The sequence below is a fragment of the Oculina patagonica genome, chromosome 1, assembly GCF_052425735.1.
Source record: "Oculina patagonica isolate OP01 chromosome 1, crgOcupat, whole genome shotgun sequence".
NCBI lineage: Eukaryota > Metazoa > Cnidaria > Anthozoa > Scleractinia > Oculinidae > Oculina > Oculina patagonica.
In genome coordinates this window covers 19,910,581-20,024,595 of record NC_135758.1, presented here as the reverse complement: position 1 = coordinate 20,024,595, position 114,015 = coordinate 19,910,581, and the positions used below count along the sequence as shown (strand labels likewise).

The 114,015-nt window shown below is 38.5% G+C and overlaps 2 protein-coding genes across 2 annotated transcripts; both read right to left on the bottom strand.

The window, feature by feature from the left end:
• Positions 1–3,710: 3,710 nt before the first annotated feature.
• On the bottom strand, positions 3,711–91,123 carry LOC144661141 (adhesion G-protein coupled receptor V1-like). Its single transcript, XM_078521850.1, has 86 exons — positions 91,015–91,123; positions 86,594–86,763; positions 85,460–85,699; positions 84,714–84,818; positions 83,013–83,126; positions 82,015–82,887; positions 80,916–81,180; positions 79,673–79,966; positions 77,604–77,722; positions 77,142–77,225; positions 76,411–76,495; positions 75,803–75,903; positions 75,139–75,295; positions 74,122–74,324; positions 73,067–73,590; positions 72,743–72,975; positions 71,853–72,055; positions 71,161–71,323; positions 70,733–70,787; positions 70,337–70,472; positions 69,749–69,876; positions 68,457–68,582; positions 67,330–67,544; positions 66,554–66,780; positions 65,601–65,907; positions 64,769–64,960; positions 63,478–63,767; positions 62,165–62,582; positions 61,302–61,471; positions 60,220–60,472; positions 58,917–59,164; positions 57,296–57,516; positions 56,216–56,595; positions 55,126–55,571; positions 54,299–54,575; positions 53,254–53,590; positions 52,027–52,643; positions 51,122–51,555; positions 50,170–50,442; positions 48,215–48,611; positions 47,374–47,453; positions 46,900–47,057; positions 44,996–45,448; positions 44,117–44,483; positions 43,326–43,864; positions 42,684–42,870; positions 41,812–42,056; positions 40,908–41,067; positions 39,371–39,674; positions 38,233–38,549; positions 37,449–37,823; positions 36,460–36,610; positions 35,539–35,771; positions 34,416–34,642; positions 33,151–33,358; positions 32,700–32,790; positions 32,362–32,499; positions 31,876–32,054; positions 31,247–31,438; positions 29,777–29,972; positions 28,916–29,244; positions 27,103–27,258; positions 26,494–26,599; positions 25,971–26,017; positions 24,201–24,320; positions 23,075–23,226; positions 21,242–21,449; positions 20,844–20,947; positions 20,200–20,319; positions 19,555–19,680; positions 18,959–19,033; positions 18,408–18,572; positions 18,175–18,235; positions 17,955–18,035; positions 17,320–17,426; positions 17,112–17,169; positions 16,522–16,644; positions 15,951–16,055; positions 15,453–15,575; positions 14,947–15,028; positions 13,983–14,085; positions 12,836–12,993; positions 11,735–11,856; positions 10,793–10,987; positions 6,408–6,473; positions 3,711–5,336 (listed from the first exon to the last, which is right to left on the bottom strand). The coding sequence occupies exons 2-86, from the start codon at positions 86,759–86,761 to the stop codon at positions 5,085–5,087; spliced, it is 18,222 nt and encodes a 6,073-aa protein (XP_078377976.1). The 5' UTR covers positions 86,762–86,763; positions 91,015–91,123; the 3' UTR covers positions 3,711–5,084.
• Positions 91,124–102,543: 11,420 nt separating this feature from the next.
• On the bottom strand, positions 102,544–108,495 carry LOC144645427 (adhesion G-protein coupled receptor V1-like). Its single transcript, XM_078505009.1, has 6 exons — positions 108,328–108,495; positions 107,151–107,390; positions 105,354–105,458; positions 104,700–104,813; positions 103,261–104,136; positions 102,544–102,819 (listed from the first exon to the last, which is right to left on the bottom strand). Exons 1-6 carry the CDS (start codon positions 108,493–108,495, stop codon positions 102,544–102,546), a joined length of 1,779 nt encoding a protein of 592 aa, XP_078361135.1.
• Between the last annotated feature and the right edge of the window lie 5,520 nt (positions 108,496–114,015).

Sequence of the window (114,015 nt, the reverse complement as noted above, 5' to 3'; positions counted from 1 at the left end):
GTCAAAATCATAAATACTCAAGAATAAAAGTGCAGAATGCTGGGCGTGTCTTGAACAAGACTATTACCTCCGTTTCTTCACGGCCTGTTTGTTTTAATTTTATGCATAAAGTAAAACCCAATTACTCCGGCCGATCCAACATGGCGGCTTACTGGGGCTCCCCTGTAACAAGAGGAAAAACTCTTGAAATTCCATTCAGGGGGAGTAAAAATATTCCCAGTCGCTTAATGCTACAGAAAACGGGATAAGCTCTGGCAGTATGGGCCACATTGCTCGAGGCTACCTTATAACAAGTGAGTCACAAGCCGCGTACACGTACAAACTTTTCACATCCGGCGATATACAAACATAAATCGTCCGTGAATAATCTTGAGCTAATTTTTTCACATACTAACTGTTGATGCTATAAGGCCTAAGAAACTTGTCAACGATGTATATGCATATGTTTCTGTACATTATCAACCCTAAGAAACACTGTACATTTCAACTACGTGCCCTCTGTGTTAGAGCTGGAACTATGCAGTCTGCATGGGTTGGAAATGCACTTGATGTTTTGATACAATGAATTTTGGATTTATCTTCATATATGCTATATTTTTAAAAGCATTTTGCTCTATATAGTGAATAAAATCATGTTTACTGCCATTCATATCCAATATATATTGTACCTCTATCCATCGGATAGTGTTATTTATTTTAATGCCGATAGTGATCTATGCAATGGATTAAGTTATCCACTTTTTGAACAACTTGGCCCAGATTTAAAGTGACCAAATGTGAATTTTAAGGAAACTTAAAAATTGTGTACAGCCATAAGAAAGGTTTTTTCATATGAAGATCGAATAATTTAAATTGAAGGAGTGGGGCATCACGAGCATCCATGTCAAATTTTATGCCACTATTTTTTGTACAGATTGGCCAGAAGGAGTTTCTTTTACAAAAAAAAGCATGAGTAAAGCATGAGTAAGTTTGTTTCACTTCAAAACATAAGAGCAATGATTATATCATAATTAATTGAGGGAATGGTCATGAAGCCTGCCAAACTTCAAAGGGGCAAACAAAGACACAAATATTTATGTTGGAAGGTTGCACAACCGTGCACAATCTTTTACATTAATGAATTTTTCATATAAAATTATTGAGTTTCTGACAACTTCCTGCGCAGGGAACTGGGGCGAGTTTCAAATTTAAGTAATTGATAATCTGACACACCACATGAAAGTTCACGGTGAGATTGGTCATTTGACCAAGTCTGATACTATCGTTAATTAAACAGAAACGAAGTAATGGACCTTAAAACATGGTTCAAAATCCGAACAAACGTCTCTAATTGTGAGCCAGCGTCCTCAAGTCACCAGGCATGACTTTTGCTTCTTCGTTTGAACATAACAAAAGTCTCTCTCAACATCCACGCGAGATAAGTCGTCTCTTGCATCGTGAAGGATAAAAAATTACTAGCAACTGAAACTTTTGTCTGTTCAAGCTAAAATATCTAATTAGTGAACTTATCTTAACTAATTTTGAAGTTGATTCCTACAAGCTAAAAGGGCTTGTGATGGCCGCCATCTTCGACTTCTTCCGCCATCTTCGATTTTCAAAATGGACGCCAAAATTAAAGCTTTTGTGGGGGAAACCGCTGGTTACACGCGACGACTACTCACGTTGGCTCACGAAAAATGGAAATTGACTAAGAGACATGACAAAGTGTCCGTATTATCGGGGTGTCCGTATTAAGCGGGCTCTCAGACAAAAAGTCATGGACACATGTTTTATCGACACAAAGACGTGCGAAGGCAGTCACCTTCACGGCAACAAAACCTTAATTAATTGTACAGTAAAAAGTAGGAAACCTTTATTTGGTCATTTATCATACTCTCTGACTAAAACTCAAACACCGCAAGAAAGAACTTATCAAATATCCGGCTATCTCGATACTCTTTTGTAATAAATTTGATTCAACCCGCCGAAATCTGTCATTATTTGACAATGGTACATATTTTACAATGGTAATTAGCAAATAATTATGACAATAAAAATTGACTGTGCACAGCTAAACAGTGTCCGTAAAGCGGGGTTTGATGATGTATAAGAATTTGTCACTCGGGGAACAGAAAAGTGTCTGGGCTTCCGTAATAAGCGGGTTAATTTTAGAGAAAATGTCAAGTCTTCCACGCTTTGTTAATAGCAAACTGGTTAGCCTCCTGCCAGTTGGGGTTTTTAACAAGTTTATGTTCGATTTGCAGTATTTGTTTATTTATTTACACGTGTCCACAATTAGCACAGCAGTGCTAAATACATTGACACTTGATAAAGTTATTCATTTTTAATTATCTATTTTATTTGACTTTTTCGTCGGGACAAACTTGAAACTGTCTGTCCGTACAATGGGGTTCCACTCTACTTTATTTCACAAATTTTTCAATGCGAAATGTTGCATTCCATTTATTTACAAGACCGTCAGTTACAGACGGTTACTGTATGACGGTTACTGTAGCTCCGCGAGCTAGCAAGTAGCCTGGCTGCGTGGCCTTCCTCCCCCACTCCTTCTTCGGATCTTTACATTGATTGTCTATGCCCGGGTGTCTATGGTTCTCTTCGTGATTTGAACTGCACGTGCTAGCAAATTTTTTCCACTTCATCTTCGCACGCAGAGAGAGAGGATGATAATGCTGCGGAGCTCATGCTGTTGCATTCACACCAGGGAGAAACAAAGAGTGGGGAAAAGCAACTTCCCATACATTCTCTTAAATGAAAACTAAACGATGTTCTTACAACTTGCAAGGCAATCATCGAGACAATAGTCGGCGGATACCTCTTACGTACATGTGCAGATCCTCTCATTCTGAAGCGGCTACATTCTCGACCACAGCGCTCTTGACTTTTTCACGCAAAAGAGAAGTGGTCTGGGGTCGAGAATGAAGCGGCTTGTAGGAGAATTTTCTCAGTTGTGTCTTTTATTAAGGCGGGGAAAGTGTCTGCGGAAGGGTTCTTGTTGTCAACATGTGGTGTTTGCTGTGAAATCAAACCACAAAGAAAATGGTATATTGTTTCGGAGCTTTTTTTGTTGACTTGGTCGTTCTTTGTTTTACGTCATTCGTGAGCCCCGCGGGCGTTTAAAATCGTGCGTACATTCATTTGCATAATAGCGCTAAAAAGTAACGCGCAATCACAAAATTCTGTGCTTTTATAACTACGCGACGACGGAATTTTTGAGTTAAAACAATGCGTTTACATTTTTAGCAAAGATAGTCGTGACCCCTTTACAATCACTGAATTCACGTCATCGTTAGCGTAGTTGATAGTGTTATAGTTTGCATTTCGCGGGAAGAGATGGCCTGCTGCCAGACCGCGGAATAACCGCTGACTAGAACGTGAATAGGCCATTTTTTTGTATTCTCGGCATTGCACTAGAACTACCTTGCAATGGAGTCTTATGCGGGTAATCTTTTCAAATGCAAATGACACGACGCTCTTTTTATATATTCCCCCGCATTAACCTCCATTGCTAGCTAGTTCCAGTCCAATGCTGGAAAAACGAAAATGGTCTATTGGTCATTGCAAGTTGCGAGATCAACGTTATTCGGTCTCAGACCTCCTTTCTATCTCCTCCCCCCCCCCCCCCCCCCATTTCCCCAAGCTGGAAACAAAACTTGACAAATCAGGTTGATAATTACTGTACTTGACTTTTCGTTACACAACACGTCTTGAACTAAGACAACAAAAATATGTTTTTATTTATTATTTCAGCTCTTGCTCATATTCACACCGATTAAAATTAGTCTACAAATTATCCTAAGCAGGTAGCTATTATTCCATGTCATTCTCCTAGCTAAATTTTTATTTGAAATTGCATTGATTCTTAGGAGTTAAAAAACACATTAAATAACAGGCCTTCCGAAATATCTTGTATATTACAAATCCGTTCCTGCGGTATGGGAATTCAAATACAAAATTCGAGGATTAATTATTTATTCACACGCGATTTACGATGCCATAAATTTGCATCAATACTGTTTCTTACAAAATCAAAACAAAATTAAAAAATATATTTTTACTCCAATAGTAAACGCCATCTTGGGTCACATTTTTTGGGACAACATCCTTTCAAATAAAAAAAATACAAAAAGAAAAAATATATGACAACGAAATGCTAAAATAATTCCAAGGGAATTAATTTCAACAAAATAAATGGCATTCCTAAGTAATGGCAATAGTTTTTTAGCACTCTTAAGGGTGCCAAAAGATTCGTTTAAGTTTTTATCATATTAAACCTAATAAATTCTACTAAATAAGCTTGTGGCGTATTGAGTGCATGTTTTTTACAGCTTCTGACGCGTCCTAAATGCAGGATAAAAAGAATGTAACAGTTTTTAAACACTTTGTAAATAAAGATCTGTTAAATTATGAGGTAAGCTTAATACAGAATTCACCGAGTAGCTGTGTCATTCAGCTTCTTATATTATCTTTACAAACTGTAAGAATAGACCATTTCAAGGTTACCGACGCCATTTTGCAGGAGGTGCAAAACTACTGGGGCGAGCGCAAAGTTTACAGTAAATGTATGGAAAAAGTCGGGAGTTTGATGCTCAATAATTTGACTAAATGTCGACATTCTGCAATTTCTATTGATTACAAACTTAAGATACCAGTTGAGAGAGTTTACCGATCAAATTTGAGAAATTAAGTCTCACGAAGAAAGCCGCAAATTAAGATTTTGATTTTCCATACATTTGGCTGTAAAATCGAGCCGCCATTTGCGGGAAAATTTAGAAGCGTTTCTATGAAAAACTAAAAATACGATTCCTCGCTTCCCAGTGATCCTGAACCCTTGAAATTTAATTGTCAAAATCTTTTGCTAGGTATCCTTACTTTGTAATTCATAGAAATTGCAGAATGTCAATCTTTTCTCAAATTATTGAGCATCAAACTCCCGATTTTTTTCCCATACATCTACTGTAACTTTTGCGCTCGCCCCAGTAGTTTTGCACCCCCGGCAAAATGGCGTCGGTAACCTTGAAATGGTCTATTTAAGATTATACACTTATAGTAACAATTACAATAAAAAAATCACAGCACAGCGTCTGTTATAGATGCGTATCGGCGATTGATATTCTTCTCATGTCAATGTCCATTTCCGGTTCCTTTTCGTCGTCACGTGTTGGCTCAAACTGGCCTCCAGTCTTCAGCGCAAATATCAGATCGTCAAAGTCCTGGTTCTCATCGTCATCTTCGTACATCTCATTTACTCGTCCCAGGCTTTCTGTGTCGTCCATGTTCACGAGCATTTTACGGCTGCCTTTTGGCGTGGCGCCATAGTCTAAGTCGTCCCAGTCGCCCTGTGAGAGAGAACAAGAGTTCAAATGAGATAAGGTCCACAAGGAAAATAACAAAAGAGAAATGCCTTGTTAAGGCAACGGCAATCACGGAAGCAAAACCAAAAATTCTATTAATTAAGATTGAATAGATTAAGTGTCTTGTGGCAAAAGTCGAGCGGGATGGATTATTAGCACGCTCTGTGTTGCGCAATAACAAAATTCGCGTGCCATGCATTTGATTGGCTTCCTTCTTCAGCCTGAAACCACACTTATCTTATCTTATCTTATCTTACATTGGTGGTCCAATATCTCTAATCACAAGTACAAATTTGTTACAGACCGCCTTGAACTCGTTTTATTACTTTTATCAAGAATAACCATGAGAAAAAAAAATATGTGGTAGAAATATTTATGGAAGGGCTAGACATCAGTGGACAGCCGACAGCCAAAGAAAGAAAGATTGGGAGGTGCATGAGTTATTTAACAACAAAAAGCACTATGTTATGGTCTAACACAACAAATTACCATAGAATAAACATATCAAAAATAGCGACAGAAATTAAAATGAAAGTAATGAGTACTGGAGTGATTTTACTAAACCCAAACAACAATGTCTGTTATAAACAAGCGTAACGTTTAGGAAACAATTAAGTATTCAAATTCAGAATCATTTTTGAAGAGTTTAAGATAACCATGCTCGTACATGGTAGGGGGCAGTTTAAAGTTGTATAATTTAATCGTTAGTACTTAGACATTTAAACGGAGTTATTGAAAAATCTTTATACAAATTATATCTTAATTTTCTTGTTTAATTATGGTTTACAAAGACCCTATTCATAAATGAGAGCCTTTTCATTATACTATAGGGAAGAATTAGTTTTAAAATGAATGAAAATTTATCTCTGCCTTCAAAAACATCTTAAACTTGAGGGCATTTAGGTGACTTTTTTTGCAAAGCACATTAACTACTTTTTAATGTTATTTTACAGATACAAATTCCCGAGGAAGAAGTAGCGAAATTGTATACTTTGAAAAATGCCTTTATGAATAGGGCCTCAACAAACAAACAAAAATACTGAATGTTAAACTAACAACAACTCTTGCAATCGGATATCCAACAAGGGATCCTTCGCGTCTTTCGATTCTCGTCAGATAAACCTGACTCGGTTAAAAGAGAAAAACAAATAAAGGTTATATTTACTCTTCACATGCAAATTTAAATAATATTTAAACACCATTATACCTTAATTTAACACTATTTCAAATCTGACGGATACAGATTATGAATCTCGATTGATGCGCAGTGTTTTAATTTAGCGCCTCACTTCCTTCACTTTTAATAGAGACGACTGCCATTTGAGCGAGGAAATTCAGTCCATACTAATGACGTAGCACTACAAAGGTCCGTGCGGTGTCTCTGATTGGTCCTTATTATAAGTCTGGCTACGTCATCACTTCGGTATGTTTTGTCTCGAATCTCAGACGTGTCTATCTCATTGGTGAATAAGGTGGGGCGATTACAACGGGATGTGTGTTTACTAAAGCTAGTAAAACTTTGGGGTATGCTGATATGGAAAGTTCACTTTTAGGAATACTTAAAGTTCAAAGACTTTTTAACTGGACATTTATTTGTAGTTAAAGGTTCAAGTTCTGTTTAATACTTGACACTGTATGTTAAAATTCACAAGATTTAGGGTTTTATTTCATGCGTTCCAATACTTGATGGTTTATGTTTCTTTAATGTATCTTACAGTTTAATAACTGTATACGCATCTTGCACTGACAAAATTTAGAAACTCGTTTTTAACTCGGAAAATTCCGAGTTTTGGTGAGTGGGCCCGATTTCACTCCTTCCCTCCTTCACTCCTTCCCTCCTTCACTCGATTCCTGTAAACATTTTAATTGAATTAATTAATTAATATCAAATTGAATTAATCAATTAATCTTGTGAAGCGGGTAGGGGGTTGGCTAAAATGCGAACTTTATCCGTGTTACTTTATATGAAGTACACAAAGGCTTTATATTTGTTTCTGAAAACCAAATGTTCTCCTTGTGGTATGCATTCTTCCAGGCGTAGACACAAGCACACAGAATTTTGTGCTGAACGCATGCGCATATATGAAGTACACAAAGACGATATATTTTCACCAAATCTTACTGAGAACTGGTTAAAATTCAACAAAATTTGGGGTTCGATTTATCGCCGGGTATTTCCGAAAAAAATTAGATGGTACTAGAAAAGAGTTCAATTTGAATGAAATATTCATCTATAAGCCGAGCGGTCATCAACAAACGAAAATTAACAAGCGTTTGTATCTATTCTTGGTCATTACCTTTTATTTTAGTGGCGGCTCCTTAAAAGCCATTTGGTTTAATGAAGCAACGTTAGGAATGAAGTTTTTATTCGTCTTTTCTTCGCTATTTAGGCTGGAACTCGTCCTCCATCAGCTCGCACTGGAATATTATTTGTTTTCAGTTTGCGTATGAGATCGTCTTTTGAACTGACGAGGGAATTCGAAATCCCGCATGTCGTAAACAATGTCCTCGCAATCTCTTCTACAATAATTATTTCTGCCTGAGACTGTTTCTGTTCCTTTCCTTCTGTTCCTTTCTTTAAGTTTAGTTAATTTGCAGAGTCACTGCTAACGTGACTTTTCAAGAGAAGAAGGGTCAAGAAGGAATCGATCTATTTGACTAGTTGTCGCGACACCAGAAACTGGCCAATCAGAAGCGGTCGTTCTCACGCGCTTGGTAAACATTGTAACACGATCTGACAGAAATCGGCTGCATGTAATATTTTTGTTCAAAAGCGAAAACTTAAAAATACCACGACTTCTCTGCTAAAAGAAACCACTTCAGAAGAGTTTGATTGAATTGAGGATACTCGACAAATACTGGTAACAACACATGTTTCGTTTTGGTGACATTTAAAGTTCACCCGCTTGACCTGCTTGATCTTTTCGCTGGCGAATTGCGACGAACTGAAGATTCACTGAATCATCAGGAATCATCCCGTATTCTCTGGCAATTTTGCAGTTGTTCTGAACTGTTTCTACCTCGGCAACAACTTTCAACTTGAACGTTTCGTTGTTATAAAACCAGTAGCTTTTCGCATGATGATCGATAACTGCTTAATTCTTCTGAAGAATGCGTGATTGTTAAGTTTGAGAAGGGATTCTGAACTCAAGTGAATGTTTTGTCACGCTTGTGTACGGTTCTATTCAGTAAATTCATTCTTTGTCAGTGATTTGTTGTTTTTCAATTACATAGTTGTAATTTAACGATATGTTGATTCGCTGCATGTGGACTGTTTTATAGCTTAAAGGAAAAATTGGGTCTAGCTTATAGCTGAGTGATTTGGGTTTATTTTTTGTCAGTTTAACTGGTTCCAAAAACTAAAAGTCTAGGGTTTCGGCTTATAGCCGAACAAGAACTGCAAGCAGTTTATAATCGTGCGGGTAATGTTTGACCACCTGACCTCTTTCAGTGCTTTGGCTTAAAGGCACGGCGCCGCACAGTAAAATCTTTAGAAAAGCCGGTCACTTGAGAAACACACAAGTCGTGTTTGCGTTAGTCACGGAGTGAACGTGACATGAATTTCCTTTACCACGTCATCTTTTGCTTTTTAAAACCACATGCCTAGCCGGAAAAATGCCTGCTTACGCATGCAAATATTTATTTTGTTCCGAATGTTCAATAAAATAAACCCAAACCAGTTCATTTAAAAGAAAGCCAAATCACGCCAAAATAAAAAGTAGACTAAGGCCATCCCATTGTGTTTCTCCGTTCACAGGCGGCCCAATTCCCAAGCGCACTATGTGAATTATTCATAAAGTTTTAGCGAACGTGACCCTTGCCTTTGAGCGGTGTTGTGTTACAAAGATGCGATTTATAAGGGTTTGTATGGGAACTCAACGATTTTCTTTCAAAAAGAATAATATGTAATGTTTCGCTAATAAAATCGACTAACCTTATTGCCTTGTTGTATTCTTTGTTATTTGTCCGCTTCTCAGGCCATTTTGAAGCGTTTTCGGTGAGTTAGCGCTGGCTGGTGGTTTATAGTGGAACACCACCAGCCAGCGCTATCTCACCGAAAACGCTTCAAAATGGCCTGAGAAGCGGACAAACAACAAAGAATACAACAAGGCAATAAGGTTAGTCGATTTTATTAGCGAAACATTACATATTATTCTTTTTGAAAGAAAATCGTTGAGTTCCCATACAAACCCTTATAAATCGCATCTTTGTAACACAACACCGCTCAAAGGCAAGGGTCACATACGCTAAAACTTTATGAATAATTCACATAGTGCGCTTGGGCCGCCTGTGCTCCGTTTAGCGTCTTCCGACAAGCTTTTGGTAATTCCCCTGGCGCGATGACGTGTATCCCGTGCTTTGACACATTCTTGCTGAGCTTGCAACTTACGTTTCGATAACGTTTCGATTCTCAAAATACCGTAAACTCAAAACAAAAATTGGGATATCCAGAAAATAAGTCGTCGTTTTGCAATATTTAACACGTTCCGGGTAAATTGTTAGACTTGTACTCGCTCCGAGCCAAACGCTTGAGTAACACAACAATAAATATTTCACACAAACAGAGCGCAGAGTATTCAAACTGAAAATAGGTGAATGATTATTTATAGCTACAAGCGAGAGATCGCGTGACATGAGTCTGATGCATGATGTAGTGGTAGTTTTAAATAGCTTGGACATGTCCAAGCGGTCTTTGTTTTCGCTATGTGATATATTCAGCCCTCTCTTCTTGTAAAATATGGAATGAAACGAAATTATACATTTCAGAGAGCAGAGTGTTCATGTTAAACGCGAGTGATCGGCTGATCGCTATTAAATATTAAATCTTGCGTGACCGTGACAGAAGAGCCGGCTGGGCCGCGTGGGTCTGGATCGATTTACCGACAAAAAAAAAAAAAAATTCCGTGCAGATTATGAATCGGGCCCAGGCCCCGCCCGATTAATAAATACGGTACATGCATGCTTAACTACCAGCCGAAATATTGTATTAATGTCAGTTTTCTTGAAATAGACCAAAACTTATTTTTTCTAATGATATTATTATTTTGCCTAACCTTCAAAAACAAAAAGGAAAAGTAAAAAGGAAAAAAACAATTTGCAACCGATGGGAACTCTATCACTTGCCCTTTCGGCCTGCTCTCGATGAGCAGCTAGATGACAATGAAACTAAGTGAAGTGAACTGAATTGTGGAAAGTTAAACATCATTTGTTTTAGCAAATCTCTATTTGTCAGTTTGTTGTTTTCGATTCTTGTTTCATAATAAATTTTCCGAGTTTAGTGGCTCGTAGCCACTTTGAATAGTTATTTTATTTTGGTTTTGGTTTTACGACACTCAATTGAAAACTGCTCTATTGCCAAAATAACTTATAGAACTATGAGGCGTTTGAAGACGTCTTGGATAAAATGCTAAAACACAACACAAAACCTTGCATAGCCTTACCGGGTCATCCGGGGAATGCCTCATCCCAGATCTTTTGAGACTTGATATGGAGTGCCCAGGACTCCCCGGGCTGTCTCTGAACAAGTCGTCTCGTAGCTCTATGGGCGGTGATACAGATGGAATAGCGAACGACTGCTTGAACACGCCGCGTAACTGGTTCCGTAATAAGCAGTACCAGATTATCACGTACAGTGCCTAATGACGACAAAGGAAAATAGTAGAGTTAATATTCTTTGTTATAGCATGAACAGCAGTGGTATTTGAGAAGTATACCACAAGTCACTAGTTCACATAAGAATCTTATATGGGAAAACTCCACAAGCTCTACTGAAGTCAAATACGGAAAAAGCTCTTTTAAGCCGCCCCCCCCCCCCCTCCCCGAGGGGTATTTTTTTTTAGACCTTTTGAAGGAGGCTTAACAGAAATGGGGAAGCGGGTATTTCAAACCATCAATCATTTAGGGTACATAAAAAAGAAATGTGCTCTAAAGTGCTAGTGCTGTTAAGTAACACGTTTTTGCACAAAACTAACAATAAAAATTAAATGTGGTGCATGAATAAGTACGAAAGCCTAAAATTACCTCGTTTTCTTGTTCAAATGATTGTCATGATCTACCATCTAGGGAGTGGGGGACTAATTAAAAAAATGGAACTTCCAGAGGGGGGTGAGAGAGGGGAGCTTAAAAGAGGGGGAGGGGGGGGGGGCGTTATAAACCTTTAACGGTAATTGGAGGAAATTGTTTTGTCATTTAGTGTTAGACCCTAAGTATAATCGTTGGGCCTATATACCATGGTTGGGTGCGTTTGAGATTTAACAGCCTAAGGTGTTGGAGCCCGATCGCGTTTTGGGAGGCCAATTGAGAATTGTTTTCAACTTGACTGTAAACGATACCTTTACAGCAACTGTGCATATTTATAAATACTTTCAGGTACAGCTTCTCACCAGTATTCCGTCAAAGACCATAAATAAAATGAGTATCCACTCGTTCCCGTAAGCCAGATGAAACCCAGCACATGACCACACCAATGTAATCAGAACAAACAGTATTATGACATAGCGGATTTCTAAAAACAGAAAAAGAAAGAAAAATTAATCAACGTCAAGTTTGGTGAGTGATGTGCTGAAGCTTGTACCCTACACAAAGACGACCGTCCTATTCTTGGAAAGAAATTTATGTATTAAGCTTTGTATATAAGAGAGATATTGATTACTTAGCGGCATAAATACTCGAAATGTTTTTTTTTTTTTTTTTTCGTGTTTTCCGATCAGGAGTCGACCGTTGAACAAAAGGTGGTAAATTCCTAACGATATTCTTTCTTTATCAACTTCTTTACATCATGAAGTCTTTGGTCTTAAAATGTTTTTTCTTTCACGACAGTCTTGTCCTGAGAATTAGTTCACGTGTTGAGTTCAAGGAAAATCACAAATTTCAACACAACTACAAAAACTTTACCATGGTAAACAAGAAGAGAAACAAAGAGTAGATCAAAAAAAAGCCAAAACGAAACCAACAAGACATGGTCTCTAGGAGTGAAAATAGCCAGTTTGTACTATGTACCAGCATAAAATAAGTTTTGTTCATTTGAGTTACAGGTCATTATCTCCTGGCATTCTGCTGGGTTCCTTAACTCGAACTAAATTTCGTTTCCCTTGATCGAAATTTGGGTCAAATTTACCCCGATAACTCGAATTCCGGTTTTTGCAACCTGCCACCGTTGCTCATTGATAAGAGCAGCGAACAGATCATGTATTTGACAGTCATTTTCCACTCTTATCATAAGAATGTATGGCCGTGTTAGAGTTTCTGACGAGTTCAATTTGCCCTGTATTGATACTGAAGTGTTGAAAAAATTAGTTAAATATCAATTGTTAACTTGGCAAATTAAATATTCAATCGATCCCGATAACTCGAAACCCCGCTTACTCGAACTGTTTTTCGTTTCTCTTCAGAGTTCGAGTTACCGGAGTTCTACTGTACAACGGTACAACTGGTCCTTCAATGTCGACCAATGCACACTTTAGGTAGAAGAAACTGAAAAATACCTCGAATATTGTAATGTCCACGGAATATATCATCATAGTGCTTCCACTGTGGAGTGACCAGGTACGCCTGCGTAAACACCAAGCCCACGGCCATCAGGAAGAGAAGGACTGGGCCGACCACGCTGGAAAGAGCAGCGACTGTGTCTGGTATGAAGCACCTGGTGGAACGTAATGTAAAAAGGTTAGAAGATCACTCTGTGATAAGGAACCCTTCAAATCTTTGTATCCTGGAGGGTCTTTTTAAATAGCTACGTTTACCTGTTTCTCTTAGCAGGGTTCTTACCCTTTTTCACAAACAATTTTCCAGGACTTATCAAGGACTCAGATTGAGTTTTCCGGGACTCCAAAATTCACATTACCCCTTTCACTCTCAAGATCTCAATATTATTTCTCCTTACCGTCTGTACATTTCTTGTAATGTTAGTTCTGAGAATTCAGTTGTTACTTGAGTTTAACAGACTTCCAGAACTTTCCAGGACAGGTAGTCTTTTTCCAGGACTTTCCAGTCCTGAAAAGTGCCACAATAAAATTCCAGGACTTTCCAGGTTTTCCAGGACACGTACGAACTCTGTCTTACCCCTACACATGACATGGGGCAGGTCAGAACCCTAGTTATTCCCGGCCCCGACATGTTTTCAAATCTCCGTTTTCGTTCGAGACGAAACGTAATAAAATATTTTTGCTCACACTAATCGAACGGGGTCTAATGTACAGTTGAATCTCGATAACTCGAACCTTCAAGGGAAATCGAAAAAGTTCGAGATATCGGAAGTTCGAGTTATCGAGGGTAAAATTAGTAAGAAAACGACCTGATGGGGAATCGGAAAAGGTTCGAGTTTGCAGGAAGTTCGATTTATTGAGGATTCGAATTATCGAGATTCAACTGTATGTGTCTAAAAGTACAGCGAATCAGGATTTAGGTTATTCCTGACACGAGTTACAATTGGAATATGCGTCATCGTTTTCATAAGGCTCCACTCTCCCTCGTTATGAGCCAAAACCACAGAGCTCCATTTTCAAATCTTCGGTTTTGATTTAAAAGATTGTCGTTTTCACCGCTTTAGTTTGGACGATGGGCTTGCAACCTATATAAACATGTGCGTTCTCAAATTAAAACCCTATAAATGTTGGCAGGGTCCATACTTACATGTCTCCATTGCTGTGTACGTCGGCGTAAGCCTCAGTAAACTCCCACCCGATGGCCAGGTGAGTAATGAGAATATATAGCACAATGATCAGAACAGGTAGCCCTGTGGTAAAAAAACACATCGAACGTTATGATCCCGATAGCTTCTCAAAATTCGCAATGACGACATTTTCACCAATGTAATGTACTGGCAACCCTATTTAGTTATGTAATGTAGAGTACTTTGACTACACAACCTTTTCTCCCTTGGTGTCGACCTGCGTTTTCTCCTCACTAGTTTCTATGCAATGCTTATGCTTTAATTTGAGAGAATTTAGATTTGGTTACGTCCCTGTCAATGGAATAAGTGGCGAGGAATCGCTGAAGTCCTGTGTGTCATTAAGGCACTATTGGGGCTGATGATGCATATGAAGGACATCTAATCGTCTTGTTTCTTCTCTTGACCTGAATGTTTGTCTACGTTTTCACATCTTTGGGAGAGGTTCGAGCGGTTTTCAATTAAGCAAATGCGAATTCTTTGGTTGCCACAGACATGAATTTCCAAATTTCTTTGACTTTTCCCTGATAAAAATAAAATTTCCCTGACCAAATAAATTCAAAATGTCAGATCAGTATAAAAGCAGCCTCCAGCCCCCACTTCCAAGAAAAAAAAACGTATCGCTGAGATCACATTGACCTGAAATGTTTCTTCCAGGAATCAATTGTATTAAATCAGCGGTGTTATATTTCAATTTTCCCTGACTATTCTTCAAAATGTCAATTTTCCCTGACTCAAAATAAAATTCCCTGCCCTTGAGGAATTTTTATTTTTTCCTGACCATTTCCTGACCTGTGGCAACCCTGGATTTATTTTCTTGCTCGAGTGAGAATCGATCCATGACTTGATGGTTGTTAAGACTTTAAATTTGAGAAACGGTGATAGGCCTAAAAATATTTTCTTGCTTTTCTAAGATTTCACACTCACCCCATCCCAGGCCGAAGAACATAACAAGTTTCCTGTCCGTGTGCTCGTCATTAAGAACGAAAACACGCCAAAGATTCCATGCCTGAAAATAGAGCAAGCGAGAAAGACGTTTGAGCGTTAAAATAAATATTAAGCAAAATAAGTCAAAGCTTTTAATTATACATTTATAAAACAAAACGGGAATTTAAAAACATGTAAATGATGAAGTATCGAAGTAAGCACAAGCTGTAAGCGAGTGTTTTTTTACATTTCTCAAGTGTTTACTTATGAGCAGAGTTTTTTTTATGAAAGTATGAAACATCACTTTGGCTTCTCTGTAGTTTGATAAGTGACCGAAACAACAAACAATGCTTAATGTATTTTTTAATTTGAATGAAAAAGATTTTTTAAACCAATCCGCCCTTATGTAAAATCCAATAAAATGACAATAAAATTTAAAATGGTGTGTAAGTGAACGGTAACCCCATCCCACATGCGTTACAACATCACCCAAAGAGAGCCCTTACCTCAATAAACATCCAAGAAAACTGACAAAGAAAGAAGTAATGAATAAACATGCCAAGCACGGAACAACGGGTTTGTTCTTCAACCAGTGTGGGACTCAGGTAAGCACCCAGCACAAACATCAACTGAAAATTAACAAGGCAAAGAAAATTAAAACTTCAAATATTACTTCATCAAACTCATTAATGTGTCATCAAGTGAAAACAAAGGAAATCAAAGCCGTGACGTTGGTTTGGATATGTGATTTCAAATGACATAGATTTTTACGATTTTATTTCTCCATTTATTCCTTAGTTTTAGTTTCGATTGAGAAGATGTATCAAACACTCGAGGGAGTGTTTCATCACATTTTTAAACACGTCAAAGTTCGTCAAAAATACTCCGCTGCGTGTCGTATTTTAACTCTCTTCTCGGTGTTTAGAAATGTGATGAAACGACCTCTCTCGTGTTTGTTTCCTAAATCATCAATAGCAAGTATAAACAATCTTGAGGACATGCACCTGAGCCATCATGCAGGCGAAGAACAAATGCATCAGCAGCTTGGCAGCAAACATGTTCTCAACAGAACACAGATGATGAATAAATATGGCTACGAAGAATACCCCCTGATAAGAGAAAAGAAAGAACTCAATTAGATTTTGCCGTTAGGAAAACGAAAATTCGCGCACAAAAATGAGCCAACCCAATTGCCGCGTAAATTTCCTTACTTATATCCACAAATTTCTTTTTTAATGAAAATGACATGTTCAACATGACACGGGTGTGGGACAAAGAACAGTCCCAGACGAAAATCGAACCAATGGACTCCTAGATACTGGTTGGGCTGAACTACGAAACTCGTGGTGAGCTGGGCTATTTGAGTTAGTTCCGCGGATATCTTGGTACATGTAGAGTGTATCTATTAGTTAACAACTTTCTTGTTTTCGTCTTCAAAATTCCTGGTCACATGAAAATCTCATAGGATCGACGATTATAGAGAGGCTCGTCGTGAGGGAAAGACTTTTCCAAGGTTGTATCTGAAGGAAAGAACTACGGTCAAACGCGAAGAACAAGTAAGAACATGTTACTTACCATACAGACGAAGCAGACAATGAAGAAAGCAATGCTATAACCAGCTCTGTCATCACTCTCTCCTTGAGCTGCAAAGTTCGACAGATGGTCGCACTGACACTCCACGTAGTCGCCTTCATCGCTCTGTTAAACAAGAAAACACAAGTCAACCTTCCTTACTTCCTCCAACCACCCATCAGACACAAACACTAAGTTGTGTCACCCCCAAAAAAGTGATATATCAAAACAACTATTCAACATAGTTTAGCGGTGAAGAAAAGCGGTAGTCAATAGATCATTTCCTAATTACCCTTTTAAAACGAGTTTACGTGCGAGACCATCGATATGAAAATTAGTTCCACCTACAGTTCCATCTTCATGCAAATCAAACTTATTTTCATTTGAATGGTTTCGCACGTAGACTCTTTAAACAGAGGCAAAAGGTAACTCGGGAAAAGAGAACGCGTTGCTCAAGCCAGCAGACAGTCCATTACAATAGTAGAAAAAGGATCATCGTCGCACAGTGAGGAGACAGAAAGCAGTGTTCAGTGAAGATTAAAGTACAAGCAATTAAAGCAAAATTAATATTGATATACAGCCGAGCTACTGACCTTTTTGGTGCAGCCTTCTTTGGACCAAGCTGACTTGGAATAATCCCAGTAGACACAGCTTAACAAACAAAATAACAAGGAGATTAAAAATAAGAAGACATTACTGAAGGACAACATAACATTGAAAAAAAAAAATCCCTGACTTTTCTTAAACTGTGGCAGCCATGTGATAATAATGACTGGAAAGTACATAATGCATGTTACTTACTCAGCTCCCTTGGGGGTCACTCGCTTTTGGTTACTATAGATACGGTACGTAACAGGGTTGTCACTGCTGATACGCGACGAGGAGTCATTTGACGATGTGGAGAGCACCTGGAAAAGAAACGTACTACCTTGATCAATATGGCTGCCAATATAGGCAGGATTGTAGGAGAGGGAAAAGGGGGGACCCTTGCCCCTATATATTTTGTGCTGTATGTTTCTATACAATAAGACGGCGTCAAAAAACGGCTCACAAGATTGCTAGAAACTGGCATCAGATTCTGAATACAACATTTTTGCGTGCATGCGTGGGGAAAAGTTTCAACACTTATGGAAAGAGAAGGTTCAGGATCCGAAAGAGATCAGAAAACTACCTTAGAAAGCTATCTAGAAAGCTACATTTAGGGGAGTAAGACAAATGGAGTATAGTTTGGGCGCCATTAACTATACTGGAAGAGGACCTCGGAAGGTGTAGCTTTGTGACAAGCCCACGCCACAGAAAAAAAAAACATTGACAAGACCAGAGAAAAGCCAAGGCAAAAGGAAAGACAAAAGCAAACGGAGGACATGATGCATCTACATATGAAGCAAGTGGTTTTCTAATAAAACATTTGAACAAAAAAAATATAAGATTCAAACCTTGTCATTGATAACAGGGGGCTGACCAGATTTGTTGAACCAGTGAGCAGTCTGATAATCAATAAAATGTACATCGCGACACTAGAAAAGATATCAAACAAATCCAAAATAAATACAATACCAATAAAATCTAGAGCCTATTTATGCGGTCAAACATTAGTAACAGCAACAACCATTTGGAGGACATAAAGACAACTTCTACACAAACATTGATACAAACCTCCTGGTTTGATGAAGTTGAATACAGATTTGATGGATACTGGAAATAGTCCTTCCCATTCCTGTAAGAGATTAAATTACCACGTTAAGTCTCATCAAGCTTTTCGAAAGATTGACTTGCCTTCTGATGGAATAAAGCGCATTGAAGGCCATGCCTTCATACAAATTGTGTTGGTAATCTTTTTATGTCGATTCCTTAAAAAGACTACATTGAGCGGAGCGTTTGTGACTTACCCAGTTTTGATTTGCAATCCGTTTAGGTCAGCAGGCGTTCGTCTAAATCCTTCCACTGTTGCACGTTTTCCCTTAAGTGACGAGCCCTGTTGACCTGAACACGGCAGGCCATACACCAGAGAAAATGCAAATGTCTCGAAAACCTTGGAGAGTTTGTCTTGACCCCTAAGAGGAAAAGAAGTAGAAAATGCGATTAATACAATAGCTATAAAGCCAGTGTCCATGTTTTCACTAGAGTGCCGAAAGTTTAACGCATTTGCTTTGGTTTTGCATTACTTCGATTAGTGATTAGTTTAAAATAACTTCGCCACTTTCTCATTTGATCAGAAGTAACAACCAAAACCAATCATGACTCGCTCGCGCACGATTTCCCGCGCTTCGTGTCGGCTACATGTATTTGCTTTGAGGATTGTTTACGTCCTTCGTCACTGGCCAAAGTGATTACTCTGGTTTTGGTTCTACGGCATCCAGTTGAAACCGCCCTATGTAATGCTATTAAAAAATGAACCAAGCAAGAAACTGTCAATGTATATATTTTCAACAGCACATACCTGGTGTCATCTCTGCTGGGATTCAACAACTCGTCAAAGATGTCCATTAGTGTTTGTTTGGCCGTATCTTGCAATCTAGAAGATTAACATTTAAAACTTCTCATTTCTGTTTCAGCGAATCTGTTTGATACTACTTTTGGAGAATTTAAAGTTTCGTCAAGGCATTTTTCTAAGAGAACGCATAAGGGCCTTTACTCCCGCTACTTGTCTTTGTTTTTAAGACGGTTACAATAAATAATTAGTGGTAGGATTTAACTGAAGCAATGTCCAGAAGTAAGCTCTCCTTGGCAAAAGAGCTTCAAACGTCAAACCATGATGCTTCACTATAGCCAGCCTCGGTGGAACAAAAGTTTAATGTTACATCTCCTACGTGACTGTTACTTGAGTTGCCAAAGGAGCGTTGCGTGACGTGACGTGACGTGACGTTTCAAATTAAGACTATTAATTTTATGTTACGGATTTTAAAAAGCATTTAGTGGTGGCTTACAGAGGCTCGTGGTCAGGCTCAGTTCAACCATGAACCTACCTCTTTCTAAAGACAGCACAATAGGTTGCTTAAAAAATAAACTACCCTCTACTCCATTTGCTACACTTACATTCTGTCCTGTAAAGTTGGACGGCTTTTCTTGTCATTTAAGATGATATCAATTGTGTCCATTGTTAACTTCAATCGATCTTCATCCAGCGGATTCTTGATGTTAGATAGTAGATCGGTGAGAATACTGCAAAAACAAAATAATCCATTTCATTTACAATTGGATAATCAAGTGGTAACAGTGAACAGACCACTACAAGACGGACACCTCTAATATAGACACCTCTGTAGGACAGACACCCCTCTAAAGCACGCACATCTCTTTGATAGGGACCTTTCCACATACGATACCGATCACTATGTGCAGAAAAAGTTTTGCTCGAGATTCGCTCCCGTAAAACCGTTTGCCTCTTGGACCAAATCATACCCACGTGCAGACATCCATGTACATTACTGCGCTAAATGACAGTTAGCCAGTCGGAAGCCCAGTTAGCCACAACATCTCTAGAACCTCTTCCTTTTTTTTTACATTCGCCCATTGTAAACACTACGTCTATTGTTTTCTGGGGTTAGGGGCATTGTTATGGCCTGTTATCTATTGTTTTAAGAACCAATGATATGTCTTGTTCCGAGAGGTAGTGGGCGAGCCCTAATGGAGGATTTTGTTTATGTAACAGCACCAAACGCACGTCAATAAGCGCCTTACGTGTTGATCTGGTCATCAGAAAGCGGAGTTTGGAAAGCCAACGCAATCAATTTGAGGAAAGTTGTTGTTTCTTTGTCGTCTGATATAGTAACCAAGGAGGTGTTGTATTTCTCAATGATCCTGCAATCGATCAATCAAACAATCAATCAATTAATTTAATCAATCAATCGATCAATCAATCAACAAATAACAGAGAACATGAAGATTTGAAAATATAAAAGTCTGACAAATGTAACTTTTTAATAAGTATTTCATTTTAGCTGGTTCTTTCCAAAAACTCAAAATTGTCTTCTAAAGATGAAAAAAGCTTCGTTTAAAGACTAAATACGTTGAGTAGTTTTAAAATTAGGGCAAAAACTAACGTAAATTAACAGCATAACACATTTCTCCTTTCCTACTGCCGGCGATTTGAATTAAAGCAGTGACACATGGTGAATTCACAGCCAGCCGGCCATTTTGCCCATGCCATAGGGCACAAAATGTCAGGTTTAGAGAAATATAACTTTACGCTTTTGTTAATTAACAGCAATATCATTACTCATTAGGTTATGGAATCTGTACGGCCTACTTCATGAGCTTCATGTTAAAGTAAAGATAAATAGCACAAGCCAAAAAAATTAAAATAACAGGAAAAAGATGCTTACTTTGCCCCTCCAGTAGCGTTGAGCAAAACAACCTCAAACGCTTTTGGGTATGCCGTAACGGACGCCTTTCTGGGAGTTAAAGTGATGGTGATAAACTGCGAAGTCTAAAAGACAAAATACAGTTGGAACACTCAATAAAACAATTTATATTGTCTCCCTAATGTATACTTCAAAGATACAGTCCCTTCATCCAAAAATATTATTGTACTATTATTTTCGTTATACCGTTAGAAACAACAATCATATTAGAGAATGTGATATTTGCAGTAAAAATTCCAGCTCCAGTGAGATTCAAAATCCTTATTATCGCACCAGAGTTTCACTAACCTTGGGGTTCAAAGAACCTTCGTTTGAACTATGTTTTAAAATAAACAAAAACATCTAAACAAAAAACTTACTTCTCCTTTAGCAAATCTAATAGAAACGGTATTTGGCTTTTCGTAGTCTTCTCCAGCAAGTGCCTGAGAGGTCTCCAGGCCTGGTTTTGAGGTGAACCTTTCAGTTAGATCACGTGTCTCAAAGTAAACTGTGACGTCCGTGTCCTTCCCATGATCCCGAGAGACCTTAAGTTGGACTTCGGTAGCCGTCTTGTCGACGGTTGTGTAACTAAAGAATAAACACAGGCGATTAGTATGGCTATTTCAAAAGTTAAAGATTTAAGTCTTTTTTGTTTTAATTCTTTCACGCACGCCCTCGTGACTTTACTTCTGAATGTGACTTGACATTCCGCTATGGCGCATAGTCGTTATGCTTTCTAATAAGAGTTGCCATATACTACAATTCAAAAAGGCTTCGTGACGGAAGAAGTCACTCTTGAAAAATTAAGATTAAAATTTTTTGACCGTATCGTTCATAATTTTCCAATCTTAGCCACGCTCTTTCCTTTCTAGTTTGTTGTAACCCTTTTGGTGCATTGTTGCCCTAATAAATTATTATTTTGAGGTTTTCTTCTATTTTAAAGTAATTTGGTACCTGATAGTTATTTATATCGTGGCATGCCACTATTATATGAGCAAAAGCTTTGAACTTCAGCGAAAATGCGAAAGATTCCATCGTTTTCGATCACATTTTTATAGTTACTATGGATATATGACGACAAGACGTCACAAACCCCAACCAACGCCAATTGCCTAAGACAAGTTAGCAAGTAAATGAGTGTAAGGGAACGAGGACTTGGCTTGCTTTACGCTTATTTCCATTACCGTACCCAAGTTCGCAAGTAGCCAATCAGAAGCGCGATCTACTGTCCTGATATCCTACGATATCAAGTCACTGACCTGATATGCCACCATATCACGGTCACTTTGAAGTAAAGTAGTGCTACTGTACGATGAATTGAAAAGAGGTTTTACCAATAAAACAGAACTTCGTAATTTAAATTTAGCGGTGTTTAGCGGTCGTAAAAAGAGAAAAACTTTCCCGTCAAAACTAAACTTGAGCGCGCTCGCCAATTGCGCGATGTTTGCCGACGAGTACTGAGACATTCGGACTGAAAAAATGGAGTCGGAATTTCCAAATTTTTCGCTTTATTTTGATTTTGAAAATTTAGAGAATGAAACTCTAAACAAACAAATTAAAAAAGAGGCAGAAGAGAAACTTGGTAAAAGTGTTAAAGACCAAGTCAACACAATTTGCAGTACGTATCTTGCAAGCATGGCTTCAACAAAGCGATCAATATAACCGGATTTTTGGCTGAATTTGGGTACGGTAAATACCCAATCGTACCTTTTTGGTACGCTTCGGCTGTATATCAGGCTCGTTTGGTCTCGCCATGGGTATTTTGGGTCGACTGCGTCTCGCCAAAATACGAACCATGGCTCGACCAAACTCGCCTGATATGCCGCCGAAGCGTACCAAAAAGGTACGATTAGGTAAAAGTATTCAACTATTCTCGTCCAAAGAGCCGCTTGTGCCTCTTTACCGGTGAAGCCTTTCAACGAGAAACAAGGGGCTCTGGGGACACAAGATTTGATTAGCTAGTTTTTAACAAAAGGAGTTTCAAATCTAGCCAATCAAATTTACCGTTTTAAACTCTCGTATAACAAAGGAATTTTAGAACTGTTTATTTGATTGGCTGTTTCTTTTGTTAAAATCCAGCCAATCAAATCATGTGTCCCCAGAGTCACTTGTTTCTCGTGCACAGGCTCCGCCAGCTAAGAGGGACAAGCGGCTCTGGAGACAAGAATGAGCGTACAACCAAAAAAACGATGAGGGCATGGACATCAACTTACATGGCATCTTTGGAGAAGGAGATGGTTCCATTTGGAAAATCGCTTTCCACAACATTGATCAGCGCCACACGGTACTTTGGATTGATAAGTGCTTGGTTACCACTGACAATGCCGGTTAATTCCACATGAAACTGGGCGGCTCGTTCGGGTTTCTAGAAAGCAAAAGAGAATAGTGAGGAATACCGTAAAATTCCGGTTATAAGCCCCCCCCCCCCCCCGCGTATAAGCCCCCCCCGGTTATAGGCCCATCAACCTGGAAACAAAAAAATACATCCAGTTATAAGCCCCCCTCCCCCCCCCCCGATATAAGCCCCCCTCTACCGGATGACAGTACTAAACAGGGCTAAATGTTGCTTTTTTGTGCGTTTTTAACTTAAAAACGTATTTCGATCAACACTCCCGAGGCTCGTTTCGAAACGTTTTTTTTCTTCCGCTTATAAGCCCTATCGAATATAAGCCCCTCCGCTTATAAGCCCACCCAAAAACCCTTACGAAGTTGTATAAGCCCAGGGCTTATAACCGGAATTCTACGGTATATTACGAAGTGAAATCTATCGTAGTTCATTGACGGTAAACAAGGGAAGGGATCTTTCGATTTAATTTCACAAGGATCAATTCCTGTCATTTTTATTGAAGTACAGATCACATCTGACAACCATTTTGGTAACTAAGATTTTTGTGCGTTTTCAATGTCCAAAAATCAATATTTTACAGTGAATGTATATAGCTGATAATAGAACCCTCCTTGTATGGGCATTACCTACAGGGTCACTCGTCTACTACATAAGCTTTTAGTTTTTCCATATCTGTAAACTATCTGCAATTTTTTCCCACGAACTTTCAATTGATATAGATTTGCAGACAAATGTAATAAATGCTTGTGCTTATCCTTGCAACGCTTTTCCAGTCCTCAGATTTGATTTCAGAGATCTCTTGAACGATACGTTAATGTGACAAGGGTGTATTTAGTATTTCACAAATGAAATTGTAGGGTAAAATCGGATTCGTGATTTTTTCCCGGCCAGTACGAATTCTGTACTTTCCCCTTGTTGACCTCATTTTTATTTTCCCGAAAATGTCTACTAATGGATGTAATAAACGTTATAGAACAGTTCCTTGAACTTACAGCATCGTCTTTCAAACGAATGATAAGATCTTGTTCCCGTACGCCACTGGCAAATGTGATTCTTCCTTCAGATTGTTCCACTTCACCACGGAACGCGTTTTCACGAACACTCCATGACACCTGTATGTGAAATCACAATATGTGTTAATGTGGCCAAAGGTTATAATCCGCTAAGTCTTTACAGTCTTAACCCTCTATGACTTAAATTTGGCATCTTTTTTTAAGGCGTTGTTTTCTTCAGTGTGAAGATAATATTGTACACGTGAAATAAAGTAATACAGCTCTTTTAAACGGCTAAACTATGTGCAGAAACTTGTAATGATCTATTGCAAATCTGTGAATTTGATTAGCTATGCTTATCTGCTATTTTCAAACAGTTAGTTTGCGAGCTTGTGGTTTATCGCAGCCAAAGTCTTATTTTTAACTATAAACGCAAGAAGGCACAAATACACAAGACATTCGAAGACCAATAACTCGAAGAGCTCTAAAGTACGCCTGTTTGTGAACCATGTGTGCATGACTGGTCTGGCGAGAATTAAGCCTCTTTCACAGACGTTACTTTCTTTCGTCACGCAATCTTTCATCCATCAGGCAAGAAAGATTGTGTCACAAAGGAAACGAATGCCGCGCTGCAGACTAGTGAAGTCGTACTATAGGATCTTCTTGTGAAGCAGCAAAAGGAAAGGTTGCTTTGCTTAAGTGTAACCAACGAAGTTGCGAGACGTCCAAGAAGTTTTGATCAGCCACTTGTTTCACAACGGGCTAAACAACATCAAAAACAACAAAAATGTTATAACCGTTATTTAATCAAGAGAAACGAAACATGCTCCGAGCCAAGTAGTGTCATGAACAAGGGACAAAAAGAAAACAAAAGAACCAGTGAAGTTAAAAGACATGAAATGAAGACACGACCTACCGCCACACTATTTGGTAGACAGCCAGGAGGGCAGTCGTCCTAAACGTGAAGAGAAGCCTTAGCGTCAAGGAGCGAAAAAGAGAAAAAGAAAGAAAGAGAATGTTCCCTATATAGTTAATTAGCGCGAAGAAATTGTTAAAGATTAGCTAGAGGGGTGATGGTTGCTAAAAGACCAGCAAGGCAAGCTATCTAATAGATAGCTTGCTTAATATTAAATTCAAAGAATCAAAGAGAATGTTCCCTCAATGGTTAATCAGGGCAAGTATAGAGAATAACTAGAGATAATCTGAAATCAAAGGGATGATTAGCTAGAGGGGTGATGGTTCCTACAGAAGTTATTAGGCAAGCAATATGTTAGATAAAGGTGAGATTATAGGTTGCGTGCAACATCACTGTAATAAGGACAAAAGCTTGAAGGTGCATTTTTCAAGAAAAGAAAAGAAAAGAAAACCAAACAAAATCATCGAGAAAAGTAAACAAAGAAATTGGTTTACAAATGAAATGAAAATAATAAAGAAATTGGCAACAAAAAGGGACCGCAGTTGATAAGATGTGAAAAATAAGACAACACGCGACAAATGATAACAAAACTTTAAAAGAAAAGGAAAAGCGAGAAACACACAAATGAAGAAATTTAAATTAGAAAAAGCGAGAAACACACAAATGAAGAAATTTAAATTAGATATACTTTAACTAAACCATCTAACTTCTTTTCCCACAGCGAGTGCTTCAGTAAGAGATCGATAAGCAAGTCACCAAATAAAGTAACATGGAGCTTTGGAATATTGCATTAACCAACTTTTCTAAAACAAACTGATAAGAACTAACAAAACATATACCAAAGAAAAAAATACCTGAAGTTCACCAAAAGTAGCTTTCGTTCTTTGAACTTTGAGTACAGCTGTAAGCAACAATACATATCATTAATTCAACAGCAACAAACGCATTTCCCTCTGAAATAACAGGGCAAATGGAAGACATTCCCAGTTCTTAATTCCCAAAGCTGTAGATTTAATTTCGAGTCAGGGTGGACATCTTTGCCTTTAAGTCTTTAAAGAAGCAATTTGTTTGCTTAGTTAGTAAGTAAAAATTTATTTAAGCAGGGTAGCTCACTCAGCTCGTAGGCTGTATACAGAGGGGCCTTCCTCTAAAAACTTTACATAAAAATTTAAAAAGATAAAAACACTCAGGTAGTAAATTACAATGATATTTACAAAGAAGGCTAAAAGAAACATTACTAGTGATTACTTAACCTTCTTGCGCGAGAAATCTGCGAATCTGAAATGAAATTCTTATTTCTTTTGGATTCAGTTGACCTAATAGTTTGAAGTAATTATTAAAACAAGAGCAGTGAAATGTTAAACGATCTTTGCATACCCTCCCTGGCATTATCTTCATCAATTGTTGTAGTCTCTGATCCTGGCACAAAACCGATCTCTCCGTTCATTAAATCATTGCCTTGAATGATGATGGTGGCCCAAGACTAAAATACAGATCAATGTTGTTAGAATACCCATAGTCAGTCACATAGAAAAAATTGCACGAGGTTGTAGCAATACAGATTGTTGATTAGATAGGCGGCTGTATTGAACCAACCTTAGGAAAAACAAGGGAATGGCGGCGAGGGAATGGGTAGGAAACGAGAGCGAACTCCACTTCCTCTTCCTCTTTCCAAACGTTCGTTTTACCTTGGACAATCAACTGATCTTAATTTTCGCAGTGGCGCTGCAGTAAACTCAGTTTAGAAACCGTCGTAATAAAAAAGTTGCGTCACAGTTGGTGCACAATAAATAGTTCGCCGAAAATGTTTGTTAATAGTGCACCTTAGTCTTTGCCAATCTTTGCCGTCTTTGTTAATTCGGTTTACAATAACTTCTACTGTGCTACCTTACTTTAGTAGAGGTTTATTTTGACATTTATTCGAATCGGACGCAATAATTTATATCGCAAAAAAATTCAAACTCTGAAAAAGTGTGTAAGGCTTACCTGGATTCCGCTATCGGCATCAGTGGCAACTCTGGCACCACCCGTGGCGTCTGTCAAGTAGACTAAAACCTGTTCATCAGGTTCGGGCAGATCATCGTCCTTGATCTCAAGCTGAACCTTTTTCACTTGTCCATCGGCTGGTATAGGGTCTTGAGCCTAATCACATAATCACATAAAACAGATTAAACGAGGAAAAGAAAGAATACTTAAAGGACAAATATATTGTTCATCGCATATGAAAGAAATCAAAGTCTCTTCGAGATATCGACGTTTTTGCATGAAGTATGAGTCGAAGGTTTATCCTGTGCATTGTTCTTCGAACTTATCATTACAGTTTCTTTGTAGTTTAGTTTAACAATTTCCTATCTTCGCGGAGGAAATGCAGCCATATAATTTTGTCAAAAATGGCTCGTCCGCGCCGGGTATTTAGGCACATATTCCTTAACATTACACAAATAAACAGTGCAAATTTCAGCGAGATCTGACAATTCTATACTTTAAAATTGCAAGGACCTTTCGAGGCAGTCGATTACGGCAGCGAAATTAGCAAATGAAACAGCAAAATATGCGTTCGACGCTTTGTTTTTGCGACGCCATATTTGAATTGTTATAGGTAGACCGCTGTTCAATGTGTTCAAGGCCGTATCGTTACGATTGCTCCACGAAAAAGCACGAAAAAAAAATACGGATATTTCCGACTACTGTCGGAGAAAACATTGCGCATATAATTGCGGCGTAAACAAATCGTTACACTCAAGCTGCGTTTTGTCTAGGCTCTGCGAGGTCGGATATCAAGACCCAGGATTAAACAAAAGCCATATATACAGTGAATGCTTTCGAATTATATTTGAAGATGAAATACGAAAGAATTTTGCTGTCTTTGACTGAAATTCCACTCGAACTGCGTAGATACGATCGCATGTTGTAAAGCCGATTCATGCAACATTGCTGTCAACGCTAGGTCTCGTCCCTAACGACCTAGGCTGATGACGAAATAGAATGACGCTTGCATGTAGCGACCAAATTTGGCCTAATTTTTAACCGCTCCTAAGCTAAAAGAAGCCCCCATCTCTTGCATTTGTATTAACTTCAATAATATCTTTGAAAAGAGCGAGTTTTTTGGTATGGTTTATTTTTGACGTTTGTAATTTTTAAACGATGTAAGTGCTAGTGATTATTTATTCGTGTTTTAGTTACGCAATCCATTGTTTGTGCGACGCTTTTTATAGATAGCCTTTCAGACACATGTGCGTTGAGATAAGAAAGCTGACATGTCACTTTTAAAATTGTTATATAACGTTTGTAAATGTGACAAGTCACGTTTTTTCCACGAGATCGCAAATGATCACCCACAGCGGAAAGTAATCCCTTGAGAAATTAAAAAAGTCCCTTGAGAGTTTACAAATATGTGGTTCCAAATTTTGTCCACATAACCCCTATTCTACCATTTTAGCTTGTAAACAAGCAAAAACGTCAAAAAAATGAGTCAGAAAAAATACACAGTAGCACAATCGCAACTGCACTATAAGCCTCTTAGACACCAGAGAACGAAATATATTAGAAGCTATCTAGTTGTAGGAGGGGTCCACTGCTTAAAGTTGCTTTATAGCTAATTTGTGCAGCTTTTGAACAAGAATCCCAGAGGTCATGGGTTGGTATTCTGTATTTCAAGTCGCTTTTATAACTGCAAAGAACATTTCCATTTTTCAATGACCGTGACACAATCCTTTTGAGTCGTGGTATTTCGTTAATTGAATGTTTCTGGCCTTCCACAACACACCTTTGAGAAACCAAGAAGAAAACACAGTCTTACCGAGAAAGTCACTCTTGTTGACAGCTCAACGTAATCAGTACCAGCAGTCGCGTTCTTATCTCCTTTCTTCCCTGCAATGGCGTTTTTCAATGACTGTAGGGTGGGACTCCAACGCTCCCCTCCCCCCACAGTCCGCACAAGGACGGACACATCGCCAAGGGTGCCCCTGGTACGTTGAACTTCAAGCTCCACTTTACGAGTTTTTCCACTTGTCGCGTTCTCTGGCACTGTTATACGAGTTGTGCGGAAACTAAACACTCCTTGGGGATCATCGTTATCTTTGATTGTTATACGCACAGTTCTGTTCAATCCCAGTCGTGGAGAACCACCTGAAAAAGTTGCGAAGTTAAAACACCTTTCATTTGCAACAAATCCCTTCAAAAAGTGTATAGTGTAGCTGTTACTAAAATACCTCAGAGCCGCGCAAACTGGCAAAATCCGGCAAAACGGTTCACCTGATATTCTGATGAGCTCTCTTCAAATTTCAACCTGATCAAATTCTCCTAAAGAGAAGTCGCTAAGCCGAAGGCGAGGTCCATAAACTGACAAATATTCCCTAAAATAACCGACCATTCTACCTCAACATAATTTCCATTACCAAGGCTCTTTTACAACCTTGACAACAAATACAGACATAGAAATCTGTTCTCCGCAAACATGCACGAAAGAGTGAATTAACCTCATACAAACACTTCTCGAGCCACTTTAGCGGAAGTCGGCTAACCAAAATAAATATTCTGGTTAAAGACGTTTCTTGTAATGTTTCTACTAACAGAACACAGCGTGGTTTACCGTTAGCTTCTCTTTGCGTTTCAAAGCAAAGCGAGTAAGTTATAAATATAGCTAACAAAGGATTCTTACTTCCAGTGACGGAGGTTAAGTTCAAGTAGACCACACGATCTTTTTCCGGATCAGAGTTGCTGTTGCGCACACTAACTTCAAATTCTTTACTGAACTCTCCTTCTGCCATGTTAACAGTACCCGGTGAGCCATTGTAGGTATACTGCACTGTAACAGAGCCTAACACGCTGAACTGACGAAGAACCTTGCATTTAACCTGGAGAAAATGTAAAAAGGCCGCGATTAGCAGTGATAGTTATGGCCAAGTTGACCATAAATTCCCAGTTATAAGTTCCCTCGTTTTCTCACAAATAGACGACAACTGTTCATGACATGAATACATGAAGGATCATGTAGTGTTCTTCACGCCAACAGATGAAGTAACAGCATGCAAAACAAAGTTAATCTTATCTTATAGCTTTGACTTTTGCAGCGTCTGCTGCGCAAACACTAGCTACTAAAACAGGGGAATTTATGCCAATAGATCCTGCAACTACTAAAGCGTCAAAATGTTGAATACACGAGTATATAACACGTGACTGACTGGGGACTATAGCAACCCTCGGTTTCTCGAAACTTCCGACTTCTCAAACCAATTTTCGTTTCTCTTCAATAGCACTTCTCTGTAATTTTATCTCCGATTTTTCCAACCTTTCGATTTCTCGAGGCAATTTTCGTTTCTCTTCAATAGCACTTCTCTGTAATTTTATCTCCGATTTTTCCAACCTTTCGATTTCTCGAGGCAATTTTCGTTTCTCTTCAATAGCACTTCTCTGTAATTTTATCTCCGATTTTTCCAACCTTTCGATTTCTCGAGGCAATTTTCGTTTCTCTTCAATAGCACTTCTCTGTAATTTTATCTCCGATTTTTCCAACCTTTCGATTTCTCGAGGCAATTTTCGTTTCTCTTCAATAGCACTTCTCTGTAATTTTATCTCCGATTTTTCCAACCTTTCGATTTCTCGAGGCAATTTTCGTTTCTTTTCAATAGCACTTCTCTGTAATTTTATCCCCGATTTTTCCAACCTTTCGATTTCTCGAGGCAATTTTCGTTTCCGCTGGAGGTTCGAGAAATCGGGATGTTGCTGTATTATTATCTGTTAGCATACAACAAGAAAAGGTCACTTCTATTAAAACGACATACGTTTCAAAAGAACTGAGCTTGCCGAACATGGAATTGCACATCGCCACTTACGATAAGATTCTTCGACTGATATATAAGACAACCTTTCAAATTGCTGTGAACTTTTCGCTCCAAAAGCGTAACATTTAACGAATAATTTTGGTGCTCGAGTAACGCGATCTACTTTATCTAGTATTTCCGATTTCGCTCCGTCTTCACGCAATCTTTCCTCCACAAAAAAATTGAGCAAGAAAGTGTACGTGACAACGCATATTGCAAATGTACCAATTCAGCTAACTGCAACTTGAACTTCAATTCTAACGTGAAGCACACAAGGGAATAGTACATGTATTCCACAAAACCCCTACCTTTCCATCTTCGACAGCTACAAGCTGTTGTGTGTCTGGAGCAACCACGACAACACCGCTGTACTCAATAATCGCTGTTCGACTGGCTCCGGTCGTGACGTTCGCGCCACCAGGCAGATTACCTGGAGTGTGCGCAGACGCCAAGTACAGAGAGTACACCAACTTTTTGTCAGGAACAAGCACTGGGTTCACCTGAAAAAGCAAGAGGTTAATATTCAACACAAAATGATTGGTCGCGAGAGAAACAGTTACTTTTGTTCCCCGAGAATTTCTATATCAAGATCAGTCGAGCGAAACAAAATTAAAAGGCGGTCGTCGGACAAAATCTGTCATCAACCAAGTCTATTCAGGAGTCTTACACGACATTTCAATGATATTCAGAAGGCTTCACAGAAAATCAATTTGCCCTGACAAAGGGCCAACTTTCCCAATCACACTCAGCTTATGTTTTCACTTATTGCAGCGCAACAATTTCCGTGATCCTAATTGTCCACGTGTTACCCAGCATTTTATTTTACCTTTGGTTGTCAAATTCCTACTCTCCCATCTACCCCCCAGGCCCTCTTTTCTTCAGATTTCAAAGACAACGTAAATTCATCACCAACCCACCTCCCTTCATGGCAACTCACCTGAATGGAGAATGACTCGTTTGTTTTCGACCCAGTAAATGACAGTAACTTAGTATCCGGCAGTATTTTCCCCGCGGTAAAGCCAACAAAGCTTCCCGATAGAAAACCAGACTTAATGTCCACTGTGGCGCTGCCAAATAAACCTTCACGAACCACGATGATGGACGAAACAGTGTTGTCTACGAAAAAAGGAAATTCAAATACCATCGTAAGCGTAATAGGTCATTTTTTAACAATTCATTTCATCAGGATAACTTCCACAGAAAACTAAACCGTTGTTAAGAAAACCACAACGCGTATTCTGTAAACAAGCCTTTAACAACTAATAAATACAAACAGCGTTAGGTAGACCCACACTTGATTATTCCTTCATTCCTTGGAATTTTTTGTTGGCCTTAAGCTTTAATAGCTAAGAAAAAAGAGAGGCCCCCTTGCCTAACTGACACTGAGTGGTGAAGAAAAACATGGCTATTGTTGTTTACATACCAGCCTCTGCTGTGAGTCTCAGAGAGTTGTCAGCAAACTTGAACACAGCATTCGCTGCATCCTCTTGTACGAGAACAGTCTGAGCAATGTCACTTGGAGAGCTACTAGATAGCTTTGGAGCAATAGTGGTAGCTGGAACTAAACAGACACGTTATATTGTTAAATAATTGAACTGAAAAGAGTACCTTCCTCTAAAAACCAGTCACGATACAACTCATGGAGCCCAATAAGGGAAAAAGTGAAATTTGAAAGAAAGACTACCGTGTGCGCACATTTAAGTTGAAAAGAACCAGCTGTATTTCATTGCAGTCTATCGCTTGTAAAAGATGAAAACTCACCTTGACTGTCGCTGTAACGAACTCCCGTCAATGTAATAGTAAATGTGGAACCCAGTCGCAGGAAAGCTGTCAAAGCGATACCCTCAGAAGCCTAACGGTAGAAAAGGAAATTTAAGTCCATTAAAGAATTTCATTCGCCTTTTATTTCTACTTATACTTTTATTTTTCAGCCTTTTTTATTCACAAACTGGTTACTAAGCAGCTTTCACCATATAAAGCATAACAAACATGAAATTCCTGCTCAACGGCTTTAAAACGAGTGACCACACGTTAATTTTCCTCGTGTCTTCAAAGCTAGAAACTGAACGGGGGGAAGTGGGGAGAAGTAATTTGCCGCAAAAACGTTTTAAATGTGTTTTCTGAATCAAAGTTTGAACCCCCCTCCCCCCTCCCCCATCACAAATCTGTGGATCCGCCCTTGTCAAGTTACGTGAAACAAGTGTTTCTTTACCTGGCTCTGTTTATCAGGCACCGTAACACTTCCTTTCAGTTCTGTGGGGTACCATTCCGAGTGGCGCACCTCATACTGTACATCAACTGCACCAAACGTTCCTTTCTCACGCAGCACTGTAAACTGCAACTGACGGCTGTTTCCGGAGACCTGTAGTTTTTGTGCACCTTGTTGAAGCTTAAAAACGCCATGAGGATCATCATTTGCCCTAATATTGAACAAAACAAAACAAGAAATTGCGGCAACTGCGGGAAAATGTACTAGACAAAATAAGCCTCATTACATTGCCGCACTGCTGAGGTGCGCAAAAAGCAAAATAAACAAAAAAGGCGACAATAACGCCACCCGGACGATCGCATTCTCTGAGCTTCCGAGAAGAAGCAAGTTGATTCAACGGCAAAACATTAATGCTAATTCTGAGTTACAAAATAAAAAAGGTGGAGTAACGCCATTTAAACATTAAAGATGATTTCCAGTCCGTACTGCGCAATCTCCGCCTGCAATGTTTGTGAGTCTCACAAACAGAAGAATGTTTACTAGCAAAAATAAAAATTCCGCGACAAAACTTACCTTTTTCTTCATTATTAACGCCAGATATCCTTGCAAAACAATAATAACGAGTAAAAGAAGCTCGACGGTATTTCAAACGGACGTTTTAGCTCATCGTGAATTCTTGAACGAAACGATCCGTAATGGCGAACTAAAAAACTTCATGTACGCTATCACCGAAGTGTAACGTTTCAACGAATTCAAAACAAAAATGAAAACAAATCCTGAGTCTGCGCAGTACGGACTGGAAATCATCTTTAAGTAGCTCTTCATTGGTGTGACTGGAGTGAGTAGCTCCTTGCTCCCCGCAGATACCTGTATGTCAACTCAAGATCTTAAAATGTACTGTCACTAAAGACTTTCATGCTGTTTTGATGAAGTTATCGATGGACCCATATAATTTTGAGAGGGGAGAAGAGGGGAACGAGGGTCTGTGCCACACCCTTTTCCAGATTCAAGGTTGAGCAAAATTTTTGTTACTTTGTTCTACATATTTCATTTTGTTGTTTCGTTTTTCACTTTTTCCCCGTTTCTGCTGTGCAGTCTTTTTTGGTAAATGCCAAACCACATCCCCCTCTTAACGATATAATAGTGGATCCCCAGCGGCGGTCAGCAGTATTGAACTCAAGCCAAACTCAGATATAAAGCCTTTAACACGTTCTCCGCGTAGAAGTATGAGGTTTCCGTCATATTAGCAAGGAGACTCGACCACTTACTTTATTTTGAACGTGACATTTGTGGCAGAAAGATCCAAATCCGCTCCTCCATCCACGGACACTATTCTCAGCATGTAGACAGCTTCCAGTTCGGGAACATCATCTGCTTTGATTTCCACCAAAATGTTCTTCAGAAATTCACCAGGATCAAACGTCACCGTACCGGACGTGCTCTGCAGCCCACGTGACCCAGATGAACCTGTTATACTGGTTATTTCCCAGTTAACCTGCGTAAAGAAGCAGTTTAGTTTAAGATCTCAGGGAAATTCCATTAACACTGTATCAAAAACGATGGAACATGACAACATGCATATGAAGCGGCCTTCTCGCCAAGATGGAAAGAATAGAGTAGGTGCTTTCACAGTTAGGTTCAAGGTACAGTTTCGATCCCTACTCATTAAGTTTACATAAATGCAAGTCAGTAAAGAGTGTAAAATGTTTCTGGAAAAGACAGCAGTCCGTCACAAGTATCAGTTATTTTTCCCGCCACAATTTGCTGCGTCCGTCACGCGCACAGTTTTAAGCTGTTTTCCTGCCACGTGCTGCGTACGTCGCCGTTTTCAGTAGTTTCCCGTTCCTGTGTTGTATTCGTCACCATTTTCAATAGTTTACCGCCATAATGTGCAGCTTCCGTTATTTGCACAGCTTATAGTTCAGTTGCATTCTTGTCCCCAGAGCCGCTTGTCCCTCTTAGCCTGCTCAGCGTGAGGCAAGAGGAACTAGAGTCTCTGGGGACACATGATTTGATTGGCTCGATATTTAACAAAGAAAATTTACATCTAGCCAATCAAATTAACCGTAGTAAAATCTCGTACAACAAAGGGATTTTGAAATGGTTGATTTGATTTGCCAAATTTAAATTTCCTTTGTAAAGTTCTAGCCCATCAAATCATGTGTCCAAGAGCCAATTGTTCCTCGTGACCCAGGTTCTGTCGGCTAAAAGGGACAAGCGGCTCTGGGGACGAGAATGGTTCAGTAATTTCCCGCCATAAACATCGCCATCCACTGCAACTTCAAGTGTTGACCAACACTGTGTACCAGACACAGAATAAACCAGCCACCAAACAGGTTTTGCAAGCAGCTGGTTTTACAAAGATTGTAAACGTTTATGTGTAACACTTACATTGACTGTTCCCTGAGTACCATTCTTTCTCTCCACTGTAAAAGACTGCTGTTCCACTCCACTTGCTGGCTCGTCAAACGTTCTGGTAGCTGTACTCTGAAATCTGAACACTCCATTAGGATGGCCGTGTTTGGCAATAATGATGGTGATGTTGGATCGAAGACCATCGATTGACCCATTACCAGAAGCTTTGTAGATTGTTAAAACGAATCGCTCCTCAGGTTCGTCAAAACCTTTCAAATTGCAGAAACAAAGAACGTTAGTTAAAATAAATCAAATTGATAGCGTCAATGAGCGCCAAAAGTGTTGAGACAGTCGGCACATTATGAGTACCTTGGACAAATTTTACCCCTCACCCCTTCAATATAACCCCCTCCTCCCGAAACAATGTTGTATTTGTTATCTGCAAGACTTGCCTCGTTTGAGAACAACATTGAAAAGGGGGGAGGGGGAGTGGTTAAGAAGCGGCAGCAGATTAAAGTTTAAAAAACGGGAATTTTAAATTAGTATCAATTTCATCCAACTGTCTCAAGGACTTTTGACGCCCATTGGTGTCTTTACAACAGCAAAAATATCCACTATAAAGTTTGTCTTGATACAAAAACGTGACACCAAAAAAAATCTAACACAGATGGATCTTCTTCCGCCTTTTTTGTCCCAGCAAAACTGTCAACAATTGGCGCTTAAATTACAGCTAAAAAGGCTAACAGGACTAAGCGTAGGATTTATGGACAGTTTCACACCAGTCCCGCACAGATAGTCTTGTATTCAGCAACAGGTAAGAAAAAGGGCGCTGAAAAGGTAAATGGAGTCGCATTTATACTTGATGTCACACTCGTACTCCTATCCAATGGTCTCTGATTTTTAACGTAATTATAATTAGCGACTAAGCAAAGGAACGTTTTATTGCAGTATGCTCACCCAAGAAAGGTCTGACACGAAGTCTTACAGTCTTTGTTGCTCCTACGTCTCCGTTTGGAAATACACTTGATCCATCAGTGGGCCCTTCAAAGTCATCAGGTAACGTACAAGAATCACATGGAGGGTGGATTCGAATTAACTTCCAACTCACCTAAAGAGCGATACAGTCATAAGAATCAATCACTTCACAAATGCTTCATTGATCTTTTGGTGATTACTTTGAAAGCTCTATCATTCGTCCCTCCCCCCACCCCGTTTCCCGTGATTGAGCATCCGATATCCCCCCAGATGGCATTCGAGCATGACTTCCGACATCGAATACTATCGTATAGAAGCAAAGCATACTGTTGACAAGTTAACATCTCCTACACCTAACTTCGTGAGCATCTTAAAATTCAACGCGACTCATAAATTTTAACAAAATGAATTATGCCGTGCTATAAGGGAAGTGGTCATAACAAGTGCACTCAGCGAGGACCCACCACCAGGGGTAGGGGGGTTATGCAAGATACCACCTGCCTGATTAGCCACATGGTCAAAATTTATTGGCTTCAAAAATTGAGTTAAGACTTTTATATTAATTCTAATCTGCATGAAGATTGTATTGCTGGAGAAATGGCACAAGGAGGTTTGAATCTTTTTCTTAATCTCTACTCCTGACAAAGTGAGAGCTACATAAACAAGAAACCATATTTTTAGGTGGGGGAGGGGGGTACATGAAGAGACCATCGGTCTTTTTGCAGAGTGGTGGGTCCTGTCTGAGTACAAAAATTTTGACCATTGCCCTAAGTGCTGTATCTAAGCCCATGGGTTTACATTCGGGGTGGGTAGGAGCTGACTCGTCCCCAGTCGTCTCTTATGCGAAAATTGCAAGACGCGAAGGATGAGATTTGGAAGCTATTTTCTTCCTTTTTTTTTGGGGGGGGGGGGGGCGAGGCGGGGCTGACCTTATTTTGGAAGGAAGGGGGATTTTCAAAAAGAGGGCTTACCTCCACTTCCCCTTCAGCTCCTCCTTCTCGTTGAATAATAAAGGTTAGATCTGTAGACAAGCTAGGATTAACAAGTGACAGCTGAGAACCGTTTACAAATCCAAACAATCCGCCGGGATCGTCACTTGTTTCTATGGTAACAGTCACGGTGGTTGGTGACGCTAACTTGGCACCTCCTGTCACGGAATCTAGCGTGACTGTAAAGTAGTCACGCTGTTCTGGAACATCGTCGTCGATGATTGTTATGTTTATGAATGCAGACGTTTGACCACTGGCAAACTGAACGGTGCCTCTGGACTCACTGAAATCTTCACCGAGAATGGCGGTTCCATTCTTGACAGAAAATGCGACATCAACAGCTCCAAGGCTACCCCCCTTTTGAATGGAAAAAGAAAACAAATAATTATAAATGAACACTAAACCTTTTCTGGCGGCCTGGCTTTTACACTAACTCACTCACTCACACAGTTAATGAAATCTTTTAACTTAAATCGTGACTAACATCTTTTAAAGATCAGGTGTTGACTTGTGTTTAATGCATTTAATTCCTCTGTTTACTGTTCAGAGTTTAACTTCAATGCTATATTGTCGTTACTACTGCCCGTAGTAACGAGAATTAATTTATACTGCCCAAAAGGTTTACCTGTCTTTTAATTAATATATTTTCCATAAAAAATTGAAGGTTTTCGTAGTTAGTATAAGCTAACGTTCGATAAAACGTTCAACAAAGTAAGTATTTACTTGGTGTTGTTGCCTAAGCAAGGATGATTAATAAAAAGCAAACCCCACCTTCTCTAACGAGTTGCAAAGCAGCAACCCCAGTCTCCTCTCGTACCAGTTTAGCGCTCTGTGTAAAGCGTATAATCCCACGAGCGTCGTCATTTTCCTCAATCACAATCATAACCTTGTTCTTATCTGAACTGATCCTGGGTGGAGTGTTCAGTGGCAAGTCATCTACCACGCTGTAGTTCTTGGGCGAACCAGAAACGAGTTGAACATCAAGCAGTTGAACTGCGATGGTCTCGGAGAGTTCGGGTATGTTGTCTTTCTTTATGAGAACGTGAATTGTTTTCTGATCTTCTCTTTCGGCGAAATTAAGAACTGAGAAAAAAAGAAAGGTTTAAGGGGCAAACAAAGTTACTCTTCATGAAATTTTGTACACACAACACGCACGCTGGAATTGACCATACAGTCTGAGTGGTTTTGTATACAGTTCAATATGTACACGCGTTTATGACATGACATTGCAATTTGTTGTCTTTATTTGATACAAAACATTGTAAATGTGAGCTTTCTGGCAACATAATCTTATGCTACCAAACCAGAAAGTTGGGAGAATTTGAAAATTTATGCAAGCTTTCAAATTGTTCCAAACTTCCTCTTCTGTTTGCATTAGGCTACGCTATTTGCGTGCCACTTTCTATTTCTGAGTGTTGTAATTTGTACCTAAATGAATTGCTGAGCTGAACAAAAGTGAACAAGACAACAGATTGTGTGGTTTTTCACAATCATCTTGTGAAAACCCTTCATATAGCAGCACTCGAGGAGTACCAGATGATTATATCAAAATATAACGAGAGCACTCTAGCATTATGAAAGACGTCACCAGTCGGGTAATAAGTGCCAGTTTTGACAATTCTTTCGTTAAAGCACTCGAAGAGTTTCCGAATTATTTCATCCAATCAAAAACTAACGCAAGCGCTCATGAGTACTCCGAAAGCAATCGCGCAAGCAAATACGTCATGTTGCTTAGCAACTTCTGGGACGAAAACCGCGGACTCAGTCACTTCTCGGAGAAGTGACGTCGCCATCAACTGGCACTTGTTGCCCCGACTGTCATACACCATACGGTCCCCTTGACTCCTCCCAATCCCACCCATTCTGGTACATGCACAAAGAAGAAACACTGAATAGAGCCATACCAGTTCCAAACGACTCGTAGTCAGTTCCCTCTGTTGCAGTGGTGGACGAGACGCTATAGTTGACCGACAGATCACCAATGCTTCCACCATTTCTTACGACCGTGAGATTCACAAACCCAACATCTTCGCTGACATTTCGGGTTGACGCCGACTGGAACTCGATAATACCATATGGATCGTCACTAGCCACGACAGTGATTTGTGCTGTTTTTGCATTCTGGGAAGGATCAAGAACTGCCGGGTTGGCATTAAGCAGAGAGAAAGAATACACAGCCAACTCTTCTGCCGTTGAATCGTCTTTCACCTAACAATTAAGAGCAATAAAGTTAAGATTCTAGAACACAACTTGGCTTCACACTAGAAGCTAAGTTAGTTCCAGCACTTGACTCGAGTGCACTTGGAAATCTCAAGTCGCATTTTACAAAATCTGGCTTCACATTTGATGACAAAATATATTACTTGAGGTACACGCTGTCAATCATCTTTAGAATCGTGACAACGCTGCACGCCGCTTTCATTTGGCTTTCATTTTCCTATTGGTCAAGTGCGTTCTCAAGTGTGGTGTTGACCATACTTGGCGGCGTACTTCGGCTTCATTGAACTACGAAAGTTTCCATGGTCACCAAGTAAAGTTCAAGTAAGTACGTTTACCCCTCCACACTCAAAGTAGGTTCCAAGTCAACTTAGATTATACTTACGAGCTCTAGTGTAAAGCCAAGTACAATCATCTTGTAAGAATGTACTTTCACTTAAAGGGACTGTGTCATGGCTGAGTTAAGTTTATTTTAATAAAGGGACTGTGTCACGACTGAGTTAAGTTTATTTTATTAAGTTTTGCAAAATATGTGCTATGAAAATTAATGATTGCGAAGAAATTACTTCTATGAATCTAAATGACAAAAGCATAGCTTTATTACAGCCAACTATGTCTCCCGGGCGTTTTAATTTAAAGTTACAAGCAAACGTGATTACCTTTTTATATTTCACCAAATTTGGTGGCCATTTTCATATGCCTAGATTTGGCTAAAATGCGTGACACAGCTCCTTTAAGATAATGTCGTTGATATTTTAAACTTCTAACAAATTCAATTGGCTGGTTAGCAGTTCCGCTGTTTTTTTTTGCGTTTTTCTGTTTCTTGACGTCTTGACGGTCATTGTTCACGACGCCATTTTAACTGAGGTCTTTGAGACCAGTTTTGTAATGTTACATATGAAATGACAAGCTAACAATAAAACTCACTCACTTACTCAATCATATTTGTGCCGTTTGGCATGAACTAACCATGAAGTTTCGCACCAGAGTCCAGAGTCCAGTTTTTCCGTGTTCGTATGCGTTAACTTAAGGCGGGCATGCAGCCTGTTTGTCACTGTATTTCAGTAAAAATGTCTATACACTACCTAGAGGCACATGTTCTACGTCAAGTTCCTCTTGAGTGAACGTTTCTGTAAACCAGTTGCCCTGGTGTTTAGTAATATTCCTCAAAAGTGACCTATGAAGCTATGACAATAACTTAATTGCGTTTCTCGTTTGGCTTACCATTATAGGAAGCATCACCATCTCAGCGCCATCTGGCATTGTAACTAAACCGGAAGAGACATTGAAGGTGCTCGCAGGACTTGGCGCATCACCAGGTGACTTAACAGTGATCGACCACGTGACCTGGACGTCACCCGACTGACCTATGCGGCGGAGTAACCTGAAGAAAAGAAATATCACAAATATAGGTTACAACTGTGCATGCCACAGGGCGATATTTGATTATGGTACATTTAACGATAATACAGAGAACGATATAAAAAGGCACACAAGGAAAGGAGAATGATGGCTCCACTTTCAAGATCTTACAATATTTTTCTTTTTTATGAACTGATGAGTAGTAAAAGAGGAACAATCTGGAAAAGAACATTTAACATTTGTAGGCAGAAGCGTTATGAAAAATCTACAAAAATCAAACAGTACTCATCTTTTTGGAGAATACTGAACTTACCATTTCTCCTTACCACATAAATACCGTGTCAGCTGAGACAGATAATGAGAATTTGAAACTTATCAAACATAGGGTACCATCAAAAAACCCGAACAAAACACAACGCCAACGGACACTTTACGATGTACAGTAATGTCACCTAAAGCTCTCGGACTTCCCCGAACATGAACGTAAAATAAAACGTACAGCCAAAATTTATTCGGATTTCAATCGGTTTCATTTTTGTGGTACCGTAAAAAGGCTGTAAAACAAGAGCATAGCCAAATATGTGGCTTGGAAAGCCGTCTTTGTCCTCTCCACCAATACTTCCACAGGCAGTCCAACTAAAGCTCGCATTTTGAGAGTGTTGCAAGAGTCGAGAGCAGGAAAAAGGCAAAATATAAAACGATTGTTATCCTCCTTCTACGAAATCAAGTTCTATACAGGTCACACAAATTTCTTTGGCATACTTACCTTATAACAAACACTCCATCATGGCTCTGAATTGGTTCCCCTGCTATTATATGTCTTGTGGACGGGTCAATTGACACAACTCCTTCCACGTTGTCATTGGGTGGGATGTACACTCTGGCCTCATCAAGTGCTGGGTCGAGTATCCCTCCATTGTCCACGCTGAAAAGTTCACAGGTAAACGTCTGACCCTCTTCTGCCACCGAGTCGTCAAGTGCGTTAAGCGTGATAAACTGAGAGGTGACTCCCTAAGAAAATGCACAGATATTTATAGTTATATATAGTTAAGAAATTCACTGAAGGTAACAATCTCAGAAGAAAATAACTGCTTTCGGCAAATACTCGTTCAGGCTCCCGAAGGGTCTCCGCTTCTTTTGACCAATCATAAAACAGAACGAGAGCTCAGAAGATACTCCGTCGGCTTGTCGTCGCCACATGTCACACCACTAAAGATACCGTTAATTTTTTAACAAAAAGTGCACGTTCGTTAGATTTTCAGAGATGAAGTTTTGAACAAATGTCCCTGAGAAACTTTATAAAAGTGGACGGAGAAATTTTCCGGTGATTGAAAGTAGTAGTTTTTCCGTAAACCTCCCTTCCACCCACCAAATAATGCTAACATTTTACACAGTTCTGATTACGTTGGATAACAAAAGGCTACATTGTGTTTCGGCATCTTTTCGTAAAAAGATACATTCAGAATCTTTAGTTTATGATCATGACTGGGAATTCCAACCGAATCAGGTTTGTTAGCCTTCGTTGCAGCCGGACATGTCACAAAATCCTCGGCGGTTTGAACTTTCTGCGACGCAGGCTAGTCCTTGTTTCATAACTGAAACATCTCAAAATTCTAACAAGCTTCCACCTCCATATACCTGTTTAAAAGTGAGTGAACCATTCATTGGCGAGATCTGAGAGCTAGCATTGACAATGCCAGCAGTCGGTGTCAGCCTCCAGCTAACATGCACGTCTCCAAAGGTGCCACGTTCCCTCTTCACTTCTAGCCGCAGAATCGCTCCTTCTTGCACAACTGTGCCGTCTGCAGATGTTGCCTTTGTAAAGCTGTCGAAGGACAACAATTTGTTTAAAAAAATATTGCTTACACAGTGCAGCCTAAGTAATTTTTTTAAATAACCCTTACTAGGGTTAATAAGGGAGAAAAGTTTTGACGATGGTGGGATTTAGTCTAACGACTGAGCTATAAAGTAAAATGAAAGGTTACAACTCCTTTTTTTTTTTTATTTTAAGCATCTTTTACAAGTCTTCTTGTAGTTTGAAATCGAATAGCATTTTCTTTCAGGATGTATGATTTGCTACAGAATCAGACCTCGAATGACTTGGATTTATCTTGTTCCCTTTTAGTAACTATCCCTTGCAAGCAATCTGAAACTTTGATACGACATAGTGAGTATTAGTGTTTTAGGAAAGGTTCGACTTCCCAAAACAGATCAAGGTATTTATTGCTCGAGCTTATGATCTAATTGTTAAATATAATCCATTAGTTATATATTGCATACCCAAACCGTCCGTAAGGTTCATCGTTAGGCTTGATAACCACATCAACTCTGCTCTCTGGACCGATCCTGACACCTCCCAGGGGACGACTCATCTGAACATAGAAACCTTCTTCAATTTCAGGTACATCATCATCGATGATGCTGATGTTAAAGACAGCACTGGTCTCTCCTGAGGAAAACATGACGGTTCCTTCACGTGGAGAAAAATCTGCATTGTCAGCAGCAGAATAAATGATTGAACTTAGAGGTCGGATAATGTACCGGAAGCCTACAGCTCCTGACGAGCCACCAGTTCGCTGCACTGTAATGTTCAGCATCCCCACGTCCTCGTCTAACAGGATGGTTTGAGTTGCAGGGTCCAGCAAAGCACTGACATCGAAGTTTACCTCGCCGGCAGTTTGGTTTGGTTGTGCGATCACGACTTCTAGTAAACGGGAGTTTGGATCGATGCGAGGAGAGTCCATGGCATTGACACCTTGTTTAAGTGTTACATCTGTGAGATTCACTTGAAAGATTTTCTTTATCATTGTGCTGTCGTACTGAAAAATAAAATAAAACACAAAATTATGAAAATAAACTTAAATGGGTAAACACAGTCACTGGTACACACTATTTTTCACATTTTCACTATTTTTGCATAGCTTAAACGAGATGAATGACTTGTGTTTTACAGAAAAAGTCATCTGCTCATTGTTTACCCTAAGCAAAAGAAACATTGTTTTAGTCACCACTCACAAAAAAAAAGCAACAAAAAATAAATTTTCACAAAACCTATAGTAAAGTAAACTCACATGTGCTACATCCAAGGTTATCTGCGTCGAGTTGTGCCCGGCTGGAATTTCAACCGTGCCTCTCACAGCTTTGTAATCAACTCCAGGCATAGCCACTCGCTCATCAGCGTGAGGTACACTCGACAGTTGAACTGTTTCATAAGACACCACAATGTCTCCTATAAGACCAAACTGCCGCATGATGTACACAGATAAAGTGGTGTTCTTGGGGCCGTCTTCTTGAGATAGGACGAGTGTGTTCTTCCAGTTGACCATTCCATGTGGGTCATCGTTTGCTGGGATTATCAACATGGCTGTGACACGTGCAGTGTTCAGAACTGCTCCACGGTTCGCAACTGATGATCCAGTTTCTGTCAGGCGTAGAAGTCTATACATACGCACAGTAAAATGAAAAATATATATCAACAAGGACAAAATCAGTATTTTATACCCTGACGATTTTTTGACGTTGGGATTACCGTAAATTTGGCAATTTCTTCCTCGAGGATGGTGTCAAAAAATCAAGAAAGGGTCTGTTCATAAAAATTTTACTGTAGATTGTCATTTTAACGTAAAACTGAAGTGAAAACGTGAAAGGATGGGTTAGTCATAATGACAGTACTATGATTATGAAACCGAGTACTACTCAGTAGCTTCCACTTGAATGGTCACACACAAAAGTTAGAAGAGGTAGAACCGCCTTGTACAGTATTATAAACAATACCACAAGAAAGTACAACTCAACAACTTTCAGTTGAATGGTCTCACAGTGGAGTTTCATCCACAGACTTGAAAATTATTGTAGAACCACATTACTTGATTTATGATAATAATAATTTTTTTATTGATCACTTTCAGCGTAAGAAACCAAAAACATTTAGTGCTTCTTAGCCACCTTACCTGACATATGCAACTTCACGAAGCTCGGGGATCATATCCCTGTAAACAGTTATTGATATATTTTGACTGGTCTGCCCATCTTCAAACACAAGCTCTCCAGACAAAGGGCTCAGATCTCCGTCACTGAAATTCCCTGAGACATTCCACTGGGCCACAACACGACCAAGACTTCCATACTCTCTTATAACCTCAAACGTCACCATTGAATCGTCTGCTTCTTCTGAGTGTACTTTCTTTAGGGAGCTCGCTGCAAAGCCTATTCTGCCGTGTGCATCGTCATTGGACAGAATATTGACTGTAAGGTCTTGCTTCTGACTGTTAACGACGGCTTTTCCCGAGGCGTTGAAAATGCGTACGGTAAAGGCTTCATCCCTCTCAGGGGTGGTGTCAGGTAGAATTGTAAAATCAAGTTCGAGTTCCTTTTGTCCGTTTTCAAAGATGAGTTGTCCTTGCCTGGCAATAGAAAGCAAGATTTGGAGTCAGAGGTAAATAGAAAACTAAAACCACGGCGTCTACCGGTTACGCTGTCAACATAAACAATGCGGCTGTTCTTAAAGTAACTGTCACGGATTTTAGCTAGATTTAGACATGCGAAAATGGCTACCAAATTGAGTGAAGTATAAAAATAACGTCCCAAAACATTGAAGGAACATTTTAATAACACCTGCAACAAATACAAAAGAAAGTACGGATGGAACAAAGATTAAGAAGATTAAAACGGATTGCGATACGGGGTTTCCGAAAGAACTGTTAGGCCGAAGAGTTTTCAAATTTGATAGAGTTTGTTTGTAATTTTGAATTATAACGTCAGGGAGACACATTTGTTTGTAATGAGAGCTAAAGTTTTGTCGTTAAGATTCACTGAAGTACTTTTTTGCCAGCATTCAATCTCATAGTGAGTATTTGGCAAAACTTAATAAGATACATGAAAAAGACAAATCTTAGCCGTGACACAGTCCCTTAAGCGGACTTAAAGCGAAATGTGAAAATCGTAAGGAAGTTCATGGTTCGTACAACTTCAGACAAACAAAATTCAAGGACTTTTCAAGGACTTTTCAAGGACAAAAAAATTGTTTTCAAGGACTCAGTTTTATTCACAAAATCAAAAGTCTCCCGTTCTCCGTCCTATTTTTCATTTTTTTAAACACTCAACTAAGTCATCCACAACTTTTAAATAGTTCAGGCTTGACGAGATCATCGTGATGGCATTTAACATTTTTAAAACGACAACAGTGTTCCTTTTATGTTTTCTCGCCTTTCATGTGAGAAGCGCTTTCTCCCATGCGTTCGATGTCGATCACTTTGTTGCAAACACAACACAAAGCCTTGTGCTTGTCGCCTTTAAATTCTTTAACCCAGCTGAACTTTTCATCACTTAACCATTTACTAATGAATAGACATCTGCCCGTAGATAATTTGAATTGCAAACAACGGGAATTCAAAACAACGCTACATGTTTACTCACTATCGGCCATGTTGCCCCTTCCAACAAAACCGCATGGTGGACAACCCCACATCAGAGGCCTGGTGCATGAAATTGAGGCAAAGATCTAAATCATGCTTCATGGAGGGGTTCGCGTTTTTACACCGACATTTTCGCAAGTTATTTCGCATATTGTAAGTCGTTCGTGAACAAATTTTTCTTATCAAAATCATTTAATTTATCAGAAAAGTAATAGGGCGTGCAAGAAGTCCTAAATTTCAAGGACTTTTCAAGACCTAATGAAGAAATCAAGTACTTTTCAAGGACTCAACCAAATTCAAGGACTTTTCAAGACGACTGCTAAAATTCAAGACCTTTTCAAGATTGTACGAACCATGGAAGTTTCTGGTGTTAATTCAGGTAACGTCAAGCACTAAAGAACTGACAGTTTGGACTAATACAAAATACAAAAGAATCACACCTGGGGATGAAGTCAGCTTGTGGCGACAAGTTGACCGGGTGGAGAATGGGTGAGAGTCCATTGCCGGACACTGCCACAGCAAACACAGCCACTTCACCAGACACTGTATTGTTTATAACAACGGGGGTGGCACTCTGGGCGTTATCAAGGGTTGTATTCTAAAAGAAAGGAAAGAACAATAAAGTTCGAATTTGTTTTCACAACTTCTCATGTACAACATAGATGCGAAAGAGAAGTTTAAAATTAACAAAAGATGCTCTTGATAACTCTTAAATGACTTGTCATCTCTACCACAACTTCTTAGTAGTAATACATGTGTTGTCCCTTCATGATGGCGAAGTCGGCGTTACATTGAATGTACATTCAATGAATTCAGGTCACTTACACGCATAACGAAAAGCAGTGAACAAGTAACTCCAAACAGTAAAGCTGTACTTGTTTGGGAGAACAAGAGTTTTTTTTATAAATATTTACCATTTGAAGTGTGAACTTTGTTGCATCATCCCACATGAAGATGTTCAAACGTCCACCCATCTCCACAGTAACAAGATAAGCTGAAATGGAAAAGGAAAAACAACAATGCAAATAGGTTTTTGACTTTCCAAGTGTATAATGAAAATCCCAAAGGAAGAAAAACATAATGAATTGTTGTAAAACAGTTTCAACTTTCTTTCATGAGCTTTAAGCCTAGCATCGACATCGATTGCACAAAGCGGCCTCTAAGGACTCGCAAAGATACGAGCTTATAAAGAAACTGTTGTGCTACGTCGGAAGGCATGTGGAACAATAAGTTGATGTCAACTGGAAGTTAAAAGGGTAAATAAACCGTTAAGGTTAATAAACCGCCGAAGTGAATTTTGAAAATCTGACGTTTTGAGCGTTAGCCCTTCGTCGGAGCAAAATAAAAAGTCATTTTGCTCCGAAGAAAGGCTAACGGTCGAAACGTCAGATTTTCAAACTTCGCTACGGCGATTTGCTTTTATAAACTTCCAGGTGATAATTAGCTAAGTTTCTAAAGATTAATTCTTATATGCCATTTTCTTTGTTGACGTAATGTATTACTGCATCAGACGCTTAGGCTACTAGCAGGTCCAGTTTTGGATCCGTTCCGGACCGGTTCCAGAACGGTCCCGTGTAAACAGAAGCCGATCCGGTCCGGTCCGGTTCAGAACGGTTCCGGACCGGTCCCGTGTAAACGTAGCCTTAAGCATAGCCACTTATTAGGGAACTGGTATTTAGTACAAGTGCATAAGACCTTTTATAATCTGACGCAAGATTCACCGCATATGGCAATACCATCTAAAATGAATCTTACCATTGCCATTCACAGCATATGGTTTAGCTGTCTGAACATCTGAGGTAGGAAGGGTCTGAACGCTGCTGAACCTGAGTCCATTCCACTGGAAGATCTCCACTGACGACTTGGAATTAGCAAACACCAAATACTGCTGTCCTTTGTGTTCAAAATACTCCACTCCCAATGGACCGTGTGTGTCAATTTCTTGCAGTAAGACGAATGCGTTTGAGCTGGTTCTCCACTCATAAATTGGCGATTTCGTTTGGAAACTTTGGGAGCTTGCAGTATCATTGAAGAATGCTATGGCGACTTTAAGAGTTCCGGCGTTTTCAAAGACAGCCAGGCTAGAGGCACTGCGGGTGTTGTCGAGGTTAACATTTTGGGGAACAAATTTTCCACCTTGCCATTTGTAAACCTGCATATGGGAAACAGGACGGTACAGCTTAGTAACAAAACAAGGGGTTAGTTGCGATCGATTAACAAGAACATCAAGAGCTCAACAGCATTCAAGGTTCAAACAACTCTTACTACTTGCAATCCTAAATTCTATAGATGTTAATTCCCCATAATAATTTCCTTACACTTTCATTTTAAGTTGGCTCTAAGAAATTGGTGGACCGTCAACACAACATTCCTTGGATAGAATTCATTCTTGTCAGGCGTCTTTTTTGATAATTTACATTTTGTTTTCGCGGCATGAAGCAGCTAGGAGTATTACTGCTCTTTCATGATAGGTAGTTAGTTTATTGCAGGTTACCCACGGCCACCTCCACTATTTCTAAGGTTGCCCTAACCAATTGTTGAATCCATTTATACTCCTGCTGGGCTAGGTTGTTGGAAAGCCGATTAAATATAAAAAGTGTTTTTATTGCTTATGTTTTGTGAAGTTTGAGATGGCCAACATCACCAACTGGAGGGCATAAGTAATAAGTGAGAAAACCTCACTAAAAAGTTAAAAACTAAAATTGAAATTCGGGCTTATCCTGAATTAACTTACCGTAATGATTCGATTTAGCGCCCTCCTTCAAATAAGTGCCCCCTTCCGAATAAGCGCCCCCCCTTCGAATGTGTTTTTGTCAATAAGCGCCCCCATTCTGATTAGCGGTCCCATTCTTATAAGCGCCCCCTATTCTAACAAGCGCCCCAATTGTGGATAACTGCCCCAACTGAAGTCATCGACGTCGAATAGTTAACTCATGAACATTCACCGTACCGTACATGTATTTATACCATGCCATAGAAAATACAGCCAATCAGAGTACAGAAAAGCCGTTGTATATTCGACGGTATTCAACTCAACCTTCCCATCGTGCACTGCGATCTTTTGTCCCGGCGAAATTTAGTCAGCTTATTTTCTATGGCATGGTATAAAATAGTTACACAACACTTTCTCGTGGTATACCATGGAATATCCCACTTGTCACTTGTATTTTCTTCGTATACACACTCGCCTAAAGGCTCGTGTGTATACCGCGAAAATACAAGTGACTCGTGGGATATTCCACGGTATACCACTCGAAAGCGTTGCATGACTAGTATATATTTACTGCTAAAATGAACACTGCTTTAAAAAGTAACTGAACGTTCCACAATTTTGTTACTGTTACAGTTTCTGTTATTGTTAATTTTTTTAATATTTATTTAAGTTTTGTATTGAACATTTGGTTGTTTCTACAAAAAATTAAATAAGCGCCCTGTCTCGAATAAGCGCCCTCCCTTGAGGTGCCAAAAGTAAATAAGCGCCCCGGGCGCTAAATCGAATCATTACGGTAATCATTCTTTGAACAACCCGGTTCTGGGTAGAATGAGGCGGGATTCTCAGTGAAAGGCAACAGTTTGATTTCTATCTTGGTGTTCCTACATGTAGAATGGAGGTGTTCCACAAATCTCTGCATCCACCTATTTAAATTTACAGCAGATCACTAATAAATAACAAAATTGCCCAATAAACTCAAACGACCTAGTCACATTACCTTAGAGCTGATATGCGTCTGCCCAGCATTATTCATCTGGTTTGCAACAATGAGATAATGATCACTTTGCCCAGGAGGACTGAAGAACTTAACATCAGATGCTCCTTGAGTAGAAATATTCTGGATAACAGTCAGCTTGGCAGTGCTGTCCATGGTGTAGATCCTGGAGTGTGTCTCATACTGTCCTTTGCTTCCACGGTTGGCAACCACCATGTAAACCTTATTTCCGACAACCACAGAATCCCAGGCCACCCCTCCATCAGTAGCAATTGTCTACAATAGAACACAGATCATAATCATCAGATCATGTTAAGTAAAGAATTTCTTCTAATTAAAATTACTTAAAAGGAAAAGAAAATCCAGGGAAGCAAACAGTACTTGGAAGTTACACGTACTACGTCTTCTAATTTAACCATTTGCAAAATAGAAACCGTTTAAAAGATGTACAGGTATCTGCGGGCGCTTTCCATTTGTCAGAACTGGCCGGCCAGACCGATATATTCGAGAACAGAATTCCGTTGTTACTCAGATTTGTCCTGCTAAACAGTCAATACATAAATATTATACACTGTTCAGTTGTGGTAGATTTGTGGGAAAATCTCGTGGAAAAGGCCCATTTTACATTCAAAACCACCGTAACGGCCGGTCAGTTCTGACTGATGGAAAGCACCCTAAGATACCCTTAACGCTAATGTGTAAAAGAATGGATCTTAAGAACTCTTTCTTTAGTTAGAAACCAAATCAATAAAACAGAGTGCTGTTAACATCATCTCATTGACTTACCAAAGCTAGAAAATGGGAAAGATGCCAAGTTTAATAAAGAGAAACAAAAAACGTGCACTCCATAAAAGTACTCCTTGACAATACTGGCAATTAATCAGTAAAACCCATTTTGAAGGAAGCATGTTTCAATCATCACATCTTCCCTTAACAAGCAGTAAACTAGTCTTACCTGCAAAAGTACAAGTACTCCTTGCCAACGGTACAAAGCAGAACCAAAATAGTCACCCATACCAACATCATCAACTTCAGATGGCAAAGGTCCAGTTCTGTTAGTACTAGCAAGTAGAACATATTCATCGCCAAAAGCAGAGAAAGCATGCCAACTGTATGCGTCCATTGTCTTTAGCTGCTGCATCTTTTCAAAGTGAACAACATTCCCAGATGTCGAACTGGCCGTTTGTGGTATTGTCTTGTAATCTAGAGTTATTCTTCCAAAGTCTCCCTTGGTGCGAATTACTTTGGCCTTGACTACGCCTTGGTCTTCTTCAACATCGACAGAGCTGATCATTGAGGAGCTGGACACTATTTCCAGTTGTCCATATGGTGAGTCATTCTCAGTTATAGTCAGTAATGCTTCTTCTGGCTGTGTTAGCCGTCCATTTCCTTTTTTGAAATAAAACATACAAGTCTTAGCAGAGACCCAGTTTAGCTACCATGCTGGCTTTAAGTCTTCAAGACATCGCATACATTATACCCTACGTTATGACTTAGTCTATATGACAGAATATGTTTTTGCATAAGTATTGATGGCCTCAATTCCCTCTTGTTCACAAAGTGTATATAACAATGAACGTATCTGAAAATATTTTGTTTTCCATCATTCGAAATGCTCAACATTCGCAATTGCATCATTTCTCAGAATCGCAGAAAGGTCAGGCAACCTTTTTCTGCGCTCTTTTCCTAACATATGACTACACGATCAGACCAGATCAAAACAGATTTGACCAGATGTTCTCTGCCAACGAAAGAGAAAACTGAGTGATCACATATTTATGTTCAGATGTTTCTTTCTGAAATTTGAATGTCCAAATATTTTTTTTTTTGGTTTAAACATAGATATATTTCTCAACTCACCAGAGATATTCAGCTTTATGACAAAAATTTCTGCCTTTTCTGGTGTAGAATCAAGCAGAGCTTTCACTTTAAACGTCTTCTGTGTGTCGCCATCCTTAAAAGTCACATTTCCACTCACTGGAGACAAATCCGCTGAAGCAGACGAATTGAGCACTTCCCAGTACACAACTACAGTTCCATACGTGTCCACGCTTCTAACAACCTGAAACTCAGCCTCGGTGACAGGTCCTGTACCAGGCTCTGAGATAGTTTTACTTAACGATGATGAGGCAAGATTAAACACCCCATATGCATCGTCATTAGCACGGATGACCACATCAAGAGTCGAAGGACTTCCAATAGCTGCACCTCCAGCGTTGTTGGCTAAGCCAATTTGAAGAGTTTCATCACCTTCAGATTCGTTGTCATCAGTGATGTATATTGTTATGTTTTGTTCACGTACTCCATCTGGGAATACTAGGGTTACCTCAGGTCCAAACCAACCTGTTATGTTGAAGTCAACATCCTTAGTAGCAGTGCCTGGTATCACATAATAGTTGACTTGTACTTCACCAAATGTTCCTTTGTCACGCAACACAGTAAGGCTGTAGGGGTTTGGTGACTCTGTGAGGTACACCCTGAGATACGAAAATAAGGTAACATGTTCGAGTTAACATTAACTTCAACATTACAGTTAACATGAGGTAAATGTAAGTAAATAACACACGAAATCAAGCCTGGGTTCCCTGCATTGTTCTTTGGGTTTGCAAACACGAAGCACCACAAGATGGCTCAAATAAGCATAATTTGGCAAAATAGCCATTGTGCCCTACATTGGTTTACAGCAAACAGAGGATTATGGTTATGACGCCTGAAGACTCCGTAATACTATTTTTGTTGTGTTTTTGTCTTTTTTAATCTCCAAAGGGATATTTGATTGGACTTTGGACTTTTGATTATCTATCTTAAGTAAACTGCCTGACTAATATAGCGCAAAATAGCAGCTGTAGCTCTTTGAAGAGTTAAAAATAAAAGCAAGGTCATCGTTTAATTTGTACTCGTGTTCTAAGTCAAGAAATAAGTTAAAAATATTTAATCTATAATTGATTTCTAAAAATTTCCTTTTTAATTCATTTTTTGAAATTTGGTGGCACATCAAGAAAAGTTTTGTTCGTTGACAGTTCTCTTTATCACTACAATGTATTGCTATTGTCAGGGTTTCAAAAAACCGTGACCCTTTTGCATTACCTTTCCTGTCGAAATTTGAACACACCATGTGGATCATCATTAGGTTCCAGTGTGATTTGGGACACACGATTTGACCCCACACTGGGTGGTATGGTGTTACCCAGCTGTGACGAGTTCACCAATTCCACTCCTGTTATGTTCACTAAAAACACTTCAGCAAGCTCTGGAGTGTCATCGTCTATGACCCACACAGGAATAGAGCCAACATCTTCATTGTCGCCTATCTCAATGCTTCTTCTTCCAGCAACAAAGTCTTCTCCGGGTGAAGCCAGCCCCTGGTCGGATTGCAGCACTGTAATGTTGCCACGAACTGCTTCATAATAAACTCTAATGGCACCTGAAGAGTAAAAGGGGAAAATCATATTAATATTTGTTCTTTTCGCTATAAATTAGATATTGGTGCCAACAACAAAACGCAGTCAAGAGGAATGGCATGCAGTGTTGGACAGTTGGGACTGTTCCAGTTGACAGCTCAGCGTATTCAAATGAAACTAAATCTGAATCAACTTAGTTTGTGTTGGCAGTTTACACTGACATATCTGTGCCCCCTGATGCAAAAATTAACATTAATTATTACGTTATATCTAACGTCCGGTCTTATCGTTGGAGTGTTGGGCTCTTGGTTGAGATGTCTGGGCTCGAGCCTGTCCAGTGTCCTTGTGTTGTACTGTTCTTGGGCAAAACACTTTTCCTTCACAGTGCCTCTATTTTATAAGTTTTACCAATGGCTACCAACAATACGTTGGCACATTTCCTGATAAAATTCTGGGGAGGATGAGTAACTTGCATTGGACTAGCATCCAGGAAGAACAGCAATACTCCAAGTTACTTACTGCTACAGAAGCCAGTGCTTAGCTTTTGCACTGATTAAGCCCACTAAAATGGTATTGTCAAGGCCATCCGTTGCCATTAGGAGAAATCGCATCACTTAACAACCTCTTCCAAAATAACCATGTGTTAAGTCAATTTTCAGAGACATAGATCTGACTGAAAAGGGTGCTTGTTCCTCTAAATGTAAAATCTGCAGTTCACAGTTATAACTTACCAATGTTTCCAAACAGCCTGGACACAGTCAAAGTAAAGTTCTTCTCGTCTGAACGGGACACCAAACGTGAACCAGCTTCAAGGTCTATGACACCATGAGGTGTGTCGCTAGCACTGATGCTGATTGTAGCCGTTGTTTTTCCTGGAATGAAACTGGCTTCCCCAGTTGATGCAATGTCAAATGTCTGAATGTTACTCAGCTGAACCACAAAAACTTCGTGTGTTTCTGGTGTGGAGTCATTGAGGACTGTAAGGTCAATGGTTTTATATGCTTCACCCTGCAAAAGATGTAGTTAAGAATTACTTCACTGACTTGTTATGAAGAATAACATCACCATACACATCTCACAAGTCTACAGCTGCAAACAAATAACTTCGATCTTTTCCAGTGAAGCCAAAAAGAGACGTTTGATTTACTGAAGATGAGCCTCGACATTCAAAGAAACAGCACACGACTCTATTCTTGAATGTGAGTAAAAGGGACACATAATGGGTTTGCTGCTCCCGTCAATTGTTCTAGAGTGTTTCCATAAGAATGTCCAAAAAGGTGTCACCATGACATGTCTTGCGATTTTATTCAGAGCTTTCATTGACAAAACTTAAATACAGTGAAATCTCGATTTTTCGAAGCTCCCAATAACTCGAAACAAAAGAGGTTTCCCTTCCTTCAGTGAAATAATGCAATTATATCCAGATTTCAAAACCAATTTTCATTTCCCCTTGAAGTTCGAGAGATCGGGATTCTACTGTAGATTAATCTTTATTTAAAACAAAAGCGTTTTTAAAAACGTAATACAACAACACAAAAACATGTCAACATGTGCCTACCTCATTAAACGTGACAGTGCCATTAACAACATCAAAATCTGATAAAGCGTTTGCCCCAGTCACATGCCAATCAACCGAGACGCGTCCAACAGACTGGGTTCTATTAACTACCAACGAAACATGACTTCCTTCCTTGACAACAAGAGACCTGGACTGATCATCAAATCCCACTTGTCCAGCAACACCGTCGTTAGCTTGGATGATGACGGTTACATTGTTGCCCAGACCTGGTGCAACCCTTGCACCACCGGTGGGATTAACAAGCTTGATGATAATCTCCTCGTCACCCTCTGGGATGTCATCATTTTTTATGTTGATGAAATAGTCCTGGCTGCTATTGTCTCCGTTGCTAAATGGAAATGTCGGCGAACCTGCTATGAAGTCCTGGCCCTTAGTGGCTCCATTTTGTCCTATTTCTACACTAACTGTCACAGCGCCCATTGTGCCTAGGTATCAAGAAAATACAAGACAGTGTGTTTAAACTACAATTAGATTGAAAAGGTTTAGACTGTAACTTCATATTATCGACAGGTTTTAACTAATAGTAGACATCTCGCAGAAACACATAGCACGTCTGTTGTGTCTAACTAGTTTAATTTGACACCACAATTGGAAACACAATTGTTATCAATATACTAAAATGGAAATAACCTGAACATAAAAGAAATGACAAACAATGTTCGATGGATTCTTGGATTATTCTGACGTTTACATGGTGTAATGGTAAATGAATCACACCAAGACAAACCTCGGTATCAAGTAAAAAAAACTTCAATAATGAAAATGCCTAATTCCCCAAACATGCAAAGCAAAGACAACTGAAAAAATCAGCACTTATCATGTCTTCAAAGAGCAGAACCTTGAGTCGACGAAGATAGTTCTATTGTTAAGTCAGTTATAGTCAGTGAAGTCCTCATGTATGACAACTTGAATTGCAGCTTTTGAGCAACTTCGAAAGAGCAGTTTGTCTGCCAATATCTTTCAGAAGGACATTATTTTTTTGTTTAAGTTTGAACTTGACTGTTTCGACATTAAAGCTTTAAAGATACGTTAAAGGTTGAGCATTGTTTAAGCCGTACTAAACAATTACCTTTGAGCCTTTCAATGACGAAGTGAACCGACAACCCTTCAGTTTCATTGACTGTTTTACGACTGCCATAACTCCCAGCATCTGCATCAACAGCTTTGATGACCATCAAACCATGAGCATCATCACTGGTTACTATGGTTACTGCAGCCCTCTGGTTGTCACCCAGCTGAGGTGGAAACGTCGGAGATGGTTGGCCGACAAGTTCTACATGCTCAAGGATCACATCAAATACTTCTCCCAGTTCAGGATCGAGATCATCAGGAATTAAAATAGTGATGTTTGCAGAATCGTGCCCACTGGGGATCACAATAGAGCTGTTTGTTGTTGCATTGTAGTCTACGTTTGGAAGAGCTTGATTCCCTCCAACATGTTCCACAGTGCTAAAGACAATGATAATAAATCACCATTTTATAAATGCTCCATCCAAAACAAAACAGACGTGTTTTTCACGAATGGACAATAAAATGGCTTGACGCGTACCTTATTGTTATTTATTTCCACTGGAACCTAATTTCGCGAAAATGCAAGGCATATTTCGCGGGACTTAATTTTCGCGATTTGGCAAAAAAAAATACGTCCAGAAACGTTAGGAACGAGGGTAAAAATGAGCAGATCGTAGAACCCACAGTACATTTCTAACTAAATTTTTCAGTATTGTAAGTATTGCATGTAACGTATTGTAAGTATTGCAAGTAACGTATTGTAAACAGTGTTAGTCATGTTTTTTAGGTCATGCAAGTTATTGTAACGTAAGTAATGTAAGTAATTATACTGTAAGTAATTAATGCAAGTAACTGTATCGCTGCATCGAAAGTAAATACATTGTAAGTAGTGCTCTTTTGTGTGTGTGCTGCAATAAAAGAAAAAAAAAACAATAAACAAACTAATTGAGAAATGATGGGCCAAATCTTGACTACAAAACAATTTTCATTATTTATTGATCATATATCACAACTGGTATTTTTGGCTATTACGTTTAACAATCAAGGAAAATATTTTTGGGCTTCTAACAACCATTCCAAAGCTAAATGAGTGTTTATTTCCTGGCGCAAAAATTAAAGTATTACGTAAAACACAAACCTGTAGAAGACTTTGATATCGCCTGATGTCCCAAACTGTCTTAAGACCGACAGGTATGCTGTGCTACCTTCAGAGGCATTGTAACTGGATTGAGCAAATTCTACCACACCATGAGGAGCATCATTGGCCTCTATTCGTACTTTGGCCACTCGAGTAGCCTGGTCTAGTGAGGGGGTCCCCTCTGACAAAAATGTCACGGATGTCAGGTTGAAGTTGATTATCTAAAATAAGAAAGAAAAGCTATAAATGTAAGTTGTGTACCGAAGTTATAGCTTTATGTAACGTAAGTGAGATTCCTGTAGTACTGTCTATTTGTCAATTATTCAAAGTGAACATTTACTTTAACATTGCTTGAAGATTAAGGGTAATAGATGCCGTGACATTTTGAGCTCAACAGCACTTAAACGTTTACTGAGAACCCTACATATGGAAAGTAGGTCTCTTTTAAACTTATTCACGATAACACACGTTAAATTAAATTAATGAGATTATATTTATTTAATCAAAGTTGGCACTATTTAAAACTAGCAGTCAATGCTACGAACTCGATTTGTGTTGACCAGAATTGTACCTGTGGACACATTTATAAAATGTAAGTTCACAAAATGTGAAAATGTTTATTATACATGCATTTTCTCAAGGCAGTCCAAAAACAGACAACAAGACTTGAAAATCGGACTTTGGTAGCGCACAAATATTTCAAATTATTTATTTTGTTATTTCTTAAATACATGTATTCGTTTTGGGCTACATCTAGTTTATAATGTGCAATTTTAGCATTGCCTCTAATGTGGGTAGCACCATTTTGCTTTCATTTAATTATATGTTTAAAACTCGTGTTTATATAAAAATTTTAAATTTTGGGGGATATTTTTCAAGTAGTATAATATTTTACTACGTTTATATTTGTTAAAAGTTAATTTTATTTAATTTATGTTTATCTCAACATGCTTACGGTTACAGAACTGTTGTCCAAGGGCTGTTGAAGGTGAACAAAACAACAGAAAACAAAAGGAAAAAACAAATATCAAAATAAAAGAAAACAAAATAAAATAAACAAAACAAAACAAGTGCAAAAAACAAACGCTGGAAGCACTACTGAATTCTTAAATAATTAAGAAGAGGTGTATGTCAATTATGACAAACTTTAAAGGCAGCGCCAAACTAGGATGAAAGTTGGAAAGAGTATTATTTGATCCTAAACGAAGGAACAACGTCATGAGGGCATATTATAAGAGTCAGTAAAAATGTTGGAGCCATTTGACCACTGGTTGAAACAATTAAAACAATTAAAAGTTTACTTTAGGTCAAACTTTTGTCCAACATTTTCACACATCGGACAAACCATGTGGAAAAGTCCAATATCCTTTAACATGATGTGTTCATTTAGCTTCAAAATGTAGCAACAAGAATTAAAAATGTTGGAAGATATTGGATCAAAAAGCTGGTACCATTTGACTAGGGTTGAATGTCAGTGAGACCATATGATTAAACATACTCATCTGCAAGCCAAATAACTAAATTTGTTGTCACTCAAGTCCTATGCTTTTCTGTTTTCTTACCACGTTCGAAATCAACAGAGTAAAGCAATAAGGCATTAAATTTTCAAATAATCGCTTACCTCTAGAGTCTCAGGTGTGGCATCTGGTTCAACATTAAAATTGATACTCTTTGAAGTCTCGCCCTGAGCAAATACAAGGTCACCCTCGACTGGTTCAACATCATCATTTGCCAGTACCCCGTCCAATCGTGCCTCCCAGTGAATCCGAGATCCACCTCGGACACCAAACCGCCGTGTCACGTTCAGCGTCACTGGGTTGAGGGTGCTTCTCTCGTGGACTGATACTGACAATGAAGCATTATCAAAACCTAAAGAAAGAAAGAACATGAGCGTTCGTGTCTTTGGTACCACTGGGCAAGGACACAACAGTGCCATATAGAAGAAGCGTTAGTAGTGTTTCCATGAATTGAAGGGACTTTAAAAAACCTACAAAAACCCAGCAATAGAAGTTTGGTTATTAGAAAAGTGCTTGGTAAATGCCAGAAGCCATCAGGAAGCAATTATGAATTACAGTAGCAAGCATGGAAATGGATTACCACAAGGAATTATGGACACAACTAATAAATCAAAGCTTACAAGTAAGTGCCTGTACGTTTCACTTAAGGCCCTCTATATAAGGTTTAAAAAAATCTTGATGCAGCTGTATTGAGCGTCTAGATCATTGATTTATATTCTTGGGTAAGAAAGCTCACAGCACATCTCTCCACCCAGCAATGATGAATTAAAAAAAAAAAAAAAAAAAAAAGAAAAAAAAAAAAAAAAAAAAAAAAAAAAAAAAAAAAAAAAGAGGGAAGGGGGGAAACCGCGAAATACAACGGTCCTATCTGAGGCTGTATTTTCTATGGATGGTATAAATACAGTATAATGAGGCACTGGCATCATTTTTAGGGCAACCGGACACAAATCGTGGGGAGTAACCTGCAGTGGACTGGCATCCCAAAAAGAGAAGGTAGCAATACTCCAAGTCACACCCAACCTTATACCCAGAGTCTTCGATCCCCTTGACCAGTGGTTGGGAAACGAGTGACCCTGGAAAGTTCTGGTTGGAAATCGGAAAATATCGGACTTCTGATTAAATTGCGCATGCCTAGCTTTCAAAAGCATGGCTCAACAAACTTTTTGGGGTTTTATTTCCGGCCATTTTTATTGTTCCCAAAACTAATCAAAATCGATCCTGCAACGGAACTTTTGAATCGCTCCTCGTTTAGTTAAGCTTGTTCGGTAAGCAACAAACACTCAAGGTACGAGATTGAGTCACATCATGTAATTGAAGCCAAGCCACCTAGGCCTTACGTGCGACTTAATAGCACAAAGACGAAAGGTAAAAATGAAACAAAACTCCCAACTGTACGCTAACACTTACCTATCAAGCCATATGGATAGTCATTTTCCAGTATAGTAACTGTACACTCCAGTGGAGAGCCAAGCTTAGCACCACCAGCCACACCAATTAATTTAATTTGGAAGCTCTCATCAAATTCTGGTGTCATGTCATGAATTATGTCTACTGGCACTACAGCAACTCGCTGTTTTTCTACTAAGGTGATGCTTCTTGACTGGATTCTGTAATCTGAGCCATCGGCAGATAAGGCAACAACATCAAATGATACAGAAATCTGAAAATAATAAGACAATGTATGGTTTAGATAGATAGCAGTTTATTGATATTTTTACATACAGTCTAAAACTAAAAAAAACAAAAAAAAAAAAAAAAAAAAAGGGAAAAAATCATGGGTGGCACCTTAAGTACACAAGACTACAACGACAATATGAAAATTGAATATGAAGATAGTATTAATAAAACTTAACATTGGCTGTGTTAAGCCCAACAAGAAAGAAATCCTTTTTGGAATTAGTTTTATAGACGCTTTTAGTGCTATGTGCGTAGCAGCTATCTTTCGACATTATCGTTCAACATGTCCGAAATGAGCCAATCAAATTCAATGCATACCGTTGTTTGTTTCATGCAAATGAGCCCAAAATTTCAGAAGGTCATACAAGTGGGCTGTGATTGGTGGATTTCTATCCGTCTTGTTTGTTTAGCGGGCGTAAAATAATAAGGAAAAGTTACAACAGAAAGTTACCAAAATTTGTCTAACTTGACGCAGTGCTGGTCAAACGTCTTTTTATGCAGTTTCCAAGTATTTTTTTTTTTCATTGTTACTCATTATTAGCCTAAAGGAGCATGAATAAGCCCTTATAAAACTCAAAAATCTTGATGTAAAATCAATGTGCGAGGAAACCATGTCCCACCCAATTGATGTGACAAAACAAAGGTTGCATAATTCCAGGATTGGAGACATCATTTGTGAACTAAAGGGTCGTTTAAGCTATTAATAAGTTAAAAGGCAACAAACAGTTGAGTTGAACCGAAAATTCCTCAAACGCCACAAAATTTGGCATGCACCACTGAGCTGCAAATTGTCCCAAATCATGCTAACTTACAGTGCCAAAATCCCCAGCAGTTCTTGTGACATTCACAACTGATCCAGTGTGTGGTTCATGGACACTGACTGTGCTTGCTGACAGCTGTACAATCCCATTGGCATTGTCGTTCTTTTCTATCTCAACCTGTGCCACACGTGACGCACCTATTCGAGGGGAATTGTCTGGTGCTGGGTGGTATGAGAAAAAAAATAAAGCAATGAAGAACAATGTAAGAAAACAAACCTGCATAGTAAATGTTGCCTGTTTCTAACAATAAGTCATCAGATGAAGGGGGAAAAAGTGAACTTGAAAGGAAAGGGGAAAAGGTGCAAACATTATTTCTCACAATGTCTCATGTGCATGGCAATATTCCTAGAATTTCCACTCAGATCATTTTTTCCCATTTTGCTACATCTTCACTACAAGGCTAGAATATACTTAGTCCACTACCAAATATTAAATTTGCTTAGTAAGATTTCTTTCAACTGGCAATTTTTTTTTTTACAGCAATTACTTTCTTTTGTTATTTGGACCAGCAAAATCACATAGCTGTAGGTTCGTTCATACAACCCATTCCTCTATTAAGAAAAACCTCAGATTCATGCACAGCGCAAGAAATCCATGTTGAGTTCACACCCCGTCACTAGCACAGTAGCACAAGCCTAGCAGTTAATTGAAAATTTGGGTTTACCAGGTGACTAGTACAAAACATTCATTCAATCATCTACGCATCTCTTCCTTTGATTAGTATATTAGTGTAGTAACTGTTGGTTACTGGAGCAACAGAGTTACAAGAGCAACAGAGCAACAGAGTTACTCGTATTAGCCCAATGATCAGGTTATTTGGCAATGTCTAGAAACAGTCAATGTAAAAGACCTACCAGGAAACACTGGATGCCCGCCGACCAGCTGCACATCAGTTAAATTCACCATGATTGTCTCTGCAGCTTCAGGAATAACATCATCCAGCACCATTAAACTAACAGTGGCATTCTTCTGTCCCTCGTTAAACACAACAGCTCCCATGAGGGGCACATAGTCCTGATTTGGTGAAGCACTTCCACTTGTGGTCCTGTAGTTCACTCTAACAACACCTTGTGTTCCTGACATGCGTTTTATTGTTAAGTTTACAGTCACGTTGTTTTCACTGACATTGAATTGAGAAGGAGAGAATATAAATACGCCATACGGATCATCACTGGCCAAAATTGTGATATTGGACTGTGTTCCTTGATCTGCTAGGCGGCCTGCAGACACATTCCGTAGGTGAACCAGGAAGCTTTCTGCAAGCTCAGGATCCTGGTAAACGATAAAATAAGAATAAATAATCTACACAGTGTTATGATTACTTTGCTATTATAGACAACGGAAGCCTTGATTTTCAAGTTATCAACAGTGTTTTTAAAATAACTGTCAGAAAACTAGACTCTTTCTTGTACGCCTAATTGCAATTAAGTTGTCATAGAAAAAAAGGAAAAGGAAAAAGACAAATAGGAATTAAGCGCATGCATGAAATTTATTCGTACAAACGGCCTGAAAATGCCTCAAAATACGAATAAATCAATTTGACTTGTTACATCATAAAAAGTGGACTCGAAGTTTGCAGATAAAAACTCGTGAGTTTTCTGTAAATGCTACCAGTTATGAAACTACGCTAATTAATTCCTATTTACCTTTTTTCTTTTTTTTCTTTTTTCTATGACGTTATTGCAACTAGGTGTATATTCCGTCTAAATCGCAGCTGGAAAAAGCCTTCCAGATAGTGATTAACCCCCCTCCCCCTCCCAACCGGCTTGTAATTACATGTAGATTCATCACTAGTTGACAATAAATTTCTTCTGACTTCGTGCCTCTACTGTAGACCTTAGTCTGCATTTATTAATTGTTACGGTATGATTAGGTACTTTTGTAGATCTTCACTTCACAACTGCATCTGGGGCTTGCTTAGGGTTTCGTATTGCCTGCTACTGAAAGTTTTACCATCCACACATTTTTTGTGAATCTCTAATTTCTCAGGCACAAAAAACCTTCCAAGAAGTATAAGCCCAACCATGTTTAAACGTCTGTCATGATGATCAGCCCTTCCATAATTAACCCACCAAAAAGTATTTTGAACAAAAACAAGCCAGGGCGTATTACTTTTTACCAGAAGTTTTAGGACAAGACACTGAAGGAATATAAAAACAAAACATACAGCATCTTGTTTGATCCTGATAACAATTTGTGTGGTATTACTGAATTCACTCAGCAAAACAAAGCCATCTGTGTTCTCCACATCATGGGCACCTGGTCCTGACACTTGCCAGTAGACACTTGAGGGACCCAATACACCACGTGTTCTTTGGACTGTCAAGGTTACAGTACTGCCGCTGCCTTCACTGACAACGCGGCTGAGAGAGTCTGGAGCGAAGCTGATGATACCAAAGGCATCATCACTTGGAAGAATTGTCACGTATGCGAACTTTGCAACAGGATTTAGTTCAGCTATAAAAAAAATGTGAATGTAAATAATGTGTAGAAAGAACTGACGGTAAATAAGAAGCTTGCTTTAGAACCATTTACCAGTTAGTGACAGAAGCTCCTCGATGAAAACAAAGCGAGTTCTCCCAGCAAAAGTCAAACCTATGACCTTCCACACGAAGATTGGTTTCTCTAACACTGAGCTACAGGAGACTTGTTTAAACTAGTTAGGAGAACTCAGAAATAGTTTCCAGTAGCTTGTGTAACTACTGTAATAGATATTGACAAATATCTTTCTTATATTAAATAAGCACAAGACTTGCTATATCTACTGAATTTAATTGCTACATCATTTGAAATCTACAGACTGAACTTTAAGTTAATACCAAGAAAAATAATAAAGAAACTGTTTATAAATAAGCTATGTTTTTCGACAAAAGTAAGTAATTATTTAGAATGTGTCTTGTTGTATTAATGTAATTAGCATAATTCAGTGTTGTAGTGTGAGTAAAAATTGTATTTTAGAAGTAGTCATAACAATTTTTTTTCCTTTTGAAAGTGCTGTTTGAAAAGTATGTCCCTGGTAAATAGCCCGTTGTAAATATGTATTTTTGTAATTATCTGTAGTACCTATGTAATTAGCATTGTGTGTAATAATAAAGTTGCATTAAATAAATAAAAAAAATAAAAACAAATACCAAGAAAAATGCTTCTTAATGACATGAGCTTGCTAATGCCAGAGTATGGGGCGTGATCATTCTAATGCTATTGAGCTCTTGTAAGATGCATGCAGTCACTCTATATTGGAGCAGATCACACAGCTTTGCTGGGTTTTCCTTCTTAAAAGCCTAATGTTCGCCACCATTCTTCCATATTTGTATCTAACGTTTTACAAGTTTAAAGACTAACATTCTTTTTGGACCCCGCTTTCCATCTTCTGACAAAAACACAGCTGGTGTTTAATAATTTACATGTATCTGACAGCTAACAACCAAAGCAAAATGCTGTTCTTTTAGAAAACCTACCTCCTCCCTCAGCATTGAAAAGTTCCACCTTAAATTTCTTTTCAAGTTCTGAGATGTTGTCATCAACAATTGCGATGTTAATTGTGCTATTGCGAGAACCAGCAGCAAACTCCACAGCGCCTGTGGTGTCAATGTAATCGTCTGGAGACTTGGCCGTGTCTGCAACAGTCTTCCACTGGCACTTTACATTCCCTGGAGATTAAAAATAACACACTTTAAATAAACAATTTCAGATCTACCAGTACCGTATTATAGGAAATAAACGCCCCATGAAATTAACGCGAATTCGTAATATTCACGTTAATTCACGTCAATTTAAGTTGCGTTAATTATTGTCAACGTTAATGCCACAACACTATTTATTAATAAGTGGTGCGTTGATCCCCCAGACCTTAATTTCACCCCAAATTCTGGATACTGTCCGAACACACATACAACAACTCGGAAATAATAACCTCTTTTCTGCACACTTCTGTTCAATCTTTTCTTTAAAAGATTGAAAGATATGTCATCTGCAATACTTCTAGTTCATTCTTGCTTTCAGAAAACCGGTTCTCGACATCCGTTTTTTTTTTGTACTACAGCCAAAATATATCTTTAGAGACAGAAAACATTTTCTTCATTTCGAAAATTTGCCCCCTTTCTCGAGTTAATTTTATTCATTCAAAATCAATCTTCCCTCCAATTTGGGTTAATTTCAAAGACCTTAATTTCTGAAAATTACTTGTTACCACTCAGCTTATTGAAAATGGCAGTCATCAATCTAGGGAACTACATTACGAGATACTCCTGAATTCAAGTTACTCTGTTAGTATATATGCTGCTGCCTTACCTAGTGTTCCTTGTGCTCGTATCACATAGAGTGTAAGTGTCCCTGCACTCTCCCTGGTGTCAATTTTAAACTGGGCCGATGATGGAAAGATTGTTTCATTTGCAGCTGGAACATGTGACATGAACTGAAGTAATCCATTGGGATTGTCACTTGCTTCTATAGTGATGTTCACTTCTGTAAAGCCGGGCTTCAAGCTTGCAGCACTAGTGGGAGTGCTTCCGTCCATAGGTGAAACTGATGTCAAATTTAGAGTAAAGTACTCATCTACTTCAGGTATTGAGTCGTCATTCACAGGAATTATCAGATCCTAGTGGGCAAAAGACATCAACAATTGAAAACAAGTTCCCACATAAATTTTTACTTTTCTAAGCCATTCCTTCTCTCAACACACAAAGTGACTCGATTTTCGCCAATTTTTGAACTGATTACCCACTATTAATAAGATAATTTTTTTTTTACTTTTTCTATGGTTTTACTTTGGGTATTATACCCATAGGACACTCAAACATTTTTTTGTTTCACGCTTTATTTATTCTTGCCTAAAGTTTACCTTTTTGACTTGATAATGGCATAGTGTAGCTCCCAAACGTCGTCTGCTTTTAAGAGTTTACAGACACCCGCAAAAGGCTGACCTTTCCATAACTTCTCACTCAAACGTTAGATATTATCTATTAATTTAGCAGGTCACGTAGTGGAGTGGACCTAGCCGGATTTTTGATTTGAGCCCCTTTTCTTATCTGGAATTCTGCAATGTAAAAATCCTTTCTCTACTGTATAAATGTACACTTAACCAAAAATTTTCTAATTTGCTGTAACAGTGTAAACATGTGAACCAATAACTCTTTACTTATGGGTCTCTGTTTGCATGTACATCTAGTTGCACTTTGTCACCCGGGGTAGCTACTTGATTATGTATTTTTATAAGTCCCTTTAATTTTTCCCTCTTTACATACCTTCTCATTGTCATTTTCTGCAAAAACCACGCTACCACTGGCCTTTATAAAATCATCTGAGGCTAGCTGTGAGGTTGAAAGCCTAACCACACTCCAGAAGACAGTGGCTGTACCAAACAGACCCTCTTTCCGCTCAATAGTCACAGTAACATTAGTGGACTCGTTAATTGGTATTGGACTTATGGACTTCAAGGCAAACAGCCCATTAGCATTGTCACTTTTCAGGACTAAAAGATAACAAAGAACAAAAATTAACATGTTTCGTTACAAGTTGTCATTGTTGTTGCTCTTCTAATCCAGAAAGAACTGCTGGTTGTTTACCCTAACAACAAGGGCACTCGAACCATGGATGGTGAGACCTTTAAAAGTTTTTTCCCTTTTTGGTGGTTACGTCGGTAAGCACTTATGCCATCGGGTCTGTAAGGCCGTCAGTTTTTTCATGGGAATAACTGCTGACCGCTACGTTGTCAGAACTCTTCTTTAGTGGAAAAAAAGAAGGGCTAAGCCCGAAACATGTGGAACATTGAATTTTTTTCCTTTTTCAGTAGTTAACATGTTGCATTTGCAGCCACAACTGGAAGTAACAGTAACATTTTTCCACATTTTTTTAATGTGCATTTACTGCTGCTTTTCTCAGAAGTAACCAATCACCAACATGATTCCAAGATCCACAACAACTTCTATTTAAAGCATTTTGAGTCCATCAACCAATAGTCTATCCAGTCATCCACATTGTCTAAGTATTGTATACACATTTTCAACAATCATAAGATTACCTGTAAGCCTCATTTTAAACTCAGCAGATGCCGTGTCCAATCTTGCACCACCCAAAGGACTGTACAGCACTACAGTGTATGGTGTGTCATCCTCTGGTGTATTATCATCAACAGTGCTTATTGCTACCTTCCTTTGTGTAACCCCAGGTTCAAAGGTTAAATAGCCATTGACTGGTGTAAGTTCATTGTTATCTTCGGCCATTTCTTTAACCGAGCTGACAAGAAGAAACAAATAGATATGTACAGTTGATGCATCATGAGGTTTACATGTATTATTGTGTATTACCAAAATTAATATTATAAGTAGTAAATAATAGAGATGGTAAATTTTAAGCTTAGTGATGAATAATGAAGATGAATTGTTCAACAATGACAGGAGCATGGGACAAAGAAAAAATCTGAGTCCCCGACGTAAATAATAAAGATGGTAAATTTTAAGCTCGGAGATGAAAAATGAAGATGAATTGTTCAACAATGACACAAGCATGGGACAAAAAAAAAATCTGAGTCCCAGACGGGAATCAAACCCATGGTCTCCCAGATACTATAGTACTCAGTGGCCCAGCTCACCACAAGTCTCTCATAGTTCAGTTGGTTAGGGCGCCCAACCAGTATCTGGGAGGCCATGGGTTCAATTCCCATCGGGGACTCAGATTTTTTCTTTGTCCCATGCTCGTGTCGTTGTTGAACAATTCATCTACAATAATATTATAACTAAGCCAAAACAATTTAGACCGTCATGTTTAGAGCAAATATGAAATTTCCACATTCGAGAGATTCCTGCCTTGGACACAAAATGTGGACACATTGCTCAAGAATTTAATTTAGAAATTAATTCCAGCTCGCCCTTTGGGCAAGCAGCCCTCAAATTTTGCTTGCCTGGGACATTTGAGTGCTTCTCTAACTTCCTTTTTTTGTTAAAAATCATAATTTAGTCGGCAGATGGCTTGGCTGGGCCCTTGCCAATTGGGCAAGTAAGAATAACAAGTTATTTGCCCAGTTTGAAAATCTACTTGCCCCAGACAACCCAAACTTGACTTTTTTAGCCTTGTCTCTTGAGCAGACAGATGTTCAGAGTGTTGACTGTTCAGAGTGTTGACTGTCGTTACAAGAAAAAGAAAACTTACTCTGCAACCAGTACTTCAGGGTATTCTGTAATGTCCTGAATGCATCCTGTAAACTGTGCTTCCGATGTTTGTCCTTTTCCTACTCGGTAGACAGCACCCAAGCTGAATGATCCTGAGGGGATGGGCCTAAAAAAAAGTGGCTTTTAGTATAGAAATACTGCCATAGGTTTAACACCTACAAATCTGAACTTGCACCACAGAAAAATTTAAAATTAATGATAATTCATAATTAATAAAACAATTAATATCAACAAATTTCAACACATGCCCAGTGTGCAAAGAGAGTCCATCCCAAAACAATGGGGCTAGGGACTTTATTACTAATACATGTAATAACTTTGAGTTTAAAAAAAGTATTAGTAAAACTATTGGCTGAGTAGCTACCTGGGATAATTTGCAGTCTCTTATCCTTGATTTCAAAACATTCAAGGCTCATATTACCCTGCTCTTCCTTTGCTAATTTTGAAATCAGATATAGTGTAATCCCGATTTCTCGAATGTCCAAGGGAAACTAAGACTGGATCAAGTAATTGGAGAGTTCAAGAAACTGGGGATAAAACTCATGCAGTGTTGGACTGAGGGAAGACAAACAACTATTAGCACATGCCCAGTGTGCAAGGAGAGTCCTTCCCAAAATAATGAGGCTAGTGGACTTTTCTACTAACTTAGACTTTAGTGAGTAGCTTAAACTTTACATTGCTTGCAGTAACGTTTACTGTTCAAGAAATCGCGGTAAAACTCATGCAGTGTTGGACTGAGGGAAGAGAAACGACTTTTGGTTCGAGTTTTCGTATTTATTCGATTAACCGCCCAACTTCGAATAAGTGCCCACCTCAAAAACGCCCGTGGACCCCCACCCCCTTACAAAAAATACTGAAGTGCACAAGAGGAGTACTTGATTATTATTGACATTGAGGTTGAAATTGACTAAGTACTACCAGAAACGTCCCCGAAGACAAGTTTTCTCGTATTTTACAGAAACTTTCAATGAACAATTAAAATCCTGCTTTGGTGCATTTTCGCGTTTTAATATTATTCATTGTTTTGTTCTAAAATAAACTTACCACTTGCGAGAAATGGTGAAAATTTAATAGCGCCCAGCCTCGAAGCGCCCAGCCTCGAATAAGCGCCCAGCCTTGAATAAGCGCCCACTCTCACGGTCCAAAAATTTAATAGCGCCCAGGGCGCTTAATCGAAAAATACGGTATTTGGAGGTTCAAGAAATCAAGGGTTTGAGAAATCAGGATCCCATTGCACTAATTAAACAAAATAATTTAGTTTTAAGCCCTTACCATGGATTGCCGTTAACTGCATCTCCATCCAAGTAAAACTTGACTTCATTTTTATCCACAGCATCCACAGTAAAAACCACAAAATGCCAGCTATTGTCAGCTATGTTCTTGCCAAAATTCACCTCGGTCTGAAAAAAAAAAAGGATTGATGTCAAAATGTGTTCATTTGAAAAATAAAAAATCCACATGGTGATCATTTTTGATGTTAAACAAAACACTCAACATAGCAGTAAAAAAAGCTGTGTCAATAGGTAATAGCAAAGAAAATGTGCTGTCAATAAGTCTTTTAAATCGTAGCAAAACATTATTTTAGTTATTTACTTTAAAAAAAACTGAATTTTCTAAACTTATAGTCTACCTTAATCTGAATTCCTACTTAAAACCACTATTATACTAAAATGGTATTATTAATCTCAGCTCTTCCTTTAGCAATTAAGTGAGATTAATCAAGAGCCTTCTTCGATAAGTAAACATGGCATCTCTACCCCCTCAGTAAGTACATGTAATCTGTAATGTATATGTGTGGTGTGTGTATAGTAATGGCTTGATTATTCATTTAAAGCCATAATTATAATTTATAGTAATTACCTTGTTTGATAAGTAAAAGAAGTCTGCTGTGGTTGTGGACCCAGTTGTGTTTAGTGCCAAAGCAAAGTTTACCACATTTCCAGCCACATTGGACAACACATATCCATACAGCTCCTTGGTAGCATTCACCCATAGCCTGAAAAGTGTGGGTTATAAAACAGCCAGTTAACAACTGTACATAAAACATCTGCTTGGGAACATTTCTGAAAATCATATTATGAAAGTGCACCAGATTTCCTTACAAATATTGCCCCTGTATCTTTTATGAGCGTTTTACAACTAAAAAAATGTTTCAGGGAAACACATTTTCTTACGAATAACTTACGGACATTTCCTTATGAGTAACTTAAAGTCCCTTTCATAACATCAGAATTTCCAATCCACTGCACTACTCACCTCACACTAAATTTTGATTCTAGGCCAGTTAAACCAGCAACCTCAACAAATGATTCTGTAAAAGAAAAACAATTATACAAATTAAAATGAAAAGGGAAATAACTATATTAAAGACAATGATTTAGCACTTCTACACAAGGGCTGAACAACCATCTTACTTGTACTTGTAAGTTGTCATTAACTTAATTTTCAAGACCTTAACTTTCATAATGTTGATAAACTGCTATGGATGCATTTTTATATAATACACTTTAATACTAACAATGCATTTTCACACAGACCAATTTTCCTGCAATGAAATTTTTAGGACTTGAAATTTCCTTGCAATGAATTTTCTTAAGATGACAAACACAGATTTTTCTTGAGAAAAGTGGGCCGCCGTAGTCAGGCTATGATTTTTAACCAGGTAGGAAACCAGATCACCTTACCATTGTTAGCTCCATCAAAGCAAAACACATAGGTCCCTGTGTTTGGTCTCCGCTGTGAAGGCACACTCTTAACGCCTGACATGACTGACCCAAGAAGAAATAAATCATACGCATTATCTGATCTGGCTAATGATGCAGGAGCAGTCTGAACTTCCCAAGCAACCTGCAACACAACAGCGCAGCACATGTTTAGAACACAATGGTATCCTTTAATCAGTTATCACTTTAGGGTTTTAGCCAGGACTTGAAAAGTGCATTTCCAAAATTTTGAAACCCCAAAATTTGGAATTTTTTGTGCACATGTACCAATTGTTTTCTTGCTGCTTTTCTTCCCATTTTTCTCTGCCTTCTGATTCTCCCTACCTTCTACTCAGTACATCCTTTCTACTGGATGGAAAGGTATTGGTCATAATCAATTGCAGACCCTGGGGAGGAGACCTTGATCATGTACAGGTGTATTGTCCTGTTTCACCACCAATTTTGCACCAAAAAGTGATCATGTAACTTTGTTTGATTAGCTCTCAATATTCAAAATGGACAATCTTGTGGAAAGATCTATCCAAACTGTATTAAGAAGAAATATTGTTTATTATTAAAAAACTTTTACACTTGGCAGTATGAGAGCCTGCTGACTTGCAAAGTGATGATGTCAATTTGGTGGTATATCTGATACCTTTATGTGTTTGTCTTACCCTGACTGTTCCCCAGGAGCCTTGATTCCTTAAAACCGTCACATTTTTGGTGGCAGTAGATTCCATTCCAGGTTCAAAGTCTTCTGGAATGTCCACAGACCTTTCAGCAAACTTAAACAATCCATTTGGATCATCATTGGCAGTGATTGTCAGAAAAGCTTTTGATGGACTGCTGATCCTGCCATCCTCACCAGTTTGAATTCCTAGAAATGATGAAGTTAGCAATGTAAAATGACTACATAGACTGTTCAAGTTTACATAGTTTTTACATTATTGCAGTACCACATCAGAATTCATGAACAACTTTTAAAATGTAGCATGCAAATTTGGTGGAGTCCCAATTAAACTTTTGCCTTCAGGATGGTTTGACAACAAATCTGCTTTTAAAAGAGAACTTCACAAAGAAAAAAAATTTCCTCTGGCACAAAAAGGCCCTGTTTTACACAAGGGTTAGGACAAAGATGATGATGATGATGATGACGACGACGACAACAACGATGATGATGATGATGATGATGATATCATTGACAACGACAATGATGACCATGACAATGGTCTTGACAATGATGATGATGTCTATGAAAGTAATTTGCGTTTGCTTTGGTTTTGCATTACTGCGCTTAGTGATTGGTTCATTAATCTTGCGCCACTTTCTCAGCCAATCAGAACTAAAACCAAAACCAATTGTGTCTCGCTTGCGCACGTTTTCCCACGCTTCATGCCGACTACGTGTATTTGCTTCCAGTTTTGATTGGTTTGGATTGTCTGTGTCCTTTGTTATTGGTCAGAGTGATTACAGCTAATTACTTTGCTTTTTGGTTTTATGACACTCAATTGAAAACTGCTCTAAGAAATATCTAACTAAAACCTATGAAATATATTTAATTTACCTGTTGCATTTATGAGACGAAGTTCAAATGATTCATCTAGCTCAGCAATACCATCTTGAACTGGTGTCAATGTTATAGTTTGGGATGACACACCATTGGCGAATGTAACAAAGCCCACAACATTTGTAAACTCTTGGCCTGGTGACAGTTCTGAGACACCTCCACCGGGCAACAAGCGCACAACCTGCCAGTACACCCTGACCTCACCAAACTGGAAAGGCTTTCTTTCAACACTAGAGGAAAATATTGCAGAAAATTAATACATAAAGAAAACTGTGCCCTACTAGCCACTAATGACAGTAACCCATAAAGTCTGTATCTTACGTAAATTCTGCAGCGGCATTCTCTTCCGTTGTTTCATTTACTGAACTGGAAGCAAACTGGAAAACTCCTGTTCCTCCATCATTGGCCAAAATAGACACAGTTGCAGTAGTTTCATTATAAAGAACTGTGTCTCCTGATGAATTTGTAAGAACGACTTGAAACGTTTCCACTCCCTCTGGGGTACTATCATTGTGCACCCAAATGGACACTCTCTTCTGGAACTCTCCAACATTAAACGTCACATGTCCTGTCTCAGCCTGGTAGTCACCAGATGAAGATGTCGCAGTGCCATCCACTGTTTGATAGAAAACATCCACAATGTTGCTACCATCGCCTCCACGATGAATGGTCAGATTGGCATAGTGACCCTCTCTCACCTGAATTGACACAGGTGAAGCAAAATAGACTGGGTCATCATTCTTGGTGATAATAAGGGTAGCTTCACGCAGTTGCTGACTACCTAACTTTGCAATGCTTGATATGTTGTTCAAGTGGATTGTGAATGATTTGTTTTCTTCAGGAATCTGTGGAAGTAAAACGATCACATGATTTAATGCATGGCTAACTATTAAACTAACTGAAATAATTATTTCATGTATCTTTATTTTAAACATGACAGAAACAAATTAATTTTATGTTACATTTAACAGAAGATTATGAGAATGCTATGATTGGCTAATAGCTAATAACTAATACTGGTAAACCACATGTAAATTACATTAAATAAAACTGACATACCAAAATGTTTTTGCTTTACAATTACATGTATCAGTTATAGGGTTCCAGGAAAGAATAAATACCCACCCCAAGGAACTTTATGACCATCAAAATCATTTTCTTTTGCTAACTTTACAACACTTGAACCTGTGTTATTTAACTTAAAAATGACACAAGTCAATGAAGATTTATCTTGTTTTCTTGATGGATAAAGGTGTGCAAATATTAAAATTCTAATCCTGACAAAAGCAAGACCAATTAATGCTTGCATACTAATTTTTTGTTCAAACAAAAACTCATTTAGCCGTTACATTGTAAAGACGTTATGTAACACTCACACTGTCTGGCAGAGACTGAATGGTTATAAACTTGGAGCTATCTCCAGCCGAGAAGGTGACCTTGCCAGACACTGGAGAGACATCTAGAGATGGATCAGCACCATTATCAGCAGTGATATTCCAGAAAACAGTAACAACACCAAATGTTCCTCTGTCACGGAAAACCTCAAAGCTGGCACTCTCTGTGTTTTCCTTGGATTCATCTGGATTGGCAAAGACAGACACAGGTGTTAACATTACGGTAATTAATAAGAAGCTTAAATTTACCAAATAAAAATAAATTAATATGTCGACTAGCAATTTTTTCCTTGCACCTTTCATTTCCAAACATGATAGATTAATTTCAATTACTGGTAGGTAGGTAGGTAGGTAGGTAGGTAGGTAGGTAGGTAGGTAGGTAGGTAGGTAGGTAGGTAGGTGGGGGGGGGAGGGAGGAGGGAGGGAGGGAGGGAGGGAGGGAGGGAGGGAGGGAGGGAGGGAGGGAGGGAGGTAGGTAGGTAAGGAGGTAGGTAGGTAGGTACATGTAGGGGGTTGAATGGAGGGAGGGAGGGAAGGGGAAACGAAAGGAGGGAGGAAATAGGTAGGTGGGCGGTGGGTGGGTGGGTAGTAAAAGATAGGTAGGTTGTAAGAAGGTAGGTAGGTACAGATGTAGGTAGGTAGGTAGGTAGGTCAGATATGTCCAGGATTGAACGCTAATGAGATGCATGTTCCTCATAACAGGCATCACAAAGTGTTCTCATTAATAAAAGTTCACCAAAACACACCAAAATCTGTCAAATATGAAGTAATATGGAAATGTCAAATATCACAGTCAAACATGAAGTATTTAAACAATACTTGCGTTCAATCCTGGACATAAGTGATGTAGGTAGGCAGGAAGGTAGATAGGTAGCTAGCTACACTGTAGGTGGGTAGGCAGGTAGGTTGATACAAGGGGGTGAGGTAGGTTAAGGTAGGTGGTTGTGTAGGAGAGTCAGAAGATAGATACGCTCATGGCACTCAAGTTTATAAACTTACTGATAGTTTTGACAAGATTTGGAGCCTTAAATCCAACCACTCCATACGGATCATCATTCTCACTAACAGTGACACTGATTGTAATCTGGTTTCCAAGAACCCCTTTCTTTCCAGCAGGTCCTTCACTGTAAAGCTTCAGCATAAATGTCTCATCAATCTGTAAAGACATGACACATGGGTGCCCAAAAATTAATGATGATGTTAACTGTTGTTAAAATATCACCATAAATACACAGGAAGATAAAGATAACATAAACTTGTTTATTAAAAATGGAGCCACAGCTTTCCAAACGAATTCTGCCAATTGCTGCAATTGGCATACTAACCCACTGTAGCAAACAATTGGTTGTGACTAATTAGTCAAAAATGACCAGACGTTTCCAAAGACGAAAGAAAAAAAAAAAAAAATTGTAATATACCCACATGGTAAACAAATCAAAAATAAACTTTTCTTTAGGGACAGATACACTTTATCATTTCTTAAGGTATACATGTTATGGGACACTAATTTTGTGCTACTGCCCTTTGGACAATCTTGCTTTCCACAGAAAGCAAACATGAGCTTTGAACTGTTGTTTCAAGAGCAGTTTTATAATAAATTAAATCACATCTCTATTCAAAACAAACAAACTACCATCAGTTCAATTTTAGTAACAATACCTACCTCAGGAACATTATCATCAATTACAACCACTGGAAAAGACTTTTCTCGTTCACCAGGAGAGAATTCAACAGATGCCTCACTTCCAAAAAAGTCATTGACTCCTGCGATTCAGAAGGTTAAATAATGAAAAGTGATTCACAACAAATTGCTTATAATACAGATTGATTATAATTATACAGTGTGAGACTGAGCTGGAACATCATTATGTACATGTATACTGTGTAGCAAATGCAGTGTCTGACCTTAAATAAATCAGTGCTATGACAAACAATCTTAGACAATAACTGTTGAGTTCCTCTTACAAGTGAAATCGGATGTAAACATTTTATATAAGTCCTGCACACCCTTTCCCTTAACATGCCATCCCACACAATGTAGCTATACAAAATTATCAAACAATTACAATTTTCTCAAAGTTACAATGTAACTTTTGCCAAGACCACACAAAGAGACAGATCTAGCAGAAAATTACAGAACTATGATAACTGTCACATTCATCATTTCTGATACAGTGAATACCAACAGTGCAAAATGACATAAATCAGTGTTGTTGGTGTTGTGGCATCATGTAATGAGTAAAGAAGACAAGGGCAAAGAATAATCGTTACCAGATGGGACCATTCTGAAAACCACAAAACGGGTATCCAATGCAGCACCATGTCTCTCAACGACAACACTGAAGGAACTGCCCTCCTAATAAAAGAAAAGACAAACCTGTTCATTGATCTCTTTTACTAGGTTTGACCTCCTTCTTCTCTAGACACAAACCTTAAGTCCATTACCTAAAAGCTTTTGAGGAGCACTGGTGCTGTTTGCTATACTGTACAAGGTGGTTCTTACTTCTCAGTCTGTGATTCTACATTTCATTCACATGAAAATTATTCAGTAGTACTCTTGCTTGATGCTGGTTACTTCAAAGATATAATTTTTTTGTTTTGTAACAGTAAATAAGGCCATCAGGAACTCTAGGTCTCAACTTAAAAAAGTCAGGTTGATTTTCTCAAGTTTTGTCCTTCTGGACTCATAAAACACCTAAAAATTACATGTATTATGGCTCCCTTCTTCCCAACAACAACAATTTGCTTTATAGCTCCATCTTAATGTTCTAGGTGCATTTCATGTACAAGAAAACCTATTTGCCAATTTTATTACATTTTACCAAAAAGCATTAAAATCCCCATGACAGTGTCCCTTTAAATTCCTACTTGGCCTTCAAGAAAATAAAATCTTGCAAATCAATGAGCAAAATTATGTCAGTATTTTTTTTTTTCGTACAACTTAACCTACTGGCATATAAATTAATTTTTTACACCAATGAAGTTCAAAGTTTAAAACTCACCTGTGTATAAATTGCAGTGTCATTCTTAAACTGAAATGTTCCTCCAGGATTATCGCTCTCCTCAATGGTCACTTGTGCACTGCTCTGTTAACAAAATTAAACAGATAATTGCATGAATTGGATATACATTGTAATTTATCAGTGAGACTAGTTTCTAGAAGTGAATGGTCTTTAGAGAACCGAAAGTCACAGGAAGAACCAGGAAGGCTCTCGAGGGGGGGGGAAGTACTTACAGATAAGTTAGTACTGGTGTGTAGCCACTTTAAAATAGGTACAGCGTGTTTCTCCAGACCTAGTGGACTAAAGTGTTAGCTACTGCAAGGTGAAGTACAACCTTAAGGGAGGTTATGTCATTCCTGCCATGTAATATTCCATGTGTGTAGAACACAGATGTCTAGTGGGAGATGGATTCTTGGTACAATTTTCTTTGTAACAGAAAATGCACAAGCCAGGTATACTTACAGCTCCTGTTTGAAGTCTGTCCAGATCTGACACATTGACAAGGTTAACTGTAAAGATTTCAGCTACTTCGGGCGTATCATCTGGTTTTATTTCAATAGTTATGTTTACCTCATCATGACCTTCAAGAACAAACAATAATTACAATACAATAATTACATTAATTAACATGTCTAAAGAATCAATTGGCATGGCATTTTCATTGCAGGTGGACTTTAATTGATTTACAAGCAGCCAAAATTAATCACGTGTCAGTAAACCTTAGCCTTACTACCTGGCAGTAGAATTAATTTTGAGGAGTAAGAAGACTACAGTATTCAGGACAGGAGAGGTTAGGAAAGTAATTAACAGATGTGGTGGAGAAAACAGTAAGAAGTGGAGTCTTTGAAAGATGGAAAGCAAGAGGTGTATGTAGCGTAATAATTGTTTCAATAATAGTGTCCATAGATAGTGCCAGGGAAGTGCAAATTATAGCCTTTGCTGGCAGCAATAGCCAGTCCTGTTAAGGACAGTATCCCATCTAGCAGTGGACGAGGGGGAGCAATTATTAAGTGGCAGTTTCTCTTAAAGCGGTCCATCGCATTTCGGGTTCGAAAAAAAGTTTTCCCTCAAACTTTGCCCAGTGAACTATCTTAGGTTGTAAGTAAATGCAACGACTTTAGTTTTTAGAAATACGTTAAAATATATTTTTTAGAGCTCTCAACAGTGAAGGCTGCAAAAGGCCTAATTTTGAGCTTGGCCAGAACGAGAAATTTCATAAGTTGACGAGCTCGCCGCTCAAAAACAACCAAACGCACCAAATTATTATTATTATTCCTAAGTTAAGTGGTCCTTCAAAGGTTGGAAACGCATGTTAATTTTGATACATTTTGATTTACGGGTCCGTGAAAATTTAAATATCAGCAACCGTTAGATCGCTTTTTGTGAACATGCAAAAGTATGGTGTCTTCGCCGGCCTTTATTTCACGAGTCCAGACCAGACTATTCTAAATTCCAACTGAATCCTACTAAACAGATGTTAGGAAGCATAATGTGTATTTCATACACATTATGCAAATGAGCTTACTTACTCGCATAAGCACGAAATTTTCGAAGTCGCTGTGGCAAAGGAAGATAAAAAGTGCAAGGTATTTTTATATTTCTATGCTTCCTAACATCTGTTTAGTAGGATTCAGTTGGAATTTAGAATGGTCTGGTCTGGACTCGTGAAATAAAGGCCGGCGAAGACACCATACTTTTGCATGTTCACAAAAAGCGATCTAACGGTTGCTGATATTTAAATTTTCACGGACCCGTAAATCAAAATGTATCAAAACTAACATGCGTTTCCAACCTTTGAAGGACCACTTAACTTAGGAATAATAATAATAATTTGGTGCGTTTGGTTGTTTTTGAGCGGCGAGCTCGTCAACTTATGAAATTTCTCGTTCTGGCCAAGCTCAAAATTAGGCCTTTTGCAGCCTTCACTGTTGAGAGCTCTAAAAAATATATTTTAACGTATTTCCAAAAACGAAAGTCGTTGCATTTACTTACAACCTAAGATAGTTCACTGGGCAAAGTTTGAGGGAAAACTTTTTTCCGAACCCGAAATGCGATGGACCGCTTTAAGAGAAACTGCCACTTAACTCCTAACCACTTTATGTGAAATATCCAAGAACAAGAATTTAAGAATTCCCGGTACAACAGAAAATACCTTTAAGGGAAATGGTCAAAACTATTTTACTCAGACAGAACCCACCACTCTGCAAACAGACAGGTGACCAGTCTCTTCGTGTATCCTACCTTTCCCACCTCTAAAAGATGGTGTCTTGTTTGTATAGCCCCCACTTTATCAGGAGTAGAGTAAACTAAAAAGATTCAAACCTCCTTGTGCCATTTCTCCAGCAATACAAGCTTCATGCACTGAATATGAAAGTCTCAACTTGAATTTTGAGGCCAATAAATTTGTCCATTTGGCTAATCAAACAGGTGGTGTCTTGCATTAAGCCCCCCTACCCCTACACAAGGTGGGTCCTCATTGAGTACACTTGTTATGGCCACTTCACTAAGTAACTTTGGGAATTCTGACTAACCTTCTTCAAACACAACTTCTCCACTCTGTGGTCCAGTATCATTGGCAAAAAAAGTGGCGCTATCACTAGTGATATTCCAGTGCACGACAACCCTGTCTGCAGTACCAGTGCGTCTCACTGGCAGCTGAATTAACAATGAAGAGGGACCTGATGGCTCCTGAACAGAAACAGTTTGGTGTGCTGTAGAAAATCCAATTTCCCCATTGGCATCTTTTGATGTTACATTGAGGAATGCCGCAGATCTGCTTCCAATCCTTGGTGAAGAGGGTGCCACTGAGTTTATTAATGGTGAGGCTGTTGAAAATAATTCTTGGCATAAGTGAAATTCAATGATGTGATGCTGGTAGATTGGTGCTATGAATTTAATATTGTTTAATTAGAGGTGAATGTTTCATATCAAAAGTACAGGTGTAGCTTTCATTGACAAAATTGATACATTGTATTGTATTACATTGTAAGTATTTTTTTCCTTAAAAATTAATATTATATATATCTTACTTTTGGTCAAAAGGTACATGTGATGTAACTGATTATCAATGAGAATAGACCAGTTTTTATTTTTAGTAGACAAGTACCTTATTACATTTGTACATGAAATTTTCTAAAGAATTTTTCCCTAAATGAATCATAAAAAATGGATTCCACAAAAAGACAAAAAAAAATAAATATAATGAAAATAGGAATGCACAAATTAATTTGATTGTAAATAAAAACATGAAGTACAGTACATTCCAAGAGGTGGGCTATAAAGGCCTGAAGTTTATGGAAATTTAGGGTCACAAGTCACTAATTTTATTTTAGTCTCAATGGCAACTCAACCTTCATGCCAGAAAATGTACAGACAAAATACAGTACATGTACAAGTGAGCATGTTTAACAACTAAAACTGATACAACTGTACATGTATATACTGCACTGTCACTTCTGATGTACACATGTATTGTAAAACTCCTCTGTCAGTGAACATAATGTGAATACTTTTTATTATAACAGTTGTAATTCCAGAAATCTGATTTGGTGGAAGTACATGTAAGTTCAAATCAGGTTTCTACTGTATATAGAGACATGGTATTCTGTGCCAATTACTGCACCCAAGCATTACAAAATTTGGTATTCTATTTTCTTGATATATAATCAAATTCTCCCAACTAATACTTAACTTGTCTGACACAGAGAGACTTTATGGGGAAACATCAGGAATTGAACTGAAGGGTTAAATACATGTACACATCACATCACTTGCCTCCACTCTGTAATCTGACAGCCGTCAGCTCAGCTTTGAAAGTAGACCCAAGCTTAATGAATCCATCATTAGCGATCTGCACTGTCACAGAGATGCTACTTGTGCCCGCAGCTATTGATACTACATCTGGATAAGTAAGACCAACTTCATTTGAAGGGCTGTTACTTCCAGGCAGAATGTAGACAACACTAAGGTTAACTGCAACATCTCCCACTAATCCACCCGTTCTAGTGATGTTAAGGTGTAGTTCACGGGGCACACTGTCCTGTGTGACAGAAGGATTTAAAAACAATTCAAAAACAGAAGAAATTTACAGTCTAATCATAATCCTGCTTAATTCACTACCAACTCTCACAGAATAGGCATCTGTTGATGAGAAACTTCCGTACTAGTGGCATGCATGCAGCACAAGAGAAATCCATACTTTGTGAAACTAAAGATGCGCTTCTTTTCATTAGACATGTTTTGGTGATTGTAATTACATTTTCATGTACAGCTGAGCTGCAGAAAGACCACCAAATTGAAGATGCACTTATTTTTAGACATGTTTGGCATGTTGTTGGGCCATTATTTTACAGTCCAATTTTAGTTTATTACAAATTGACAACACGATTGCTACTTAAATAAAACACTAACCCCTTATTTTCATCTATCTTATGTTTATCTTGCCCACTCTTTTTTCCTTTGACTTATTCTTCATTATTATTTTGATATAAAAAATGTGTTGCTCTGCCACTAAATTTAGCAATAAAAAATCATTACAAAATCTAAGAATCAAACAATTTTAGACAGTCAGAGTCAGACTTACAGTACATCAACCCTCCAAGTTTATTTTTTTCCTTAGTGGCCATTTGGCCACCAACTACTTAAGTTTGATCGCCAGTGAAAAGTTTTAGTCACCAAATTAAGCTGATGCTTTCAATCATTCCTCTCAATTTTAGTCGCCAGGCTGGCGACCTTGGTTCAAATTTAGTCGCCAGCTCCAAAATTTTAGTCGCCATGGCGACTAAATTGGTCTTAACTTGGAGGGTTGTACATACGTAGTTATGTACATGTGATGTTTGAAAATCGTGCATTCAAGTACAATACAGTCACTTACCATGCTGATTGTCTGCTTATTATCTGCAGCAAATTCAATGACTCCATAAACATCATCACTGTCACGCACAAAGAAATTAGCCCTTTGTGCTGACTGTGTGTTTTTAAGTCTTGCACCACCAGTGATGTTATAAAGCTCTATGCTATACTCTTTAGTCTCTTCTGGGACAGAATCTGGACGGACAGTGACTTGAAATGACAAACGATTGTCTCCTTGGGAAAATGTTAAGACTCCAGATGTTGTTTCAAAAACTGAGTTTGCATCACCTTCAAGGATTTTCCAGGAAACTGTGACCTCACCAAATGTGCCAGCACTGCGATTCACATGAAATGTACCAGTTGTTGAACCTGTGTCTTCATTCAAAATGCGTGGATATTGGCCAAATGAAATAATTCCGTGTTGATCATCGTTTGGTGACAGAACCACAGTAGCCAGGCCAGGTGGTTTGATGTAAACATTCTGGCTTTCATTTACCAAATGGACAGTAAAATTCTCTGCTTGCTCTGGCACAAGGTCATTGATTAACCGAACGGTTATCTTCTTTTTTGTTTCACCAGATTGAAAACTCAATGTACCACTACTGTCGACATAATCCTTCCCTGCAACAGCAGAACCTGAAGCAAGATACCAGTCGACACTTGCAACCTCATTGACTGGCCCAATTTCAGTAATGCCATCACTGCTAAGTCCTCGGGAAACTTCAATCTCAACAGTAGACTGATTCTCAGGGACTGTCACCTGTTTAACTGGAAACTCTAATGGAGCATCATTGGCAGGGATTTTGACAATAACTTGGCTAGCACTTTGTTCCACAGTAGCTCCCCCAGTTGCTGATTCCAAAGTCAGGGTAAAGGATTCTTCATTTTCTGCCACCTGTAGATTGAAGTCAGTAAATAATTAATTAAACACTGATTAATTTATGAAATCTCAGTTTTGAGACTAAGCTCTTAACATGAAATTTTGAAGTGCAACAAAGTTTTTTGTCTATATGTACTTACATTTTCCGGCTTTACTTGGATGGGAAGATCTGCCATGTTCTGTCCATCTTGAAAATCAACTGTTCCACTGGTCCTTTCAAAGTCATCTACTCCATTGTTGGGTCCACTTGTAACCTACCAAACATAGATTAATTGATTAGAAGTTATTCAGTGTATTTGTAGTAAATACATCGTAAATACAAATATAAATAACTAGAGAACATTATACAGTAGCTAGGTGATAAAACAAAGAAGAAGCCAAAAAAAATGCCTGCACTGAGACAAAGAAAAATACAAAGCAAAGACTTTGGAACTAAGAGTTCAAACCCAAACAAATGTAAAACACAACATTCTGTCTGTAGACATGCACACGGATACTGTCTTATGATACTGCAGTGTATATACTAGGTCGTAAAGTGTGATCATCCGGGTGAGAGTGTTGGTGACTGACGTTTCAACAACCTGAGTGGAAGTAATCTTCAGAGTCAAGTGAAAAGTTGTTGTCAGTCGATGATATCGATGTTATAAGTCTGGTCCATTGAAATTGATCGGTCAGTTCAGCCGTGATGTTATTGGCTGTAAGACTCATGAAAAGTTTGTCGACAGAAATTGGTCATACTGGAACCAGTAGTGCGATCGGTAGAAGACATTTAAAGAAGATTTTTAAGCCGATCTGTTTTTCTTTTCTAAATTTTCGGTGACATCTGTTCACCTTCATCAGAGTTATTGAAAGTTTGTTGGAGCTCGCGCTACCAATCCGTGCGTTAGTGCGACATTTTAATTTTGAATTAACAGCACATAAACGCGAGGAAAAGCTTTGCGTTCGTTGATAGCATCTCTGTCCAAAGTGGAGTGCCACGACTCCAAGAAAAGCCTCTTGCTGTAATTGGCTACACCACGCTCGAGGATCTGGGCGTCCTTAGGATGGATGTTATGTTCCGTTGACTCAGCATGCTGTTTAATTGCTGATTCGCTATTGCTCGCGCGGCCTGGATCATGTTCGGCTCCGCGCGAGGACCACGAGCGCTTGCTTTTTGGTCAGTTTCGATCCGTCTATTGTTAGTCAAATTAAGTTGTTCTGTTTCGTCTATTGTTGGTCAAATTAAGTCATTAGAACTGTTAGCAGTCCGTTTGTCGGTTCTGTTCAAGTCGTGAATAAGTTGTTTGTAAGGAGCCGGTAGTTGTTCACTTCATTCTGTTGATAAGCATCTGTTCTAAGTTTGCATACCAGCTTTCCAGGGTCAGTTGTTGAAAAAAGTTAGTACTGCAGGTTAAGCATTCAGCAGAGTCCCAGTCGATTTTGTGGTTAGTAAGTCGATGGTGTTCAGAAATGTGATTGTTGACATCACCATTTCTGGTTGCTCATTTATGTTCAGTCAGTCTTGGGGTAAGATTTCTACCGGTTTCTCCGAAGAAGGAGGCCTGGCAGTCGGAGCATAATTTGGTCTTATAAATCGCTCCCTGTCTGTCGTTAGTGTATATACTGTAAATATGTTGTGGTTTACTTTGTAAATTTATCGTTGGTTTAAAATTTTTTAAACCAGTTTCAATTGATTTTTTTTTCTCATTGTCTCATGTCCATTATCATCATCTGAGACAAAGGAAACTAAAAATCAAACAAATTGGTTTGAGAAATTTTAAACCAAAGACAAAATTAATTTAAACCACAATGCATACATTTCAATAAAAAAAAAACATTTCAATACAAAAATTGTTACTTACCCTCCAAGATACTTGCACTGTACCAATCAAGCCAGCCTTGCGAGTTAGCTTGATGTTTCTTGTGTTAACTTGTCCTGTCTTTTCATTGACCACAAGTGGACCAGTCTATGTGCAAATAAATAAATTTAAACTGATCAATGCAAATCATATGCTGGATGCAAGGATTTGTAAGCACAGAAGTCTGGCAAAGCTTGCCATAAAGAATTTTTTTTCCATACAGCACTTCTTGATTTTTAAAATCTTAAAACTTCCAAAAACACTTTCATTGAACATCAGTGATATCAGAATCAACAATTTAGTTATTTCATTGAACATTGTATGTTCTTTTCACTTCTGGCATCTATTTCTAACTTTTTTTCATGGCCAAAAATTTATATAGTTAACAACCTAAAGCAACCTTCCAAGTTAAGACCATTTTATTTGCCATGGCAACTAAAATTTTGGAGCTGGCGACTCAATTGGAACTGAAGTTGCCAGCCTGGCAACTAAAACTCAAATAAAACTGAGAAGAAGGATTGAAAGTGTGAGCTTAATTTAGCAATTAAAATTTTTCACCGGCGACCGAACTTAAGCAGTTAGTGGCCAAATGGCCACTAAGGAAAAAAATAAACTTGGAGGGTTTTAAAGGTAACTTAACAGATGTGTCAGACTTGTACAAGGCAATTATTACCAGTTTTCCCAAGTAATATGTACATGTACTAAAAACTACAGTGCACTTGACATGTCATCAGGTGATTCAGACATACCTCATTAAACCCGACGATACCAAACGCATCATCATTGGCTGATATTGTTAAGTATGCCACTGACGGTGCTACAACTGATCCACTTCCTTGACTCACAGTCAGTTCAACAGCAAATGTTTCATTGGCTTCCGGGATAGCGTCTTCTGCTATTGTATATATACAAGATGCAGAGGCCTGGTTCGCTTGAAATAAAGCATTCTGTGTGAGGCCAATCACGTCAGCTTGAGCAGAGGAGTTCATCTAAAAAAAAAAAAACAGAACAAGATTCATTAAAGAAGCCAACCAAATGCAATTACTTCCTAAGACTTGAGATGCATGTGTAAGTGTCGGGAAAAAAATTTAACAAGTGACAGCACCAAAGCGAAAAGGGTAGCCAAATCCGTGACAAATATAACCCTGGACTGGACTTGGGGAACAGGGATAGCGCAGTTGTGAGAGCGCTTGCCTCCCACCAATGTGGCCAGGTTCAATTCCAGCCCACTGACCTATATGGGTTGAGTTTGTTGTTGGTTCTCGTCCTTGCTTTGAAGGTTATTCTTGGTTTCTCTGGTTTTCCTCCTACCACAAAAACCAACACTCCAAATTCCTTAACATGCTCATGAGCTTTTCTGTGTAATGTGGGTAAATACATGTAATTTGCATAACATCCCATTCATGGGGGAGTAGAAATACGCCTACATGTAGTTGTTACATGTACATGCTATGGAAACCATGATATGCTCTGGCAGCATGAAACACCAAGTGGCGTAAAATTGAGAGGCCACCTATTATAAGAAATCAACTCAGTTTCTTATTACAGCAAGGCGCCCAAATGTGTGACCACTTTTAATTTATTCACATTCTTTCGTGCAGATTTAATCCAATCAAAAGCCATGGATAGCTTGCAGTTGACTTCTGATTGGATTAAATCTGCACGAAAGAATGTGAATAAATTAAAAGTGGTCACATATTTGGGCGCCTTGCTGTAAAGCGACTACATAAAAAAATGTTTTTACCTTTTGTAGCCATTGAAAACAAAATAAGTAAAGCCTCTCATACATTTATGTGACTATTTCTCAGCAACATCTTTGGCTTGACAAAAACAATACCTTAAGATCATTCAGTTTTACTTTTGTTGCTACAGTGTACCCTTACCTTGCATGTCAGAATCACTTGGCCTGCCAATGATCCTGTCCGAGAAATGTCAAAACGTGCCTGGGTAAATGCTGCTTCTTCCACCGTTACATGAGGGTTGCTAAATTTAAAATTACCATCACCAGCAGCACTTGCCAAGAACACCAACAGAGCCAAGAGATGATACATCTCTGGAGTAAAAAAAAGCAAAATAGAAAACGTGAAAACCAAGACAGTTAAAACATGATTTCTTGAACTCTTTGTTTCTCCAACCAACCTCCCAATTACTTTCTTTTGAATTTGCTTCACTGAGTCAAACACTAAAATTTTACCCCTTATTTGTTTAACTCCAAATCATTTTAAACTTGTTTCTCTTAAGGTGGCTCAACTGGATTTTCTAGGGGTAACACCGCTCAAGTTTGAGAATTAACTCCGTCCCCACTAAGAATGCTATCGAAAAACAATCACCACAGTTGTATTAGATAAAGATGAAATTTTTTTATGAACAGTGTTATATTGACATCGGAGTTGCCATAGCGACGAAATGACGTCATTGCGTTTTTTACTTTCGCTCGTATTCCTGGGCACAGGGAGATTTTTTTCGGAAATCGCTCAAAGGAGCTTAAACCACACATAGCTGCCTCGATGTTGGCAACGTTTGAACAAATTCTGTGAGAGCGTTTTCGAAATATTTGAGGATGAAGTTTTGGGGGCTATAAATACAGTCAAAAACATACTAACGAGAAAATGGGAAAATATCTAAAGTAAACAACGCGCCTGTGGATTGCAGTTTCATCGTATAGTAATTTTATTCCATTTAAAATCGTGTGTAAACAGTGGTGGAGATTGCTTTGGTCGATTGCGAGAAAAACGAATTTGACGAGCGTGCGTTCTGGTGCTCTTGTTTCCATTTTTGTTTATAATTTGGTCTATGCCTACAAAAGTGATAATAAATTAAAAACCGCTCGATGAATTTTTTTTAAAATTTTACAAACCCGAGGTTTGTCATCAATTGTTATAGCTTGCAAGTTTCAAGCTCATTGAAAACATTTAAGGCAACAAAATTGAGCCTCCAATATACTGATTTTTTCTCGCAGATTTCGTGTTTACAAGCGAATGTCCTCATTATTCACGGGTATTGTTTTCAATTTTCATATCTGCGTGCACGAATGCAGCAAAAAATTCATTTGCATTAAACAGGACGCTCGATTGCTTTACCAAATTTTTTCCGAAGCATGCTAATCTACCTTGAGATGAGAATAGCAATGACAACATCTTCAGAATGAACAAAGAAGCCCTTGACATGCACGACTGTATTACAGCTAAATAGCCCGACAAATGTTGTTGCAATTTTTTTAGCAATATAAGCATGCATGTTTCGGAAAGCAGTCGAGCGCCCTATTTAATGCAAATAAATTTTTCCGCTTAAGTTGTGCACGTGGATATGAAACTTGAAAACAATACCCGTGAATATTGAGGACACTCGCTTGTAAACACGAAATTTGTGAGAAAAATCAGTACATTGGAGGCCCAATTTTATTGCCTTAAATGTTTTCAATGAGCTTGAAACTTGCAAGGTATATCAATTGATGACAAACCTCGAGTTTGTCGAATTTTTAAAAAAATTCATCGAGCAGTTTTTAATTTATTATCACGTTTGTAAGCATAGACCATATTATAAACAAAAACTGCAACAAGAGCATCGGAACGCACGCCCATCAAATTATTTTTTTCTCGCAATCGACCAAAGCAATCTCCACCACTGTTTTATACACGATTTTAAATGGAATTAAACTACCATAAGATGAAACTGCAATCCACAGCTGCGTGGTTTTCTTTAGATATTACCCCATTTTCTCGTTAGTATGTTTTTGACTGTATTTATAGCCCCCAAAACTTCATCCTCAAATATTTCGAAAACGCTCTCATAGAATTTGTTCAAACTTTGCCAACATCGAGGCAGCTATGTGTGGTTCAAGCTGCTTTGAGCGATTTCCGAAAAAATCTCCCTGTGCCCAGGAATACGAGCGAAAGTAAAAAACGCAATGACGTCATTTCGTCGCTATGGCAACTCCGATGTCAATATAACACTGATGATAAAAAAAAATCATCTTTATCTAATACAACTGTGGTGATTGTTTTTCGATAGCATCGTTAATGGCGACGGGGTTAATTCTCAAACTTGAGCGGTGTTACCCCTAGAAAATCCAGTTGAGCCACCTTAAAGGATAGAGAAATTGTTGATTTTGACCCAATACCGTATTTATTCGTTTAAGTGCCCTGGGCACTTAAGTTATTAAATTTTTGGACCTTGAGGGTGGGCGCTTATTCGAGGTGGGCGCTAATTCGAGGCTGGGCGCTTATTAACTTTTCCTACCTACAGGGTGGGCGCTTATTCGAGGTGGGAGCTTATTCGAGGTTGGGCGCTTAATCGAATAAATACGGTATATTAATTTTTTTAGTAGTAGAAACTGTTTAAAAAAAGCTATATGTACATGTAAGGGATAAACATGCAATGTTACTGTAGTTCAGCAGTCATACAGAGTATATAATTATATAATAGCCACTTGGGGGAGTTACATGATACCAGAATAACTTTCATTCCAGAACAAGTTCATCCCAGTTCTCTACTGCAACTCTGCATTTGTTTACATGTATATTATGATACCAGTGCACCAGAACATGTTACACTAGCACGAGTTCACCCCGGTCCCTGTACTGGGTTAAGATTTTTGTTCTGGTCCACGGAAAACTTTCATGTACCCAGATGGGCGCAAGAGGTTTTTCTTGTGGCTTCCTGTGTCAGTCATGTTTCTATTGTGGCCCGCCACTCGTGGTGAAGGCCTTCGACGCCAAAGAGTAATTTGCCGTACATGAGAAAAATCCTCTGGTACCCAGGGTACGAAAAACTCCCACCAGGTCAAGTATAATGCATTTATGATGATCGAACAACCACCCAATTTAATACGAAATCGGTCGCCTGGGTAGACTGGAACATGCAGTGCATGCATATTTTTAGGCATCCAATCCAGGATGAAGAAAAAAAGTAAACAAATAAATACAGTATGAAATCACAAAGTCAAACTGGAATAGAAATCGCTCGATCAGAATGAGTTTTATAATATAAATTTACCGGCCATTCTGCTTTTTTGAAATCATGAATTCAAAACCATTAAGACTTCTCTTGGACTTTTTTGATGCTAAATAACTTAACTACATGTGAATAAGTTTCACTTTTCTTGTATATGCTGCATTACTCAGTCAGAAAATTCTTGGAGAGTGACATCACATTGGCATGAATTCAATAATTAACAGCTGGATTTACAGTAACTGTCATTGTAGTCAATTTAACCTTCTAACCCTTCTTCCTTAGCTACGATTATTCTCAAACCAACAACAAATTGATAAATACGCAGTTACATGTACATTGAGTACGATTGAATCAAAGTCGAGTAGAAACCCCAAAGTCGATTTCGAAACTCTAATCAGTCGACAACAAAATACAAACTTGTTTTCAGGAAATTACTTGACACGAAGCCATTAATAAAGGCTTCAACATACACAGAAGCTCAGTACACAGCTTTCGACGACTATCGTTCTACTGTGGTGTACAGAGCAAATTTTCGAGAAATATGTACAATTAAAACATACAAGTAACAATCGAGGGAACTTCGATGTCTTGCATTATGAATATTCAAAACTGACAACCGCATACCGTTTAATAAAATTCGCGATTCAACCAGCGGATTTCAATCAAACGTAATTTTGAATCGTTGAATCGCAACGAAAACCAAGCCACACAGAGCAAAACTATACTCTTCAAACAAATTTTAATCTTACTGGCTAGCTATACCGACGTTTCCAACTGCCAAGACTTTATGTTCGAGGTGTAAAACACAATTTTGAAAACTTAATGCCGTCCGTAGCTATGGACGCTTCGTGGACGCCATTAAAAAATTCGCTCGCTGTAAAAGCGCGCGGTTTCGAATTCTGAAGAAGGAAATGTTCTTTGCAAGGCTTCGCAATAAAGATTTCTAGCACAAAGTAGCCGGTAAAAATTTACCTTGGGCTAGGGAACAAAAATATTACTGTAAAAAGCGAAAAATTCAAAATGACAGACGTTTGAATTTGAATGCAGCTGCCTAGGTGATAAATTACCTCGCGCGAAGACAATTATCTTCATTTACCGAACATGAATGCTTTATATAACTACAGAATTCCACAACAGAAGCATATACGACTGTTAAAATACACATATAACTAAGGAATCCTGTAAACAGGTCAATTCTTATTAAAGTGTTCGTTGCGAAACAAAAGCAAGCTCTTCAAGTGGCTGTGTATACGTTACGACGGCATGATATTTATCCCTTCAAACAAACCTCTTGTGTTCTGTAAGCTAAACCATCGCCAGGAAACCACACTGATAAAATTGTAAACTTTACCTGTTAGATGTGCCAAATTATCCTCCAAACAGTCTAGGACAGTTTGTTTATAGCAGTTTTCTGAACCATTATTTTGTTCGCTTCGATGGAATGATGCGATCCGCACAACTCAGTTATGCTAAGCGTGAGTCCGCGACGTGACGTCATTGTTTGCTTGAGTAACGCAAGTCACGGATGAGTAGATCCTGTTCATCTCTCTTAGCGGGGTTTCAGTGTAATCGGGGGCAAGGGGCATCCAATTTTCATAGAGGAGAATGCTGCGATTCACGGCTCCATTTTTTCATTGTTTATTTGATCTTTCTTTCATATAATCTTAAAATTAAGATTAAAGAAAATGCTATAAAATACTTATAGCGTTAGGTTCTATAAACTTTTGATTCTTTGACATTTCGGCATAGTGCCATTTTTTTTAAATTGCTAAAAGTTTTCAGTCGAGAGTTACAGAAAAAAGAAATCGCTTCATAGAGCTGTTTAGCATGTTAAAGTTGCCAGCATCAAATGTAGTGAACAGGAGGGTCTCAATGAGATAACCGTTAGCCGTAAACGGCCGAAAATTTAACCGTTAGGAGTAAACATTAAAACATTTTAACCGTTAGCCGTAAAACACGTTAACCGTAAAAAATCGGTCAGTTATTAAAAATAAAACAGACTTGATCACTTCATCGTCCCAGAATGGTCCTAAGACCTAAAATATGTTTATCAATAATGAAAATTAATTTTTAATTTTTAAAAACAATGGAAACTAATTTTTAACTTCTGTTAACCGTAATAGAAATAAATAAACCGTAAGCCGTAAAAAAGCCAAAATTTAAACCATTAACCATAAAATCCACCACCCCATTGAGACCCTTGAACAGACAATTAAGGAATGATTACTGAAACTAAAAAAATGAAAAAACGTAGAGTACCTAGAAATATACTTTTAGTAAGACTAAGAAAACGTTTATACAGAAACGTTTTGGAAATGAGATAAAATGTTGACAGAATCCGGTGTAAAGATAAAGTAGACGCTTAATATTTGTGCCACTCCACGCAAAGAGAATCATGGAACCAGGAACTTGAAGAAATGACACTAAGTCAACTTTCAACAGGGCTCCAGCTTTTCAGGAAGTTGTATTAGAAATGCATAAAATAAGGCCCTGATATGATTCATCTTTCCATAGAATTCATATATTCCTTTTATTAGGCTGACAGGAGCGCTAGCTTTCAGACAACCGTCTTCCGGTCCTACTCTTTAATCGGGCGTGGCCGATTTATAGTTAACCCTTTGGTCGTCCTAGAGCGTAGTCTCCTGGCGCGGCCAAAAAGACGGGGATAGCTTGGGGTTGCTACAAAACCGCTACGGGTGACGCATACCGCAATGGTTTTCATTTTATTTTTAACAGGAAATCGTTGCAGGCACACTTGGTCGACTTTTGGGTTAATGTGTAATCAGGTTGTGTTTTTTGCTTCGGCGGAAGGACAGAGAAAAAAGCTTACGGGGCAAAGTACAGTATGGGGCCCAGTTCTCGGCCACTTTTGACGTAAACTTGTACTTCTTACCTCAGAAGAACCGCAGGAACTTGAAATTTCTCCCAGAGCTAGCTACATTATTCAGCTTTTTGGTGTAAAGCTATCGACCGGTCAAAAATTAATTTGCCCGAGCAATAATAAAAATAAAAGCTCCATTTGTGGGCCCAGTTCTCGGCCACCTTGGCCCAGTTCTTGGCCACTAAAAAGCTTGTGCGTAATGATCTGTAAAAAAAAATGCTCAATTAATTTTCACAGTCATAAAATCACTCTGTAAACCTATTTATGTTATATCGATCCCAAATTATTTTTATGAGGCTTTGTTTTACTTTAGATAAGAAGGATTTTAACGCGCCTAGTTGCCTATGTGCAGGTTCTGGCAAAACCGCATTGTGTGACCCGTGCATTTAGATGGTTTATTTTGCAGTGAAAAGGTCTTGAAAGATTTAGGTGTTGTAGAAATAATAGACAAGACAAGGGTCAGCTCAAAACTTAGAGATAAGATTGAACTTTATTTTTAAAACATTTATTTCTTTCATTCTGGCAGCAGCAGATGAAATTATATTAAAAACCAAGCGCTAAGCTGTGATAGCGAGCAGGGTGGCCGAGAACTGGCAAATACGCAAACGTCGCAAGAAAAAATTTCGAAGTAAATTAAGACCAAAAAATACAACGGTTCAACGAAAAGTTAACTAAAGCAGAAAGCTGAATTATTCTACGTTTCACATGCCAAAAATTAGCTCGTATGGTGGGGGCTTTTGGATAAAATACGAATTTAACTACATCCATTGGCAAAGTACAGTATGGGGCCCAGTTCTCGGCCACTTTTGACGTAAACTTGTACTTCTTACCTCAGAAGAACCGCAGGAACTTGAAATTTCTCCCAGAGCTAGCTACATTATTCAGCTTTTTGGTGTAAAGCTATCGACCGGTAAAAAATTAATTTGCCCGAGCAATAATAAAAATAAAAGCTCCATTTGTGGGCCCAGTTCTCGGCCACCTTGGCCCAGTTCTTGGCCACTAAAAAGCTTGTGCGTAATTATCTGTAAAAAAAAAAATGCTCAATTAATTTTCACAGTCATAAAATCACTCTGTAAACCTATTTATGTTATATCGATCCCAAATTATTTTTATGAGGCTTTGTTTTACTTTAGAAAAGAAGGATTTTAACGCGCCTAGTTGCCTATGCGCAGGTTCTGGCAAAACCGCATTGTGTGACCCGTGCATTTAGATGGTTTATTTTGCAGTGAAAAGGTCTTGAAAGATTTAGGTGTTGTAGAAATAATAGACAAGACAAGAGTCAGCTCAAAACTTAGAGATAAGATTGAACTTTATTTTTAAAACATTTATTTCTTTCATTCTGGCAGCAGCAGATGAAATTATATTAAAAACCAAGCGCTAAGCTGTGATAGCGAGCAGGGTGGCCGAGAACTGGCAAATACGCAAACGTCGCAAGAAAAAATTTCGAAGTAAATTAAGACCAAAAAATACAACGGTTAACGAAAAGTTAACTAAAGCAGAAAGCTGAATTATTCTACGTTTCACATGCCAAAAATTAGCTCGTATGGTGGGGGCTTTTGGATAAAATACGAATTTAACTACATCCATGAATTTTAAGGAGCCGTAAACAAACAAATTTTTCGGGAATGCAAATTCACCTACCTCCGCGTAAACTCGACGTGTGAGCTTTCTATATCGAATTGAACGATCAAACTCAAGATACTTAAAGCACATGAATCAGTCTATCGTTTGAAGGAAATACCTATTTCTTTTAATTCAACTGGAGTGTGAAAAAACGCGTTAAACACAAAGTGGCCGAGAACTGGACCCGGCCGAGAACTGGGCCCCATACTGTACTGATATTCACCATTGTGAAATTGCACTTACTTTGACAAGTTAAAGTTATTTTTGTAAATGAAAAAGGTAACGTCATTGATGTCACGCAGTGTTTTTTTTAGCAAACTAGATGGTTTGCTGGTTTCTGACTATGAGTGGGGGTGTGATCTTGCGGTATATTTTTTGAGCCTGACTCCGCCGTAAAACTTTTTTTTTTATTTAGCAAGAACTGTGTCGATTTTCATTTCTGAACAATTGGTCGTCAAGTCGTTTGTCACAAAGAGTAGAATGTTTGTACAGCACGTTTTGGAATTATTTTAGATTTGGTTAGTAAGACGCTTCTGAAGACCCGAGCAAAACATTGGGAATGTACAGTATTAATAGGAACTTGAATGGAATTTTTCACAAGTTGGATAAAGGTATCAACTGAAAAAAATGGACTTCAAAATGAGAACTTGGATTTTGTTGTAATTAAATTTTATCGCGGATTGGATGCATAATATCACGGCTTTGAAAGTCTTCAAATAATTAGAAAGGTTCCTTTCTTCCTTTTGATCTTATTGTTATTTTCATGTATTGATTATTCGAAAGTGGTTTTCGTTGATACGAAAAAAAACGGGTTTTCACTGAATTGCTTGAAGTATTTTTAGACGTGATAATATTGGCTTAATCAAATTACATTGTGCACGAAATATTTGTTATTCTTTTGTCTTGAAACTTTGAGGAAATTGAAATTTTTGTTTGACAGTAGTGTATGAAAGGCATTTTATAGAACTGAATAAAAAATAAGAAACATTGATAAAGGTTATTTCAAAGATTTATTTTGCCTGATTTTGAAGGGTTTCAGGAGTTTTAAAGAGTGCTGGTAAACGGCTGTATGTTGTTTGTGATTACAGATCTTATTTAGTTTCGAACGCTCTAATTTTTGAAAGGTTAAAACAGGTAAAAACCGGGTGGTTTCATGAGTTTTTTGGGTAGAAAGGTACGGTGGTGGTCAAAAAAAATGTTTAGAAAGGAATGACTGTAGTAGCACGTAAGTCGGAGGTTTGCGTGAGTCACGGGGTATAGTATGCGTGAGCTGGATTTCCGGCGTCATAACGGCATGTTTTGTTTACTGAAAGATACACTCGACGTTTAGTTAGCTTAGTCGGCTTGGGAAACTATTTTAAAAATGAATGTTGTAATAGTTAATTAATAGTAATCTAGAATTAACCCACTCTCGATTGGAGTCTGTTCTGGATTCGCGCTACCTTTTCGCCGCGAAGGAATTTTGTAAAATTTCGCTAGTGGAAAGAGGTACTGTAAGAACAGTATCAATAACTCAAAAGGAGGAACTTCTTTGTAGCTCTGAATTAAGACGTATGATAAAATTTTAGAATAAGAAACTTTCGATATATGGTTTTCATATTGTTTTTGTCAATTTCCTTTTGTGGCAGATTTTTTGAGAATCAGCTTTTCTTTCGTGTGATGACAGACACAGGACAGAACGAGAGGTGGATGAGAAAGATGCCGAAGATGAATAGGCACCGAAAAACGACAAGAACCGTCAAGGACTTATCTTTAGAGGGCGGGGAGTTTTGGCATACTGTATTTCGAGGACTGGACTGGACTAGTAAAACGCGGACTAGTAAAACGCGGACTTGTAAAACGCGGACAAGTATAACGCGGACTAGTAAAACGCGGACTTGTAAAACGCGGCCTAGTAAAACGCAGACTCAGGTAAAACGCGGACTTGTAAAAGGCGGACTAGTAAAACGCGGACTAGTAAAACGCGGACTTGTAAGACGCGGACTAGTAAAACGCGGACTTGTAAAACGAGGGCTTGTTAAGCACGGACTTGTAGAACGCAGACTTGTAAAACAAGCGCTTGTAAATCGGATAAAACTAAACGGTTTAGCGAGCGAAACAATTTGTGTTTGAAGCTCTTGTGTGTTTCTTCGACGGCATATTTCTAGCTTTTTTGAGCACTCTATGGTCTGTTTTAGCGTGGAGATGTTTTTGCAGTATAGCACATGTTCGTTCTGCAAACCCCTACTAAAACAACGGGATTGATGCTATGAGTTGTGTGCATATGTTTCTTTCTTTCCACTACTTGACGTCTGTTGAGTGCAGTCGTTTGTATTGCTCGCACGAGATAGAACGGGGCCCGTCCAGAAATCAACAGTCAATGGTAAATAAAGGTGACGGGCCTACACGACTCCTACGTTCGTGACATTAGAATATTTGCCGTTAAATGTTTAAATTCGGTCTTTCGACCTTATTTGCTTCTGACTTCTTTCTGAGGGTACTGTTTTAATTTGGGGGCAGTATGTGGTAAATAAAGGTGACGGGCCTACACGACTCCTACGTTCGTGACATTAGAACATTTGCCGTTATATGTTCAAATTCGGTATTTCGACCTTATTTGCTTCTGACTTCTTTCTGAGGTTACTGTTTTTTTGAGACATTATGTATTGAAGAGAGCCGTAAGATGATTGTGGCCAAGGAAGTGTCTAGAGGCGTTTTACAAGTCCGCGTTTTACTAGTCCGCGTTTTACTAGTCCGCGTTTTACTAGTCCGCGTTTTACTAGTCCGCGTTTTACTAGTCCAGTCCAGTCCACAAGTTAAAGACACATCAAGACCACCCCACTGTGAATTGCCATAGCACAGACAAAATTATAGTCAATATCTTATATGTTTTTAAGAGAATTACATAAGAACCAAGGCATGTCTTGTCTTGCCTTACATTGACATGCAATAATTTGGAAATACTAAGCTCGCAACAGTTTAAGACAGAATCCATCAGGAATTTGAGTAACATTAATTTTAGTTACGCAAAAATTGAGCACCAGAATAATTTAAATCCTTGTGTTCTTTCATAACTTGTTAAAGGCTTGACATGTGATAACACCAACATAACACCAACAACAGTTCTTTATAAGTGGGGATTGAAGAAAAAAATGGAAACATCATCACACAGTTGACCCCCATGCAAAAACACTCCAGGATGTCACGGGACTGTTTGGTGTCCGTCTGCCAATTTCTAACTTCAAATTCCAATGTTAAATTCACATTAAATTTTCAATATTTCTTAGTTGTCTAAATTTTACTAATTCTTTTAAAAAAACTATCACCTGCCAAACATCCCCAAAAATCACTCAAAAAATTACAAAATACCGCAATACATAGATACATGGGATGAGTGAAGTTTCCTTGGATTCCTTGAAACACCAACAAGATATTTCCGTTTAAGGTGGCTGATAATGGGTTTCAGTATTTCCCAGTCCTTAGTTCAGGACTAAAAGCCTTCATCAATTGCTATTACAGTAATGGTATGAAACAAATGTTCAATCATTCATCAACAAGTTGTGATCATTTTCTTGACAATAGTAGTTCCCCGGTAAACAGTTGTAGTACTGTCCCATCAAAGTGCAATGCCTGGAAAATACCGAAAAGCACACGACCTTCAGGTGAAACCGCACCTTACAGTGTTACCAATACACTGCACTTTGCTAAGTCTTAAAACTTTACATTTTCTAGTCGTCTACTTTAATCGTTTATTTGTATTGTGTGAAATACATTTATAAATTGAAACCATCATGTCATTAAGTAATAATGCAATCTCGACAATGTTCTAGATATTATATTATGCACACTAATACAGCTCATGCAAGCCCTGTGACTTACACAAACACAGTCGGACTGAGTGCTACTTAAGTAACTGCTTCGTGGTTTCTGCTGTACTGAACCCTGCCTTTCAAGGCAAAGCGCCCGATTTTAAGCTTCTCAAGCTTCTCAATGTTCTTGTTTACTATATGCGCGCAGCTGGCTCTAGAGACGAGTACCGTACTTATTAAGTAGTACGTTTATTTTGAAAGAAAGCAATGTATAATAACTAAACGTGACGGTGAACGAAAGCTGAATTTTAAATGTTCATTGAAAGTTTCAGTAAAAAAACTAAAGGATATTTCATTAATCCAGGTCTAGACAAGATCCAGCATTCTTGATCGATTTGTCGCTGTGGTTTTGCCCCTTTTAAAATTGCTAAATATGAAAACCAGCTGGAGATACTTAGTTTATTTCTTTCGTTCTCCTCAAGGCAGCAAGCATTTGCCTCCTGTAGCTGTTACCAAGTATTACTTACGCGCGAAAATGCGACTGAAAACCCCCCTCGGGACGAAATTAGGCTAGAGCATTCTCGTCACCAGAGGCCAAGATCCCATGGTCAGCACCACGATTTTAATAACTCGTTTCGAAAAAGCCGAGTGATGCTTGGGCTGAGAGTATCCGCGCGAGTGTTTGTGGTATTATTTGGGGGGGGGGGGGGTGGGGGCAAAACAATAATCGCAGGATGATGCTTTGAGAGGAAAACTGAATGAGATGGTGTTTCAGGGTTATAAAAAAGCGAGGAAAGACATCAAATCAGTAAGAAGACTGGAAGAAAACTACAGTGAACATGTAAAACAAATTGGAGAATTTTTTTCTGCGAGACAGCCGCAATAAACGTCTTCGGTCCATTATCTTCTCTTGACTTGATACAGTCAAACCCGGTGATATTTTCGAATATTTTTTAACGCACGGTTACAATATTGTCTGCCAGTTTCCTTGATCAACATACAAATCCCAACTGTTCGCAAGTTCCGTTTGCTGGAGTTCCAACACCATTTTCCAAATTTTAGTTTACAAACCCACTTTCTTATTCGATTGTTTTGGACCTGAGGTGAACATTAGGCTGAATCCATGTGATGCCATTTTTCAAAAAGAGACCAAACCGTACGTTTCTAGTTTCAAACTGGCAGGTTTTGCTGGATCTAGAGAGAAATTAAGCTTTAATATACATAGTGGTATTTCAACGCGACGGCCGAAAATCTTCAATATTAGTGCCTCATGTTACACTTTCTTCTTCGATTCTTTTGAACCTGGAGTGAACATTAGGATGATTCCACGTAATGGCATTTCTCCAAAAAGGCCCAAACTGTATCTTTCAACTTTTAAACTGGTAGGGTTTTGCTGGATTTATAGAGAAAATTAGCCTTCATATACGGGGTGATGTTTTAACGCAAGGACCGAAAAATTCTTCAGTTTCGGTGCCTCATGTGACACTTTCTTATTCGATTCTTTTGGTCTTCGACTTAACATTAGGCCAAATCCACGCAATGGAATTTTTGGAAAAAGGCCCAAACTGTACGTTTCAAGTTTCAAACTGGCAGGAGATCAAACTGGATCTGGAGAGAAAATAACCTTAATATACGTGGTGGTATTTCAGTTCCCCATGTGACACTTTCTTAATCGATTCTTTTGAACCTGGAGTAAACATTACGCTAAATTCACGTGATGGCATATTTCCAAAAAGGCCCAAACTGTACGTTTCAAGTGTCAAACTAATAGGGTTTTGCTTGATTTAGAGAGCAAATAAGCTTTCACATACGTGGTGGTATATTGACGCAAGGACAGAAAAATCTTCATTTTCAGTGCCTCGTGTGACACTTTCTTATTGGAGTGTTTTGGACCTTGAGTGAACATTAGGCTGAATCCATGTGATGGCGTTTCTCCAAAAGAGCCCAAACTGTATGTTTCAAGTTTCGAACTGGCAGGTTTTGCTGGATTTAGAGAGGAAATAAGCCTTCATATACGTGGTGGTATTTTAACGCAAGGGCCAAAAAAATCTTCATTTTCAGTGCCTCTTGTGACACTTTCTTATTTGATTCTTTTGGTCTTCGACCTAACGTTAGGCCGAGTCTACGCAAAGGATTTTTTTAAAAAAAAAGGCTTAAACTATACGTTTCAAGTTTCAAACTGGCAGGTTTTGATCGATCTGGATAGAAAAAAGCCTTTAATATACGTGGTGAAATTTATTTCAACGCAAAGGCAGAAAACCTTCATTTTCAGTGCCTCATTTGACACTTTCGTATTGAATCGTTTTAGACCTGGAGTGAACATTAGGCTGAATCCATGTGATGGCATTTCGCCAAAAGGGCCCAAACTGTACGTTTCAAGTTTCAAACTGGCAGGTTTTGCTGGATCTGGAGAGAATATAAGCTTAAATATACGTGGTGGTATTTCAACGCAACGGCCGAAAATCTTCATTTTCAGTGCCTCATATGACACTTTCTTATTTGACACTTTTGAACCTGGAGTGAACATTAGGCTGAATCCACGTGATGTCATTTCTCCAACTTAAGGGCCCAAACTGCACGTTTCAGGTTTCAAACTAGCAGGTTCTGCTGGATCTGGAGAGAATATACGCTTCAATATACGTGGTGGTATTTCAACGCAACGGCTGGAAATCTTCATGTTCAGTGCCACAGTGACTTTCTTATTTGACTCTTTAAACTGTTTTGAACCTGTAGTGACACCATTTTGCAAAAAGGCCCAAACTGTACGTTTCAAGTTTTAAACTGGCGGGTTTTGCTGGATCTGGAGAGAGAATTACATTTTAGTATACGTGGTTGTATTACAACGCAAAGGCCGAACATCTTCATTTTCGCAATGCGTCATATGACACGTTCTTACACGATTCTTTTGGACTTAAAGTAAACATTAGGCTGAATCCACGTGAGTTCAATCTTTCTAAAAGTTTTTAACTTTACGTTTCAAGTTTCAAATTGGCAGGTTTTTTGCTGGATCTGAGAAGACATTTAGCTTTATTATACGTGGTGATATTTCAACGCAAGGCCGAAAATCTTCATTTTCAGTGCCTCATGTGACTCTTTCTTATTCGAGTTCCCGCCAGTATGTCTGCAATGTCTTTGTCCAGGGGGAGGGAAACTGTACAAAGACAGCGGACCTTTTGACGAACATTAAACCGAAAATTTAAATCTATTTATTTCTCTGGCTACTGGCTTTTAATAATGAACGCCTACAATACTCGCAACTTGCGGCTTTGTCGCGTGTTTATGGCGCTTGCTCGCTTCCACTTAAAAAAAAAAATAGTTCCCATGGGTCCCCATGAACTTTAGAGCAAAAGGCAGACTGTTCGCAGTCTATAATTGTGCAATAAATAAGTTAAACTGCGATGAGCCAAGAGGTAAATTCAGTTGGCCGGGTTACTTTTAAAACTGTTTTTATAGCGGTATGCAATTAGTTTTGTCTGTTTTACAACGGGATTACATATTTTATATTCATATCTCTATTAATCGGATGTGTTTTGCTCGCAAGCTTGCAACTGATATCGGTTAAGTTTAATTACCGGTTACATGGTCTGTTAGACAACAAAAGAAACTAGTAGGTGAATTGAAATTCCATTAATAACCCTTTGCATGCTGACCAACGTCAGCTAGTGGTTTGACTACAAGTGTTTGCAGTCTCATTTGTAAAGCAACCTGGAGGACCACTTGAGGTAAATGATATTCTGGTACATTTTCAACAACTGAGAACATGGTGTATGTCATTTACAATGCTACGAAATGAACTCCTGCCCCCTTGTATAGCTCAGCTAAAACATTGCATAATAGTCGAATGAATAGTTTCGTTTTTCAATTTTGGGTATAATAGATCCACAATCGCCCAAAACACAGCATAATCGAAGCATAAAGTCCTGTCAGTTTTGCTTTGGTCTGGTGTGCTTTGGATAATCCAATTTCCCCGTTAAGGAATGTCACAGATCTATTTCCAATGGTCGGTGAAGAGGGTGCCACTGAGTCTATTAATGGTGATGCTGTTGAAAATAATTATTAATAATTAATAAGTAATTAATGTGGTGCTGGCGGAAGCAATATATATAGTGAAAGTGCAATATACTACACTGTCACTTCTGATGTATCTAAACTCTGAACATTATGTGAATACATTATGTATTACCAGAAATTTGATTTGGTGGAAGTTTGTTCAAATCAGGTTTCCATATAGAGACATGGTATTCTGTGCCAATAACTGCACCCAAGCATTACAAGATGGTATTCTATTTTCTTAAAAATAATCAAATTTCCCCAACTAATTCTTTGTCCCATGCTCGCGTAAAATTTCATCTTTATCATTGAATTATTCACCGAGCTATACGATCTCTCATTATTTATTACACATATTATGCTTTCTATATTGCTGAGCCGCTTGCAGCTGCAGGACGCGTGTTATATATGGACCTAGTAAATGGCTCTTTGTCCCACGCTGAAGAAAAGAAGAAGAAGAAGAAGAAGAAGAAGAGTCCTTGAAGAGCCTGTGTTTATGGGGAAACATCAGGAATTGAACATAAGGGCTAAATACACATCACTTGCCTCCACTCTGTAAACTGACATCTGTCAACTCCGCTTTAAAAGTATAAGTCCCAAGTTTTGTGAATCCATCATTTGCAATCTGCACTGTAACAGAGACGCTACTTGTGCCCGCAGCTATTGATACTACATCTGGATATGTAAGACCAACTTCATACATAGGGCCGTTGCTTCCAGGAAGAATGTAGAAAACAGTAAGGTTAACTGCAACATCTCCAACTAATCCACCCATTCTAGTGATGTTAAGGTGTAGTTCACGGGGCATGATATCCTGTGTAGCAGAAGGTATAAAAAAGAATTTAAAGATCAAGGACATTTATAGCCTGATCCTGATTCTGCTGTACTATACCATCTCTCACAAAAGAGTCATCTGCGATGAGATTCAAGTTAAAAAATTCCATACTGGAGGCATACATGGAGCACAAGAGAAATCCATACTTTGTCAATTTGAAGATGCACTTCTTTTCATTAAACATGTTTTGATGATTTTGGGGCCGTTGGGCCCAAAATTTTTTTTTCTCTTAACTCCACTAATTGCCTTGGGTTTAATTGTAAAACAACTTCAGATTCTGGTCTTTTTGTTCTATAACTAAATCTTTATTTTAGACTGTATTTGCCAAATTAAAAATTAGTAGCCCTGTCCCTAAATTTGGCATTTAAAAACCATTACACAAAAGCTTAGATCACACATGTACATTGTACAGTCGCTTACCAAGTTTATTGTCTGCTTATTATCTGCAGCAAATTCAATAACTCCATAAACATCATCACTGTCACGCACAAAGAAATTAGCTCTTTGTGCTGACTGTGTGCTTCCAGGCCTTGGAACCACACCAGTGATGTTATAAAGTTCAATGCTATACTTCTTAGTCTCTTCTGGGATAGAATCTGGACGGACAGTGATTTGAAATGACAAAAGACTGTCTCCTGGGGAGAATGTTAAGACTCCAGATGTTGTCTCAAAAACTGAGCTTGCATCACCTTCAAGGATTTTCCAAGAAACTGTGACCTCACCGAATGTGCCAGCACTACGATTTACATGAAATGTACCAGTTCTTGAGCCTGTGTCTTCATCCAAAATGCGTGGATATTGGCCAAATGAAATAACTCCATGTTGATCGTCATTTGGTAACAAGGCCACAGTAGCCATGGCAGGTGGCATTATGTAAGCATTCTGACTTGCGTTGACCAGATGGACCGTGAGATTCTCTGCTTGTTCTGGTACGGGGTCATTAATCAACCGAACGGTTATCTTCTTTTTTGTTTCACCAGCTTGAAAAGTCAATGTGCTGCTATCGTCGACAAAATCCTTCCCTGCAACAGCAGAACCTGAAGCAAGATACCAGTTGACACTTGCAACCTCATTGACTGGCCCAATTTCAGTAATGCCATCACTGGCAAGTCCTCGGGAAACTTCGATCTCAACAGCAGACTGATTCTCAGTGACTGTCACCTGTTTAACTGGAAACTCTAATGGAGCATCATTGGCAGGGATTTTGACAATAATTTGGTTAGCACTTGAATCCACAGTAGCTCCCCCAGTTGCTGATTCCAAAGTCAGGGTGAAAGATTCTTCATTTTCTGCTACCTGTGGTTTGAATATAGCAAGTAATATTAAACACTGAGTAGGATGGCGCAGTAGGGAGAGTAATATTAAACACTGAGCAGGATGGCGCAGTGGTCCTCCCCCCACCAATGTGGCCCGAGTTCGATTCCCGGACCCAGCGACCTGGCGTCATATGTGGGTTGAGTTTGTTGTTGGTTCTCATTCTTGCTCCGAGGGTTTTTCTCCAGGTTCTCCAGTCTTCCCCCACCACAAAAACCAACACTTCCAAATTCCAATTCGATCGGGAATTCGAGGGCCACAAGTTTGTCAGTCGAAAGACGGTTAAGTGCTACCCTCATAAAATAAAGACGATTTATTTATTTTACTGATATGAATTTTTGGTTTGGAGAGGGAGGTCAAAACTCTCGAAATTTAGCAAGGTTAACTGTAGGTCATTTTGCTCTTTTTTAAAATGAGTCCCATGCCAGTGCACAACTTTTTATATGCAAACAAGTTTGGGTTCCAAGTTTTACATTATCCATTTAATGAAACCTGACCTACATGACCTCAAGTAATACACTTTCTTATTGTCTACGTGTACTTACATTATCTGGCTTAACTTGTATGGGAAGATCTGCTGTGTTTTGTCCATCTTGAAAATCAACTGTTCCACTGGTTCTCTCAAAGTCATCTACTCCACTGTTGGGTCCAGTTGTTACCTACCGAACAACATACATGTAATGTGTGGGCTGATTGATTAGAAGTTATTCAGTGTATTTAACAATGTACTTGAATTATTACTGAGTAAAATTTTTATTTTTCTCTTCCCTTTTTTCACTGGCCTCAGCCAGATTTCAAATGAAAACAAATCTAAATCACAACATTTTGTTTACAAAGTCATGTACATGAATACAGTGTATACTGTACATTTACACTGTTATTTATGTTGTGGTGCACTTTGTAAATTATTTTTCTTTTGTTTACAATTTTTCAAACCAGTTTGATTTTTATTTTTTATTGTCTTATATTCATTGTCATCATCTGAAACAAAGAAAAATAAAAATTAAACTAGTTCAAAAAATTTAAACCAAAGATAAATATTTTAAACCTCAACAGGATATGCATGTCATGCAGTAGGCAGATAGTTTCAAGTCTATTTTGGTGCCAAAATATTAATTAAGTTATGGACATATTACATGTAAATAAAGCAAACTTTGAAAGATGTGACAATGGACAGTTCAATAACAAATGTCACCCACCCTCCAAGATACTTGCACTGTACCAATCAAGCCAGCCTTGCGAGTTAGCTTGATGTTTCTTGTGTTAACTTGTCCTGTCTGTTCATTAACCACTAATGGACCAGTCTATAAGCAAATAACAAAACTAGTCAATACAACAAATGCAACATTTTTACATTTACATTAATGTTGGTCTCTTTTAGTCCTATAAAGTGTAACAAACTTCTACTGATAATGCATCTTACATACAGATCTTTTTATTTAAATAACATTTCTTAGGAACGGGTTGTACATGAACATCCTTTACACAAACTGTGGATTTAAGTTCCTTAATTTCCAAAGGCCTGTCATGTGACCTTATCACATATCTCCTTGTGCATCAAAATGGAAAAAGGGTGATAAAATTGGTTATACTGCCAATCTTTAAATATGAGATTTTGCATTGTGGTTTCAAAGTCTGAAACATTTAAGGCAATAATGCTGGATGCAAGGACTTGTGTGCACAGATGACAACTTTTTTCCAAACAAATATTTTTGTTTTTTTTTTTAAATCTTTTACCATCACAAAATTTTCATTTAACATCATCAGAATTAGCAATTTTAGTTTTTTCACCACACATTCTTTCTACTTCTTTTTTCCATGGCCATTTTTATAATAGACAAGGTAATGTGACAGATGTGACAGACTTCTACAAAGGGACTATTTATACCCGATACGTTTTATAAGGTGCGAGTAGGATTAAAAATTTTCGTAGAGCTGTAAGTTTCTTCTAAGTACAGTCATAACAGATTAGTAGCTCTTGGAAATGCGTATACCCGTAGATTAGTACAAACGTTTTCAATCTTAACTCTAAGCTTGTACGGGTCTACGGTTTTTTTCTAAACTCTACACTTCTACGACTCTATGTTTTCATTCTTAACTCTTCACTTCTTCGGGTCTACGTTATCATTCTAAACTGTACATTTCGCGGCTCTGCGTTTTTGTTCTAAACTGTACGCTTCTACAGGTCTACGTTTCAATTCTAAACTGTATGCTCTAGGGCTCTACGTTTTCATTCTAAACTCCACGCTTCTATACGACACAACGTTTTCACTCTAAACTCCACGCTTCTACAGTTCTTCGTTTCAATTCTGAACTGTACGCTTCTACGGCTCTACCTTTTCATTTTAAAAACTCTACGCTTCTATCACTCTACGTTTTCTTTTGAAACTCTGCAGCTCTTCAACTCCAAGTTTTCATTTTAAATGCTACGCTTCTACGGCTCTACGTTTTCATTCTACACTGTACGCTTGTACGGGTCTTCTTTTTCATTCTTAACTCTACACTTTTACGGTCCTACGTACTTATTCCAAACTTTACGCAACGTTTCTACGGTTCTACATTTTCAGTTTAAACTCTTCGCTTCTATAACTCTACGTTTTCACTCTATTCTACCTTATTTGATACAAAGGTAAATTATTTTTGCCCTTTCTCAAACCTTGTTAATTTCATTGACAAATCAATTTCGCTTTATCGTCAATAGAAAACGTATAGCCGCAGAAACGTACAGTTTAGGATGATAACGTAGACACGTATAGGCGTACAGTTAAGAATAAAAACGTACAACCTTATAAGAGTACAGTTTACAATAAAAACAAAGAGTCGTTGAAGTGTACAGTTTAGAATGAACACGTAGGCTCGTAGGCTCGTATAGAAGTAAGAAAAGTACAGATCTACAGAAATTTCTTTGCCTATTTGGACCTCGCGTAAAATCAGTGTATTGACAACCAAAACTACAGTGTGCATAAACTTGACATGTCATCAGGTGATTGACATACCTCATTAAACCCAATGATACCAAACGCATCATCATTAGCTGATATTGTTAGGTATGCCACTGATGGTGCTACTACTGATCCACTTCCCTGACTCACAGTCAGTTCAATGGCAAATGTTTCATTAGCTTCCTGGATTGTGTCTTCTGCTATTGTAAATGTACAAGAAGCAGAGGCCTGGTTCGCTTCGAATAAAGCATTCTGTGTGAGGCCAATCACATCAGCTTGAGCAGAGGAGTTCATCTAAAAAAAAAACAGAACTAGATTCAATACAGTAGCCAACCAAACACAGCTATTTGCAATTACGTGCCAGGATAAAATCCAGGGGGGACAAAAACAAGGTCTGGGACTAAAAATGTGATGTTCTCACAACTTTCAACGCGATCAATTCACGATCTAGTCAGCCGCTTTTGGACGGTGATGCAGCAGGCCATATTTTCCCGCGAAATGGAAGCTATAGCAACACGACTACAGTGTACACATCATCAGTTGATTGACATACCTCATTAAACCCAATGATACCAAACGCATCATCATTAGCTGATATTGTCATTAATTTTTCTTTAAGCCTATTAATTTTTTCTTTAAGCCTACTTAGTTTTGTTTTTGTGTGTTTGTGTGTTGTATAGTTTGCTATGAAAATGTTAAGTATACCTGACCTTTTTATAAATTATTGTAATAAAAACTAATCTTGTTAGTTGCCCAATCTTGTTAGCCAATCGTGGTTATTCTGGGCAGCCATGCACTTAACTTTATTTTTATTATTATTGTATATTTGTTAATTTAAGTGATATAAAGGGTGCAAATAAAGTTGTTGTTGTTGTTGTTGTTGACTACGATGCTGTGGAGTCAGTGATTTTAAAGGCGTTTGGTCCATTTGTGTGCAGTTCGATTCACAACGTTGGTATATATTTTTTGGTTATGACGTGGATTTAGAAGAGACCCCGCATTAGTTATAAATGAACTAGTAGGCGGCAAAGATTTCATGAAAGCGCAAAACCGCCGGCTGCCGGCACGTTTTGACTGGGCTGCATTTTGTAGCCAATTGAAAGCAAAATAAGTGTAGCGTGTCATAAGTTACTACTTCAGCAACATATTTGGCTTGACAAAATTCGTAATCACCTAAAGTTAGCGACATTAAGTTCTTTTGTTACACTTCAGGACTTTTTGTGACCCTAACCTTGCATGTCAGAATCACTTGGTCTGCCATTGATCCTGTACGAGAAATGTCAAAACGTGCTTGGGTAAATGCTGCTTCTTCTACTGTTACATGAGGGTTGACAAAGTTAAAATTTCCGTCACCAGAAGCACTTGCCAAAAGCACCAACAATGCTAAGAGATGATACATCTCTGTAGGAAAAGCACTTAACAGAAAATGTGAATATTCACTACCAATGCCAACGCAAGTCTGGACTGAGTAAACGATTAAACCATCCCTCAACAAGGGAAACTTACTAAAACTACATAACCGTGAATGGGTCTAACAAGAGCAACGGGTCCAAAAATATACGTCAGTGGGTCCTTAACCTTTTTACCATCTTCCTTAGCTACGATTATTCTCAAATCCACAACAATTTGCATCAAATTAAAGAATACACAGTTATAGGCATTGCGTACGATTAAGCCAAAGCTGAGTAGAAACCCAAAAGTCGATTTCGAAACTCAAATAAGTCGACAACAAATTTCTTAAACTTGTTTTTGAGAAGCTACCTGACACACAATCCAATAAATAGCTCCAATCTACACATAACCATTCTTTTTCTCTAAGCAAGTCTACCATAAGCGTACACATAGCTTTCTTGATTCAACGGTCATCATTCTACTCTGCTGCACAGAGCAAATGTTCGAGAATATGTACGATTTTAACATAATCTGGAAAATTCGATTTTTTACGTTATGAATATTCACAAGTGACAACCGAATACCATTAATTAACATTCTCGATTTCAATCAAACATAAGCTTACTAGTAATTTTGAATCGTTGAATCGCGTCGAAAGCCAGCCAAGCTGTACAGAGCAAAACTATACTCTGCACAGAAAGTTTCATCTTAATGTTTCAATTTCTTATTAAAGACTCAGTTAACGCCGGGAACAAAAGCAAGCTCTTGAAGTGGCTGTGTACACGTTACGATGGCTTGATATTTATCGGTTTAAACAAACCTCTTGTGTTCTGTAAGCTAGACCTTCGCCGGGAAACCACATTAATGAAATTGTTAACTTTACCTGTTAGATGTGCCAAATTATCCTCCAAACAGTCTAGGTAAGATTGTTTAGATCAATTTTCTGAATCATTATTTTGTTCGCTTCGATGGAATGATCCGATCCGCACGAATTAATCAAAAGGGAAAGAATTGTGCGTTTTTTGATAAAATCGTGAAACCTTGCATGTTCGATACAAACATGCAAGGTTTCATGATTTTATCAAAAAACGCACAGTTTTTTTCCTTAAAATAAGTCGTGCGGATCGCATCATTCTAACCCAGGTACAGGTACTCAACAAAGATGGATATAGAAGCACCGCCGAAATGTCCTGTAAAGAGAACAAGAAGCTTGAAAAGCTTAAAAGCGGGCTATTAACGATTAACTAACCGCTTTGGCTTTAAAGGTTAAAGGAGAAGTTCATTCCAAAATGGCACTTTTTTGCTCATGCAACGGAAATGTAATATAAACATATATTGTTAACCAAAACTCAAAGAGTATTCAAACCCAAGAAACCCTTTCTGAAGTAGTCCAAAAACGAGCCGGCAGCCGCCATCAAACGTAATCATAAGCTGGATAAGCATAAGCGCTGTCAGAAGACAAAGTATGATAGATAAAATTAGCCTCCGTTGCAGAAGAACTAAACTACGGACTATACCGGGGTTCAGTTCGTCTGCAACGCAGGCTAAGATAAAATTTACTCCTTTGCGCTTTTGATGTTTCAAATATAGCATCTAGTCATGCATCACTGCATGATCGAATAGCAAACTCGCTGAAAACTAAGTGTGTATTTACAAGCAGTAGTGTGTAGCAGCTCTTGTAAGCTTGTAATTCTACTGGTCCTCTAGTGTAGCAGTTGCTATTGTTTTTGGAGCTAGAGGCAGAAATGTTCCTGTTGTTCGTTCTATTGATCTTTCGAAAGGCAGCGAGCAATTCATGTGAGACCTTTACAAGTACTATATCAGGGGCATGTGGCTCAAAATCATGCCGAGTCAGCAACCAACATTTGGAGCGTCATGCAGTCTACAGAGAAAAAGCTAAACTCGCAGTTGTCACTGAATAATGTTTGAAATGGTAGTTCAGGTAGAATAAGGACCTGAAAGCGGTCAATCGAGTCTTATTTCTGATGGGTATGAAAAATAAAAGAAAAGGCTAAATTTTAAAATAAAATCGAGGGTACTTCTAAATCTCTTTCTTTTAGAGTCATTTGAGTATAAAATATACACCCTTGAAATTAGAAAAATTGAAAAATGTAATTTCCTGGTTCACAAGACTTAACGGCGACTTCATTTTATACGCTAATGATCTTCCCGCCAATAAGTCTGTTATGTCTTTGTCCTGGGGGAGCTGGAGCCGGAGGGAAACTGTGTAAAGACCGCAGACCCTTTGATGAACATTTAACTGAAAACTGTTTATTTGACTGAACGCCAACGCTACTCGCAGCTTGCGGTTTTGTCGCTTGTTTACCGCACTTGGTCGCTCTCGCGTTAGTCTCCACGAATTTTAAAGCATAAGGGATACTGTTTGCAGTCTATAATTGTGTAATGAATAAGTTAAACTGTGATAAGTCAAGAGGCAAATTTAGTTGGACTGGTGATTTTTAAACTGTTTTTATAGCTGAAATAGCGGTGTGCAATTAGTTTTGTCTGTTTTACAAAGAGATTACATATTTTATTTTCATTTATCTATTAATCGGATCTCTCTTTTGCTAACAAGACTGCAAATGATATCGCTTTGGTGTAATTACCGGTTACATGGTCTGTTAGACAACAAACGAAAATAGGGGAATTGAAATTCCGTTAAGCTTTTGCATACTGACCGGCGTCAGCTAGTGATGTAAATGTTCCGAAAGAAAGAAAGAAACACACAGTCTTCATTGCAGGATCACTTGAGGTAAATGTTATTTTGGTACATTTTCAATGATTGAGAACATGATCCAAGTAATCTTAGTCATTTATGATGCTACGAAACGATCTCCTGCCCTTTGTATAGCTCAGCTAAAACATTTCATAATAGTCGAATGAAGTGTTTCCTTTGTCAATTATAAGTGTAATGGACGCCCAAAACACAACACGAAGTCCTGTTAGTTTTGCTATATTCCAGTAATTCGCAAAGGTCTATTTAATCGTTTATAGCATGTTGAAGGCTTTAAAATGTCGTCAAAAATTGGCTGAGTATATTGTGAGAGCGTATAGCTTACTTTAGCAAATTCCTTTCGGTCGTCAAGCAGCCGTTAGAACAATTTTTAAACAATTAATTGTCGCGATTAAATTTCAAGCTGAGTGCACTACAAACGCTTTTGCTACTAAGTTAAGAGAAATTTTAAAATTTACTTAACCAAAATACGAAGGGTAATAACTTTTCACGACACGACTTGTGGAATAAAACCACATTGGTTGACCAACTGTAACTTCTATTCGTCAACTACGTTCGTCTTTTACTATAGCCTTAATTTTTTCGTTAATAGTACTGTTAATTATTGTTGAAGAATCATTCTAGTCCATTCCGGCTACAGGCCAGATAAATACTGAACAACAGCTTAATAATACTGTCGAAATTCATTTCACAGACACTGTATGGTCGCGTTCGTTCGACTCATTATATTAAACTAGGTTTACTAACAAAACCAGTTTGTCAATTTTTGTGGCTTCTAACGAGACATAACATCTCATTATATCTTACTGAGGGGTGCCAATTAAGCAAATAAGACCACAAATCGTTTTTGCACATTTTAATGTTCGTTTTGTGAACCTGGGTATGAAGGTTACATTTAATTTAATTAAGTCAGCGGAGGCCACAACATAAAGTGCTCCAACCGGAGACACAGTCTATAAAACAATTTCACTGCCTCGAGGGAAATATGGCTAATTATCCTGATAGGTTTTTAAGTTTCTTTTGTGTATCATTAATGCCCTGAAAAATTATTACATCTTTTTAAAGCCCTCTCATTTCCAAGCTATTTAAATATGAAATCTTCTTAACATGTTCTATACATTGACTTTAAGCTGGTTTGGAGAATTTGGTGGTAAATCAAGACAATGGATCGGTATTGTTATACAATGTATTGTTATACAGTAAGGTGAAATTAGGTGTTGATCACATTAAAATAAAATAGTATTATTAGTTTCCATTCGGTAATTAGTTGGGTCTAATAAAGTGTGCCAAAAACATGTACTATAGACAAGCAGCTCTCCTTTCCTTCACAAAAGACTGATAATAAATTTGTAGAAAACAGGTGAATAGAGGTGCAACCTGGTCGGGAGAAAGATACTTCTTTAACATGTGGCGATGTGCAAGGTAGGATTTCCGAGCATTTTCAGTCTGAAACAGAACTTATAGACAGATGCATAAATCTGGAGTCGATTTTGACCGGAACTGGGTGTCAATTTTTCAATGTCCAGAAAGTGATTGAGGTATCAGTTTTTGTCTGGTACAGAAAATAGCCTCTTAACAGATTGAAATGAAATTTTGTGCATGACGTGCAGATTTTGCTAACACTAAATACATTAATGAGTCAGTTAAATGATTGTTTATCCGGGCGAGTGTTAAAACGTTTACTTCACCAAATAACAAGAGAGTAATGAAAAAATGGTCTGGAATAGGACTAGGGTATCTTTTTACTGTCTGGAACAGAGTTGTAAATATATCATTTCTTGCTTAGTCTAGTCTGGTATCTAGAGTCCAGCGGCGCACCCCATCCCTCGTAATTAATTAATTAATTAATTAACAATAATAATAATGGGAATTTCCAGTGGGAACTTCCACAAAAGTGGCTCTTCTTGATCCCACTGATTTCAGATCGAATTGGAATTTGGAAGTGCTGGTTTTTGTGGAGGGAGGTAAACCGGAGAACCCGGAGAAAACCCTCGGAGCAAGGATGCGAACCAACAACAAACTCAACCCACATATGGTTCCGGGCCGGAATCGAACCCGAGCGCTCTCACCACTGCGCCAACCCTGCTCCCCTAAACTGATGGCAGTTTGTTGTTTCTTTTATTTTCTTTTCGTGATGAGAAATTCCGTTGTATTATATAAAAGTAGATGGTAAGGGCTCATGCTACGCGAATTTAAACAAATGAACTCGTTTTCTCCATTTAGTAATTCTTTTTATTTTCGGTCACGTGGTACGTGCCGGTAATGTCACCGAAACAAATTCAAGTTGTGCACGCATCAACTTCGTGCCCAAGGTCTTTCTTTTTTGGTTCCCGGTCACTGGAACGAGAGAGAGGCTGGAAGAAGAAAGATCCTGGGAACCTTGTTTGGTGTCAAAATACTTCTCTAATGTTTGTTAATTAATGACATGTACATGGCCTGCAAATGAGCAGTTCATTAAGGTTCGTTCGTTACATCTAGATTGTGCTGTATCTGTCACATACACTGACAAAGAAGTCCAAATACCACCGCAAAGCAGTTGCCAGGAGTGTTATATTTGTTTACAAGTCTTCTTTTGATTATAGAAGTTAGTGAATTTCAGACAGAATTCTCGATGCTGTAAAAATGGAGAAGGCAGCAATTTCATTATAAAAGAATTTGCGAGAAACAACGTATATAAAAAGTTACAATCACGCTCCCAGAGCCCAAGTTCCCCTTCACTAGCGGTTGGAAAACGGGCTCTGAGAACGATGTTGATATGTACTAAATTTCATCACGTTTCATGCCATAAGGTCC

Bases quoted from the DNA above. Each gene is read 5' to 3' on its own strand.
- LOC144645427 (XM_078505009.1), bottom strand. From the start codon at position 108,495: ATGTATCATCTCTTAGCATTGTTGGTGCTTTTGGCAAGTGCTTCTGGT. The intron at 107,391-108,327 runs GTTAGGGTCACA...TTTTTTTTTTAG, and splicing joins AAGTGATTCTGACATGCAAG to ATGAACTCCTCTGCTCAAGC. The intron at 105,459-107,150 runs GTATGTCAATCA...ATTTGCTTATAG, and splicing joins GTATCATTGGGTTTAATGAG to ACTGGTCCATTAGTGGTTAA.
- LOC144661141 (XM_078521850.1), bottom strand. From the start codon at position 86,761: ATGTATCATCTCTTGGCTCTGTTGGTGTTCTTGGCAAGTGCTGCTGGT. The intron at 38,550-39,370 runs GTATGGCTCTAT...TTTTTTTCTCAG, and splicing joins CTACGAGTCGTTTGGAACTG to TTCTTAATTTCGCCGAAAGA. The intron at 16,056-16,521 runs GTAAGTAACATG...TTCTCTTATCAG, and splicing joins TTGTCTGCTTCGTCTGTATG to GGGGTATTCTTCGTAGCCAT.